The sequence below is a fragment of the Telmatherina bonti genome (assembly GCF_933228915.1).
Source record: "Telmatherina bonti genome assembly, chromosome: 17".
In the NCBI taxonomy this organism is placed as follows: domain Eukaryota; kingdom Metazoa; phylum Chordata; class Actinopteri; order Atheriniformes; family Telmatherinidae; genus Telmatherina; species Telmatherina bonti.
The window spans coordinates 17,369,529-17,513,707 of NC_136615.1; the positions used below are offsets into that span (position 1 = coordinate 17,369,529).

Here is a 144,179-nt window from a genome sequence, read left to right on the forward strand (position 1 = left end):
ATGAGCCATTTAAATAAAACTAAAGAATATTTAACTGCAGGAAAGCCTTTTCAGCCAATGAACTTTAACCTAAAGATGTTTTTGCTCTATGTCTATCTAATAACAAGATCAAGATAACAAGATCTAATAACAAAATCTGGAAATATATATATATATATATATATATATATATATATATATATATATATATATATATATATATATATATATATATATATATATATATATATATTTAATCAATATAATTTAAAATAAAAAATCAGAATCTGCTAATAACTGAAGGATTTAATGTATTTCAATCACACTGCCATTTCTGCCTTTATTGATCTCTTTCTAGCAGCTTTGTTAAATGGCACTGATACCTGATGAACATGCAGTCCTACACTAACTTAATATGTAAGTTTCTGACATCCACCACAAAAGACGTGGCTGTAGCTCTAAGAAAATATGTCCATGTGTTTGTGTTCATATCATGTAGAACACGTTTAAAAAAATGAATATGTTGTTAAGGGATTGGTTGTCAAAGACACCATCCATTATCACAAAACAGGTTTTAGAACTACTTGACACTAATAAAAGGTATTCAGCATGATGGTATTACTTTGTATATGATCCAGCCTTTAAAAAAAATCACTGCTGATATTTGTATAATTATCCTAGGTGAATAGCTATTTTTTTGTTGTTGTTTTTAATAGTTTAAACTTAAATGACACTTCCGTTCAACAAATAGGTAAATATTATTGGTCCAGAAGTCAGTTTAACAACAGTTTCAACTGATATTCGTCTTATTAACTGTGTCTGAGCTGAGGGTCTCCTATGTTGATTTCAGCACCCTGGACAGGGACCATAGTCTCACAAGACTAAAAGCCTTTCTTCCTGTTTGAGCACCATAGACAGCAGCCGTCGCTTCAGTCAAGCTGAATGTTACCAACAACGTGTTTTTGAGTCACGATGAACAATTATCACGTTTCAGTTAAAAACAGAACAATGATTAAAGAAGCTCCACACACACACACAGCCTGAACTTTGTTCTGTGATTGACAGTTTCACTGCAAGTTTAAGTTAGTTTTCATTCACTCACATTGTGTTTAAAACACAAGTCATAAGTGTGGCTCTTTCTACAAAATAGAGTTCCTCCTTTTTTTTTTTTTTTTTTTTTTGGGGGGGGGGGCATTTTCAAGTTTCCCTAAACATGCCACGTCTGTTAAATCATGCATCATACATGCGTCTGAGGTTGAATTCGTTAAAAATTTGGAGTCTAATTAGAAATGCTTTACCTGTTAATGTTGACCCTTTAACCGTAGTGTAACAGTTTACCTATCAGTTTAAACAAGTCACGACTTTTTTTTTTTCTCTTTGTATTGTCACCAACCCTCAGTACCACTGCCCTCCGCTTGATACAGCCCAGACCCACCCCTCACTGTCTGCCATGACCGTCCTCCACAATACGATACTGTATTCTTTGTACCTCCCCTTTCTCGCCCTCAGCCTGTGCATCCCAGCCTCCCTTCCTAGATATCCATCCCACACTTCTCCACCCGCAAACGGCTCCTACGGTGAGGGGGGAAAAAAAAGGGGGAATTGAACTGTTTCAAACACGTCGACATAAATCTCTTCTCGAGCACCCTTTTTTTTTCTCTCTCTTTGCCCTCCTGACGGACTTCATTACTTTAAACCTCTGCGCGCCAATGCCCGAGACCACGCAGAAACGAAGGATTTTTTTCTCTTGAGCATGAGAAGGATTGCCAAATCATCCGCAATCCAACATCACCGACTGAGCCACCAGCATGAGCACTGGATACATATGCTCCAGCAGAAGTTGTTGGCTAGAGAACTAACAAACCTTGGACCACAAATACAGCTAAGAGGGGAGAGTCAGTTTTAGGTAAGTGAGGTTATATCGACTTGGACCTCTAAGATAGTATGATGGGATCGTTTATGTCCATTTATTTTCGGCTCCTCAGTGATCACGAGGTTGTTGTTGGGAAGGCAAAGCTACATTGTGGCACAATTATGAGGATGTTGCGCGGTCAGCATGTTACTGGGGTGGCCGGTGATGTCCTTTCCAGGATGGAGGCTTTTTTTTCTTCTTCCCCCCACTCTTCTTCTTCCTCACGGTGAAAGCTACCTTTAAATAATAGCCCTACAAGTCCTGTCAAGCTCCGCCCGGACTAAATGTCGACGAAGAGCTCACGGGCTGTAAAAATGTACACGAGTCTCCCAGTCTTATAAACCCTTCATCTCCACAAATTATGCAAATCAGTTAGTCTCACAATTATGTGCACCCAACTGCACTCTCTCTGCATGTTGTTAGGTTGCATCTTATGAAGGTGATGCTGCAAAAAAAAAAAAAAAAGGAAAAAAAAAAGCGCGGATACAAAGGAGGATAAAACAATGAGGGAAACAATGATCTCACTATTCGGGGTTGGAATATTACGCAGACCTGCGGCTTCACAGAGCGGATTTACAAAGGCAACATTCTAAGTAAAGGTATATTAGTGGGCCTGCAGATCACTGTGTAGTCTGCATAAATATTTGCATTCAACCTTTTTTTTTTTCCCGATCCACGTAGTGGCTTTTAACGTCCACAATGATCGCTTCACTCCGGAAGCTGCATTAACTTTACAAAAAGAGTGCCATCCACGCTTGAATATGGAATCAGTCATGCTGTTGTTGTTATATATTGTGCAAAAAATGTGGAATGCATCTGATGGATGACTTACTGCCATAACGAGCTGATTATGTGGTTCTTTGTGCTGGCCTGTCCTGTGTGAGGCTCTGCGCGCCTCAGAGTGCGCGTACCTGGAAGCATGTACATGCATGTTTTGTTGTGTGCGTGCGTGTGTCACCAGTGAAGCAAAGTTGCCGTTCACTCAACTTGCTGTGATTGCTGTTCCACTGTCTAACTGCGAGGGGAGCTCATGCTCTTTTACACTAGGTGTCATTATGTGGCCACGGGCAAGATAACTGTGTATGATACTGATACCAACTCTATGAAATTAGAGAAGCAGCTTCTGTTTGAAATTGGTCTGAAAGAATTTATGTGGTGTACCATGACTGCCACTGCAATTTCTGTTAGTCACTGTTTCTTTGCAACGCAGACCTTAAGTAAGAGTCCCTGCAACATCAACAAATAATGTTAAAAATCCATCTTTAGAACAGAAATCATCAGTTTAGGCTTAAATGATACAGAATAGGTCACAATTAAGAATACTGGGCTAGACAAGAATGCAAGTTTTCTGCACGTAGTTATTAAAAAACTGCATGGAGATTTTCAGTATTTAAGCCTTGAAATTAAAATAATATTAACAGCAAGTCATTTTAATCTTGGACTGCCCTCCTCCTTATGTGCAGAGCAAAAAATTGCACTGACAGCGGAAATTGCAGAGGAAAAGCTGCCTTATCCAGAATGCTTCATTCAATCTGGTGGCCTTTTCAGTGGTGAAACGCTGGCAACATGTAATCATTTCCAAAAGGAAATCATTCTAAATCACATTTCCAAAATGAAAATGCCAGCAGTAGCTTAAAGCTATATTTGTGTCATGGCTTTAGATGACCCAGTGTGTTGATGATGCTTCCAAGAACTGAAAAGAGAACATGCAGCAAAAGAGCTCCTTTCAGTCTCTATGTCAGGACAGCTCGTGGATTATTTATCCTTATACTATGTTGGTGTTATTTATAAGACTGGGAAATACACATATCTGTGAAAAGATGGAAAGGATGTCAAAAAAATGCATTGACTATACATACACAGTGCTTCCCTATGACCTCTGCGAGCAGATAAGGATAGTATGTCCAAACTTTGCAGTGGAAGAGAACAGTACCAGTTCTGTGCAGGCGGAACTCACCAGCTCTCTCTCTCTCTCTGTCTGCCTCTTTGTATCTCTTTGTATTCATGTTTTGGCACAGAATATTTTTCTTATGTAGGTGCTTGCTGCAGCTGTAGTGTCCAGAAGGCTGCCTCCCAGGAGATATGGGGGGAAAAAAGTCTCTTTTTATTAGAAACAAACAACAGGGGTCACATAATGACATATGACAAAATCTCTCAAATACTGACAAGTTCACAGTATTTTCAGAAGGCAGCTGATTTAGTTGATCTGTGCTAGAAAGAGTCTGACCTCTCTGCTACTGCTGGCTGTCATGTAAGAACACATGGGTCAAAAAAAGTAATGAAAAAAACAAACAAACAACAACAACAATGAAACACTGGTAAGCCCAAGACTCATTATTAAAAGATTCTCATTACTATTGTCTAATAACAGTGTCGGTCATCTAAAATTTTATCCATGGTAATGTCCGTAAAAGATGGGCAGGGAATTTAATTGAATTATTTTTCCCCTTGTGAACTTTGACGAAAGCATCAAAGTAAAGTCAGCAGCTTGTGAAACAAGCAGTGAAACACTGGCTTATTGTCTTTGAGAGCAGCCATTGTTTTGTGAAGGAACAGGCTTATATGCATGCTCTGTGAGGTCAAAGTCTGTGAAGCCTCAGACTAGTTGAAAGCGTGTTCAAGAATCCCAACAACATTGACAATTTTATTTTTATCAGCTATTTTGGAATTCAGAACACACAACGTTTCTACTAAGTTCTGCGGTCTATCTCTGGTCTCTTTCCATATCCTTATTTCTTTACTCACAGCATGGGGCTACAGTTCAAATATGTGTGAGAAAACAGAAGCATCATTTTATGATGCCATCGAGAAATAAACAGCATTTTGAAAGTTAACAATCAAACAGAAATATCTCCTTCATTGACTACCATCTGTATGCTTCTTTATGTTCTAAAAGTTAAACTTTTTATTAATCAAACTTTAAAAGATGATCAAGAGAGTGATGTTATGAAAACATTTGATCTCTTCAGAGATACATTTTTTTTAAAAATTTAATTATGAATTAGTATATTTTTAGGTTATCATCAGTTACAAAATAGACCTCACAGCATCAGCTGGATTTTCAAGAGATCAGTGGAAAAAGTGGAAAAAAGACAAAAAAAAAAAGAAACTTTCCTTACATATTCATTCTGAATATGTCCTTGAAGGATGTCTGCCTTTAAGTGCGCTTGTGGAACTTTTGGATACGTGCAATTTACTCTGACACCCATCAAAATGAAGCATATTCAAAAACCATTTGAAAGTTGCCAGGTGGGACACACTCGATACAAAGGTAATACTTAACTGAGACTTTATTACTCTGACCTATTATACGCTGTTATAAAGCTATGTTATTAGTCATTAAAATATAAAACTCTGACACAACAACGGTAACCACTGTAATTTGACACCGCTTTGGTCTTTGTTGGCTTGGTGACAGCACTGGCTGGAACCTAACTTGTAATTTTTGCCTAATGTTAACGAGGAAACCTGATATTTTGATTTGCAGAGGTCTGCATGGTAGCCAATTATGCACAGAACCTTTAACTTAATTTGTTTCACTGTTGCCTCTGTGCTCCCTCCAGCAATATAATTTGATCTACTCAGGTCTGGAGGTTGTGTCTGAGTTACACAAAATACAACCCTTCCTGAGTTAAAATATGTTTGGGCCCCAGTTTCTTCTACAATAAAATGCAGCCATGACTGGTAATTGCCTTTTTTGTGCAACATTCCTTTCCAACTTGTATCTCTTTGGTAAAACCTATGGATAGCTGCTGGACTGTACAGTACTCTATGTGCATTTTGAGGGAAATGAAATTCTGTATAGTTTTGCATTGTACATATTAACTACAGACAGGTTAAGTCACAGCCAGCATATTTTATCTGGTGATGGGTGTGAACCATCATCAGGGCCCTACTTCCCAAACATCAAATCTACCAAGTAAAGCATATCGGAGTTATTACTAAAGTCGCATCAAGTAAATATTGTTATATCATCATTGGATCAAACTACTTTGAACTTTACAATGTGAAAGAGATGCCATGGTAATGAGCCATAACGATTTACCAACTCATTCCCTTCACTTTGTGAAAGTCACTGCTTCCAGCCAGCGAGAAAAAAAGTCATCTATTCTAACTGCCAACCTTCAACTACAGATAAGGTTTCTGACTAACTTCAAGTGCCTGGTAGCTAAATGAGACTTTTATAATAATAATCATAAAAAAACCAAAAAAAACATGTAGGATGAGAATCTAACAGTGACTGAGAGAAATATTAACTAAGAAATAGTAACTTGACTATTAAAATCAATCAATTGAAAAGTGAATGCTTAACCATAAAACCAGCCTTTTCATAACAAAGGGTTCCCAGATCATTGTAAAAAAGCAAAACATACACACACACACACACACACACACACACACACACACACGGACATATACAAATACATATATATATATATATATATATATATATATATATGTATATGTGTGTGTGGTGTGTATTTATTCTAAAATTGTAAGAGCTGTCAAAATGAAAGCATTTACACAAAGACATTAATCAGAAATTATTGCTATAAGTACTCGTGTATGTTGGGGCTTGTGGCTCGCAATGTTCTGTCATCCCTGCGTTATAGGAATGCTTTATAAAGTTGTGAGTTTAGTTAGACTCTCGGCTTCTCTCGGTCATAATGTGTGGATTATTGTATACAAGTAAATATTTAGATACAGCTTCTGACTAAAGTTTTAAGACAGGATAGTCTCAGCACTGTAACTATATTCTGTACTAGTTCTTCATTCGTTACTGGTTTGGATTACAAAGAGTTTAACAAGTTTGACAAAATCTTACAACACTAAATTTATCTTTTGAAATGCAGATGCAGTGAGCTGTCTAACAGGGAACAGCATTCATGGAACAAAATCCTGAAAAAAAAAAAAATTTTTTAGGTATGATTGAGCCCCCCGTTCCAGAAGGACAAAGATTACAGCATTTCTTAGAACTTTCTTCATGCCTAAAACAGTCATAATAAGTTTAAATTAGAGCATTATCTCAACCAAATCTTGTTCAGCTGTATGAAAAAGAAAAGAAAAAAAATGTTTCCATGAATCTGTTAACTGTCTGCGTAAAAAGCGGTATTCTAAAATGTGAACAATCATGGGAAGATAATCTGTTTGAAAAATTTTAATTAGGTTTCTTGCAGTGAAGGTTTTAATCTTCTCCAGCCTTCCTTGCACTGCCTAACAAGTGTGACGTACTCCCCTACCGAAACATTTTAGCTACCCCTAATTATTCCTTAAAAAGAGAGAAACATTTTCTAAAGCTTTTCGAATAGTCTGGGATTTATCACATGGAGTCTGGATGGAGATGAGAAGCTGCTATTTTCAGTGCATGCAGAATGTCCTAATTTTGAAAAATTAAAGAGTGGAGCAGTCATTTTGGAGCTGAAGTGGAGTCAGAGACTGACCCGAGACCAATGCGATGCTGGTGAATCAGTGAGCTCTTCGCTGATGCCAGTAGCTCCCAGCATAAGTGACCTATATTGCAGCTCAGGGCAGCAGCAATCTTCAATGCAGCAAATGACTGATCAGATTGAAACTGGAGTGGAAAAAATATTTCAGATTGTAAAAAGAAAAAATGTATTTCCTGTGTGCCTGTCATGCTACATGACAAGACCTATTGATCCAATAAGTTTACCGTTCATATAGTTTCTTATTCCAGATAAGATTGCTTCGGCACATGTGATTCTCTTTTGTTTATTTGTTGTGACTTCTGGAAACATCCGTCAGTGTCTGGTAAATGGAACTGATTGCAAGCTGCTGCCTCATGATGAAGTAAATTTAGTTCTCCGCATCGCAATGCTTCAGCATATTTGAACACTATGATTACCGCAACAAAGCCTTTTCAGACATGCATCTCTTTATGTATTTTAGCAAATGCCTTTTCTATGTCTACACAATGAAACAGTGATTTTCAGTCAAAAACAACAGTATGTGTTTATGTTTAAGTCGATTGTATATTGAGAAAGAGCTTTTGTTTTCTTTCCCAAGTGTTTTTCCTGTATATTAATTGTTTGGAGTTTGGTACATATTAATCCTTTTGCACTTATACATCATAACTTAAGCTATATTGAGGAAACATAACAGCAGCGATTGTTTTGTATGTACATGTACAGTGTGCTACAGACACAAACTTTCTGTCTGATATGTAAAAGGAACTCTTAATTAATGCACCGGCGTCTTTGCTTGAGCGAAATAAGCATAATTTGCAGGAAATGCAGCTGATTATCGCTGCACTTTTTTTTTTCTTTTTACCTCAACAACTTTGGTGCTGTGAAAGGTGTTATGCTTCTGACTCCAAAAGTAGCACACAAAATGACCTGACACAGCACTTACACAGAAGTACCCACGTAGAGACTTTTTTTTTTTTTTTTTTTTTTTTTTTTTTTTTTTTTTTAATGTACCTGACCTTGCGTGTGCTTATAGTTGTGTGTGTCTCTTGCACATTGAGCATCTTTTAAATGTACCAGGCTGAAAATCTGCCACAACAGCAGACATGTATATTAATTAGAATTCTAAACATAGACCCCTCATGTTCACTAATGTCAATCCTACATGTCCCAATGGGTGAACTAGTCGCAAATTTGCATTCTAAGTGTGTGTGCTTGGCTGCTTAAGCACCACATCCTGTCACATGCAGCCAGAGAAACATTGATTGACCAGAGATTTATGCATATTTGTGATAATTTGGAATCACCTGCAGGGCTTTTGCTACACAGCTTAATATTTTCAACTGCTTTTCTTTGTATTTGTCCAGCTTAATGTTCAGTTATCAGTCCATCATTACTTTCAATTTATGAATGAAGGAGGAAAGATTTCCTCTATAATGAGCAGTTCTTTCAGATGCTGAGGATCTACTGCTTGGATTTCCATAACTACTTGTATTTTAAGGGCAAATTCAAACTTGAAGGCTATAATATTGTTCAGGGCTTTGCTGAATATAAACTACATTTGCCTCAGGACAAGAATAGAGAATATGCTAATAAATAAAATATATATGGTACTTCCCAAGGCCTTTACATGTTGCTATTATAAGTTGTGCTCATAGCAATCTGTATTTATTTATTTTTATTTGGTTAATGTTTTCTTTTTTTGTATTTGATATTATAGTTAGATAAAACTAATTGTATGCATTCATGAAATGCCAAAGCATCATCAACAGACAAACATTTGAAAGCAACAAACCAAAGCCTATAAATTTTAATGCACATTTTGGAATACATAAACAAGTTAATATCTGCAGGCAGTCAGATTTTACGTGCCTTGAAAGTCTGAAAACGGCACTTAAAAAAATGTCTTTAAATGTATGTTTAAAGCAAATATCCCTCCCTCAACCAAATAAAGCTTTTCTGATTTATCTAACATTCTGTAATGACTAAAGCAGCTGGTAACGTAAAATCAGAAGCAGATGGTTGTGCTTCATTCATTCATTCATTCATTCATTCATTCATTCATTTGTATCCCTGAGCATCAGTCAGAATTTGCAGGGAAGTGGATAAGGTCAGCTGTCAGCATGATCTCAAGATAAGAGGCATTGCCTTTTGCAGAGTAAAGGGGAACTTTAAAGGAGGAACAACGTATAAAGAATATGGAAATTGCAGATTGCTCAAACATTTTGCAGCTGTACAGAGAAATCACCCAAAAAGCCCTTAAGTCAGAGGTTTATGTTCTGGGAAGACAATGACTCTTCATTGTCATACATTCTCCTGATTCATTGCATCTTTTTTTTTTTCACCTGGCACAAAATCAATAGTCATGAAGAGGACCAGAGCAAGAAAGGTGGACATCCTTTAAAAATGCCATTGTACATTTGGGCTACCCGCATGTTGAGCCATTGAAGCAAATTTTGCATCAAGGGCAATTTTACACATTTCATGCAGTGAAGCCATTTGATATCAAACACTCAATATATTTCCCAAAATGCTAATTCCCTATCATGTCAAGCTCTGATTTCATGCTTATTGACACTGGCTTTTATGCACTGGATAAGACACTGACCAATCACAGCCACATAGGTAACCTTAAAAATTGAAGTAATGCCTAACTTCATGGTGAAAATACTATAAAATTTTAATGAACAATGTTACAAAATAATTACAGATAATCATAGTGAGTGTTAGTCAAACAGGTCTACTTTTATCATCACAAGACACCAGATGCTTTTGTCTTTTCATAATCTGCCACATATTTGAGAATGCACAAATGGGAAATGTTTTGTCCTGTTTGGGACCGATGATTGCAGTAATGGTTCGTTGCTGTGAGAAGAGTGAGAATGATCAAATGTTTGAAGTCCAAGATTTAGTTTGAAAAATATTCTTTATTTTCTAAAGCATGGTTAACTTCCAACAGTGATTTTCTATCACACACTTAGAGATAAGGAGGCTTTCATCCAGTCTCACCTACAGCTTAACTCCTAAAACAGTCACATATATCAGATTGAAAATATGGTGAAATAAAAGTGCTTTTGAAAGAGTAGATTAAACAAAATAATACCTATCTGCCTCCTCTTTAGTAAACTGCAAACACAATTTGAGATGCCATGTCCGCATCGGGCAAATGACAGTTAACATAGCCTATTTATCATGCTTAACACTCTGGAGATAGTCTGTGGGTGACTATGAAGTCCAGGGTTTCGTCATCACTTACTGACTCTTTTATGCTCCCCAATAAATAAATAGAACAGACCAGCCTCACGGAAGGGCCGTTCATGCACTGTTGGACTCAATGCATATAACGGTGGGGTTCACAAAGGCTGTTGGGGTTATTAATAAACAATGATAGTGGGATTCTACTTGGCAACATGTCACACAATTGCTTGGTGCGAGAAAAAAATACTCAAACGGCTGCTTACCTTTTCACCAGCCGCTGTTGCTTACAAAGCACTTCTCCAGTGTCCAGAAGAGAAGGATGTTCGCTCTGCTGGCTCAGACAGGTTATAGCCCTGTCAGAGATTAAAGGAGAAATTGTGCTTGCTGTATGGCAGCTTACCTGTGTTTGCTTGGGATTTTAGTATGGTATAGTTTGGTACACTTTGAGCTGGTGCCATTGTGCTGTGGCTGCAGGTGCCTTCCTTATGTGAGTCTAGTACTGCGCGTCCCACTTCAAAGGAGAGACGAATGGAGGGTGAATAAAAGCTCCAAGTCACTCGATTTGGCCCTGAATTGCCCGAACTTAACTGCAATATCAGCAGTGCAAAAAAAGTGGCTGGCGTGGTCAACTTTTTTCTCGCTTTAACTTGCTCAGCCCCTCACATTGACACCGGGGCCAGGTGGATAGGGAGAAAGTGGAAAGAGAGGAGGCAGTGTGCTCGATTTATCAGTAATTATGGAGTGCTATTTTCTCTGTCTCCCATCCATGTCTGCCCTGGGAAGCAGTAGCCATTCTTTAATCTTGACACCCAGTGATCATGTAACGCAGGAAAGTGCCTATTAGAGGTGGAGAGAAATTGGAAGGGGCCTCTCTCTTGATCCTCTTTTAGAGGAGTTGGGGTGACAGAAAGATGGAGTATGGGGATACACGAGTGAAGGGTTGACACGAGATGGGGACTGAGGGAGTGATGACAATTATAGAGCTGGTTTTCGAAACTTTAGAGGATTTCCACAGAAGTGGGGTTAAGGGGAGAACTCAGAATTTTTTTTTTCTCACGTATGAAAAAAAAAGAAAGTCTTGCCAAAGGACATTTGAATAATTTGATTTTTGAGATGAACTAAAACAAGTGTAATAATGTGAAATTCACTTGTAAAGCAGGTCTTTATGCTCTTCCCTCTAGGCTTTTTTCTGCACTGAGTCAAACACGATCAAGACGATGTAGAGGGTAATTAGACTTTGCTTTGGGATGATTGTGCATGAAATAGGATAAATCAGGTGATGGAGATGCAAGCAAAACCAAATGTTCCATTTTAATTTCTCCTTTGATTTTGACACCAAACATAGCATGAATACTCTCATAAGATAAAGAATCCTTTGCACTTACCAAACCAAATAAATTATTGTCAGTTTTTTTTTTTCTTTCAAAACTGTTTTTGGATAAAGGAAATGAAACTCTTCACAATGTGATATTTTCTGAAACACTCGAATGGAATGATTCAATTTCCACTTTCTGTCAAAATGCAGAAGCAAAATAAATACACTGACTGAGTCTCTTAACATGAATAATTTGTTTTCTCCATTGAATGCAGTGCTGGCAGTGCTGTGCCAATTTGGCACCTCACTCCATTAACACTCCTCTCCTCATTTTAGAGTAATATGAAATAGCCAAGTGCCAAGATTATTTTGATCAGCCTTAAATGGTTTCCTTTACACTAAAAACGACGTAGTTAGACATAGTGTATAATAGCATAAGTGTATGAACTATGAATAATCACAGAATCACAGATTAGCACACACTGGGCCTATTTGTTAACTGAGACGCAATTTTAGTACAAAACCTCGACAAAATCCGACAAGCGTGCCTGAGCCGGACAGGGGAATGATTTGTGTTTGAATCAAACTGCTGACAATATGCTGACTGGGAGAAGAAACGTGGTGTGGAGTGGTGTCTCATATACATATGATTTAATCAACTACTGTGAATTACAGGATATTGTAAACATCTTCCACCATATGCTAATTCATAACAAATGAATTAAGGATTTATTAAGGATTTATTGCTATGATCATGTGGGAATTCTGCAACTTCGAGAGCGTTAAATTAAATCATTTCTATTGCAAGTGCTGCATGGTGGTCAAGCTAGGGAGAGGTGAGACAACACAACAAGAAGATGCTAGGGAATAAGCACTGTTCTAAGTAACAATGTGCAATAAAACAAAGATCACGAAGGTCGGAAATGAACTCAAGTTCCTACCTCAAGTTCTAGGATCATAACTGTGCCATTAAAAATCAACAATTAGGGCCTGTAAATTTGTTAAACTAGTATAAATTTCCATACTCAGGCTAAATCATTGACACAAGTACTGCAATTCCTGTTAAACAAAATATTGCTCCTGACCAATGTGTGTTTTTATAGATCATGTTTGTTTTCTGAATGGCTGCTCATTCAACCATAAAAGTACATGTGCAGTCTGCGGGCCATGTTAGGCAAACAGAAGAGCATTGATTGAATCATAGAGGACACATACCACCTCAAATTTATACGTTCACACACAATAAATAAACACACACTCATACACTATCCCAAAAGACCTTCATGTTGCCTTGCTGATGGAGCCGGTTGTAATGATGGAGAGGCCAGTCCAGGTGAGGCTGGCCTGAGCAGAATCCTCCCTCTGTGCTTTTGTGCACTCAGCAAACCAACCGATGTAGGGCAGAGAAGAAGCAACGAGGCACATTCGTAGCGCTGAGCAAAAGATAAATAAATTAAGAAAGAAAGAAAGAAGAAAGAAGAAAGAATGAAAAGAAGCGCAATAGTTGTAGCCTTTGGCTTTTGGACACTAAAATATTCCTGCACTTTATGGGAACATGCATGGAAATGCATAGGGAGGAATGGAAAGTGACCTCAGATCATATTCTGTCACTGCATTATTGAGCTCAAGCAAGATTCAACAAAAAAATGTGCCTTTTCTTTGATGCTGTGCTTCAATGTTCTTTTGTTCAAATGGTTCATCATAAAAGTCTTTTATCACTGTAATTGAGCTTAGCGAAAGTTTAATAAAGGGGACTACTTCATTTTTAATTCTTTCACCTCTAGGCTACGGTTGCTTTCATTACTCCTTCGAAGCCACGCCTTTTGGCTGCCATCCTCTCACTCCCACCTCCTACCACTATTAGTTTAAAATTCCAAAGGCAGCCTTGCCTTAGTTCATCATCCAATTAAACACTGTAGGCCTAAAATCAGTCCTTCTATATTACACACAAAGAAGCTAATCACCAATCAGTGCTTTTTTGATTAACCCTTTGATCCTACCCGACTCAATTTTTGCCCAAACACATGATTTCTTTTTAGCTCAACTGCTTGCAAGGTATTTGCTGAAATGAGAGCTACTATCAAATTGAATTGCCCAACTTTAGCAGCTCTACAATTCTTCTATGTTTTATTTACATTTAGATTTAATTAGATGTAGAATCTTACCTTGTGTTAGTCTCCACACCCACCGAGCTTGCTGAAATTACTTCTAATCTTGGGCCCTAAACACGCGCACACACATGTCAAGCATGAATGCAAAAGGTAAAAACTCCCTGCGTAGTTATTAAAAGCATTTTATTTTGGAGTACTCGCCATACTGCAGTTTCATAACATGCAGCTTAATCCATCTTGCTTCTGCTATACATGTCAGCCCAGATGCTTCACTACCATCATGCCAAACCTATGAATGCACTGAGTCAGTGCTAATGAGACGCTCGCTAAAGTAATAGTTTTGTGTCAGCAGTAGAATTTCACAATGAATGATCACTTTTTCAATAAAAAAAGTAAGTCCTTGAACTGTTATGACACTTTTCTGTGTCATCTCCAGGGACCTAACCTTTACAGGGGTGGTGATATGCACAACAAAGATTTGATTCTCCTTAGCTGTTAATGCTTATTTCTCCTGCAAGCTGTCGTTCTCATGTTCAGAAACTAAGTTTTGACCTAGTTAAAATTTCTCTATAGGTGCATCATCCCCGCTCCATGTACCACATCTGCCATTACAACTCTTTTCTGCCAAAAAAACTTCAGTCTATCTTTTGAACAAGATTTGATTTTAATGATGGCACAGCGTATGGCAGTATCACAAAGTCTTATCCCCATTGTGATTTCTTCAAGGAATTCTCCACAAGAAGTGATTGTGTGAAAGAAAAAGGCAAACTCTCAATCCTTCCAGGCTTAAAAAAAAACCTCTTTGAAAACAGAACCTTCAATCATTAAAGATTCACAATGTTTATAATTAATTTCAGTTGAAACAGCTTTTCATATTAAAATACTTTTGCTGTGTTTTTTTTTTTCTCCAAAACATTTATTTTACTGTGCACATATGCACACACTCACCCCTTTTGTACAACAATCTATATGACTTTCAGAATATCTCTCTGTATTGTTAAAACTACTTTTAATTGGGTCTTTCTTTATTTTATCACAGGTTAGAAAAAAAAAACTGCATGTAACTTTAATTAGATTAATGCTTAAGGCAGAAAGTGCTTTATACCCCCAAAGAAAGGAAGGATTACCTATACCTAAACCACTTCATTAAATTTTAAATTGTAAAGAGGCATTTGATGTCTTTTTTGAATACAAACATTTAAAGAAGACCTTTGAAAATCACCCCTGCGCCTCTGTGGCTGATCGTAGGAGTTTGGAAGAATTGTCTGGTAAATTATTCAGTAACTGAAGGAAAGATGTTATTGGCAACCATGCGTTGAGGATTCAGCTGGTGCGTATTTCACCAGATGACTGGAGTTTGTGTACATGGGGGAACGTTTTACAAGACTTATGTCAAAGTTTACCTTTGTCTTACATAGGCAAAGAAAGACTGTGATAGAGGAAGGGACTGAAAATGCTGGTCTTATAGCATGAGCCTCTGAGTTAGAGCATAAAAAGAGGACAGATGAGGGGAGCAATGCAGCGACAGTGGAAGAATTTCAAAGGCAAGAGGTCAAGAGCGCTCTATTTTCAAACTTAACATGGGGAATAGGAACATGTTGGCTGCAGTAACCCATATCAAGGGCATGGCTTCGCAAACGATAACCTCCCAAGAAGAGGAGACGAAATATAATGCAGAAAAGAAAGAGCTTTTCTCAGCAAAATGTTGGATCCTTTCAGTTATTCCAGGCCAGGGAATGTCTTTCAGGACACCTTTGTGCATGTGGATTTATGCACACCACTTTCTACTATATTCTTTTCACTCATATAAAGCAGTAATTACCATCAGATTTTTTTGTGCATTGTTATTATTGTTATTTTATTATTTAAATCTAAATTGTTACTATAATTTCATTTCCTGCTGTGGATTTGTGATTGCCAGAAATCCTGAAAGTACATTCAAATATTTGCAATTTTTATTTTAACTATAAAGCAAAAAAAGAAAAAAAAATGTTTCAAACTTTAATGTTCAATGTTAAGAGATTACACATTAGCATATTAGTACAGTTAAAACTGGGTAAGTTCATTATAAGAAGCATGATGAGATGGACATGGAACAAACCACCCAGAATGGTAGTGTCTTGCATGGTACAGCATAAACCTAACACAGAACAGCCTAGCTTTGCAATGCTTAATCTGCATTGAATTGAGATGGAAGAACTTTTTTTTTCCTTTTAATTTCCCCCATCTGCTCTGAGTCTCTGCAGATTTTGCTGATTTATGGAACACACTGAGCCCATGCTTGCTCCTATTCTCTCCCTTCATTTCATAAATGTAGGGCTTTGAATTAGAAACAATAGGATCAGTGACCGTCGCTTTAACACCCCATTCCTTCTGTTGCAGAAGAGCCAGGTGGTTGGTCAGAGAGGGAACTCTTGCCAAAGCCGTGTGATTATCAGTTTGTCAAAGGATAAATTAGAAAGTGAGGTTTTAATTGGAATGAAAATGAGGTCAGTATTTTCAGAAATGGCATTGCATCTGAGTGGAGGGAGCTAATGGGGATTGCAAAACCAACAAAAATAACCCACTGCAACTGAAAAAAAGAAGAAAAAAAAATTCTCCCCACATAATGCCAGCAGTCCATTCTCTTGAGAGGACAGCAGCTGTTATGTATTTTTGTCAGAGAGCCTCCCTCAAAAACCTGAAAAAAAAAAACAAAAACTGGGAGGCTGTTCTGAAAAGGTTAGGTGAAACAGCACTAATGCTCAGAAATCTGCTGGCAAAACATTTTCTGCTTTCTGATACTTTTTTTGTTTTTTGTTTTAATAGTCACTTTTTATTTTTTTTTTTATTTTTTTTATTTTTTTTAATAGCCATCTGTCAATAGAAAACGGCTGTCGTTATAAGGTCAAGGCTGGTGGGATGAGTTTGACTTAACCATATACCTGCACATGTTCTTACATGTACAGACACTTGAGAAATTCAGCATGAAAAAAAAAAAAAAGTAGCATGTGTTCTTTTTGCACAGTCCTCACACATTGAAACAAGATGGGAAATCACACCCTCACCTTGATAAGATGATACTTCGCTGCATATGTCTTTTTTAGAATAACATGCAGTTATGGAAACCAATTGCAGGCTCACAGTTGCCTCGCAACACTCCTTCACACCCTGTCTTGTGGCACTGATAGTGTGATTTGAATGAAATGTTACAGACACAGGCAATTATGACAGATCAGTCACAGAATAGAGAAACAAGGAGGGAGGATGTGCTGTATAATTCTAATGGTAATTACAGTGAAATGATATTAATGGGGTCTTTGGTGAGCTTCTTTGCAGATTCTCGCTGTGGTTATTTCATTCACAGAGTCCACAGATTACTTTAAATGTCATTTAAAAAAAAAAAAAGTGTGAATTTTGTATGCACTCTCCAGAAACTGAGATTTTTGATGCACTCAGAGAGATTCTTGCCCACGCGTTTCTTTGGTGCAGACTTTTTGGGTCTTGTCAGTGGAAACCTGTGGGTAACATCACTTGACATTTACATGCATGAGCAAAAAAAAGGTGCAGTACGCACAATGTCATTTACATCCTCCCTCAAGTTCTATTCAAGCTCGGATTCATGTCGGGGGCTCCTCTGGGTACATTTTGAGTGTGACCAGGTAGGAGAATGAAATCCGTTTTCACAGTTTTGCCCTTAATCTTACATTGTTTCAGTGAAACACAGGAATAAGGTGTAGAATAAGAAATCTGTTAAGGCTGTAGGACTTCACTTCATTTCTATCCTCCCCCCCCCCCTTTATCGGGAAAGGTGAGAAACAACAAATTCAAAACAAAGACTTTGTCATGCAACGTAAATTGAAGGAAAGCAGTCAGTAGTTTCTCATCAATAAAACCACAAAGTAATTAGAGAAAGCACTTGAAAGCCAATTTGCATCCTGCCAAATGATCAATCTTCATCTGTTACGCTGCCACAGCAGCCAAAAGCAGCTAACAGCAGCTACCAGCAGCACTGGTGGATGTGGTGACAAATAGTGAAGCCGCACTACATTGCATCTCTTTCTTTTTTGAAAAAAAAAAAAAAGGCTTTATTTTTCCCATCAGCTCAAAACACTTCCTTCTGGAATGAGATAAATGCATAAGCAAATCAGTGCTTTGATGCTTTTTTTTTTTTTTTAACTTAATGTGTTTAAGAGCTATGGGATGTGTAGGTGATAATCAGGTTAGTGTTCCCACTAACAAAGTTAATGTAAAGGTGATCTCTAAATATATTAAAATAACACAGTGGGGTGGGGGTGGGGGGGGGGGGGGGGGGGGGGGTATGCTGGTGTCACAATGTTTTTTTGTTGTTTTTTTTATCCTGTGAAGCAAAATCCACCATGACACAGATTAATTCCATTTTTATTTCATGCTAAATTTAATTGCCCATTCGTTAGCAAGTATGCTTAATCTGTCTGAGTCACACGCACAAAAAACCTTCAAGTCTTTGCCCTCATGCTTACCCTGAAACCCTATTAATTAGTTTGCTTTATGACATAGACGATGCCTGTAAGAGCCATCTCATAAACCGCCCCCACATTACTTCTGTTCAACTGGGCAGCTATCAAATCAACCGCAGAGCACCCTCCTTGCACCACTTCACATGACATGCAACCGACTCCCATCTGCCGCGCTTCTCCCTGCGTCGCATTGATCCTCCCACTCCCAGAATAGATTTGGACACAATAATTCAGCATCCAGGTAAATTGGAATAACTCTGACCCATTAGTGAATTCGTTTTTTTCTTCTTTTTTTTTTTTTTTTTAAATCAGCCATTGATCCCCGAGCTGAGCTGATTGGTTGCTGACCAACCAGAGAATTTAATTATCAAACAGAGTGTTGCTTGCTCAGCCATGATTTCTGAAGGTCAGGGTGCCACTGCAGTCCTTTTTAAAGAAACAACACGACCAAGGCGAGAGATTTGGTTAAGGGAAAAATCCAGTGCAAATGAAGTTAGCCACGGCCAGTCCTCCCATTCCTCTGTTGCTTTCCAGCAATTGCAAGTGGCAGACCATTACCACGCCTTTCTAGACATGTCTGTGAGTGCTGCAATAATAATTCTCTGAATTAAAATGACAGTGGTTTGGCATATGCAGATGCAGTCTTGATCCCTCCCCATTCTTTCAGTCAGCTGCGTGAATCCTTGTTGTATCTCACACAAACCTTTAGACCCCTTGTGGCCACATTAATATGAAGTATGTTAAAATAACCCAGAGGAGTACAAAAATTCATTTTGAGGTTGCCATCCATCCATAACATTACGTCAAAGGTTTTGCTTCAGTACATGCATTATTCCAGTATCACTGGGAAATAAATTCTCTGAGGCAGCTGTGCTGATAACAGTTCAGCAAGAATGCTATCTGCTTATATCCATACAATTCTTCTGACACATAATGTAGAGTATAAATAATACATATTGGTGACCTGGTGTCACGTATGAACAATGGATGGACAGTATAGAAATATACAGTGTATCTAATCCAATTCCCTCAATTCTACCTCCTCGCAAAAGGATTCACTTTTTTCCTGAACCTCTACTCTCTGGGATTTAGAATACAAATAAGGAGAACAAGCTTCTCCATTCTTATGAACTTTATAGAATAAAGAGGAACACTTAGGCCCCCCACACAGGGCAGGGAGGAATTGATTGGCGAAGCAAGTGACAGGACCAGAATGGAGATTGAATCCCCTTGAAAGAACCAGAATAGAGGAGGAGTTGCAGCATGAATAAGGCTGTTTAAAAAGAGGATGGAGAAAACAAGCCTCCCTTGTCCTGTCTGGTGATTTCCTGAAGCAGACATCCTTCCCTTTTTACCCTGCTTATTCGAGGATAAACCATGATCCACTCTTTGTTTTTTCCTCTCTCTGTTTTACTAATTCGCCGAGAACATAACAGTCACGTAAAAATAATGCAGACATAAGTGATCTAGAAATGTCACCATACAAATGTGTAAAATGCATGTAAGAGTTTGGCACTGTGAGCTCATGTACAGCGTGGCACCGTCACAATAGGATGGAAAATGGATTTGAAAAAGTGCCATGAGAATGAGAGGTGAAGAGAGGGACACAACATTTGGTTTATTAGCTGTTGTTTAGAAAAAAAGCTTTCAAATGCCGTTTGCTACCATCCATGGATTGACCACACGAACCCTGCCGATTCCATTAATGTAGGTGCAGAGTCAGCAAATGAATATATTGTCAGTTTCTTTTCTATACATATACATTTTTATACAATAAATAGTGATTTTTTTTTTCTCTGTGTATAATGTTTTATTATTTCCTAACCCTTGCATTTTGTTGGATATTTGAGAGATGTTATTTTTGTTATGCTTGTATCCCAGGATGTATCATCTTATGTTTTTCAAGCATTCTACTGATCTCAAAACACACGGAAAATGGTTGCATTTGGGAGTGGTGTTATTCACTGCCAAATAACAAAATTGGCATTGTTGTCTGTTACCATGGTTTCAGATTATAGGTGTATTTGATTAATCATGCCTGACTTTGCCCTGAAATTACCTTTTTGTTGTTGTTCTTGCCTTTATACAGTTTCCTCCACTGAGTGGTTGGTATAAGATGTGGTTAAAACTTATTGAGCAAATGCAATCTGCAAATGCTTATTTGCAGTGTTATAAATTTGTATATGAACAATATGGTATTATCTTTTTCTTCTTTTTTTGTAAATGCTTGCCACCACTTTGTGGCTTCATTATTTGAATTGAAAGGCCATCATTGAGTTGTAGAGTATCTATATCCTTTATATAGAGTGCAAAGAGATTATTTGATTTCTGTGCTGCTAATTCATTACACCACGTCTCCTTGCCCCAAAAATAACCCACTCGTTATGTACAGTGCTTTTCACTGGAGTGCATTGATTCAGATGGGTGGAGGCTGTCAAATTTTAAAGAGTGTTCAGAGTGCATACGTTTTGATCAATCTGTCTGCTTTTGCCCTAATACTTTCTGAACACAAAATAGCTTTCCTCACAAACTCGCAAACTGTTTTCTTTTTCCAACTACTTTTCTCCTGATGCAGACAAACAACATGTTGGGATAAAAAAAAAAAATAAAAAAAAAAGATTATTGCCTTGTACATATAATTTAAGTGGTACAACAATGTGCAATTGTGAAGAACGATGAATTTTAGTTTTAAGTCTAATAATCCTACGATGATACACTACCAAAGCAAACAAGCAGAAAATCTGCCATATGGGGTGACTACCATTGTGAAAGTACAAGACAGACATATATTAACATACAAATGGAAACTTGGTTCATCTAAATAGGCACATAGGATTTACTGTCATCATAGCAACATGGATGTAGAATGTACTCAGTGGGAGCTTTTGGAGAATCACAAAGCCTTCGTGCTTAAGGTGGCAAGGAAGAACAAACTTTGGGCCAGCCGTGGGGGGGATTTTCACAGTATTCTGACAAGCAAGAGCACATACATTAAAGCCTTATTGTTACTGTTTGTTACGAGGGAACAAGCATCAGTAACAAAGGCAGAACATTTATTTTAAGATACAATGGATGGATGGATGGATGGATGGATGGATGGATGGATGGATCAATTAATTAATCGATGGATAACATAAAACATATATGAAACAGTTTATTATATTTCTATAATATAGTCTACTGTGGGTCTTCAGAGTTTCTTAGAAATGCTCACCTGGCAAGTTATGCAGAAGACATTCCTACTCCCATCTGAATGTAAAATAATTCAGTTATACTCTTTTCCAACCTGTTCTCATTCCCTGGGTGTCAATTACTGCAGTTTTGTTGAAGCCGCCGGCATCTTTGAGATACGAATAGTGTGTCGTTTGGCATTAGTGCTTTGACAGACCAGTCACAACAATATTAGACGCTGACAGCAGACAGATAATAGTGCAGAAATTCGCTGTATGTGTTTTTCCACTGTGTTGAAACCTGAAACAAAAGGCTTCCATCTGAGCCGATTTTTAATGCAACAGGGTTATGTTCAAATTGCAAAAGTGCAATGGCACTAGAATAAAAATGTGGTTTGTCTCAATTTTTTTTTATTTTTTCACAAAAGAAAACAGATTCATCTGTTTAACACCGAGGCCGAGGAATCCCCTTCTTCATAAAATATTCTGTCAAACCAACAACTTACTTAACTGAAATAAAGGCAAAAAACCCTAATACATGATTGTTTTAGTGCATATGATGTTTTTGGCACATTGACTTTACTAAGTGATTTTACTCCATTAATCTAACTGGGTGAAACTTGCCTATGATTGATGGTTGTAGACAGATGGATCATCCACTCACCTGCCAAGATTTCTTTTCCCACCCATCCCTCTCTACACATCTCAAAGATGTCTTGCCAGATGGTTGTGTGTAACAAACCCATCTGGAACATTACGTCTGCTTTGAGTCATCATACTTTCAAAAACAGTATTAAGTTCTTAAATGGATAATGACAGGATTCATAGTATGAACACAAAATCATGCGGTAATCTCAGTTAAGATAACTTTTAAAGATAAACGACTTGCATGTTTATTTGAAAATATAGATGTTTACCCTTACAATTTAACTTTGTGTGAAGTATTTTTGCAAATAATTTCTCCTTTCTCTCAATTTGTTCATAGTTTTACTCTGATAACCAAGAAAGAAATTCAATTAATGATCCTCAACCAAACTAATCAGTAATAGTCAAAAGTCAAAATGTGGGACAATCAGAAGAAGTGATTACGCTATAAATATTAAGCTATAATTGTAGTTAGTAACACTTGTAGATAATTAAATTATTCCTTCATTTTTGGATTTGCATGGCAAATTAGTGAATCCGTTTCTGAATATTTCTAAACTATTTTTAATGATCTTGAGAAACTGACATTGTAATTTCATATGATAAAAGGAAATAAATAACGAGAAGGATCCCCTTATCAGTATGGCACCAGTTCAACATGTATTTAACTAAAAGATTAGGGTCATTACATTTTTCTTGCTCTTTTATGATGTGTTATTGTGTAATAAACCATGAAAAGAAGAATATTTTATGCATACGGAAGCACTTGACAGCACACTGTTGCTCCACGACCAGGGGCCAAAGCTCTAAAGTACTTAAAAATGCTGACACTGATCAGAATCAAACATTTACTTTACTTCATAGTCAAACATGAGCACCTGCATCCTGAAAATAAATGTTAATAATAGTTTATCAGTATTTTTTTTAATGTGGTGATTTAAAGATATTTAGTTTAAGGATTAAAAAGGTTTATCAATGATATCAACAGATAAAATTTCCTCCAGCAGTAATTGAAACCTCTGTGTAAAGAGAGATGCTGGTCTTTCACACTGGAGGCTTTACGGTGTCATAACATGTCATAAAGCACTCATCTAACCTTGTCAGAACTTATCGTGATACCAATTTTAAACAAACAGCCAGATAGCTGAAGATGTTCCTCGTACTCATCTGCAAAATAATAGTACTCCTTGTATGCAGAGGCACAGTCTGTGTGGCTTTCTGAAAACTCCACAGAGGCACGAAGGGTGAACGATACGTGAGGGGCAGGATATAAATTCACACCATGTCAGGGTAAAGTGACAATGACAAGGGTGCTATCGTATTTGCTCAGTACAAGACAATTAACCTAACTCTATGACTTTTACTTGTTCTGCTAAAATAGATTTTGTCATCTAACAGCCCTTTTTTGTGCATCCTCCCCCCCCCCCCCCCCCCTTGCCTCCCTTTTCTTTCTTTTCTCTCCCATCAGGTCTCCACATAATGGAGCGAGAATGAACAGAGAGCGGCTTAAAAAAAAGCATGAACTGGAGGTTTATTGAGGTCATCTGCTTCCTGTTTATATGGGACCATATAACAGTTCAGTCTTCCCGCCAGGACCTGTTGGCTGCTGAACAACATGTCACCAAGCAATATGACTGGCTCATCTCTGACCGCGGACCTTTCCACCACTCTCGGAGCTATCTGTCCTTTGTGGAAAGATTCCGCCAAGGATTTACGACTAGATATAAAATTTATAGGTGAGTTCACTTTCAGCTTGTGTACTGATGCCTCTCATGCTTTTTAGGAGAATGTCTCTTTTAATGGTCTTGTTATTTTAAGATTTCAGTTGCAAAAAGCTGAACTGTGTATGGCTTGAACCTATTATCTGCTTTTATATTTAGATGCATTTGGTCCCAGAGTTATAAATTCTTTTTATTCCACCAATGAAATGCAACTAGCAGAACTTTTATTTACTTTTGCAGTCAATCCAGGCCATTTTTTTCTTCTTCTTTTTCACCATCTCCTTCTTTTTCTTCTTATTACTGAAAGAGAAGGAGAAAATGAAAACAATTTAAACACGAAGCAGATAAAATGAAGCAAGGTCAAAAGTAACTGACAAAAGTGGGTAAGGGTGTGGATAGCGCAACTTCTGTGTGTGTTAGATTTATAGTTGTTGTGTGTAAATTACTCCAAACAATCAAATTAGACAAGAGAGTTTACAATGATAATTCTTTAAATTTCATAATGGACATGCTGCCAATAAATGTGTCAGGATCCTTGTCTCCTGGCATTCACTGAGCTTTGAACAAACAGTTCAGTTTCAGGACAAAGTCCAGGAGTTCAAGAGATTTTTTTAAATCATTTCATGGGTAGGGGACCAAAGATAGAACAATTCTGATTTCTCAAGAAAATAAAAAACTTAAAATCTGAAAAGAGATCTATGAAGGAAAACCTAAAATTATGATGCTATGTTAAAAGATTGGCAGTAATGACAGATCTGTGCATTTTTGACAAAACTAAAGTCAGTGCCTTAGTTTGGCTGTCAACCTGCACTTAATGCTGCTGCAACACAGCCAAAAAAGTGTGCAAAATGTTATTTATTAATTATGATAAATGAATAATGATACAATAATACATCAGCTCCTTTACATTTAGGAAGACACAGGAAGACATTAAGACAAAAGCATCTAAGAAGGGATGTCAGAAATTAAACAAGCATGTTAGATTTGGATCCCCAAGGAAGACACAGCCAGTGGTATAATTCAACATATTTTCATGACATTTTGTCGAATATCATATCAAAGAAACAACAGTTCTTGGATTTGCAGTGTGTCCAGCACCACAGGAACATCAGTGCACCTGCACAACCATGTCTTTGTTTTTCTTATGGTCAAAGTTTAAACTTGTTAAATTTGGTTGTTTTTCCTGAAAATGTGACATAATACTGACGATTTGAAGTCTTGCTGGTGGATTGAATTCCTGTCGAACAGGATCGGTACTCTTCCTGTATCAGTGCTGCTGATCAGCAATATAGATAAACGGTGCGCTGTCCCACACCAATGGACTGATAACCACTGATAATGTTGATTCAATCGAGTGAGAATGCCTGAATCGGTGGCCCATTCAATGCAAGTGCCTTTTTGGTTGTACAGCACTCTGCTACACCTCTTCTTATCAGTTTTAGTGAATTGATAATACGAGAAAAAATAAGATTTTCAATCACATGAATAATACTTTCCAAGTCAGCGGTCAAGTTGTATTAGAGATGATCTGATGACACACCCACACAGAAAAAACTGACATTAATAGAAAGCAAAATGTTCATGGGGTACCACCGTTAAAGAAGTGAAATTCTGATAAAGAGACAAGAAAATCTTTTTCTGCATCTCCTGGAGAAGTTTTTTGTTATTTCTCCACAACCAGAAAACCCCTGCAGACAACACAACAGAGCACATCCATCTATTTATCAATACCTGAGTGGACTTCAGATTGCAACATTTTTTGTAAGAAATCACTTGAACCATTTGAGAAAATCACGTTTAATTATTGCAACTTGGTATATCTCAAGCTGCAATCTGATTTTGTTGTCAGTAAGACCAATTTTACTGTTTTACTCCTCCACATAGGGGTGGAAGAAGTATTCAGTCCTTTTACTAGTGTAAAAGAACAAATCCCACTTTTAACAGTTAAAATACAGTAATGAAAGTGTCATTCTAATAAAATGTAAGTATTTTGTGAAAAGGCAACTGTCGCAAAAATGAGCTCTCACTCCTTCAAGCAACCAACATATGCTTTTGACCCTAAAACTGTGTGTCTGTCTCATTTTGACGGCAAACTGACATCCATTGTAAGCACCTGACTGTAACTGTTGTCGCCCTGCAGCAGTCTGAAGCTGAGAAATTCACAACTTATTTTTTTCCAGCCTGTGGGCATGGCGTGACAGGTGCCTTTCAGACCAACACACTGGCTGTTTTAACACTCACTATGGCTGGTTCAGCAAAGAAAAATAAGTGGATGTTTTCTTGAAAGGAAAAAAAGAAATGTCAGAAAGTGATAAAGCAAGATATAAGACTAAAGCTAAAATCAGACTGTACTAAAGCAAGCTCAGAGGAGAAACAGGATGCGAGACAGATACCAACAGTCTATGGGAACCACAGTGTAAGGGGCTTTCAATGGATGTCAATTAGTTCTGCATAACATATTATTAATTTTGCTTGTTTTGTGGTAAACGTACTTGCTATTTTTGACTTTGCCTGTTCTGACAGAGCTCTTCATACACAGCTCGCAAACAGAAGATGATAAAGTACAAAACTTGTTCGACTAAAAACCTTCCTTCTCAGAACAACAAACTCTGATTTTATTACACCCATCTGCAAACTGCTAACTCAGAATTACAAAAGGACTGAAACAAAGTAAGATTGTCATTTGCGACATGCTTTGGCAGTTCTTTCACAGGGTTTGTTCATTGCTTTCCTTCTTCCTTCTTGGTAACTTGCCACAGCCCCTGGTCCCCACTGGCTTTCGTGCCTTGATACTGTCACATGAACAGTAAACAATGCATTTGCATAATGTGTAACTTGACAGAGGAGGATGTTGCACAGAGGCATGAATCTCAGAGGCAAAACTTCAGAAGCTGCTTCTCACAGGCACTGTACAGCCGTCGAGAGCTTTCTGTGATGCTGCAGTGATTTATTAAAAAAAAAAAAAAAAGAGAGTGTGTGTTTGCTTGTCTGGTGCTGCTGGGAATATTGCTGGGCCCAGGTGGCTCCAGTTGTTTCTCACTCTTAACAAACCATTAGTGGCATCAAATTCAGCCATCATTGCTAGATGTCTTTTTCCCCTTGACAAGACATTTAAACCATGCATTGTAAGCGTGAAAATTAATTTTTTGTTTTTTTACACATTTTTTTACACATTAAAAGTTCATTCATTTTACTCATTCTACATTTGTTTAAATCAAAAAATGAAAAATGTCTGATAATCACCTGCAGACCAGAAAAACACGAGTAGCTCACATGATGATTCCATGAAACATGATATACAGACTTTTAAAGCACATATATTGTTTTTAATCCTTATAATGTGACATGTATCATATTTGATACATAGTTAGTAAGACATTTTGCAGGGTAAAACAACAACAACAACAACAACAACAACAACAACAACAAAAAACTTGACTCAAAGTCAAATTGTCCTGATGGTAATTTTTTTTAACTCTATCGTCTGCCCCCTGGTGGATACAATAATATAATAAATCATTTTAACATATAACACAGTAATGAATGCTAAAATACAAAAACAAAATTATTATTATTATTATCTTTAAACATTTTAAAGGTCTAAATAAAAGTTAAAAAAAATAAAATAAAATAACAAAAAGTTGACTTCCCTTCCCATTTTCTTGGGTTGGGCTTTAAAGGGTTAAGGCAAAAATTGGGATTCATTCTCCAAACTGAATGAATGCACATTTGAAAGGATTTCCATTCAAAGCTTGACCACCAGTTAATTTTGGTGATTAGTGTTTCTTCAGCCAGTAAGGGGGAGGCAATCATTGACATCAGCTGGGGTGCAGGGTTTGGTTGGAATGAAATCATACATACCCTCAGTCCTCCTTGGCACATGATTGCCCAGCCGTGCTCCACTCTAACAACCAATGAGGACTGAATCGCTTCGTAAATTTCCCCGGGGACTTTCCCTGCCTCAACGATTTAGTGGTGGAAAGTGGTTGAATCAGATTTGCAGAGAGACAAAGCATCCATTCCTTTCGGGTTCACTTATCAAGAGAAATTACCCCGGAGGTACGCAGTATGGACAATGCCAACCTGGTCAGAAACAAACAAATCTGCCCCATCCTTAATAACATGGGCACGGTGCCTATTTGAAGGATAAACACAGAATTAGAAGGTTCCATCCTCTTGTCTAGCGCTATGAAAAGGTCACTATCGCTTGAAGGAGAAAGACACACTGCAAGGCACCAATTATCCTTTCCCTTCAGACTTATGTGTCCTAAAGAAAATTCTGAAATGTGCTTTGTGTAAGTAATTGCTACTGCTCTACCAATGCTGATTGTGATCTTGACGGCCCATCCCTTTTTTATTATCAAACTAGTAAGTGTACATTTCCTATATGGTATTCATCAGTTACAAGAAAGCCACTTTCACTCCTGGCTGCATATCGGTGTTGTATCAGACCTGATCTGAATAAGGTGCATCAGCATGCGCTTTAGTTAGCAGTGAAATTCAATGGCCTGTTTTGCTCACACTAGCATCATCTGTCGTTCTCTTGCTTGTACTCTATTACGGGGTCGAATGTGTTTCAGATGATGCGTGTTCTGTTTGGTTTTTGTTCGCAGAGCTCTATCTCAGGTTCTTGTCTGCCTGAGCAAAAATCCAATATAAATGCAAATCTGGTAGCCATTAATGCATTTTAAAGGCCTCAAATCAGTATTGCACTGTAATCAAAAAGCAAGATGAGTGTTGTTATTTAGGGTAAAAAATATTTATGAAAAGACATTGGTCTGATTGATCTCGCTTTGAAAAGCAATGCAGATGTGAATGAATGGAGAAATGTCATGGGCTCGTCATTGAACCAGCGCTCATCTAAAGCTCAAAATATGTATTAAAGGTTGAGAACACACATCTTGAAATGAATGGGAAAAAAAGTTATGCCAAAATGAATTAAAATCAGTATGCTGACAATAAAAGGAGATTCATTTTGTAAACTGATAAAAATAAATAATTAAAAGAGGTTAAGTCAAAGGGCAAACACTTTTCTAACTGCAATATATATATATATATGTATATATATATATATGTATATATATATATATATATATATATATATATATATATATATATATATATATATATATACATCCATTTTCCTCTGCTTCGCCTGGGTCATGTCACGAGGGCTACAGCCTAAGCAGGGAAGCCCAGACTTCCTTCTCCCCAGCCACATTTGCCAACTCTACGGGGGAAGATCCAAAGAATTTCCCAGGCCAGCTGAGAGATATAATCCCTTCAGCATGTTCTGGGTCTTCCCTGGGGTCTCCTCCCACAGGGACGTGCCCAGAACACCTCACCAGGGAGGCATCTAAGAGGCATCCTGACCAGATGCCCGAACCACCTCAACTGGCTCCTCTTGATGCGGATGAGCAATGGCTCTACTCTGAGCCCCTCCCAGATGACCCAGCTCCTCATCCTATCTCTAAGGGAGAGCCCGGCCACCCCGCGGAGGAATCTCATTTCACCTGCCTCTATACAAGATCTCGCTCTTTCGGTCAGGTGAGGGTAGGAGCGTCGATCAACTGGTAAATCGAGAGCTTCGCATTCTGACTCAGCTCCTTCTTCACCAGGACAGACCGGTGCAGAGTCCGCATTACTGCAGACCCCACACCGATCCGCCTGTCAATCTCATACTCTATCCTTCCCTCACCCGTGAACAAGACCCCGAGAATTTTAAACTCCTCCACTTGGGGCAGGACCTGACTCCCGACCCGGAAAGGACAATCACTCCCATTCCGTCTGAGGACCATGGTCTCAGATTTGGCAGTCTTCACATATATTTAACAACATCTCTTCTATGTTGTGGATAAAATGGAAAAAAAAAAAGTTTTTTTTTTTGTTGTGTGAGTGTTTTGACAACAAGTGATGTTCTATATGAATACCACATTCAGTGATTTCAGCCATCTTCGCAGTAGTCTTAACCCTGATTGTAGAAACCTCAAGAACTCAGAATATTTGAATGGATTTTTCAAAAGGACATATTTGTTCATGTTATTGTCATTTTTTTTACAGTTTTACAATAAATGAAAAAAAAAAAAAATTCCTAAATTAATGCTTATTTACACCACTTAAAATTCTAACATATCTGAGATAAATATTACAGGAACCCTTGACTCTGGAATTTAAAAATCTAATAAAAATCTTGTTTTCCTCTGCAAAGGCTAAAATTTTGCATCATAACTGTTATACAAGCAATTTATTTTTCAATTGTGCTTTGAAGGAGGAACTTGGAATTAGACTTGTAATTCAGATTAACTTCATTAACTATTGTTTGACGAGTTCTCACCTCAACTTTGCTGTCAGTATCGGTTTCTTAATGTGGTTATAAAATAAAGTAAAATAATGATACTTATTCAATGTTATATATTTATGAACATATATGGATTAAAAACAAATGTTTAGATAAATATGGGGTTATACACATATTACTATCCATAAACTCACTTGCGAAAGTAAGACATTGTCTCACGTTTTTGTACAAATTTTGTGATAACATTTTGAAAATGTGATAAATGTAAAAGTTATTAGATTTTACATTATCTTGTGACACTAACTTGGTGCCTAACTAAACCTATTAATTTCTTTTATAAAAAAAAATTAAGATTAAAATTATATTGTCATTATTAAAGGGCAAAAAAAAAAACAAACAAAACAAACAAAAAAAAAAAACCTCCATCAAAATTTGTATTCTTATAGTTCCCATTATAAGAATGTTATATGAAATGTTCCCATTGAAAACATAGTTCTGTCTGCTTTTCCAAAACACAATAGTTTCAAAGAGGCAAATTGTGACCTGAAAACATACCTGACTGTTGTCTTGAGGTGACATAACCAGAAGGGTAACATGCAAATGTTAAAGATGTGAGACCTAAATGTGTAGATTTTTGTAAAAAAGAAAAGGCAAACATACAAACAAACAAAACAAACAATTATTACACAATCAAGTGACTGATTTTACACATTTGTTTTTGTATTTTACATTCTGACAATTAGGACACTACAAAGAAACATCTCTAATTTTGATAATTTCTTGATACCTTCTACATTGTTTTCACACACACACACACACACAAACAGCAGCTTATCTAATGTGTTCAGTGAGCATGATTTTTCTTCTGTGCCTCCTTTGTTTTGAAATAAATAAGAATGAAACAAGGTATAACATTTGTCCGACTCAGGTCTTGCTTTAGTTTGGATGAGGCATCTGTAATTGGATAGAGAGAGGGAAAGAGGATTTGATTCAGTCGGCAGATTTGCTGTGAAGGACTGCAGCGATGTTTAATTCAGCAGGCTGTAGCCAAAGGGAGAGAAGGAGAGATGCACTAGGGAAGTCAGGAAGGATGAAACAGACTGAAAAAAGAGGACAGAGACATTGAGAGGTCTGGGGTGCCATTAGGCAGTGAGACAGGAATGTGCTAAAAGTGTGTGTGATAAAGAAAATGTATATAAATCCGAGCGATGTACAAGGGGGTCCAATAAGTTCAGTATCAAAACAAGGCATGGGTAAGCTGACAGGTAAGCCAGCAGTGAGGGCACACTCAAGGTGAGTAGGAGCACGGGTGCATTGAAGTGGCTCAGATGACTCACAAATACAGCATACCTCAGCGCAACACTCTCACAAAAAGAATGAATAAATAAAAAAATAAACTACTATAGCCATGTATTATTAAAATCTTCTCTGCATGCCATCATCTGTATATACATCATGTGATTTCATCTGTCAAGGTGTTTTCACGTACAAGGATTGTGGACATGAGAATAATCCATCCAAACAAATTACTTCTATTTTCAGTCTTCCTGTCTAGTTATATACAATAGGGGAAAGAATAATAATAACTTGCTTATTATTAATGTATTTATTAGTGTTGAAAAGACAACCATCTAATGAGGACAAATGTAAGTGAGACTGAATAAATTAGGAAAAAGAGAAAAAACACTTGACTCCTAATAACAATAGTTGTAATGGGAAATTTTCCTTTTTTTTTTATCACCACCCCCACCATAAGAAACATTGCTAAATATCATTTTAAAATGACATGATCTTATTCAAGTTTACATTTCATTCTGCCTGCACTAATATATATCAGAGGCGGGACTAAACAATTGTAGTCTTTGCAATTAATGAATCTTGATTAATCACACCTTACTTGACAAACAATTGTTATCCCAAATAACCAACATTTCTTAATTTACATGGATTTTAGTGGACTATATATATATATATATATATATATATATATATATATATATATATATATATATATATATATATATATATATATATATATATATGTGCGTGTGTGTGTGTGTTTGTGTGTGTGTGAGAGAGAGAGAGAACTATAAATGTGAGTGTATGTGAGATTGTTTTTTTTATATAAATTCATAAATTGTTCTTCCCTGTGGAGTTGTTTTCATGTCTAATAGCATGATGGAAAGAACAAAACAGATTTTATCTGTTGACACAAATCACAAGCAAGTTTGTATGTAATTCAGAAAGTTAAAGTATACAAACATAGTTTGTCTTTGCGTATTTATTCATATGGAAATGGCCTAAACAGAACCCCTTCAGATGCTTGCCATTGATCTTTATTTCCCAGCTGTAAAGGTGGTGAGGCGGGGGATCAACAGGAGCTGGTCTGGGGTGTGTTTCCACGCCACTTTCCTTCTCCAACCTCGTGGTAAAAAGCCCCTGCTGTGGGATGACTTAATTACTGGCAAGGAAAGGATGGTAATTAGTAAAGAAACAGGAGGCAAGAAGAAACTGTCAGGGTTAAGTACTGACTAATTCACTGCGTGGGACGCCTGAGCCACTCTCCCTTGAGACTGAACACAACGTCACCACAAAAGCAACAAGCTCTGAAGAGGACATAGTGTAGCAGCCATGCCTCAGACTGCCATTTCTCTGATGCAATGAGTGAATGAAGCTGACAAAACATATTAAATATCCCACCAAAGTGAGAAGCATACCCTTCGTAACAGTATAATGTTGTTGCATGTGATAATGATGATGATGATAAAAAATTTATTCCACCAGGCAGCAAAGTATTAGCTATAGAATTAATTGGGATAAAATATATTCATTATTTAATGAACACTTTTTACAGCTGAGTTTTACATTGCAGTTCATGTTTCTTTGTTATGGATGCGTTCCACCAACGTGGGAATTTTAAAATCTACTTATTATTAGATCATGTTTCAGTTTAGCTAGATGGGTTCAGATCTGAGGCCACAAAACGCCCATATATTAAGCAGAATCCACGATATTAAAAGACACATTAAAGTGAACAAACATTTAAGTATTAAAGTGATGTCACTCAAGCTAGGCATCTACAAACAATTCAGCATAAAGAGAAAGCCATTATCCACCAACTATCCTTCTGACCGGAAGGTTAATGGTTTGAATCCTGCTTCTCAGTCAGTCTGTCATCGCGTGCCAGGGCAAAACACTTCACCCTCGCTGCCTTCAGTGTCGGCATCGCTGGCGTTTGAATGTGAATGAATGTTTTGGTGGCGGCTGAAGAGGCCTTCGGCATGCTTTGGCTGCTGCAGTTCAGTCAGTATGCCTCAGGGTGGCTGTTGTTTTAGCTTAGCATCACCAAGTATGACTGAGGAGTGAATGAAAAATGGGTTCAATCTAAAGCGATTTGGGAACCTCAGAAATATAAATCTTATTCATTATTATTGGAAAATTAATTTATTATATTTTATTATTACTCTAACTGAAATCGGTTCTTAACATCCAGCAGGGATATAATAAACAGCTAACTAAAGTATCACAGATATTTTTAGAAGTCATATTTCTTCCATTAATTTGATCAACAAGTGTAGTTTGGTAGAATAAAATTTTTATTATTTAAGATTATTTTTATGTTCATCATATTCATATTATTAACAACTATAATAATGAAATTATAGCTACATGTGTTACTGTGATCAAATTTAAATTTATTTAATATTTTAATGGAATTATAGGATAATAAATAGTATAGTTGGGGTCTGTGGGTTTTAACTGGGGCAATTAGTCACTTCAAGTTCCTTTTCTTGTTTTATTTTTTAATACCTCCCCGTTGTGCTTTACATTATATTTCCTGTACTTTAGCTCACCTGGTTTTGATTGTTAACTTTCTCCATCTGCTTCTAGTTAGTTGTCTTCCCCTTTGTGTAGGTATCATCTTGTACAGTTTGTATTTTATTTTATTTATTTAATTAGTTAATTAAACTTTGTTTCTGCACACCATCTGCCTCCTGCTATGAGGTCCTTACATACACCACTCCACACACCAACATATTTGTATATATTCTATTTTTATTCCTATGTACTCCTTTGCCTCTTTTTGTCAAATTAGGGTTGTGTGTATTGGGTTGATTTAAAGTACAACACAGTCATATATAATATCTAAAAATAAATACCCTTGAAATAAGTTCCAGTGCACAGCATCTCTTTTAAACACCTCAGCAAAGGTATCTTTCCTTCCCTGCCCAGACACCCTGCTGTCAGCACATGGCTTTGGTGCTTTGTGTGACCTACACATATCCAAAACGGTTTATTCTCAACCTCCTACAGAACATCTGAGTCAGTTCAATCTGAGCAGAATGGTGCAAATGTTGTTCATGTTACCTTTCCTGTTAGCTATACAGTGTTTTAAAGGTTCTTTTACAACTTCAACTCCAAGAAGAGATGGTGTGCAGTGTGAAATGTAGATATAAACAGAATGCTGTGGTTTGGAAATGTCATAAACTAACGTTGAAAATGAAATATTAAATTATTTAATGTCTTTATTACTTGTCTTATCTCATCATGAATTTAATGCGGATAAAATAATTTATAAAAGATCAAATAGGGGCATACTGTGTATCTGCCTATTTATCCTTTACTGCCTGGATTAGTATGCCATAAAGCCTAGTTGCTGTAATATTATACGTAAAAAGTCTGAGACTATGTTCCTGAATATCGTGTACACTTCTCCAAATTCGATTAATAATGATTTGACCAGAGATGACATTGATATCTCTGTTTTATCTTTAAATCTTCATTGCATAAAAGGACTTTAACCTGCAATTGTGGATGGTGTAGTAAACTGTGTTAACGACAGTTTTATACAATGATTGCTGATAGTGTGTGTGAGCCCATGCTCACAGAATAATACTTAATGGCTTAATAATTGATCACAGGATGCGTTGCCACCTAAAGGCCTGAAGATCAAAGAAATCCAGTACTGTTTTTTGGTAATTTCCCTTGAGAACAGAGATCTTTCCAGAATTTTAGATTGTTTGAACTGTGTTTGTATGTGTATGTATGAATCAAATTATATATGTATGTAGATATAGTTCGAAAGGTTTTACAGGGTAAAAGAATACTTCAAGTTGTTTTCCAAAAAAAAGGTGCTTAGTATTGGAAGTAGGCCAAAGAGTCTTCCGGAAGACTGTTTTGATCTCCTGGGGCTTCCACAGAAATGGCCTGATGAGTGGCTTTAACAAGTAATGACATGTTTCTCATTGTCTGACTTGAAGCAGTGAAGCAGCAGTGATATTATGGATTCCCACTGCATGCTCTTGACATGGTATTTACCAACAGGAGTATGATTTCAGTGCACAAGAGGATAGTCTGGAGGTGTACTTATGTCTGAGGGTCACGAACCCAGAAAGAAAACACACACGCACAGAAACACAAACACAGTACCCTACCCTGTTATATCATTGTACAAATCTTCAACAATTACATCCACAGCACAATCAAAAATTGAGCACATAATTAAGTTTTTCTTCTTCTTCTTTTCTTCTTCTTGTTATTATTACGATGTAAGTAGCATGAGAGGGAATTGTGGTTGAGACTGACTTGCGAAATAAATAGAATAATCTGATAACTTTCATTAACGTTTTCAAAGATTTCCTAAACACACGTCTCTTTGTGAGAAAATAAAACAAAACAATCCAGATATTGCAAAATATTTTATGATTGTGTCTTTGATTTGAGTACAAGTCAGTGCCTCTTCCCATTATTTATTACATGATCTCATAATAATTTCCATTCAGTCTCTGTACACACAGTCAGACTAGTTCATCATCAGCAGAACTTCCCCCATTACACAGTTAATTAGATTCAAACACATGCTAATGTCGCTCACCCGTGCATTCGCTTCCGGCTCCATGTCCCATCAAATTCTTGAGATTAAAGCGAATGAAGAGATTGTTTTTGATTAGATCCATTTTAATTTCATTGCTTCATCACAAAGAGCACTAACAAAGCTTTTATGCCAGCAATAAAAGGTAATCAAATCTCATTTTCCGATATGCTCCAATTATGAGTAAACGTAACGCCTATGTGAATATGGAAAATATAGTTTTATACATCAGGTCTCTCTCAGCTGCTTTACAGTGAAGGGCAAAATATTTTACTGAAATGACAAATATGGATTTATGGTATCATACAACTGATTTGTTGGTTTAACTGTGCCACTGTTGTTACAAATGAATCCGATTTATGTTTATTGTCCTTTGACCTTTAGTCTGTTGAGGACTCCATTTAAGGTGAGAGGGGGGAGTGACTTTCCACAGACATAGCTAGACAAAGGCATTCAATCTAGCGTTGTCTGTGGGAGGGGATAGTGATTTTCCAAAGACAAGCTGGATTAAATAATGACCCAGCTAAGAGACTTAAGAAAAAGAAGCAAACTTTCTTTGGCAGTGACATATTCTTCACCCCCACACACACATACACACGAACTAGAGGCGATCACTTCCTGCTCTGACTGCAGTTTGAAGCTGCATGCTGCATGAGGGTGCTTTCACATACAATATGTGTTGAGGAGCAAGCTTCCTGTGTGTTCTTCTGGACAGGGGGGAGGCTGATGCAGGAGCTGCTGCGGATAACTGAGAAGAGTAATCAATAAGCATTAATGCAGAAAACCATTGCTAGTCATTACAAAGTTGCTAGCATGCTACCATGTGCACTATTGAAATCGGTGCACCGCAGAAATTGTGCACAGACAGTCTGCGAATAAATTTTCAATATGTTCCTATTTCTGCAAGGAAGTATATATACATATATATATATATATATATATATATATATATATATATGTGTGTGTATGTGTGTGTGTGTGTGTGTGTGTGTGTGTGTGTATAGAGAGAAAGAAACTTTATACACAGTATTTTTATTATATTGTCAGTGATTCTTAAGTGATTAATAAAATCACATCTAATTTTATCCAAACTTATTAACTTGGAAGAGTCTCTTATATATTTTTTTACATGGTCTCTGTGTTGTTTGTGCTACAGAATTTCAAAATAGGTCCTCCAATTTCCTAGACTATTTCCTCTGTTTAGAAATCCAGCCAGTATTCAAGCGAAGCGGAAATAAATAAAATGAGTATGAGAAAACAGCTCTGCTAATATCCCACCTCTTTTTGCATAGTCCTTTGATGTGCACGAGAGCATAAGATTAAGATTCATTTCATAATATTTTGATTAATATTCTACGGCTGAAATTCATGCAAGATTTCAATTGTATCTCTGTCTATTTGATTTATTACGAGGATCTCCCATCCCATTGCCAAGGAAGGCTTGTATTCTTCACTACTCCCCCCCGTTTTCCCTCTTTTCCTTTGCCCCTCTTTCTTTCTGTTAAGCTGCTTTATTATACTGTGGCAGAAAAGGCAAAGGATTCACCCCAGTAAAAAAAAGTCCGCTAATTCTTCTCCAGGGGATATAAACTTGCACATTTCAGCTGTGCAATGCCCAGTTGTTGATGGCGCATAATCTTAGACCTGCTTGAGTTTAGATGACAGAGAAACAGCCTGTTTTCAACTTGTAACTGTCAGAATGAACAGTAATTTCTATAGATCTTCTTTTCCTATTGGCCTAGAATGACTAAGCATTGCCTTGTATCTTTAATTGTAATTCTTTTTTTTTTTTTTTCTACAATATCATTTCTGTATCAATGTTCATGTTCTTGTTCTTGTTCTTGAATCTCCACACATGGAAACTTTTAAAATGCATTTCTACTGAAGACCAATGGAAATGCTCTCATCAGATGAAAATCATGGAAGCCTCTTGCCTTTATAGGGGAGAAAAACGCAGTCCATGGGATGCAATAAACGTGGACATTCTTAGACACAGCTGAGATGCATATTCATCTACATGTAATAACATTCATCCTACATCTCTCCAAGTAGATGATATCATGCAGGACAGTTTCTGTGTGGGAACACCATGTACAGAATGAAAGGGAATAAGTCAATACTGTGTGGGAAGACAAAATCGCTTCACAAAGTCATTCATGCGGGAATTGCCATTATTGGATAAAAGTCTCCCCCAGTCTTCACAGCTTGCCAGTGTTTTCTGGTGAGACTGTTATGGAGCACTACACTCAGTCAACTAAGCATGGCTCTATGAAGGATGAAGTAGCAAAAATTCCATCAGGAATGTCTAATGGAATTGTAAATACGGTAGGATGCTACAGTAAAATAATGGGGAAATATTTTGTGTACAATTTACTTCCTAATTTATGAATTAACTTGCTGTTCCCTCTGTAGAAATAAATCTGTCTTTAGGGAAGAAAAGCAATAATATAAGTCCTAACCTGTGTAAGTTTAGATTTCAGTCAAATGAATGATAGACAGCAAGAATGTAATTTCTATTGAACATTTTTTTCTTTTTTTTTTTTATTATGATTTACTTCACATCTTCAACTTGAATGCTAATGAGAACAAAAAGATGGCATGCAATGAGTTATTTTTTGCGAAGTAATAAATTACTCATGCAAAAAATATAAGATGATAATGAATTTACTTAATCTTCCTTTGCACATGCGCAACTGTAAAAATTTCCCCCTCAGTTCAAATGATTTTTAGGTTTATAGGTTTGGTATTCTGCACATATTGGCTCTGCTTTTAAAGACATAAGCAATGGAAATGCTTGTTTCTCTCTTATTTGGGAATGTATACATTTTATTTTCTTCATTTCAGACTCAGGTAAACCTTCCAAACACTTAGCTCATGCTATACTAAGAACAAGTGTAACCATTTATATATGATTGGTTCCTTTCCATGATGTATTGCTTTTCAGTGGGCAAAAACAAGAACAAAAAAACAAAAAACAAAAAACAAGTGAACTGTCATCTTAATGACATTTTTCTCCTCTATGCCTGCTACATTACACGCTTCTGCTGATTATTCTCTAATTCTATGTCATCATGTTTTAAATTTGTCCAAATTCACATTTAGAAGTCACAATGACATGACATTAATATATTATGATTATTTCTTTGATTTGATAGTTTAACACAACCTCAGAAATAAAAGTCAAGAGAGGTAAAATTACTTCTCTCTCTCTCTCTCTCTCTCTCAATATATATATATATATATATATATATATATATATATATATATATAGAAATTATGTAACTGTTCTCAGCTATTCTTCCCAAGTTCTAATACACACACACATTTATATATATATATATATATATATATATATATATATATATATATATATATATATATATATATATATATATATATAAAGCTATTCATTTATTTATTTATTTTTCTGTTGTGTGAATGAAGTGCATGTAAAGTCTTTGACCTTTTCAAAGAGGTAGTTGTTTGCTACAACCAGAGGTGGTATTTTCCACCTTGGCAACCAAGACAACAGAGGAAAAGCTTTCTGCTTTTCCTGGTGTCAACATATACTTCTAGCACATTTTGTGCCTCCGTGTAATGCTCCATTTAGAGGTCACGGCAATTTCTCATGAGACCAGAACATGTATAATCTGAAAAGTGGCCTGAAGAATTGGAAGAGTGTGGAGCAAATGTAAGGGAAGTTGAACACATTAACATGGGTAGTCACCTCCAGGGCTGTGAAAGCTTTCAATATATATCATGTTAGCAGGAAGAAAAGGAAAAAAAAAAAAATACACAAAAAATGGACATGGAAAAAAAGTTTAAATAAAATTTTCACATTTCACTTTTGTATAATGTATCATTTTTAATGTAATATGTTCAATTATTATTCACTTGAAGATTGGGATTTTTTTGTTTAGTTTTACTCAGATAGGACAAAAAATTGACTGACATGTTATTTTATAGTCCCGATTTCCTGAAAAATCTATACTAGTCTTTATACATTTATCATTCAAAAGTACATCGGAAAATACTAGAAAACATTCAACAAAATCAGACTTCATTATTCAGTAAGCACTAGTTATAGCTGTGTTATTACAGCATAAAAGTAAGCTAAATATTTAGTCTTTACAGCAAAATGTATAGAACATCTGATGTTGGCGACGGTATTTCTCTGTGAGAGATAGACTTAATGCAAAGACTAAATCCACTAAATTATGATGTAATTCAGTTCAATATTAACTACAAGCTTCGACTACACAAGTTACAACAGAGTTGAATCATCACCTCTCTGACTTAAACTTTATAAAAAAAAAAAAAAGATTATTTTAAGCTTCACAAATGTAGATAGTGTACACATGTACACATTACTGATTCCACTTGCGCTCTGATCTGTGTGGGATGTGGAGCTTAGTTCTTTTAAAAGAGAAAGTACTTTGAAAGAGTACACATTTAAAGTGCTCCTGAACCTGTAGACTGAGACTGTACCTGTAGGCAGAGTTTCTGTAGGCATGCACTGCCTTATCAGAGAATGACTGGACAGAAAGGTGGGAGAAAAGAGTAAGAGAGAGGAAAGACACAAAGAAAAAAGGTGTTGCCAAATCTGCTAGTTATGAGTGAATCTGAACTTGATTTTTTTTCTATTGTGAATATAATCAGTTGTAGATTACCAGTCAAAAGTTTGGCTCTGCAGTCTCTGTACATGCAATTTGATCAGTAAAGCTATAACATGCTTGCAATCGAAACAGATTTACAGTTTCATTTCTTCTTTTTGCAGATCTAAAATAATGATCTCTGTACACATCTGTACTGTTCTTTCATATCTACCTTTCATCTGAAAAGGAAAACTGACTGGTGAAACCGATTTTAGAAATATTACGTGCCACAGCATTGCCCTTTATGACAACAATCTTGTCTTTTTCTTAAAGGAGAGAAAGCCAACATGTTAAAACATCACTATTTTTATATATGGATGTAAGATTTTCTTTTTAATAAAGTGTATCATCTGCTTCAACTTAAAAAAAACTGGCACTAACTTTGTTTCCAAAGTCATGCTCATCCAAAAAAGAATTTTTACCACATGCAGACAAATGTCAACATCTGACTAAATAATGCTTCTCAATTGTGGTGTATTTCACTGTTAGGACTTCAAATAGTTTCAGACTGGCGCATGAGAAAATAAGAAGCTATGTATGGTAATTGTGTAATTCAGTCCTATTCTTCATTGTTTTTTTATGTCATTTATGAGGTGCCCAATAACATGTTGTAGGCGAGTGCTGCCAAGTCACTTTCTCACTCCATTAATTAGATATGTTCTTTCAGCAGAACGAGGCCTCTGTTCCCTCTGTGCTGCCACACTCCTGCTTTGAATGACTAGTATGTTCTCTCAAGGTGTTTTAATCTGGGTTACAACATCAGGATCACCTAAGTGCGCCCACAGTGACACACTGTATGATAGTTGTTTCCTGCCCCTGTCAGAGCTTTAGGGAGTATTCACTGAATGTCAATAAAGGACTGCTCTAATTGAAGCAGACAGCACACAACCTGAAAAGTGTTGTGACATGGAGTAGTCACATGTTTTATCCATTAAGATGTACCTTTTAACTTGAGCTGTACCTAATAATGAAGTATTGCAAAAATAATCAACAGTGACATAAAATAATTGTTAAGCTATTTGAATATCATCATCATCTTAGTTATTTTTGTGATTTAGAAGGTTTCATCTTCCTAAATGGAAACAAAACTTGAACTGGTGAGCTCAACTGAGGGTACTGCCTGCACACACTTGCTGTTTTTTTTACATTTACTGGAATTAGCTAAAAGATAGAGAGATAATATTTAAGAAAAGAAGGAAAACATTGACTTTATGTCAAGTCTTCTCTGCAAATGCTGCATCATGTTTTCTATAACAGACTTGTATGATTATTTATCAACTTATTCTGTGTGAATTTGATAATTTTTTATATTATTTTGTTTTCAAAGATATCAACTGGAAATCAATAAATCAATCCTGAACAATGGATGCACATTTTGGAGCAGCATATGCTGTTGGAAAATTTTGATTTTCTGGAAAAGTCTTGCTTATTTCAGCAATATATTCCTAAACCAGTTTCAGCAGGCATTGGAAAGCAGGGTATAAGACCTCAGGTACATCTTTGGAAGACATCTAGACTTTCAATCTAAGAAAATATTTGTCCTATAACAGAATCAATGAACATCTTTAGAAGTAACTAAGTATAGTAATGCTCTTAATTGCTCAGTCTAATTTTTATTGCCTTTGTACCATTACAGATCTGGCAAAATGGTACAAAATGTTCAAACTAATATAACTATTTCACTTTTTTTCACCTATTGTGTTCAGTTTTCGAATTGATGTTGTAATCTCTTTAGTAAATCTCATTGGCATGGCCATGCAGAGTCTGCTTTTTAAGAGTAGCTTCATTTAAAATGCTTCAAGTATATCAAGTGCTGAAATTTTTATAAAATCTTTTTTAAAAGGCTGATGCAAGTGAATTAACATATCTTGAGTTGATGCATTGATGCAGTGAATGAGTGGTTACATTCCCAATGAATATTAATTCCAGAATAATCAAAGTCAGACAGTGGCAGAGGAGTTTAAATGTTCTTTGTTCAATATTCAATGTGTTTTCATGCTGCCAAATCAGTTGTACATTACATTTTGCATCCAGTACATCTTCAAAAGATGCTTCTTTATAATTTCACCCTCACAAGAACAAACTCACATAGCTCATCTCTTAATTTTAGACAAGAAATCTAAACAAAACTTTAAAGCAACACTACTCAAGTTTTGGACTTTTAAAGTCAGCTTCTGACTTGTTTTGAGGGCGTGCTCAGATTCATTATGCACAATTCCAGATCTGTGGTTGCAGGACAGCATCCCAAAAACCAGAAACCTCAACTCATACCAGAAGTGTCTAGCGCCAGTCCTCAGGGGCCTCAACCCATGCTTCCACTGGCCACACTTTATGAGTCATTGTGCAGAACTTCATAGGCTCTTGATTGTTTCGGAGAATGTCATCCTAAATGAGCAACTGTTTTGCCTGTTTAGAGCAGTCAAGTAAAGTGTGCTGAGAAAGCATAGAAAAAAAAAAAAAAATGAAGATGGGAATGTACCCTCACTGGCTGGACAGAGTGTGGAGACCTGTCAAAATCCAGGAGTGGGATTTTAAGGTTTCCCTGTTGGCCTAGTATGTCACTTTTCAAATAAATTTACAATGTATAGTTTTTATGTGTTTGCTTGTTTAGGTTGAAAACAGAAATAGACATATTTAATCAACTATTATATTTAAGAAAGAAAAAAAAAAGCAGAGAAATTTCATCGTCTTTCATTATTTACAGTATACTTTTTTCTTTAGCACAGTTAATCAAATAAATGTGTACAGTAATATTTTCATACCAGCCTCATAACCTGATCTCACCCACCTCTTCACTAACCTTATTTTACTCTGCTCAGAAGCCCCTGTAGTATACATATTCCCAGTCTCCCAGTACTCATTTGCCAGATTGTCTGTGTTGCTTTCCAGTGCTCTCTTCTTTGTCTGCCTGCCTGTTTGATCCTGATTATGTTTTTAACCTTGCCCGTGCTTCTGGATTCTGTCTCAGTCTGCATCCTGCATGCTTTATTTCCCCTTTTCTGTAATATGGTCAATGTACTTCCATGCAAAATTTATAGCTTAGCATTAGCATTAGCATGAAATCAATGCATTTCATGCAGAAGAGGTGTCAAATCATGCACCATGTTTAGAACTTAGCTGTTCTAAAGAATAGCTGAGAACAGTTACATAATTTATATATATATATATATATATATATATATATATATATATATATATATATATATATATAGCGCTAGGATACTCACAAAACGGCCTGTCATATGGAACTTGTTATAATACACCTTGTGTTTTGTGTATTAGACTCCTCTCTGAATTCTTATATTTGTGATATTATTATATGTATTTAAATGACCCGCCATTTATGCACTTGCAGAATCTCATGTAAAATATTGATACCACCTTTTGTATTTACTCTAAGACAATTTAAGCTTTCATTTACTCTTGTCATTTACATAATGTAGCCTGTATGAAGGTCACGGACACTGTTGCACAGGGAAATGTAAAGCAGCTGACCTCCCACATGAGTTACTTAAACACCATAAAGCAATAATCACCTCTGTTCCCATCTCCCTTCTATGCAGCACAATGCCATTTATCTCCTCTTAACTTCCTTTGATAGGTCATTAAACTGGTCTTGGAGCTATGAAGTAAAGCAGTGAATCATGTCACATGTTCCATCTGCTGGCATGTCTAATCTGGTCCAGAAGGGCTCAAGTGCATGTGGCCGCCACATAACATTTTATATCATAATTGAAGTGACCGAGCCATGAGACGCATTCAGTGACAATAAATTGATATCTAAGAGAGGAGAAAAGAGAGACAGAGGTGGTCAAAAGGGTGCTGCTCAGACACCGGAATGGCTGGTGCATCTGCAGCAAATCTGTAAGTATCTCACGGCTCTGTGTTTGAGTGTTTGCTCCAGTTTTTAGAAATAAGCTGGAGGAGTGCTTGCTGAATCAGCAGAGTGGGAGAGGTGAGTTTTGTCCTTTCAGATGAGCACTTCTGTTTTTGCAGGAAATTAAAAAAAAATATTCCCAAATGCAAGACCTCTGGGGAGGTGCCACGAAGTAATATTAGCATAACTTTATGCCATTATATGAAACAGATAAACTGGAAAGCAGTTGTGAAAGTCAAAACGAGTTATCATATAGGTATTTGTTCACCTTCCTTGTCTGTGCACGAGCTATTTCACTTCTTACAGCTCTTTTATAATAATCTACAGAATGTATAAAATGATATGTCCTTTGAGAATTATCAGGATATTATCTTTAAAAGCTTGGCAGCATTATAAAGTAGTACATTTAACAGTCCACTGACAGGGCAAAATGGAACTTTAAAGACTAATCGAGAGTGCTGAATAAAGCATTAAAAATGGCTTCTGTCAAGCCGAGCTCAGGCAGACAGACACATTGCTGACTACGTGTCAGAAAATTCAAAGTAAGTGACCGATCAATTTGAAGGGACCCACCTATTTGTGAGGAAAGCTTGAGATGAAGCTGCTATAAAGCGCTCTGCTCTATCTTTTATTAATGGTGTTCCGTTTTTGTTTTTTGTTTTTTTTTTCAAGAGCGAAACATTTTTTTCTGAGCTTCTTAAAAAGTTTTTGGTCAATTATTCATGTATCACAAAAGGTTGTTATGCAAAACCCAGCAGTACAGTAGAAAATAAATTGACAAAACCAAAAGCACTCCAGCGTTCCCGAAAACACATCAGCATTTAAAAAAACACAACTTGACAGAAAATGCAGAACTATTCTTGTCTGAATGCTTGACAATTAAAACATTCCAGTTCTTTACACCATTACAGTTAACTATAAAGGCATAAAGACTAACATCACCAGTGTAAAAGCCAAAAACACTGCCTGCATAATCACACTGCACCCACACACACAGAGCTAACACAAGTAACAGCATAATTAAACAAGCCTATGGATTGAGGTACGCCCGCATCAGCACGATTTGTATCATTAAAAATTACACTTCAACATTGCCTGGCAACGGTTCATAAACCTCACACATGCAGACACTCACATACACACACACTCACTGGTAGTGGGAGATTGATATGGCAGACTCTGCAACATCAGTATCCAATTTTGCACTCAGCAAAAATTATACCCAACAGAAGATAATATTTAAAAAGGTAATAATCTACTGCTATCTGAAATTATAAACAGGCTTTTGAAAAATGATTTATTCTCACTCAGTAAAGGAGACAACAGTCAAAATCATCTTTCAACATTGCGGCTTGATAAGTTTGTCATGACATGAAGTCATTGGACACTACGCATTTTTTAAAATGTGTTTATATGTTGCTGGGGCATGTTTGAAGTGATGGGAATGAGCTGGTTCCTTCCCTTCAATGGAAAATTGTCTGCTGCTCTCAGCTGTATGTGTGCATTGGCACAGAAGGTGTTAGAATGTGACAAGCATGCAATAGATGTGACAATATTAAACATTAGCATGTCCACCTGAAAAAGAAGTGTTTTGTAGTGTTTAAAATATTCAGACCAGATTTCCTGGGTGCTTCACTCTATGTATGTATGTGCTTTGGCAGGAAGAAAAGGCTGTTAGAGTATTAAGTGCTTCTGATGGGAAAAAGAAGAAATTAATACCTGTACATGTTGTATTTTAGACATTAAGAGATTTTTGTATTGTTGATATAGTTATTATTGCTTTTCTTGGTTTATTAACCATTGGTTGCTTTACTCTGCATCAACTTTCATTTATGCACACATACTAAACATGGGTGACTTTTTTGTTTTTGCTCTCACAGGCTAATAAACCATGGTGGCGATTGTTCAAAGTGCTTGTTATCTTGACAAAAGACATTTTGGACATATGGTAAAGAGAATCCAGGGATCCAATCAATCCTGGCTTCAATGATAGATGTTCTAATATCCGCTCCTGTGTAATAGTCACTCATCTCCACCAATATAGGCTGATGATAGCGGTCGCTGGACCTTAGCTAACTCTTCATCTTGCTTCCCTTAATGTGTTCTGAGAACATTATGGGAACACACACACACATACACACACACACACACACACACATTTATATGACATATATATATATATATATATATATATATATATATATATATATATATATATATATATATATATATATATATATATATATATAAATATATATATATATATATATATATATATATATATATTTGTGTGTTTGTGTGTGTGTACAAGAGAGAGCGAGAGAAATCTTACATACACTATGAGCAGTTATCTTAGTTGAGAAGGATGAAAAGAATTATTTTACTTTAGCTGACTGATTGAATCAACAACTAGAAGACAAACAAACAAAGCTCTAATGTGTAGAAATGTAAATGTGTAGGAAACCTGAAGTATTTCATCAGAAAAAAAAATCAAAAGAAAACAGATACGGAAGAAAAATCCCAGTACACAGATCTGCTCAAATCATCATAAAATATATTCTAATTAGGTTAGATGTTTTTGTGTCTCCGTTTTTCTATTTAATCACTTATATGTCTTAGTTATTACACAGAAAATGAAAACGGTCAGAGATCAAATGTGTTAGATAGGAGTTTAATGACAACAATGTTTTATAGTTAAAAAAAATTTAGACTATTTTCATAATGCACTTTTGGTCGAACACTTACTGTAATTGAGCTCATGATTCACACGCTACGAGCATCATTAAAGGGATCAGAATGCAGTATCAATATAGTTTTGATAATGTGAATCATGACCTGCTAGTAATTATGAAATTACTTTAATTTCCATCAATAGACTTTTCAAACCAAAATTGCTTTTCATTCTGTAATGCTGCCGTCCCTTTGTCCCTGTTTTTTAAAGGAAGTTAATAAACATTGCTTAAACTCTGTAAAATCACAGCAGGAACTTTCTTGACATTAACGTGAAACACTGCATCTTGCTATGAGACTGCATTTTTTTGCATACAAAAGTACAAAAGTAACAAACAATTATGAGACTTAATTCAGCTGCAAAGTTATACAAGGTAGAAAATTGGTGAGGCGCTTCAGTCAAGTTACCATCTTCAGTATGACTGGTGAAGAAAATAACTCAGCCAACTTGAAGAGCACACTTTTAAGATTGTTCAGAAACAAACAGTGGTAGGATCTGAAAAATATAGATCCTAGCATAAAGATATTTTATTTTATATATATATATATATATATATATATATATATATATATATATATATATATATATATATATAAACATATATATATATATATATATATATATATAGAGAGAGAGAGAGAGAGAGAGAGAGAGAGACATGTATATAATGTATAACATTCTCTCATATGAATGTTAAAACATTAAAACTTGATTTACTAAAGATATAAAGATATAATTAGTAAGCAAATAATTATTAAATAATCTCTCAGAAAAATGAAAAACCTCACTTAATTGTTTTACTTTTTTTCTTAGTTTTATGTTGTTTCTTTCTTTCTTATCTTTGTTTCTTTCTCCATCCATCCATCCATCCTTTCTTACTTTTACTTTCTTCTTCTTCCTCAGGGAAGGGGCGGGGGGGGGGGTTTCTTATTTATTTATTTTTCCCAAACTCTCAGAGTAACGGCGTTGTCTATAATGTTTGCTTTTGGAAATGCTTTTTTGATGCGTGTCTCAGTGGGTACTGAAGCAAACATCATGAACATTCACACAAATATTTTGCTGCATCATTTTCACATTCCAACACTATAAAATAAATCTTTAACTGCATCCCCAAACAACTAGAGCAGGACCAGATACATTTTATGTAGTGGTGCTTTTTGTTAATGTGCAGAAATGCTGTTTTTATTTTTTTGTTGTTGTTTCTTCTCTATTTTCTGTCCAGCAATCAAAAAGGCATCATATACAGAAAATATTCCTGATGATTTTTTTTTTTTTTGTTAAAAGCCCTCTGTTACAGAGAATGGTAGTAGAACGATGGTGAAATTATGAGCGATTTGTGTAGTAATTTCTAACTAAATACAATGCCAAAACTGACTCCTAAAAAGTGCTTTAACTTGGACACCTGTTTTAATTTGTGCAGTTACTATGCATTTTTAAAAATCTGGGTACCTAATTACAACTTAGAGCTGCTTAATATACTGTTAAAACACCACACTCTCTTGCATTATTCCTGAGCTATACCTCTGTGTGAACCACCGAAAGTGTAGCTTCTCAAAAATACATTTGTTGAGACTTAGTCCCTGTAATTAACTTGCTGTTATAGTAATTAATACTGTTTTATGGTTATATCTTGAGTGACTAGGTATCATTGTGAACAGTTGTTTTTCTTGCAATTCATCAGGGAATTTGCACGTTGGAAGGTGAGGAACACTGCAATTGAGAGAAGGGACCTCATCCGGAACCCCGTGCCACTCATGCCTGAGTTCCAGCGGAGCGTACGCTTGCTGGGCCGCAGACCCACAACTCAGCAGTTCATCGACACTATTATTAAGAAATATGGGACCCACATTCTCATCTCAGCCACACTGGGAGGTAAGAGAAGCTAACTTGTTTCATTTATGCGCTTCCACGCTTGATTACCAGTTTTTTCACACTGATTTGAATTCTGTGTACACATGGCTTGCGCTTTGCTTTTCATCAAGTCGATGAAATATTTCATGAGCGTAGCTGGGCAAGCTTCTTTCAGAAACAAATTTATTTTGGACGCATATAAGACTAGAAATTGTGTCTGAGGACATAAGATAACATGAAACTGCTAATTCAGTTTCACTACTACAATATGAAATTTAAGAAAAACGTCTAAAAACATATTAACCCACCAAAACATTCACAAGGGTAATGAAAAAAAAAGAAAATTTGTCATCAGTAAAAATAAATATAGTCAGAAAATTCAAATTCGGTTTTTAATGATCCTGTAAATGTTTCCATGTTCCAAGGCCTTTGGTATAATAATACCATCTCTCTCTCTCTCTCGCTATCACACACACGAAACATATCTCTGTTTGAATGTGGCAAATAAAACCCCATGATTTGTTATTATTCAAAGGTCAAAAGTTTAATCTGGACTTAAAAGATGTAATATCTGTCGTTGATTACTAGCACAACACTGACCATTGACAGCAGTGATCATCCATCTGCTCTGAAGACAGTAGACTTTACATCAAGATAGCAGTCTCCACTCTCCCCATGTTATCTCAACTCAATATTTTATAAATAAATAAATGAATGATTAAATTAAACCATAAATATTCAAATCATGTTTTTGTTTTTTTTTGTTTTTTTTTTGTTTTATCACCACAGGTGCTTACTTAATATTTATCACATCCCAATCAATAACCCTGTAAACTAACAAACAATTGCCTTTGATGGATGTTTTTATCTATTGGATGTTCTCTAGAAAAAAAAAAAAAAGTTGCACTGAAATTGTTTTTTTCTCGTATTGTTTATCTTATCTCAAGCTCTGAGAAATGCATGAAGGCAGCTCATCGTGATCTTTTTTTTTTTTTTATCCAATCACATTTAAACAATGTAATTAGTAAGATAACACACTCCGTTTCTTAAATTTGCTATTATATAATTTTATGCGTGCTTGCCAAGAAATTCAGTGTTGTGTAGTGCTCAGACTTGTAATCTCATAACTGAGGCGTCTGAGAAAAATTCACGATACATTATTTTGTGTAAATATTGTGTAAAATATAGTGTGTGTAGAACTCCCGATTTGCTGAAGATACTTTCTAGGCAAGATATTTAATACTTATGTATTAAAAGTTATTTGAAGAAGATAATTGAGATCATTTATAAACAAACAAACAAAATAAAACACCATGTTTTAAAATAAAAAGCTCTCAAAAAATGCTCCAGAATTCCAGTTTTGAGCTTTTATATCCATTCTACCACATTCCCACAGGACCACAACCTTACTAGTGAAAACCCCACAATTTTTCAGCATAAATTTTATTTATTTATTATTTACTTACTCACTAACTTACCTACTTACTCATTTATTTATTTCTTTGATAGGTACCCAAGTAATCGATCTAAAAGATTAGCAGGTTAGACATCATGGGTGTGCAGCAGCCAATATTCTTTGTACTGCCGAGAAAATGTAAAACACTCTAAATTACTATTTTGTCTCTCAATTTCCCAAATACCTACCAGGCTTAACAACAACAGAGGATCTGTGATGCCAAGAAACAATCTTTAGATTCTAAACAGATTAAAAGGCTGCCTTGAAAACTTCTCATTAGTTGACCTTTGTGGGGATTTATACTGAAGAAAGGATTGTTATTGGATCTTGATGTTGCTTCAAAAAGAAGAGAATAGACAGTTAGTACTCACTTTTACTTGGCACCACAAAGAAATGTTTTGACAGAACCCTTGCTATTACAAATCATTGCTGAGGGAAGCATTAAATGCTTTCTTTTCTCCAAATACGCTGTGTCTGTCAATGGCCAAGTGAGCATTTTTACCATACATGGTTTTATTTAGTTGTCTTCTTTCTTTCAATTCTAAAGCCAATTTAGGCATTTTCTTTTCCTTTCTTTCTGAATAATATTGAAAAACCATGAGGTGGTAAGGCAAAATTGAGAATATTTCAGGGTAAAATCTGAGGTTTTACATGCACCACGGGGTTTAAATTGGAGCATAAGTTTTAAAAACAGACTGAAAGGATCACAGTGTCATTTTTCAACCACAGCCTCCTTTTTAATCTTCTTGTATTGCACATCCTTTTGTGTTTCCTGTCTCTATTTACATTTAACCTCTGGCTCATCCTCTCTGACTGAGTTGTTGCTATGTTTTATTTAACCTTGAGACCTTTTGTTTCAAGTTATGAGTCAGGACGCTTTTATCTCAATCTCACAATTGCCCATTAAGGAAAACAGCGGTATGAACCAAAAAAGTGCAAGCAATACTAGTGATTAAGTAAGAAGTAAAGGCTAAGTCTACCTTTAGCCACACATCTTAAGAGTCATTTGAGACCTAAAGGTGAGTAATTAAGACTCAAGAACTTGATTAGAAGACCTTCCACCTTTCTCTCTTTCTTTCTTTCTTTCTTACAATCTTTACCTATGGAGCAGTGCTTCCTTTGCCCCCACCCTATGTACCAAATGCCAACGTTAGAGTCATACATTGTCGACTTATGTAACACAGTTAGAATTGTCTTTCATCTTGTTTCGGTTATGACCTTAAATCAAAAGAAAAATAAAATATATGAAATAATAAAAACATTAAAATCATCCATTTATGGCAGAATATACAGCAGGTACTCTGAGTCACACCTCAGTCTGACTGCACTGCCAGTGGTGTGTCCTCCATCAACAAGATAGCTTTAAGTGCTAAGATTTTGCTGTGAACAAGAATGGTTGAATTGAGGATAGCCAAATCTTGAGAAAGGGCAAGACTTTATTTTTAGTGAGAAGCCATGTGGTCAGTCTCATGTGATGTAAGACTAGGCTCATACCACCACCTGAAAGAAGGAAGGGGGGCAGAGTATCAAAGAGAAAGGGTATAGTGGTACAAGCCAAGTACACAGAGTGACAGAGAGAGGCGCAGACACAAAATTAAATACGTTTGCTCAGGGGAAGATTGGAGAAAGAAGTTAATTTAAAACTTGATACTGTTTGGACTTTGGCCTTTATTTGTGTTTCTTCAACTATAGCTGTCTATGTATGTATGTCTGATTAAAATATCAGCCACTGCATATGTGTTATAATGAAAAGAGGCAAAAAATCTTTGAAAACCGCCAAACTTTACATGTTAACACAATAGCCCAAAGGGGACAAACCAAACATTAGTTCTCAAAAGGGTGTCATATTGTCCAACAGGCAGCAAAATCTCAATACAAAACCAAAAGCTGGCAAGAAGACCCTTCACGCCACTCACTGGTCTGATCGTTACATTGACTCTTTAGGTAAGTTAATTTATTTTTGATGGTTGCTTTAATACGTTTTAAATACTGCCTGGCCAGAAGAAATGTTTCCACACGGATTTAATGAAGCAAACAGGTACAAGCCTCAGACTGGATGAGTACTGCATGGGTGATTATCTTTCAATTGGTAAGAAATTTTTTAACCCCAAATGATTCAATGAGTAGCTTTTTGTTTCTCAAACAATGGTGTTGAAAGACATAATAACTGTTTGTGGAAAAGATGTTGGTCTGTTCAAAAAATAGGGTCAAATCATTTGCATGCATCAAACTAACAAAACATCTGGGGCAGTCAAGAAACTGTTCAAATGGTCCATTGAGCTATTAAAAACTAGAAGGATAGTGGGAAAAATACTTTTTTCTAGGAAGAAATGTGGTTGTTAAAATACTGGATGACTGTGATCTGCGGTCACTTAAATGTTTTGTAAAATCAAATGAAGGAAAATAAAAAAACAAAACAGTAGAACTGAGGACTAACTGTCACCCATAACAGCCCAGGGTGACATAAATGATACATATGTTTCTGAGACATTTGGTATCATTTTTATGGTCAAAACTTTGCTCAAAATCCTCTTCAACATAATCTGATTTTTTTGTCTTTTGCTCCTTTATGGAAACCAGAAAGCAACAAAATGATAAGAATTTCAATATATCACATAAATAGTAAATATCCATAAAACAATTTGTTAGCATTTTGTTAAAGAGAAAAATTACCTCATCATGACCTCAATTAGGACCTGTCTTACTATGTTTTCAAGGATTGGGTCTTTAAGGGTTAATAGTAAAAGAAAGGTCCTTTCCACATGTTTAATGTAAAGGAAACTCGAGGGATTGAGACTGAACAGCCATAAGAAGAGCAAAAATGACCAGAGAAAATCGTTTCAATTTGCCTGCGAGCAGAAAGACCGTCCTCTGGAGCAATGGAAGACGGTCCTGTGGTCTGATGAGTCCAGATTTTTACTCTGCTCCTGAGATATGGGAACATCAGGGCAAGAAGAGAGGCAGATTAAATGATAAAGCCATTATGCCAAGTGCCTGCTGTACAAGCCGGTGGCGCAGTCTGTGATCTAGGGTTGCTACGATTGGCCAGGTCTAGGTTCAGCAAGATAATTTACCCAAAGAATGAGGTCAGCTGACTTCTTGAGCAGACTGAATAAGCAAGTTATTCTATCAATAGATTTTTTTTCTTTCCTGATAGCAAGATGATGCAAGGATTCATGAGGCTCAAATTGTGAAAGGGGGGGTTCACATCACTTTTACCCATGGACTGGCCACCACAAACTCCAGAGCTTAACCCAATGAAGAATCTTTAGAATGTGCTGCAGATGGTTTTGTCCAGTAGTTGGACTTAATCAATACACGATCTTGCTGAAAAGTAATGCAACACTGCCTGGGTGGAAAAAAAAAAAAAAGTTACATGAGCTTATTAAAAATAGTGCCACAGGAAATGTTGACATAATCAAAGCTAAACACAGTCCAATGAAATATCAGAGCATAATAGAGCAACTATTTTTTTTTTTTTTTTTATTATTATTATACACAAGCAGTGTATAATAAAACTTAAATGTATTCGTAAATCAAAAGCAGGCATTTTTACAGTTTGGTGTTATTGAAATTCTGCTCTTTTCAGGAACAGACGGTACTTGAAAAAAGCCTACTAATTGCTTAAGCAACAAACACAAAAATAGAGATCTCAATACAAAACGGCTCTTTTGCCATCAACTGCCTCCTAATTAGAACCATATCCATTATAAGGGCAAAACATGCCACTTGAGTAAATTGAATTGAAAGCTATTTGAAATTTAAATGTTTGGCATTACCACACAGGACAGCTTCATGTGATCTTGCAATTTGTATCTGAGACGGTTTACTCAAGGACTTTAGTGACATGAATTACTAAATATAATATTTTCATCCCTGGTTGCAAAATGATTTCCAAATAGGAGATGAGATACCAGATAGATAGATAGATAGATAGATAGATAGATAGATAGATAGATAGATAGATAGATAGATAGATAGATAGATAGATAGATAGATAGATAGATAGATAGATAGATAGATAGATAGATAGATAGATAGATAGAATTGGACAGTGTTTTGTATGAAAAAAAAAACAAAAAACAAAAAAAACAAAAACAAAGGAGCAGTCAGGCAGATTGGATGAGCTTTTAGCTTTATTATCTGCCTGGAAACTTGCTACTTTCTGCTTCTGTAAAAATGCATTATCCTGAATCTGGGCAGCCCCAGTTTGTTAAACCAGTTTGTACTGGTGCATGGCTTGATGTCTTTGGGAAGCATAATCTGCCCTCAGTGTCCTCAGCAAGATACCCTTACTGACCATATTAGGTGCCAGCATGGGGGAATGGTGAATGAAATTTTATGCTATTATTCCCATTCCTGTTATTACATCATCAAAATTATTATTATTTTTTTTAATTTTGCAATACATATTTTAACCTTATCGTAATTTTATTATCACAAGATAATGGATATCTTATAATAATTTATTTTTGTTTAGGGTAAGGGGCACCTATGTAAAAAATATGATCTTGGCTAAGTACTGCTGAGAATCTTTTCATGGTCACTTTATGAAATGTCAAGGATAAAGGTCAAGGTTTGCAGACTTTTATTCATGTCCCAAATTTTGTTTGACTGCGAACTCTGTGAACTGTGCATCAGTGAAGCTTCACAATTCCTGTTCTGCTGCAACTCAAAGATTCTTGTTTGCCCCAAAAACCAATCCAACCATCATGACAGTATTCCAGTTCTGTTGACACCAGAGACTGGTTTTTGCACATCCATCACTGAAAGTAAATTCACCCTTTCATAAATATGTGATAGTGTGCTGCACTTGATATGTTTGAACCAAAACAGCATCACATCACTGTTGTTGTTGTTATTTTTATTGAAAACAAACAGAACAAGCTCTTGAGTATTAAAGCATACTCCATATTTATTTCAGCTAAGTGCAGTTTCCATTTCTATTACAAAGAGTTTGAAGCGCTACCTGCAATGTCAACCTTGTGATTCATGGGCTGTATGAAAAAAAAAAAAAGAAGTGGACACAACATTGTGGACACAACAATAAAACATTTTACATAATGCTTCGTATTGCTTGTGATGTTTAATGAGTGTAAAGTTAGGGCCAAGGACAGCAGCTTTCTTCTTTATCGTGATTATTTTATTTTAAAATGACTTGATTTCACATATGAAAGCATTTATGAAATTAGTTATTTCATAAATGCTTCCACACAACATGGCATGAACCTGCTCGATTCATATGCAAACTAAATCATAATATTAATAACAAATAAAAAGTCAGGCTCTTTGAAAGGAGACTTTGATTTAACAAGCCTTTAACTTTGTTTAAATGTTGACTTACTGTGTCATTTGAAGAACTTTGATAAAATTATTAGTGCTGGTTTGCAATTTATCCTAAACATTTCAACTTTCTCCTACCTAAAGTTTAGTTTCTGGTACACAGCGTTGCTTTAAATGAGACATCAAGCGCAAAATATTTCAAATGTAGTGTTTGTGTGAAACCTGGGTGCACGCTGCATGTGGGATACATGAAGCTGTTATGGGGCCAGTGCTTCTCAGACCTAACAATGAGGTTGTTCAAGTAAGTTCTGAAGATTTAAAATTTGCCTGCAGCCACTGAGGACAATGCAGTATATGTATACCAACACAGTTTGAATATTTCTTTGTACTGGCATTCACATGGTGAAGGAGTCACTGGACATCCAAGATTGTATATAAATGCTAGGGGAGGTTATTGCTTTTGGAAGTGTGAAGGACAGATTTGCATTTAGCTAAAGCTGTAAGGAAAATATTTTTCCACATCTGTCACCTTCTCTTCCTCAATCAGTTTTCCACTTCAACTGAATGAGCTGCTGCTTTGCCTTGAATTCCCTTAGTGGGTGTTTACAGAAATGCTTGGGATTGGAGTTAAGTGAGAAAACAGAGATACTCCTTAAAGTCTGAAAGAGTTTACTGAACAGTGTAATTTCTGGAAATATTTATTTCATATTGTACTGCTAAACAGGGCTACAATTAGACCCCCGCTCCAAGCACTTACTAAATGGCAGCTACTGTGATTGCAATTGAAAATTATGAACCGATGCCAAATGATGGCATAATCGTTATACTACACAGCATTATTAGTTTAAATTTTACCAGGGTTGGAACATATTAAAGAATTTGCTGGATGCATTGCTTTTGCAATATGTAATTTTCAAGAGATTCAATGTATTCCCCATGAGCTCCAACCAATATTTCATCTCCAATTTCTACCTGAAAACTAGATGATAATTGCTCTGAGATCTCTTTTCACACATCACAACAACACAAAGGCAAGAATGCAAATTGGTTCAATTATTTAGCTATTTTGTTTTGTAATAATTTCAAAGAGAGGCTCCATTGTGAACCGTGGATGTATTTATTTAAAGCCAATATTGTCATATAATCCTTAAATGCATAAGTAGATAATTGAGATACCAAAACAGAAAAAAAACAAAACAACAAAAGATATAAAAATATATGAGCAACTGCATACTGTATTGTATGGGTGAGGAAAAAAAAAAATCAATGAATAAATGTTGCATAGATACTTATGTGCACATTCTGTTCAAGTACTCTGGCATTAAGTAATGACTTATTTAAAGCATCTTAGCAGTTGTGACAACAATAGTTCTTCTAGGAAATGATCCTAAAAGCTTGGTACACTATTTGTTTGGAAGGTTATTAATTCTTCACATCATAATTTCAACTGTTGAGCATGTTTTTGTCCCGTTTATCTGCCTGTCTGTTTGTAAGCAACTTTGCTCAAGACTTTTCATGATTTTTTTTTTCTGAGAATAGGTCTTGGTCTGACTTAACGCTCTGTTATATTTTTGGAATAATTTTGAAGGAAACATGGACACAGGAACTTTTAAAAGGATTCTTCACAATATGGGTGGAAATTCATTGCTTGACAACAGTCTACACTTCACAAGTGCTTTTTTTTGTTGTCCATTTCCCCCCAGATTTCAATTAAAACATCCCTGAGCATTCTTCGTAGCTTATGTTTTGGGTCTTTAGAGTTTTTGTTTGGAATTCAAAAGTTTAGTGTTTGATCCTTCCAGATTATTTTGTTTATGAGGGTCATTTGTGTGTTTTTTCCTGAGGGGTTAAATCAGGAATATGTTGTAAATTTTATTCCCATTTCTTCATAACAATAAATGTCTGAATGGTAGAAAGTGGTTCTAAAAGTGATTTCTAGTTCTCAGACAAGGTAACTAATGGTCTCTTAGCTATATGTTTTGATTCTGACTTAGACATGGACACAGAATGCATCTTTTACACGGACAGTTTAGCTTCAGAGTTTTACAATATTGGTCTCTGGACAAGACTAAGGTTATTTTTATCAACTACAAATGTGAACTGATTTACCACCAGAGTCTGTAGCGTCTCAGATGTGACGTGCTGTGCAGCATACATCTGATTCAGAGAGCCCACCTCCTCTGAAGACAGTCCACTCCATGAGCAGCAACCTTTCAGTAGCTGATCTGGATCAACTAAAGAATTTGGAAACAGCACACAGCCTTGCAGGCCACTCAGGCATGTTGTTTGCATGTTTGTTTCTAAACAAAGGTGAAGGTGTCAGAAATTATATATTCTTATTCAACTGAGACAGGGTAAATGTAGGAAGTGGCCAACCACTGCAGGGACAAAACTGCTTATACGAGTGTACATGATGAATATACAGTAACAGTAGATGTAGAACGGATAAAATGTGAAATTCATACGCTTGCAAGTTAACTAATCGCAAGTTAACTCAGGACACCCATGTAATTAAATTCGATCACATCTTTTTTCGTGACAAACAGCCTACAATCATATATCAGAAGTCCATGGACAATTCTCTCAATTTCAGCTGACAGCTTTTACTGTGAAACCTTGAACTGGCATGCATGTGTGTCTTTCTCACTCATGTCTTTTTAATTTGCATAGGCATAAAGAGTATGAAGTAAGGGAATAAAAGAAGATCATGGACCACTAACAGAAGCAGGAAACAATAGTGGCCAGTTGCTAGTGTCATATCTAAGGACCATATTTCATTATGTAAATGGCGTATTTCACATATAAAGCAATTAAATGACCAAGTCTGAATGCTTTTGTTATGCACCATATATTGGCAAAAATCCTCATTGACACTGGGTGGACTGTAACCCACAAAGCTGGTTATGTGAGCTGTGTCACTGGAATGTTTTAACCTCAGTAAACATTTGCACTTTCTATATTACATTACATGACGGTAAAGGTTGCTCTCCACTGAAGCTTGTTGCAAATTAGTCATGTATTTAGAGTGTGTGTGTGTTTAATCCATCTGAATAAAAAGTTATTTTACCAATATAATCTACTCAGCAAATATTTTTTTAAAAACACACAAAAGAAAAATAGAAAAGGTGCATAAAATACTAAATGCAGGATGCATCTAGTCAATTTCATACCATCAACATCTGTTGTGGTGGTACATCCACATAGTTTATGAAATGCCCTCTTGTCTCCAACTGGCATGTCTTTTTATATTTATCATATCAGACAAACTGCTTTAATGTTTTACATAAAACAACTCACAATGTGTGTGTCATTTATGCTAAATGGAGCACTCTTAGTCATGCTAATACTTTAAAACGACATTAGGACATTATCTTAGTCACTGACCTCAATAACTTTGTTGTATGTACACACACCACATATATAAATATATATATATACATACATACATATATATATATATATATATATATATATATATATATATATATATATATATATATATATATATATATATATATATATATAATATGCAGGAACATTGCTGAGGTCAGTGACTGCAAGGTGTCATGAATAAGTATATGTAAATAAGATGGTTGCTGAAACTACTTTAATTACAGCTACACATGTATAAACATACCTTCACAGTGATACTAAAAAATATTTTAAAATCCCCTTTGAGCTGTAAACACATAAACTCTGCATGAACTGATTCATTCTGGCAGAGTGCCAGTAAGGTGCCTTGTAATAATGTGGCTCATTGTATTACTTACAGAAAGGTGCACACTTTTTTCTTTTTTTCTTGAGTTATTCAGGTAAGTGGCAGAAGTAACTACAAAATGGTTTTGTTCAAAAGACCTCCATGCCATGCTAAGTTAAATTTGATAAAAAATAGAGCTCAAATCCTTGATATAGAGGCATTATTTGAATGCAGTGGTGTAAGTCAAGTGTGTATAAGTAACTTTTCTAACCCCTGAGGGAGAGAGAGCATGGCTGCATCAGAGAATGGGCCCTTGTCTCCTCACTGGTTGTGCTCTAACCAGGCATGAGACATCAGTTCTGACTCTTATTTGCCTCTGGTCATGGTGACCAGCAGTTAAATGACCAATTCCAATGCATCACTTGGAACCAAATAACCATTCACAGCACTGAAATAGCTCTATTACATGCTATTGAAAAAAGATCCAAGCACATTACTTTTCTTCATTGTAATATAATGGAAAATTTGTGTAAACTTTCACTAAGTTGCTGTTTGCTTCTTATGCCTCTGTTTTTGTTGGTTGTTCAGGAAGATGGAGGGCTATTGTAATGCTTAGCTTTTCATAGTATGTCAACAATCAAGCATATGACTATCAGATAAGATTTTGTGGTTATGTAGTGTTCTGTAAATATTCAACCCATTTGCTAATTATATTCCCAGTCCAACAAACACTTACTAAAAGATCAATGGCTCTCTTTAATCTCACCCTTCTTTTATTACCTGAAAACAGTTAAACTTAACAGAGAGTGCATAAAAATATATAAATGTGGCGACGCAGAATGTGAACTGTCTTTTTTCTGACCTCTCCATTTCTAATTCTGTGCACAGGTTTTCATTTATAGATATACATTAGAACAATGTAGATTTTTATTCTGTGTGCAGCAGTATAGTCTCTTTTTTTTATATTCACAGTCATTATGTGACCTCATTTTAGTGGCTGTGATCTTAAATTCACATTATATTAGAGGTGAGAACTCAGTGTTCCCCTGAGCAAATAAGTGAGGATTTCAAGTTGACCCAAACAGCCATGATGGTAGAGTCTACCTCCAGCAATGATGACTCATTCTGATAATGCTATTTAATTTTGTTTCAGTTATGTGGAACTGTCAGTGAGGAACTGTCACCGTCTTTTTTTGATTAATGCCTATTTTAAAATAATTGAAACAATCAAAAATGTTCTCTCTCTTTGTGTCTATGGTATAAAAGCACATTTGATACAAATCTATGAAACTAAAAGAAAAAAAAATCATCTTATTTAGATTAAAAACTAATTGAAGTGAAATAAATAACTTTGCACATCTACAGTTAATATCACAACATGTGGGTCAGTTATTTGATATATCCATGCACATGAGTAATTTTGGACATCTGAGTAAAAGGGAGTCAGTAACTATGGTGATCTAGGGACATATCAGACAATGCCACAGAGCAGATATACACATGAAGTTCTGAGACAAGCTGAATAAGCTACATGTTGCTATAACACCACATGCAGCAGACCCTCCACCTTGGTTTTTCTAATTTTCTTTCCAATAATTAGATATCTGCTATTTGTAATGCTACTTTCTGCTTGTGTGTCTGCACTCTATTTGTCTTTTCCCTCATAGGGTAATTGGAAAAAAAAATACTCACTCAGATTTCATTCAGTATATTTGTTCTCTGCTGGATAATATTCCTGTGGTACTGAGGAGCAAATTCTATATCACTAGACCTCTCTTGGAAATAATGCCATCCCAATAGGGGTAAATCCAGGGACATTTCTGGGGACGTTGCCAGCTGGGGATAAAGTAGCAAATATGGAGACCGTTCCTGGAAAACTGGGGCATCCTGTTTCTCAAACTAAAACTGACTTCCTTGGCATTTAGACCTCCGACTTATCTATTATGCTAAGAGCTGTATTGGCAGCATAGATAAGTCTGAATTGCAATATTTATATTGTGCCCTCTGACATTATATTACTTCTTTAATTGAGACTCTAACTTAACCTTCTTATTAAAATTTCAGAGATATGCATGAACACTCCTGATAATGTAATGATAATGTTGCTATACGTTTTTTTTTTTCCCTTCTTTTTCATCCATAGGTGAGGAGGCACTGACTATGTACCTAGCCAAAAACAAGCTGGACAGGAAGCTTGCCAACGCCACTCAGAATGTGGAGGCTCTTCACCAGCTGGCCTCATCCTACTTCATTGACCGTGATGGCACGATGAGGAAGCTGCATGAGATCCAGATATCCACCAATGCCATCAAGGTTAGTGTAGTTTACACATCCACATCCAGACACACATTTGTTTGCACCTGTTAGTAGGGCTGTGGATGTGATGACTGAAAGACTTGATTTTATGTGATGTGCTTTGTTATGTGCATTAGGTAAAGAGTTGGGTTACATAAACAGACTTCATTTTAAAATGTATATTACCATCATTACAGGCATTTAATAATCCTACTATTTTACTTCATTAAATAGGTTTAATTCTTTGATTTTTAATGTAAAGTACATAAAGGAAACAGTAGACACTTAGTGCCATCTATACTCACTGTTCTAAATTACAATAAAGTCACTCAAAACTCTAAGAACATTTTGAGGAGAAAAGACAAATTTCATTAATTGTGATGTTTTGCCACTTGTCTCCTTAGAATTCTTTGTGGTTGTGCCACTTGCACTGTTTTTAATGAAAGGAGGCAGTCAGTAGAAAATGAGCTGTCAGGAGAATGGAAACACAGTGTACAGTCCTTCACATGTCATTTTAACACCTTACCTTCACCTCAGTCAGCAACAGATGATGTGATACAGATAAACGTATGTGAACACTTCTCATAAAATGTGTTCTGATTACAGATTATAAACATTCATTCATTCATTCATTTTCCGAACCGCTTATTCCAATTCAGGGTCGCGGGGAAGCTGGAGCCTATCCCAGCTGGCTTTGGGCGACAGGCAGGGTACACCCTGGACAGCTCGCCAGTCCATCGCAGGGCCACACAGAGAGACGAACAACCACACTCACACTCACTCCTAGGGGCAATTTAGAGTGACCAATTAACCTATCATGCATGTCTTTGGATGGTGGGAGGAAGCTGGAGTACCTGGAGAGAACCCACGCATACACGGGGAGAACATGCAAACTCCACACAGAAAGGCCACTGACCAAACCAGCCAAGGATCGAACCAGCGACCTTCTTGCTGTGAGGCCACACTGCGCCACCGTGCAGCCGCCAGATTATAAACAACTTTAAGATATTTCATAGTAATAAGAGTTGAGATTGTTAAATAGGGGAAATGAATAAAAGTTTGTTTATAAAAGAGTATTAACAGAAAGCTGAAAAAAAACTGCCTGTCCACTACGGTCACATGATGTTGATATGTTCAGGGAAACTACAGATACAAAAGCTGAGAAATCTAAATCTAAATCTGGGGCTGTGGAATAGTAAAACCAAATAGGTCAGAGTTTGGGAAAATACCTCCCTTGTGACCACATTTCAGTAATTAACCCCAGCAGTCATTTTTGCTTTACTTATGAAGTTTGGAAAAGTTAAAGTTTTGGTCAGAAGCAAATGAAAAGAAAATGATTTTATGAATGATTGTTATTAATAATAATGATCAATGTTCGCACTAAGTGTGAACTCTGAACAATAAGAAATCTATCCATCGTGATGCCAGTCAGTAGCTTCAGGACGTCTGTGTAAAAATCTCATATCTTTTACTATGTTGGGTTTTCTTAGCCAGAAGTGCTGTTCAAAAGATTGATTCAAGTGAGAGAGCTTTATAGTTGTCCATTATGGAGTGGCCATAACACTCATCTGTCACTCAATGTGGCCCTGCTATTAATAATGCATAACTTCAAATTATCATATAATTTAGAAGTTTTATATAAAAAGTCCCACTTTAAGTTCTCCACTAAATGTCTTATAAAGACCAGAACCAATTTTTTTTTTTTTTTTTTTACCAGGCATGGTTATTTCTGCTATAAAGTTATGTCCATTAGGATTAACACACTCTGGGCAAGTTAAGGAACCGTTTATACAGCTTTCAGTTTGGCTTCATTTTGTCATTTTCCTTTTTCTTTGCTTTTCTTTTCTTTTTTTTTCCTTTTACAAGAGATTTTCAACTTATTTCTATTATTTATTTTTTTTACAAAAAAGATATGTAGTCTTTCCGAAATTCAGTAGATATATCATTTTACTTAAGTGCATCAAACAAATAAACTGGATTTCCAACCAGGTGTCACAACAAAACATAAAACAATCGTGGAAACATCGTGATAACATTCTGATTCATGAATGTAACCTTGATTTCAGCTTCTTTGTGCTATACTGAACGTGAAACATGTTTTCACAACATTTTGTGACTCAAACACATTTTGACTGTCACATAATATTTAAAAGAGCAAAAATGTTGACAACGGGAATCTGAAAGGGTGGCATGATGGTGACACACTATAAATAAATTACATTAAAGTTAACATGAATATACTGAACCGCTTCTGGAATACATTGTTCTATTTCGAAGCAGACTTGATTATAAGGTTGACATGGTTTGGCATGTAGATTAGACTTTTTGCACACAAACGAGTCTCTGACGTCTTCTTTTCTCTCCTTTCTTCATTTACCCTGGTAATGATAATATTAAGATGTACTTTTAGGGAATTACAGCTTTTGTGTGTGAAAAAACTGACAATGTGATATCCTTATGAACTTCATAAATGGCCTTACTCAACAGTACATAAAAACGGAACTGACAATAAAGCTGTAAACATGTTTTTTTTCTTTTGCCAAATGCAAACAAAAACAAACAAACAAAAAAATTAGTCAAATTATTACACAGATAGTTAGAAATTCTCATCCAGGAAAGCTGCAGGTGGATTTCTATTATCTCTCCCTAGTCGAATGTCACATACTCTGAGTGAGTTAGTTGGTGTTAATTTCAAGCCCTGCTGGTCATAATTATTTAGACATGTCTGTTTCCATGCCTCCACAATCACACAATTCATATTTGAATGAATGAATAAAAAATAAAAAAGGCAAAGAAAACAAGCTGCACCATGGAGATACTGGAGTGCCTCCAGCTTATAGAGACTACTTTCTTAGCTTAGAGTTTTATTCCTTTATTGAACACACCCACACCAGATATTACCATTAAAAAGTCATTGACTGATTTAAATAAATGTCTTCTCTATAATTAACAAAACAAAACCACAATCAGCTGCTCCATCCTACTAATGTTTCATTCTCCTGGACTACAGGCACTCCATGAACTGAATAAGGGGAATTTACATTGATAAAGTCGTTTTTTTTTTTCTTCCCTCCTTGATTTCCTTATACATAAAAAGCCTTAAAAAGCTTTACCAAAGAAATTTTAACTTCCACTTTCACATTCCTGCACTCGTATTTGTGACAATGACTTAATTATACTGCTGGATGTTGCTGCTATGCTTTTTACATTATTTAATTTATTACCTTTTATTTTGCTTTGACTTGATGGTGTTGAAATTCTTCATAACATGCAGATTCCAACACAGCTTTTACCCTGCACCTGTGCTTGCACATCTGTGCTGAAATCACCAGTACATATTCCCCGTACCCCACTAAGACTCCACAGCCCTGTCTTCATTCAAAGAGCACCTTCCCAGCTTTTTGTTGTTGTGAGTGACAAGTGGATTAAGCAGCTTTGACAGATGAGACTTCAGGTAGCAGGAAGTCAAGCATGACAAAATTAAGCAGACCTGACAGTGGCTGCTGCTGAGTCAGTTTCTCGGGAAAGCAATGCATGGGATGTTGAGAAGCCAGTGTCTATACAGCACACGTGCTTTTACACACATGCCGCTGCAAGTGGACTGCATGGCTGCTTATCAAAACTGATGGAACTAAACCACATGTGAAGCAGCCAGGCTTTGAACTTAGAAAAGGGAATGGATTGTGATTAAGCAGGTTACCGAGTTAGTAAACGTCAGATAACCTTTATCTCACATATCGCTGCTTACAGTTAACTGAAATACATACATGCTTTGCTGTTCTATGAGGATAAGATTTAAGGTCTGTTAAACTAAAAGAAACAAAAAAAAAAAAAGATGTGTCTGCAAAATGCATGAAGGAAATTATGTAGAGCTGCAATGGTTGCACACTCGCACTGTTTGTTTGAAACAAAATGCGCCAGTAACATAAAAGGCTGCAGCTCTTCCCGGTACAAGGTTTGATGTCCATTAAGTTGTCTCACATTACATTGAGTCTGGGCTTTTATACATATTGTGTCTTTTGAGTGTAATAATGTAATGGTCAACTGTACCACTGGGACTCTATCACCCCCCAGGTTGCGTTTGTTTAATTGCTTTTGGGAAACATGATCAATATAGTAAACAATAGGCACCTTTACTTTTATCCATTATCACATTATTTTTGAAACCCTTTTGTGAGCATATTTAACAAAATCACTACAACTTTGTAGCTATGTGTAACCAACTGGAAGCTTATACAATTGATTAAGCTATCAGTTTGATTTAATAATTATTCAGTAATTATTAAATGGATATTTAAGAACACCAAAATACATGAAGTGAACTGTTTAAAAACAAAATAGATAAAATGACCAGAGTCCACCAGCTAAAGTTTTATTTTTGTTTTTTTTTATTTTTAGCATAAATATGTTTAAAACGCTTTGGTTTAAATTTTTAGATAATGTTTCCTTAAGTTGCCACAGTTCATCACGCAGAAAGCAAACTAAAGTTTATTTTCTCATTGAAGTGCTTTTGTGAATTGGGATCATATTAATTTCACCAAACAGACCAGGTCCCAGTCTAATTTGAAAAAGGAGATGTGAAAAGTGATTAATACTTAGTTCAGGAATCCAGTATCCCTGTGGCTTTTTTTTTTTTCTTTTTTTTTTTGAATACCCATTTATATTAGCTATGATTTGATTTATAGACAACTACTGTTTTCTTTTTTTTTTTTTTTTTGTTTTTTTATTCTGAAAGACGGTGCAAAATCCAGGTCACATTCTTTCCAAAGAAAGCTGCTGCATGTTTACAGCAGTAAAATATTTCAATGCTATGGCTGTTGTAGATAACAATTACCTTGGGGGATGATTAATATTGAAAATGTTTAAAATAGTATTACATCATTTGAAAGATATATAATGAATATGTAAAATGCATAAATTCCAGTTCTCCAGTCACGTTTGCAGCAGACAGACTATGATCATATTGCGCCGTGGAGGCAAAGTCCATCAGAAAGTATGGCTCAACAAACACACAGAGCAAGAGTTGTGCTCCTCCAGTATTGATTTAGTATTGCTGTGAGACCTGATGTGAACATGTGTCAATACTGCTGAAATTTTCAGACTTTTCCTGTCTTATCAAGCTTTGAAAGCAGGTCAGAAATTTGTGGTGAAACTTGTGAACATTTGACATCTGAATTATTCATTACCTTGTTAGTCACGGTGAGCTCATTTAGTGTTGTTTTACTTTATTTTTAACAAGAGGCAAATTAATAGAGATTATTCTTACACTTAGATGCATTTGATGATGCAGAGAAATTAATAAGCAAATGTATTCAGATAGATCAATGCAAACCCGACCGTGCAATGACTAAAACTGCTGAGCATTAGTTTATACCACTGAGTACACTGACATATGAATGTTTTCCTTCATCAAATAGCTTTAAGTTGGGTTAAATACATAGTTATATTAACTATTTATAAATATAAACCCAAGGCAAGTATGAAGTAGATACGATGTATAATCCAGAGTTGTGGCCGGAGGGAACTTTTATAAGGCGTTATTATGAGCCTCGTAAAGGTGTCGTGGGCGCTAACGCCACTGCTGCTGCCTCTGGAGCAATGCGTGCACCAAATGTTGAAGCAAACAATGATTAATTCCCGCTATGGATATAAGAATCATATCTTACAACTGTCGTGGCCTGCGCTTAACTCAGAGCGCGGATGATAAAGCTCGCCGGATTGTTGTCGATCAGTTGTTTGAACGCTGTGATATTCTGTGCCTCCAAGAAACATTTCTTGCCACGCAGGATCTTAATGGATTAAATTCTGTTCATGGCAGTTTCCTTGGGGCTGGAGAGTCTTCCACCGACCTTAGCCTTGGTATTAAAAGGGGAAGAATTCCTGGTGGTGTCGCAATTTTATGGAATAAGCGACTGGATTCACTGATTGACATTATTAGACTTAATGTTGACTGGTGTATCGCTATTCGTGTGACACAGGCAAGCAAAGAATTTGTTATATTAAATGTGTATGCTCCTTATGAATGCAGTCAAAATGAAGAAGAGTATTTAAATAAGCTTGGTTGTATTAGTTCTTTTATTGATAATGAAAAGTCTACCATTGTCTATGTAATCGGGGATTTGAATGCAAATATTCTGGACCATAATTCTGCCTTTGGTAAACATTTGGCCCATTTTTGCACAGATAGTAACCTAATTTTGTCAAGTAAAGTACTATTACCTGCTCAGAGCTATTCATACATAAGTGAAGCATGGCATAGTACCTCATGGCTGGACCATTGTATCTCTACTGCTGACGCTCATGCTGCTCTGGCAGACATGAGGATTCTATATATGTCCACTGCTGATCACATACCAATGTACATGTCTGTCAGAATTGATTATATCCCTGACACATTTCTGTCTGTTGGTGGTGAAAGAGAATACTTGGACTGGTCTGCCCTCTCAACAGAAGACCTTAGCCATTATTATGTTCTCACTGATGATCTATTGAGTAACATCACATTGCCAAGGGAGGCTGTTGTGTGTAAAAATTATAACTGTACTAATTCCAAGCATAGGGCTGACATCTCATCTATGTATTCTGACATTATCAGTGTACTAATTAATGCAAGTAAGCCATATTATAAATACAAAAAGAGAAGTAAAACAAAGCCTGGATGGAGCACTCATGTGGCTATGTATCAAGCTGAAGCCCGTGATGCTACATATTCCTGGGCTATGGCTGGTAAACCAAGACAAGGGCCGATATATGAACTCAAAAAGAAGGCAAATGCAAAATATAAATATGCTGTTAGGTTTATATGTAAAAACGAGCAAACAATGAAAGCTGATTCTCTGGCTAAAAAACTTTTGAACAATGATGGTAAAGCTTTTTGGAAGGAAGTGAAATTTCTCAATAACTGTAAACCATGTCTTCCTCATACTGTAGATGGAATTACTGGGCAAAATCTGATAGTTGATCTTTGGCGTCATCACTATTGTTCTCTCTTCAATTGTGTTCCTAGTGACTTGTATTGTGTGGAGCATGTTGATTATGTTGAAACGATCACATCTCATGAAGTGTATCAAGCTATTAATAACTTGTTAGATAATAAATCCACTGGAGTAGATCAGATCTCTGCTGAACATCTCAAACTTGCCAGTGGGAGGTTGGCTCCTCTTCTTTCTTTATGTTTCACTGCATTTGTTGTTCATGGGTTTATCCCTAACCCCATGATGACAGTTCTTCTAGTGCCTGTGATAAAAGATAAAGCTGGAAAAGTGGGTAGTTCAACTAACTATAGACCCATTGCACTTGCCAATATATTGTCCAAAGTTGTGGAACGTATCTTTTTGACTAGGATTCAAAAATGTATTACTGCTACAGACAATCAGTTTGGCTTTAAAGCTAACCATGGCACGGATATGTGTATTTTCTCCTTGAAAGAATTGCTGAGTACTTATAGAAAGAAAAACTCAACAGTCTTTACGTGCTTTCTGGACGCCTCTAAGGCTTTTGATCGTGTAAATCATAGAAAACTGTTTACAAAACTGTATCAGGCAGATGTGCCTAAGTATCTCATCAGATGCCTTTCTTACTGGTACGCCCATCAGACCATGCAGGTTAAATGGGACTCCTGTGTATCTGCTCCCTTTAATGTCTGTAATGGTGTAAGACAGGGCAGTATTTTATCTCCTGCTCTTTTTAATTTTTATATGAATGACCTGTCTAATCAGTTGAGTATGTGCAGAACTGGATGTATGGTTGGAGGTGCTTTAATTAATCACCTCATGTACGCTGATGACCTGGTGGTGCTCAGCCCTAGCTCAGCCGGACTCCAGCAGTTGCTGAATGTGTGTTCTGTGTATGGAGAACAACATGATATACAATACAAACCCTGCTAAAAGTGTCATCATGTTTTGTCGAACTAAGGAGGACAAGACATTAAAGTTCCCTGTCTTTACATTGTCTGGGGCTACTGTAAAAGAATGTGATACTGTCAAATACCTCGGTCACATCATAACAGACTGTCTGTCGGATGATGAGGACATGTATCGCCAGTGCCGGCTTCTATATGCTCAAGCAAACATTCTTGTTCGAAAATTCTCCTGTTGCTCTGTAGAGGTGAAACTGACTCTGTTTAAAGCATTTTGTTCATCTCTGTACACGGCACATCTTTGGGTGAGCTATAAAAAGGCCAGCTATAAAAGACTTGTGGTGGCATACAATGATGCACTGAGGCTTTTCCTAAAAAAGCCAAGATGGACCAGCGCTAGTGACCTTTTTGTGTCTAGCCGGGTAAATACTTTGCCTGCTATCCTGAGGAATTTGATGTTCAAATTCATAAATCGTTTGAATGACTCTGTTAATAATGTGATTTTGTATTGTTCCAGTCCTGTATACAGTGATGTTAGATACTCATCTGTGTTTTGGAAGCACTGGTATGACTGCCTCTTAAAAGTTTAGAGGTCTTTAGTTGTCTGTGTATTTGTTTTTAGTTTCTTAGAGTGGACCATGAGTCTGTAATAAAGTTTAAATAAAAATAAATAAATAAAAATAAAATAAAATATGAGGCATGTTGAGCAGTCAGGTCATGTAACCACATGAGAGCAATAAGCCATTTTGTTATCCGTTGACAGTTCGAAAGTCAGTGTTTGTTATTGTTGGAGAAACTGATCAGTGCACTGGTTAGCTTTGCATCTGTCAGTGGAGCATTGTTACTGAACAATATACATGATCTGTACAGCTACCAACCATATTACAAAACACCTTGCGTATGTTAGCAATATGAGGATAAATGAATAAAAACAGACTTGTTTTGTCACAACTATCTTCTTTTAAACCTCAATTATTGATGATTTTGTAAGTAACTTCTCTGACGGTTGCTCTTGAAAATTGCTCAAAGAATAAATGTCAGCTTTCCAAAATGAGCCACTGTTCCAACTTTTGACAAACATGAGTAAATAAAAAGGTCTTATGCCATGAAAATAAATATATATATATATATATTGATTTTTTTTTTTTTTTTTTGCTTGTCATATCCTACTGATCTTTCATCCGGTGGATTGGTGAAAAATCAAAAGCAAACACAAATTACAGCTCAGCCACTTGTTCTGTCTCTACTCCAGTGCGTAGCCTGTGCTGTACTGCGAGCAATAAGACTCAGCAAAGAATGACTTTAAACCTTGTTTAGCAATAGACAGCTATTGAATGTGATCCTCAAGAGAATAGAGGCTGTAATTTAAGAATGGAGGGATATTTTGAGGATATCAGTGACAAGCTGGAGGATGTCTCCTCTCTAACAAAATGTCCCCAATGATTTTCAGCCAAGGTTGCATTTTCCCATATATATTCTTCCTGTAATCAAAATTATAGCATTATCCCTTGAAAGAAAATGAGAAACAGCTGTGTTCCATGAATATATTAAATAAGAAGATAATCAGCTTTTATAAGTAAAAACTCTCACACATTTGGTGGCAGATGTGCCAGATAAATATATTCAAATAAAAAAGAACTAGATTATAATGAGCAAATTTAAAATAAAAATTCATTTGAAATATATAAGTTGAGTGAGGGAATGTATGTTTCCAAATCAGCATTTTTTTAAACCAAACGTTTGATGGAATTATATGACATTATATTAAGTCAAATGTTAACCAATTGCTATATTAAGCAAGTTATATGTGAATAATCATCCTATAATGATAAAATAATAATAATCTGGAATAAAGTATCTATCTATCTATCTATCTATCTATCTATCTATCTATCTATCTATCTAATTGTCATTAGCAGACCACTAATGAGGCAGCAAAACAGTAAGCAAACATCATGGCAACCAGCAAGGTGTATATCGATCTGTTGTTTATGACATCAGACATCTGTGAAGGCTCTTATACAATGATGATGATTATCGGACTCCTACAGGTTAAACATGCTGTGCAAGCTAAAATTAATGGAATCCAAGACAAACAAACCAAAAAAAAAAAAAAAAAAAAAAAAAAAAAAAAAAAGGAAAAAACAGAAAAAGAAAACAGATTTTTATAACATGATAAAAATCTATAAGAGCCAGAGAGTTAAATGGGAAAAGTGCCGTAAACACCAGGATAGTGTGTGCTCTCTTTGCAGAATACATTGCTTTCTTTTGCCTGACCTTGAATAAACTTCTGACTCATTCATCTTTGATTAGGTTCACCAAAACCAAGACTTATCTCATATGTTCTCTCAGTATTTTCCCCAGAATCTCTGTAGCTGTGCATTGGAGATGTTGTTTTTGAGGCTGCGAACACAGTTAATTTGGCCATGCAGATAGAAACTGCATGTGAAAAAAAAAAAAAAAAAGATTTATTCAGGGAATATAATTTAGTCTCAATGGGCTTTTTTTTTTTTGTTTTTGTTTTTGTTTTTTTGTTTTTTTTTTAGCATTTCTAGCCCTTACCAAGAGACATGTTTTTGTTTTTAAACCAAGCACAAAAATATAACTAATTATAAATGTAAATGTAGAAAAAAATCTGTTTAAATAAAAGTTTTTGGGTTTTTTTGTTCCTGTTTCAAGATAAACCAACAATGTACCCTCATGTAAATATAAAACAGTATACAAGCGCACATGTGGACACTCAATTAACTAAGCCATTCAATCGGGGGGTAACTATGTCATGAGATCATGTAGGTAAGGTAAGGTAGGGTGAATATCCTGTTGTTCATTTTTTTTTTTTTTTTTATCTCTTTTTCATATATGTCAAAACTCTTTCAAACAAAACAAGAAGTCATTCAGCACAGAGCCATTAGCCATGTGCTGAGTCACAAACCATGTGCATTTTCGCAGTTCGAGCATCTAGCAGTCAAAAATGTGGACACACCTAAGGATAGATTTGAAACGTACTAAAGGTACTGTTGACTAATAGAGTTTATACGAGGTTAGCCCTGCTGGGAACAATATCATTCCCTCCTCGTGAAAATAAATGACATATGGTTGTTTTCTTTGTGTGGCTGAACTTGATTGCTTCAAGCTAGGACTCCAGTGGGGAGGGTCATTTAGGAATGAAAATATGATAGTCAATGGAGTGTTGTAATGGAAAGAAAATGTCAATTTTACGACTGAGTGTCTTCCTGCAGGAATGTGTGATTATGCAGGAAGAAGTGTGATGAGGAATTAACTGTGTTGTGCGTGCATGTGTGCTTGCATGCTGTCATGACGGCACAAGTGTGCACATGACTGTGTGGCTGACTGTGTAGACTGTATTCATTCATGCATGATGTGTGTAAGTAAGTGTGCATCCCCACAGGGGGGTGTGCTTACTGCATCCGTCACAAGGTCACCTATTCATACAGTTACTCTGGGCAGATTTACACCAGCAATCAATATGCATATTTCCTGATGATGCTGCAGTGCTGTAGGTGGTGATAGTGTGCCAGCCACAGTCAAATGATCCTATCTTTCATTTTATCCCCTATATGTGTGAGTCTTGTGCGAAGTGAGGAATTTAACATGTGTGACCCATATTTTTGATGACAGCAGAAGTTAAGTTTGGAGCAGGTTGCGTCTGATTTGCATTTGCAACAAGGACGATAGATTTATCGTTGCTTTTGTGACAACAATTGAGAATGTCAGCGTTATAATTAGGAAGCTCATCAGTTTCTGTGACTTAAAGTTACATTGAAAGAACATTAAGAAGTGAAATGTGCTGCCACGTGTAAAATTCCGTTGCCTCGTCCCTTCAGTGTGACTTGCGGGAAGTCACACACACTATTTATGAACTAGGCAGAAAAAAAAAAAAGTCCTTAGAGAGCCTCCTCTGCCAGGGTTTGAGAATTACTAGGGAGCAAGTCTCTTCATTTCTATGTAGCCATAAATAGCAAGTCATTAAGAAAATGGCAGATGATGGGCAGATTAGGAAGGCTCAGCAGAGATGTGTAATGAAGACAGTTGAACCTTACGGTATTCTTCCAAGTACCATCCATCTTATAGCCTTCATCCCTTGTTTGCATTATCTCACACCGCTTCAAACCAGCTTTTAATTCTCTTTGGTCTTTCAAGTGTAAATGCAACTTAGACACATTTTTATTAATGTGAGGTATGGTTTCAAAGAATACAATTCTCTAAGTAGAGTCTGAAAAACAGAAGTGAGAACGCTATACTCCCAAGTCTATTTAAAGGAATTATAGAAATAATGAGTTCTCCATATGCTGGTACAACTTTAATGAACTTATTAAAAACGGGCTTTATTGCACAGTGAAACAGTCGGTACACACTGATGGGTGATTTCTGTTGCATAATAATGTCTTTTGTATCACTGTGCTGCAGTGTTTATTTGAAATTATTCAAATTAAGTCAAGAGTTGGAGATATGGAGATATTTCATGCATTTCAAGTTATTCATTCATTTCTCATAATCAATTCATGCATTTCAGGGTCACGTGGCAACTAGAGCCAAAAAAGTTTGCCTGTCCATTAAAGGGCCAGCACAGAGACAAAGGACCATATGTGGTCCAATGGATTTGTTTAGAATTACAAGTCAACTTAATATGTCTGCTTTTGGACCGAGCGTAAGGAGAGAAGATGCAAACATAAAAACCTACATGCTTGTAGATTTCAAATGAAATCTGTTCTGATTGGTTTGAGGAAATTCTGAGGAGGAGGACATACATTGCTTTAATTGTGGCAGTGGGATGTAAAAGGGAAGATTCAATACAATCCATTTTTCCCTTATAGACAAATGTATATGAACATTATTGTAAGGGATTGAATTGATTTGGATGATGATTAATAATGTTGGACTGGAAAGTAGGATTCCATGGACTGAATTGTACTATATCATTAAACGTGAGTTCTTTTTTTTTTTTTTTTGTGAATTGGTGCTATTTTTTTATGGGTTTTAAATAATTCTTAGCTTCTGCCGCTGTAATTTAGAAGGGAAAATAGAAGTCATATAGCATTTACTTAATCACCAATTTTTCTGGGTGTTTTCTTTTCCCTGATAATTCACATTCAGGCATCACAATGTGGGTTTATTTTGCAATTAGGCCACTTTCCATCAGATTATTTGCACTGCTTAGTGTTTATGTATCATTACCTGACCTTTGCCTTCCATTTACACTGCTGATTTAACCTCTCTGTGTTTAACTCGGCATAAATCCTAAAGAGATTTTTAATTGGTGCTTTCCTGAAGGCAAGTGCATAAGAAAGGTCAATAATACGGTAGAAGGAAAGTGAAAGGCCTATGTGCCTAAATACACAAACATCCTGGCATTGATTGCAGAATAGAGTAAATAGAGTGCACAGTATGTTGTTTGTTATGTACCTAATTAAAGCAGGTCAACTCAGCCAATTCAAGTCAAAATGAAAGGAGACAAATCCTGGGCTAATTTACAACTTGTGCATTATTTCTGATGTAAACATCCAACCGAAAATTTAACTTGAGGTGATTATTCTTCGGCTGGCAAACATTTGCACAGACTATGCATTAGGAGAAATGCTTGCATGGATTTAATGTAAAATGAAAGTAGAAATATATATATATAAAATTTCTCTTCAACACATGAACACAAGGCTCCATGCAATGCTGCTGCTGCATCTGTCACCACAGGAAATATTGTGTTTTTAAAAGCAAAGAACTTTGCATAAACAAGAAAACTTAGGTTTCCAACAGTTGGGGCTTGGGGAATAGCTCATGTTCAGACGTGGTTGCCACAGAAAATACAGAAAGTGATCCTGTGTGCAGCATCTCATATTTATTTGGATAGATGATTTTCTTGATGGCGGATGACAATTAGAGAGCATGTTCCAGAACTGTGATTTTTGACTGCACACTGTGATATATACTGGGCCTGCTGGGATTCCACTGTTGTGTTCTGCTTAATAATCCAAATCCTCTAAGTCCCCCTCGGCCCACTTCAGTACTTTGATTGCTCCTTTTAGTTTTATAATGTTAAACTCCATTTTCATAATCTGGCACACTGAACTCTTATTGAGTGTGCTGGAGAAATGGAAAAGACAAGTGCTGCACACAGCTCTCCTAAGGTCATCCAGATTACGGGGGGGTCAGTCTTTAATCCATAAAGCTGGGTATGTGTGCTTTTTTATTTGGAAAAGCAATTCTTGGAGGAAAAATAACTGAGAGGCACACTGCATGTAGAAAGGCACATTTACATTTAAGCACATTATTAGCCTTAAACTACGATTTTTAAAGTGACTCAGCTTGCTGGTGCAAACATGATTTGCCATCTGGGAGGAAGTCCATGCATGGTAAAGAAAGATTGTCACTTTGTCCAAAAATGTTGATCATTCATGATGCAAAACCTGCTTAAGACAGTAAGTTACTTAGTGTTAAGCAGAACAAAGAGAGAACAACGAGCAGTGTCAGCAACTTTTTTGAAAAGTCATGTTCAATCTGCATATGCACTCCATGCAAGCCCATGAAGTTCATTACAAAGTTCACAAATTAGCTGAAGCTTGAAAACTGCTGATCAGGTGGTGATTACACCTTCATAAACTGTTTTATGAGACATGAATACAGTGTGGTGCAATCTGAAGCTCCACATGAGCTGGATAAATGCTAAGTTGCAACATAATAAGTTAATGTAGGTCACGGTTCAAATCAACACAAATTTCATGGGGGATATTCTGTTTGGTTTTTACTAAGACAATTTTACTTTACAACTGAATGGGTGCACTTAAACCAATTTAACATCACTGTCTACCAGTCTGATACTGCTTCAAGCTTAGGAAAAAGAAAGAAAAAGTTTAAAAAATCAGAAACATTTTCGAGTCAACGTTGAAGGTTTAATTAAAACATGTAATTTAATTAAAAGTTTCAACGAATTTCTTGCATTTCCTCCATGAGCAGTGTGGTCGCATTGTTAAAAAGTAGTTTGTACAACAGGATATCTGAGCTACAGTGACCTCTGAGCCTGAAACGTAACAATCGTTTGTTCAATTCTACTTTTTTTCTTTATGCATAACCTATAATTACAAAACTATCTCTGCACAGTCATTTTTATTTCATGTTTTTCTAAATCATGTGAGTAATACTAGTTTTATAGATCATTCTGTTATGTTATTATGTTATTATTAGCATCAACCAGATGCAGAATATACAGTATTTCATTTATTTGATTGATTATATTTTACAAGTGCCCCTTACAATCCTTATGTGATATCCTCTTATCTGATGCAAGCTCAGCCTTAGATTCAGTCCTGTTGTTTTCACCAAACTGTATATGGACATAAAGCAACATAACATTACATACAAGGATATATATGAATAGAAATAAACTGGAAATTTATATTCAAGGGCATATTAATTTAACATCATGATCATACGGTTCCTCCGGAAAGTCTGGTCCTGTCTATCAATTGTAGCACCCCACACCCTCCAGCACCCCTACCCCAACAGCCTGATGCCAAGGGTAAGATATGCATCTGCTAATTTCTTGCTTGTCAGCCTACCATCTGGTACAGTATCAGCATTAAAGACAGGAAAAATGGCATCACGCTTCAGTCTCCCTCCATCTCTGTTTATTTAGCACACACGCACACACACACACACACACACACACACACACACACACACACACACACACACACACACACACACACATGCATACACTCATGCATACATAAAAAAAGTCAAAGGCTTTCGAAAGTAACTGGGTTTTGTCGACCATAGTCCTTTTCTTTGTTTATTTTCTCTTTCAGCATTCATAATGAAGATTTAGTTATTGTCAGATTGGCGGTTAGGTGGAATTTCTCAAGATCCTGATTTTACGTTCTGATTTGAATTACATAATTTTGCATTTAACCTGTGTTTTTGTCCATTTGTCCCATTTTTCTCTCCTACATTTGTATGACTTCACCTTTTCACCTTGAAGTGTTTATTATTATTTCATTCACTACCTGCTTGAATGGGTAATAGTTACTAAGCTTGTGGCTTTGTAAAAAACATTTTTCACTGTCTAAACAGATGAAAACCATTAGGGTCGGATTGACTAAGATCCTAATTAGTGTGTAGTAATTGGCATGTACATTCTAGAACCACACAGACACCATGGTACAGCCACCTTTACTGAGAGTGATTGCTAAATAGTGGTAGGTGGAAACGTGACACTTTTAAAATTAGGGTTTTGCTCATTTTTTTATTTGAGGCATGACAAGTTTGGAAAGAAAGTGCAAATAGAAATTCCGCTCAATTGAATGAAAGGGGTGGTTTATGAAGCTAACAAATCAAACCAGCAAAAAATCTGAGTGCCACAAAAAAAAACCAACAAAAAAAAAAAAAACCCAAACCTTTATGGGAACAAATTTGAAAACATGTTCATAGCATTTATGAAATGATTGGAACAGTGTATGAGGAAAAATGACAATATCAACATAGAAGGTGAAAAAAAGAAAAAAATAACATAAAAAGAAGTATGGAAACAGTGGAGGGTATGAAGCGTAGGGAGTATGCTATGTCACTTTAAAAAAAATAAAACATGAATGAATAAAACACAGGCTGTTGTTTCTAATGTAGGCCTCATTTATTTTTTGCTGAGGATTTAAATTGACAACCATCTCCAATGTAGCCATTTCAGAACTCGGGGGAAAAAAAAACAAAGAAAAAAAAAACATTTTTTTAAAATAAAAGAACCTTGGACTGACCCAGGACGTTGGTATCTCTGGTAACTCTGGTAACGTTGGTAAGTATGCCTTTGGCATCAGCAAATGCATGTGTTTGCAATTTGTCTACACATGCTCAGTGTCTTTGTGGGGCACAAATGAAGCTACTGCAAAAAAGTCCCGTTTCTTCCTATTTACATGGCTGCCGAGTGCTTGGAAACCTGATAACCATGACCTACTGGCCCACTGAACTTTAGGTTTCAGAGAACACATCTAAAAAACGAGCTTGGGAGTCCCACCTGTGACGGTTACTGTGTACTGAAAGAACCTAAATGCAAAAAAGTGCAGACTTACAAAGAGTTTTGTTATTGCCAGTATTGCACAACTCATCCTAGTGGCTGGCTCCAAACCCATCCTGAGTTCATCCAACAGCTCCAAAATGGCAATGCCGGTGAATAACCAAGGTTTTGATGATTGTTTCTTTGTCCATCCCAAACATATTAACATGACTGTGAAAAATCCTCTGTGTCTCCTTGCAATATTTTAGCATCTTGTGGCAATAACTGCCGCCACGTGTGCACAATCATGCACACTGATTGTTTGCACTTCCTTCTAAAATGTCAATTAAAGGTGCAGTTTCTATGAGCAAAATTACTGTCATGTTTGTTAGATATGTGTATATTAAAAATGTCTCCTTCCAACATGCATAAAACTGCATAGGAACATCTCATATTGCATATCGATTGCTTCGAATATACCAAATGGATGAAGTCCTTCCCTTGAAAGACACAACGATCAGTGTTCACTGTTAGTAAAGCAGTTGGTAGAATCTCTTTCCCTGCCAAAACTGTATATTATATAATAGTTAAATTGTTTTCCATGAAAGCAAAGAAAGAAAGAAAAGATCATGAGTGAAAAATTATTGAGGAAAGGCATTTCCTTTTTTTACTGTTGACTTTCCAGGTGCAAACTGCTCAGAATTTGAAACAGTGACATACATATTTTAGGGTAGCTTTGTAACATTTGAAAAGCTTCATTACTTCTTTTGAAAGCGTTTGAGCTGGGCTAGCAGCATCGCAGCCACAGCCATACTATTGTTGGAAAGAGAACAAAAAGAAATGGTTGCATTTTTTCCCAATCAAAAAGCCTTGTGACATTAAAAGATATCTGATTTTTTGTAACAACTGAGGCATGCCACCAGCTGCTAAATTAAAATGTGTGCATAAAGGTGTTATTTAAAATGCAACTGAGACTTCTTTTGAAAACTGAGTCAGTGCAGTCATGGCATTAGAGCGTGTGAAAAGAACGGCCACTCATAATATATGGTAAAACTGTGCAATCACTGTGTCTTTGTCTGCAGTTGAGAAAATTTACCCACTCCAATGCAGAGCAATTAGCACGTATTTAAATGTAAGTCACTTATAAAGCAAGCCTTTTTAAAATGACTGACAATAGCAAGAAACAGCCATTTTTCCGGTTTGGCAATCTTTTTTATGTGACTCTTTTTTATTCTTAAAAAGCATTAATAGTAAAAACAAAAGACATCGGAACAGAAAGGATTGGAAACAAAGGAAAGGATCAGCACAGTTTGAGTAACTGAGAGACCCTGATGGGTAAAATGCAGTTATACTGTGTGTGTATGTGCTTCTCCCTCCATACTCATAATATAGAAGCCCACATTTGCACCCACACACACAAAATCACTCTTGTTTTTGAAATGTGGCTTTCATTTGAGTCCTAATTCTCTTTCAGGTGACAGAGACACGAACGGGGCCACTGGGATGCAGTAGCTATGACAATCTGGACTCGGTGAGCTCAATCCTCCTGCAGAGCCCTGAGAGCAAGCTTCATCTGCAAGGTAAAGGAATCAACTGCATCCATTTATGTATATATATATATATATATATATATATATATATATATAATATATATATATATATATATATATATATATATATATATATATATATATATATATATATATATAAAATATAAATAATCTTTTTTCTAAGCTTCCATTCTTTTACAGCATGTCAGGCATCACAGGGCAGCAGGCTGTTAAAAATTTAAGGAGCTCTCAAGTCACAAAAATAAAGAGCACGGTTTGTGGCTTCTGGTGAATTAAATGTCAATGCATTTTTTAATTGGTGCTGGGATTGGGATAGATTTACTCACCAATCCTCTCTGGGGTTTGCAATATGATTTTCTGGGTATAGATATCTGTGCATGTTCTAATGTGATTGTGTTCTTAAGTCTTACTTAAAGCTGTGATCAAAGTCAGGTCCTAAATTCAAAACAGTTCCTCCAGCTGTGCAAATTAATCACTGAAAAGAGCAAAAAAGTTGTATTATCCACATAGGTGCAATGCATGTAGTGCTTGTAAAAGGATCTTAATAATTTTGTAGCCAGATTCTGATTGACAGCTAGTACATCCAGTATGCATACATAAGTTACTGCCATTAGGCTTCCAGTCCTAAAAAGATTAACATATTTGCATTTTCATCACACATGATACATCAGCGCATGCAAATAGCAACTTTTACTCATTAGCTGCTTGATTTTCCTACTCGAAAATAGTCCTGTCTCAGACACTGACACAAGCAGTCTAATAATTAGACTAAAAGAAGGAATTACATGCCGTGACAGACACCCTTGGGGAAAAGAATGATGAAAGACTGTGTAACAGTGGTCAAGTGTTGGAGAATAGTGATCGGCTCTTTGATTTATTTGAGTTAAAGTAAGTTATTAAAATTGGTTGGAAAATCACAAAGACTTATTTTCAATCCACACACCTCGTGGTGCGTCTCTGAAGTGATCATTACTCGCCCTCTAAAATCAGAGAACTAAGTGGTTTGTCAAAGAAACACTTTAAAGTCCTCAACTGCCACTTACGCAAAGCGCTCTATAGGTTTGGGGAAAAGCTTTATTGTCATGCATCAAATGTATTAGCCCTGTGCTTTGAAGACTGTTTGTCACCCAACTGACGGATGACAGGCTTAAGAAAGATCTTTTCTTTTGCCTTGATAATAACCCCAATAGAAATGAATGGCTTTTTTTGATTGGTTTCTGTGGAAGGCTTTTGCATTAAGCCAAATTATATTGATGGGCGAGGTGTGTGGGTGAATAGTGAGTTTTGCTGAAAATGTGGCCTTTTAAGAGCAATTATCATTTCTGTCATCAATTAGAAAGACAGCTGATGGTATAACCTGCTAAGCAGTCATTCTGCTCTTCAAACTGATGGCACTTCATGGCCTATCGGGAAGTATGTAGTCACTGGAGAGCTTTTAAGGTGTATGCAGCTTGAATATATCTAAAATGAGTTCCAACCAGTGGTTCTTATTTTATCATTTAGTCTGTTACAGATGGAATTGTTAATTGGGTTTTGTACCACTTTCTAAACCTTACAGCATATTCCGTTCAGATCAAACTAACCAATGCACTATTTGTATCAATGCTGAAGTCTATGTTACTTTCTGGTGAGTGCCTGAAGTGCAAAATGATTACTGATAATACACAGCTGTAAAGCCATATCTTGTCCATTCAGTATTGCTGTAACTATATAAATGTATTAAAAAAAAGAAAAGAAAAAAAAAAAAAAACATACCCAAGTGACTCCAGCGGTCAACCGTTAATGTGGCAATAAAAACATGGTGACATTGGTAACATTTTGGTCTTGGTCACAGCCTGTGAGTGCCATTGAACCTGACTTCAGGACATTGCAAACATCTTCAGTACAACATTGTTTTTTTTTTTTTTTTTCATGCTTAAGCTTTACACCGTTTACATAGTTAGCAAATGTTTTAGAAAAATATATTAAATGTGCTTTAAATTAAAAGTTGCTGTTTTACACTGACTAGAATGTTGACAATCTTTATTCCTACCTCACATAACAAATGTGGAGAGCACATACATTTTGTAAAGAAAGATTTAGAAATATTTGAGTTGGGAAAAAATGATGAAGAAATGCTCTTTCTTTCTTTTATTTTACAAATCATTTTAAGCATAATTCAAGCATAATACTCTTTAAAAATGGGGCTCCACAGAGCCCTAGTTTATAAGCTTGCTATATCTTATAAACAGAAGCCCAGATGCGTAACGATTACCATAAATCAAAATAAAGTTTCCCAATTTCTTTAGATTGGAATAATCACAGTCACTATAGCTACTGTATAACTTAACTGCATCAATGCAGCACCGGTTTTGATGAGGCAAAATCAAACTGTTTGACAGGCATTGCTATTAGCTGGCAGCAGGGATGTAACCAGATGGTGTTGTATTGTTCAGGTAGTTCTTGCCAAAAAAAAGAAAGGAAAGAAAAAATGAAAAGGAAAGAAAAAAGCATTGGATACTCCTTGTGGATATCACTCACATTAAAAATAAACAAGTGGAACACACTCAGCAGTCGCAGCAGCACACGGCATTCATCATTGATACAGAAAAGTGCATTTCTAATACCTTTTCCCTGTAAATGTAATCTAAAATTATAATGCATTATACTGAAATAAGCTCATTATATTTTCTTATAATCTTTCATTTTTTTCATAAAAAGCTGTGTGTGTATAGCATTTCTTGGAACATAACAAAGGCAGTGGTTGACTGTTGCTTATTAACACCACACCACAAAACCAGCTAACCCTGACATACAGCGTGGAAACCAAAAATGTGTTGTGGCGCTTCACATTAAGTTCCTGGAAGAAACAGGTCCCGGCGCACAATTGCTTTGACTCTTCTACAGTTCCCCTACTTATCCAAATGAAGTGTTTTAGATAAATGAATTCCAAGTGTTTTGTTTAAGAAAAGATACATACACACCACACATCGACATATAAAAGCAGCATCTCAGCAGCATGTGCTCAATTGTTTTGCTTTGATTTAAGTCTACTTAGAAAAATTGGATATGGTGAAAACTGGAACAACTTGTGGGCCTCATGGTGGTCCCAGCTTGATTGCCTTTCATTTACACAAAACACAGAAAGATTCTGTAACAGATTTACTGCGGCACTTGGCTGCTCTTTACAGTCAGTGCCCCAAAATAACGGCTTTTACAGCATTGTCCTCTTTGACAATACACCATAAATGGACTTCACAGACTATCCCCAGAGAGAAATGGCATTGGCTGGGCCATGTACTACTCTAATAAGCCCTAGCAGCTCTTAGCACTTCTAATGAACACCCACCATGTGTCTCATTTACAAATGCCCATTGACCTTTTACCAGACAATTAGCTAAAATGTTAACTTTTGGCATTTAAACTGTGGGGAGGAGTCACATCAGGTCAGTGTAGTAGATCACAGATCACTGTTGGTGGTATCTAATAGCAATAAAAAAATGCCATTGTGAGGTGTTTTAATATTAGCATTTTAGCATTCCCAATGTAAATTCATTCTGTCAGGCAATTATTTCCAAGCCCAACAAAGACTTGTTAACCATCCAAGTTCATAATTGTATTTGTTTACTTGACAGTGCAGCTACTGTGTATCTAAAATGTGTTGGAAGGACTTAGGAAACATAATTAGAGATACAACAGTTTATTAGATTCAACAGAAAAAAGAAGGAAATAAACTGAGAGGAAATGATGACCTTCATCATGACCAGATCAAACAATAGCTTACTGATATTGACATATATCGAAGAGAAGTGGTTAAAGCTACATTTCCATTTCCATTATTATTTGTTATCAGAAAAAAAAATAAATAAATAAAAATAACCTCATATGTCGTCTCCTTCATTTATCTCACAAATGAGGCAGGCGCCTCAAATCAATAAGCACATATGACAATCATGATAACCAAGTGAAGTCCTTCACAACATAATAAAAGTTTTATTTCCATAAGTTCAACATGAAACAAATTGATCACATATTTTTATTTAAAAATGTGTGGCAGGGACACATCCTGTAGCTATAAGCACGATGATTAAGGATTAAAATAGAAAGTACAAAAGAAAATGTTTTTTTCCTCTCAGCATGTGTACATCCGACTTTTTATTGATACTGTAGGAGATGTGTTGATGCCTTTGGAAGCATAATTTTTTAAAACTTTCATTTCTGAATGAATTCTTTTTTCTACTATTTCTCCGTTCGCTCCCTGATGTGTAGATACACCAACTGAAGATCTGACTTGAATGAATTATTGCTCCATGAACCCCTGCGCTGTGCTCATTTTGACTGCTTTGTGAGATCACTGACTCAGTTCACCTGTGCTGCACACTGCAGTGTGTTCCCTCACCTCCTTATGAAAACCAAGAATCAGAAAACCTTTGGCAGCTTGGAGTGTCATAATTGTATTTCTCCTAAAGTCATATGGAAAAGTTTAAAACTCAATGGCTCATGGTTAAGGTCAGCATAGCTGTTTGGGTAACATTCAGATTTATAAATTCACATTTATTCACCCATTTCATGACAATACTTTGTGATGCAATGACAAAAACTGAAGAAGCGCACACATGAATTGCTCAAGCATAGCTTAGTGAAACACTGTCTCTTTTCAGAGGAGACTTTAAAGGTGAAATATGTAAATTTTGACTATAAAACTGCATTTTGGCCTTATTTGATAAGACTGTGACATCTATCATGTGCTTTTTCTGGAGCCGCAGCAGTATACTATACAACTTTTAATCCGGGACGCTGCATGGAGATGCAGCAAAGTTTCGCTTCATGCCAGAAAATGTAGTAGCTGTTTTGAACATGCACCGTCGCTGATTCATTAAAAAGAAAAAAAAAAACCACAAGAAGCTTAAAAAAGAGAATGGGACAAAACAAAAATCCTAGTAAGATCGTCGTTTGCTGCCGGGAAAGAACTAATAAGGTCAGGTAGGATGGAAGATGGGTGAGGAATTACAGATCGAGATAGGGGGCATGTGATGGGGAAAATAGCAAAAGTTCTGTATTGTGTCTTTAAAGAGCAGCTTGCAAATTAACCCCCCCCCCCCCCCCCCCCTTTAAAACAGTATGTAGAAAAATATTGCAGGAACCAATGTTGAATAAAAAACACACTTGCAAATACACTATTTGTGCTTCTGGAGTAGTTTCAGTAAGAATTTTACAACTGCATCTAAAACCGTAAGACAGGAAGTGACATAGAAAAGGGGAGACAGTGTTGTGTTGAAAAAAGCACCCTTGCCGTGAAAAGCACCCAATTGCAAGAAGCTCAGTAACAGACTCTCGCCAGTCGATGGCGTGTATTCATTCATTCATTCATTCATTATCCTAACTGCTTAGTCTGATGAAGGGTCGCGGGGAAGCTGGAGCCTATCCCAGCAGTCTTTGGGCGAAAGGCAGGGTACACCCTGGACAGCTCGCCAGTCCATCACAGGGCCACACAGAGCCAAACAACCATTCACGCTCACACTCATTCCTGTGGGCAGTTTAGAGTAACCAATTAACCGAACATGCACGTCTTTGGACGGTGCAAGGGAGCCAGAGTACCCGGAGAGAACCCACACATACACAAGGAGAACATGCAAACTCCACACAGAAAGGCCACTGTCCAAGTCTACCCCAACTGAGGATCAAACCAGCGACCTTCTTGCTGTGAGGCCGCAGTGCTAACCACCATGCCATCATGCAGCCCTGGCGTGCATTCATAATTACCCTTAGAAAGAACAAATACATGCCATCAAGAGGCAATATGACTTTTATGCATTAGAAAAGTTTGGGAATTGGATATTTTGATGTCGATATAATCCTAAAATAATGCCTGAGTTTTCATAGAAGTCCCAAAAAGGAACATAATAAACACACACACACACACACACACACACACACAAATTCCATTTACTCTGAGATACAACATATCATTGAGTGCTAAAAGCATCAGTCAGTCTTTATTTGAAGGGGAAACTTGTTTTAAATTACTTCAATCAATAATATGTTAGCTGTAAGGTTGTATGTAAGAGTAGAAACCAAAAAAGTTAGTTTCTCAGTATTGAAATTGTCAAACAGTTTACCTCAAATAATAGAGATCTCAGAAGCCTACAGTCATATGGTTCATTTAGAGATGAGACTCAAGACCATTATAATGCACAGCACTTGTAAACTAACAAAAATCACTCCAAACATACATCCTGCTGTGTGGGCAATCTTAGTTACATGACCTTAGAGCAACTAAGTGCAGCTATCATTAGCCAATATTAATGTTCATGGAATCCAATCAGGAAAACAGTGGTGAGTAATGGTGCATATGACAGTGCTTAAAGAGGTGCTGAATTAGCAACAAATGCTGAATTACATCCGCGAATACCGAAAGAACATGTCAGGACATCTGTCTGTGAAGAGTCTTGGCACAGAGCAGGTAGTGCAATAAAACAGTAAATCTAAGCACACAACTCATTCCACCAAAGAGGCTAACACAATCAAGGTTTTTTGTTGTTTGCTTTGTTTAGTTTTTTTTAAAAGTTAAGTCAAAGCCCTGAACTTTATCCAACAGTTGCAGAAGGACCTGAAGGAAGCAGTTCATCTGAGCTGTGAAAACTCGTTAATATCCAGCACTGAAGTTGTCACAGAAATATTGGCCATAATTCCTCACAGAAGTTGAACTGCAAGACTGCTCAAGAGTAACTATTAACTTATAGCTGCAGCTGATGCTGTACAGGGCATTTAGAGAAGGTACTGGAACTTATTTTTTTTTTCTGAACAAAGTGTTTAAAATCATATTCAGTTTCATTCTGCTTTCCTTTTTTTTCCTAAGAAAGAATCACTAAGAATGTTTGCATCATCTCACAAGCTGCCAGAGCTGTTTCGGATTATCTGAGATGAGACACATCAGCTTCATTCAGTTCACTTTTTAATCACATATATCTAAGTTATTTAGCGGGTTGTTCAATAATCAGAAGGTTAGTAGTTTTAGTCCAACTTTATCTCAATCTTTCTATCATCGTGTCCTTGGACACTTCATCCACCATGCCAGTGTGTGCATGTGTGTGTGTGTGTGTGTGTGTGTGTGTGTGTGTGTAAGAGTGTTCAGTAGTAGTTGGAGAGGCTGTCCCAATGCATTGGCTGCCATGTTTCCATCAATGCACTGCAAAACACTTTGGTTGCCTTGAAAACCATCATATAAATCTAATCCATTAGTATTATTGTTTCCTGATGAAATAGTTTTGCCCTCTTGCTGGCCCACCCATCATGAGATTCTGCTCTATTTTCTACCTAGTTTCTTCATGTTCTTTAACAAATACTCATTAGAGCAATGTTTCCTTAGGTAAGAGATCAAATGAGGGATAAATCCTGGTCTCATAGATTTATATTCAATCAAACACACTCCGACTTGGAGTTTTCAACAAGGCCGTCTGGCTTGTTAAAGTTATTTAATGCATATGTGCTATCTACTCTTCCCAGCAGAAATGAAAAGACTGAAAAAAAAGAAAGAAAGAAAATCCAAACAAGCCTTTTTAAATTGCTTATGAATTAAATAAGGGATCATATTAGTATGCAGAGCCACATGGGTTACAACAGGGGCGCAGTAATAGAAAATGCACTCCATTTCATCCCTCAAATTAAACTTTTAATTGTTCTTTTTTTTTTTCCTTTCCATGGATTTATTTTCTTTTTTATCCTCAACCTCAGCACTTTTTCTACCAGAAGGAATTCACTGTACATGTTACTGCAAAACTTTGCTTGAAAAGACAAGAAACAGAATAGAAACCTGCGATCAAACTTTTTAAACTTTCATTCTCCTGATTTGCTGTGGTGGAATTAGATTTAGGCATTTCTGAGACAGCAGTCTGGTTTGAATTAGCACATGAGAAATGAGCAATCTGGTGAATTTAGCTGTCATCAATATTTTCCTGGAGACACTTTGGGCTCTCTCTTTCTTAAATAGCAGAATTATAAAAAGGGAATGTTTTTCCCTCCTCCTCACCCCTGTGGTCTGCTCTTTGTGAGCTGTTGGTGCTGTGAGCTGCAGATAACACACTGCGGATATGAAACTCCCCGGATATTCCCATTGCTTTCACATAGATTCAGATTAGAATGTTGTAGTGGTTTCAGACATCAAGGGAGCTACCTATCAAAGCCTAAAGTCAGTTTTCTCTCTTCTGTCCCTCGGTTTTGGGATGGAAAATGTTCAGCAAATCCCCCTTTTGCAGTCTCTTCCTCATGGCTTTCCTTTTCAATAACTATTTGAAATAAAATGCATATATGACTTATCTATGACACACCAAACTCTTCACATGGAGGTTTCAATTTTACATTTTGACACATTCAGCATCTCGTGCACACATACGATTTGTTGCATCAGAAGAACTCATCAGGATGTATTATAAACAGAGACCATGGGCAAATAAGAGCATGTGTTACTGATATGGATTGCAGTTTGCTGACTATCATCCCTTTTTGCAAAGCATAACTGGGATGAATACAAACTGGAGCAAAAACTGCAAATTACACTTAATACTGATGGATCCGAGCAAATTCCATTAAATGCTTCCTGATGATTTATAAGAATAATATTTTCTTTTCAAGAAATTTCTTCATTATTCTCTTTATTTCGATCTGAATATTAAAGGTCTACTGGTTAACTTTCCAGCGCTTGAGAATTAGATAAACTTTTATCCACCCACATTACTTTCTTCTGCATCTGTTTGTCCTCTCTCCAGGCTAAAGCTTAGAAACCTGATGATATTGGATTTGTCTGGATCCTCACCCTCTGCCTCCTCTGAGACCTAAAAGCAAAAATAGCTCATTGAGTAATGAGAATTAAATGAAAGAAGGAATTAGCACATTCCAGTAAAATTGTCAGGATTTTCATTGGTTATTTTAATTATTTTTTTTCCACACAGTATGTTTCAGGTGATGGAGAGAAAGTCCTCCAATATTACATTTACTTTAAAATATCCAATAGGACAATTTCCTGCCATCTATTATGCTGATATGGAGAGGCGGTTTCTTTAGAATGGGGTGTAGCTTTAACAGTAAATTAACAGCGGTTTTCAATGAATCGAGCAAGGCTAGAATAGTGTATTTCTTAATTTGATGCCTACCACTAATAAGCAAAACAGCTACAAAAGGTGGAAATTTGCAAATTGGTTACATATATTAACTCCACTAAAGAAAGATAAAAGGCCCTGGAACCTCCACAAACCATTACGTTGCAAGGACCCAATCACCTCCAATACGGCTGTCATAAATTAGCACCAAAACAAAAGCAAGCTAATTTGCCTCTTTCAATCTTCAATGCATGCTTTTCTCTTTTCTCTTTCTCTAGTTTCCTCAAGAGCCTATCTTGGAGGAGCCATGAGCCTATCTCAGAAGATTTATGAATATGTTAGAATAGCCTGAGCCAACAGTTTTCAAAGTGGTGAAGTGAAAATAAATTAAACTGGCCCTGTAGGCGAGTCGTGCAGTGAGTGATGAATTAGATACTCATTGCTGTGTCGCTCGATGCATGTCCTTCTTTCCAAGTGAAAATGCTGTAAACAGTACGGGAAAGACAAATATACAAATCAATTAAGTCTTTTTCTTTTTATGGACTTGTTAAATTTGGTTTGGTAACTAAAGTATCAATAAATGACTGCATAGCAGAAATATTACTTACTGAAGACACAATATTCAGTATGAAACACAAAGAGCAAATGTTGGATGAGACCAAAAATAAACAGAACTTTTTTTTTTTATTAGCTACTTTCTTTTTATCCTTTTCTTTTGCCTCTGTCAACATAGCTCTATTTTCCCCTCACCTAAAAACTTGATACACCACAAAAACTAAAAATACATATTTCATGACACTTAAAAATCACAGCGTGACTTGGGCCTTGGGCTACACTGCACCCCTATATTTTGTCAAAGCAAAGTGTTACGCCACCTCCCAACAAGGGGCAATGCACTGGTGGCAATCCTGTCCTTCCTGAAAAGATGCACCATTTTTGCTCAGAGAACCAATAACACAGGATGATTTTGAAGATGGATGCCACACACTTTTTTTCCTTTCTTATTTTTTTTTTTTTCATTTTTCTCTAACATGCTGAAAAACCCAAAAGCTGATGAAATCTTTCCACGTTGACCCGCGGGTCAGCTTTCAATTGGAAGTGGTCAATCAAGAATGAGTTTCCATTTGGGCCAGCATGACCATAAATCACCGTTTTCCATGCTCAGTTTTTCTAGCTGCAGGCTGCCATTTCTACAAGTGGCAAGGTTTTCCGCTCGGTTTTCTTTGCTCTGATGCAGAGTCAGTCTCATCAGTTGATTGAGAGTTTCTTTACTTTTCTCCTGTTTTGTTTCTGGGGCCCCTTGAAGCATTGAAAATTCATTAATAAGAACTATATTTTGAATTGTAGCAAGTAAAATAGCCTTAATCTAAATTTGTTATGATTAAAAGACAGTTTACATAGTAAACCTCACTGAACTTTTAGGCCTGAAGTATAACTGACTAAATGAAAGTAACTATTTACTGCAGAAAATATAACAAGCATGAATTTGTTTTGGATACATGTCACATTTTCAGAGGTAGTTGTTATGATACAACAACTACAAAAAAAAAAAGATAGTTCATCAGTGGTTTAAATAACATGTTGCCACACAAATGTCTCAAAAGGCCGAACAATAACATTTCCACATATAAGCCAGAGTACAGCCCAAACTGGATTCGCTTTCGTGTTTGCTAATGTGGAAGAATTTGTCAAGAATTAAGCATTGTTCATTTTTATCAAAGTGTGAGGATTAACAATATTTCTGTGTTTAGGGATGTTTGATGTGTTTGCTGTGATAAATCTGGGCTTTTGATCTGAGATGTGTATGCAGCACATGGTGACACTTTGAGGGCAGTTGTGTCTTTTTTAGCTGAAATGGAAATGTCAGAGCCTGTCATATGTCTCTCCTCCCCCTCTCTAGGGTTCTTGTAAAACATGTGATTTCTGCAAGAGACCACAAAGGGTGTGTGCATGCGTGTGTGTGTGTGTGTGTGTGTGTGCATATGAGTGTAAATGCTTCCTGTGTGTGCGCGCGCCAATTGTGTAAAGCAAGAACAATATCTCACCAGCCGAGGCCTACTGCTTCTGCTGTGCAGGGACACATGGCAGCACATGACAGAACAGCTTGAACAGTGAAACTGAAGTGCACAAGCAGCCAACAGCGACCAAATCTCTAATTACATGTTGAAGCACTATTTTGTAATACAGCTAATAATAACTAAAAGAATAGATTTAAATTCAAAGTAGAATTGCTACATGCAGCTTACATCATACATAGTTTAAAGGAAAGAAATGGCTAAATTTTCACCCGCCACCTACTGTGACATTCTGTCACAGGGAAAGGTGAAGGAAAGCAATCATGACTTCTAATCTGGTTCAACACTTTTTTTTCTTTTTCATTTGTATCTACTTTTTTGGGGGTTACGGTTGACAATAATTCAGCACCACGGAGAGCTCATCTGTCTCTGCACAGTGCCTGGTCTTCTCAATCCACCTTTGGCTTCTGCATGCCATTTCAGCAATTCCCTATTCAGGATGCAAGACCAGCAAACTTTGAATGCCAAGTCCACTTTTATACGTAATTTATGCTTTCACAGTGATTGCCACACCTGCATCCTTGCTTGCATGTTTTTCTTTCTTTATTTTTCAGCAAAAACCATATAGGGACTAAGTGTAAAGAACAAGTCTTTCTGTTTGCATCCCAGCAGATGTTAATTTCCATTTTCTCTTTACTGCTCTTTAAAATACCCATATATATATATATATATATATATATGTGTGATTTTGGTTGAGTTTTTATTTCAGTTGTGGCTGCATTTTCATCTTCACTTGTTTTAGCATTTAACAAAATGCATTTATAGTTTCTTCTCTCTCTCTCTCTCTCTCTCTCTCTCTCTATATATATATATATATATATATATATAAATATACATATTTATGTATGTATATATATATATATATATATATATATATATATATATATATATATATATATATATATATATATATATATATAAATATACATATACATAGGGAGAAGAAACTATAAATGCATTTTGTTAAATGCTAAGACAAGTTAAGATGAAAATGCAGCCACAACTGAAATAAAAACTCAACCAAAAGACTAAAATACATCAAATCCAAAATTGTGAGTCAACAGTCCTGTTTGACAACACAAGCTGCTGCTTTCCAGAGTGCTTAGAGCACTTATGATAATCTACGATAATCTACTCAGCACAGACACACTAACACATTATCCGTTTGAATGCTAAGTACACCTCATTCAGAACTTTAAAAAATGCTAACATATTCTGAGAGCTGAGAATAGCTCCAGTGGAACATGTTATCCTCTGTCAGGCCCAACACACACACTGTTCGATGCCTAAATCGCTTTATGCAAAGAAATGAAAAGTGGATAAACAGCTACTTGAGCTACACATCTACCTCATAGCTGCAGACAAAGAGGCTGCATGAAAAATAGGCAAATGCAGCAAGTTTTAAACTATGTGTCTCATCTTCATTAAGTAGATAGAATCAGCAGGGGAAGCTGGACAACCCTGGACTTAGGAGAAACAGACTATCCTTTATAGTTCAGAGCTCTTTGGATTTGTATCATGGCTGCAACGATAACCTCCAATGGTAATTTAATGCCCCCATTGAAGTAATGCACTTTATTGCACCAGTGGATTAAGTAATGATTATTTTGTGAAATTGTGGCCACACAATGGTCAATTAATCTTTAATGAAACTGTAACTTATGAGGCGGAGCATGGCATTCCAATAAGCAGGCAACTGCTTGCCAAGGCAGTTATAAGCCTCAGTTGCGGCCTACACTCCCTATCTATCACCATGTTGGAAACAAAGAAAGAGAGAGACACAATGAAAGGGCAAAGTCAGAGTAGCAAATTCTCCATTTTTAGCATTCATGCAATGTTTGCGGGCATTTACGCTTCAAACTACTTTAAGGAGATGCATCAGTCTGATGTATGCAATGTGAAAAAGTGCCATTTTGCACTGGTATTTATATAGAGCAAGCTAGGCACACGGATTGAAGAGAATCATTTGCACTGACAGAGCATGAAGTCGGTGGTTATCAAATAGCTGCATGAGTATTGCGAAGCATACCATTCGTTTCATCATCTCCTCTTTAAGGATAGTAAGTGTAACTCCATATTCCAATAGGTAGTGTTTTTCTCAACACATACCTGCCTCAGAGCCATAGAAACCGGAGCTTTACACTGCAATCATTTCCAATTTTGTCACATGTTATTGCACTAACACAGAAAACCTGGCTAAGTCACAAAGATAAATGTTTTTTAACTCCGATTAGTTTCTCATTTCACTTTTGGCCTGAGGGTTTCAGTTCTCTTACTCATTCCCCAGTTCACTAACAAATGTTGATGGATTTACTATATTGCATGAGAGCATTTCTGCACTGGAGTGGGAGGACAGGACATGAAATTTCCAATAGTTGAATCCGTGATCAGCGGCAGAATGTGGAGGACGGCCGAAGAGGTAAAGAAACAGGAATGAGGAGAGTGATTGATGGGATGAATGAGAGCCAAAGGATGACGGGGTGGGGTGAGGGTGGTGGAGGAGTCAAGGGGGCACATGCATGTGTGTGGCTGGAGTAGGAGTGAGTGTAATGAAGTAAGACAGTAGAAGATGTATACAGATGCGCGGTGCTGAGGCAGAGAGAGGAGCATGGGAAGAGAATGGACAGAAACACTAAGAGAAGAGTGGAAAGCACAAGATTGCCAGAGCGATAGTGCTGAGCTGAATGTCGGCGTCTCAAATTGTTGCTTCATCTATCTTCCAAAACCAACATACTCATATCGCAAAAGAAAATATGTGCATGTGTCGATAGCAGGGCATGGTTAGATAGTGGTGGGGGCTGAAGCACACAGTGTTATTGTGCAGGCGGCCGCTGGCACCAGCACTGTCAGTGAGCAGCGTTGATCCGTGAACTTGCCATCTGGATTTTCCCACAAATCACATTAAAGTTTCAAGCCCAGGAATACATCAAACTAAATGAATATTGGATCCAGACAGGCCTGATGGAGAAAAAGCCCTGGGCAACCCAACTCTTTTGTGGTCAGACATGATCTATCCATCCCCTCTACTCCCTCCATCCCTGCTTCCTTCTGTTCCCTTCCTTTCTGATGGGCACTACTTCTGATGAGGTGTGGAGAAGAAAGGGGCTTGCTATTGTGCAAAACAGAGGTAGACTTTACCACCAAGGCTTATGTAGTACAAAGAGCTTGAGTGCATTTGAACAGTTATGAGTGGTACAGTGTCTTTGTGGTAGCCTCCGATTTGATCCAAGTAGCATGTTTATAAACAAAGATAGCCCCACGAGCTTTTACTGCGAACATAAAACATCACTGCATGAATCTTTCACAGTCTGTCACCATGATGATGCCGCTAAAAGTGATGCTGTGTTTCCGATCCAAGCAATTATGGCTTTCTTCTGTTTCTAAATCACCCACAGTTATGTTTCGTATTTATTGTGGGTAAAAGGAAAAGAGCATTAATTGCCACATGCAAATGCATAACGAGACACTATTTTATTCTATGACAACACCTTGAAAATGATTCATGTGCACAGTGTGGAATTATATGCTTACTTTCCCTTTCATTTTGGCTGCATTATGTTGACTTTGCATAAATGGATTCCTGTTTTCAGCCAAAGGTGAAAATAATATGTGAGCGGAAAGAATAATGCAATCGTTCATCATTCAATAACATGTTCTGTTCTGGTTCCTGGTTGCATATTTTCTGCTGAAGCACTGTTTGTGCTCAAGTAAAACCTATTAAGAAAATATGGCCTTACCGAGATGTTGTTTCCTACAAGAAGGAAAAATCTATTTAGTTCTTTTCCAATCCAGTGGCTTGTAGAGCTGGGGATTTATTTTCCTCGGGTCTGAACTGAAGAGAAAGCCTGTACGGTTAGCTGTCCAAGCTTCAATTCTTGTGAGATCCCCTGGGTGAGATATGGATTGGCTTGGAGTCGAAAAATTCTTAATATCTTGTCAGTGATAGTGAAGAGTGAAAAGGTACAACCCTTCTATTCTAAATTGGCCTCTGAATGACAAATCCAGCTTCTGCTTTGGAATTAGCAGAATGCCACATAGCTGGGTGACAAATACAAATGGTAACACACACTGAACATGCATAACCAATGCATGGAAAGAAGAATAAATTGACTGATAAATAGAGTAATTCATCAAAGAAGGGCTGGCATCAATCACTGATTTTCATTGTCACATCAGCAGAGTGACTCACCCAGAGATGCTTAAAGAGAGTAAAAAAGAGGCAGCTGTCAAGCACTTCCTTTAGTTAAAAAGAAAAAAAAAGATAGATTAAAATGCAGGGCACTCTTGGGCAGGTACATATCCATGTTGTTGCTTCTACGCTCATACTGGCAACATCTCACATATGTTTTAGCTATAAACAAATATCAGATCTTCATCATGTGTTGACAGTAACTAAAACTACCCCTTTTTATTTCAGTTTGTTTTGTAATAAAATTACAATTAAAGTGATATTTTAAGTTCTTTTGAGCTGTTTGGAGCTTTTAATAATGTTATTGTTAATGTGATTTCCATCATACATGAGCACGTTTTTTTTTTTTTTCTTTTTTTTTGTTCCCTTTAATGACCCATAGCAGGGAGCCAACTCTGGTCCTCATGAGCCACAGCAAACCTGAATCAATGTGCAGAGTTTGATGTCAAGCTTAGCATAAGTGTTAACAGGTCAGAAGTGTGTCAGGTGTGTTGCAGCAGGAAAACTCCAAACATTTGCAGGACTGGAGTCGGCCTCCCCTCTTCTTTAGGAACAATTATTAAACACGCTGTGTTTCATCTAAACTTCCTTTTTCTATGTGTTCCAGGTCTTCAGGTCATTTTCCCAGAATACCTGCAGGAGAAATTTGTCCAGTCAGCTCTGAGCTACATAATGTGTAATGGAGAGGGGGAGTATGTATGCCGTAACAACCAGTGCATCTGCCAGTGCGCCGACGAGTATCCCCAGTGCAACTGCCCCATCACCGACATCCAGATCATGGAAAACACCCTACTGGCGATGACTGAGACATGGGCAGCATCTTATAAAGACTTTGAGAACTCTGGTAAGCTGGAATATCCTCTGAGTTTTCATTCATTTCATTCATTTATTTAAACATGGCAAAAATATAAGTACAGTCATGTTTTGTTGTTTTTTACGCCACATGTTTCTGAGTTAAGATTATTATTGAAAAATTTTATAGTAATACTAAAGTTTATGGTGGTTTATCATGTATTAAAATATAAAGAGTTAAATATAATAAAACTTTATAAAAAAAAAAATAGCTGTTTAAATGCCTGTCATGTCAAATTTTGGCATTCAGTAATTTGTGACTTACAGCTTTCTTTGTTTTCATTGGAAGCAAAAATGCCAGTAGAAAAGAAATAATACAACACAGGAGGAAAAACACACATTAGCTTGCCAGTGTCTATGCTTCAAGGCATCACACTATATTTATTATTAATATGATATAAAAGTGTCCCAATAAAACCTGCCAGCAACAGATAAATATATTTATGTTCCATGAAAGAAAGAAGAAAGTTAATGTTAGTCGTTATTGTCCCAGATGTCAGCACATCCTTAAAGAGACAAGCTGCAAGAGTCCAAAGGAAAAAGAAAAAAATAAATTAAAATGCTCAAAAAACATAAATCTGTGCTTAAAAAATGTGTTTGTCATGACAAAAAGTAAAATAAAATCATCATAAGACATTATTAATCCAATAATTTACTCAACATAACCTTAAGGCCAATGAACTTTTAATCCATTTCAAATAAGGACCTAAAATATATATTTTCCCAAATTCCACAATCGGCTCTAACTGTGTTACAAACTGTCTTTAATGTTTAGTGACTTTTCACATATAAAACAACACACAACATGGTAAGCTCTTTTTCCAACATGATAACAACATAGGATAATACTTCACTTTCATTTTAATTGATTCATAATAAATAAATGAATGAATAAATAAATAAATAAATAAATAAATAAATAAATTCTATCCACTGCCTTGGAATATAATTTGCATTTCTCTGATCCAAACAGTGTTATAACATTACCATGTGAGGACATGTTCTCCAGGTACAGAGAGGAGATGATCTGACACTGTACATGATGCGCTCATTGCTCAGAACTGCTTTCAAAAGGCAGAGCTTTGACTGTGTTAAATCACAAGCTGTGAGCACAGCTGCATCTGCTGCTGCTCTGCCTGGCTGTAGATGTTAATGTGACTACCACCAACACGAAAGCTGCATCTATGGCTGAATGTTATTCTGAGGATTTACAGTAAACCTTCAATTCCAATGCTGTCATCAACACCCCTCCCCCCACTTCCCCCAAACAACAACAACAAGAAAATATAATCCTTTTAACAGATATGCTACTAAAACACCAAGGGGCTAGTGCATTTGTTCTCATACGGCATTTCACCTGCACTGAACATTTCAGTAAATACAGCATACTGAACTGCTACATGTAGTTCCTGTTTTCCTTGTGTAAACCAATGTGTCCCAGCCATCATCATAAAAAAAAAAGAGTGCAGAGCTATGTCTGCACACCCTGTGACATGTCATATTATAGCTAAAGTAACAATTACAGCTACACACTGCCTCAGTCATACTCAGCAGTCAGTAAGCACCAGCTAATGTAGTTATCTAGCTTGCTGCAATTATTGCTGCGGAACAACTGAGGTTACACCCACATGCTCTTTGGCAAAACAATATGTGTGTTTACCACATAAAACTTAATCAGAAAATGGCTCACCTTTTCTGTTTATAACAGAGGAGATGCAGAAACTGAAAGCAAACCTTAACTCTTGGTAATGTGCAAATTAGCACAGAGGTGTACAAAAACCATGGAAATGTAAAAGAATTGCGGAGGAGTAATAAACTTATTTTGGCATAGCCTAGTTTTGGAGTTTAGAAAAAAAAATCTGCAAATGTTTAACTAGTTATTTTATTTAAACCTTTTTTTTTTAATCACATGAAGTCCTTTGTCTATAATATCTCTTCTTTCCTCTGGGAAATAAGCAGAAATATTTGCTCCCACTGCTCCCCGCTTACTGTTACTAGCTGATCATCTGGGAAATCTACTAGTTGCTGTAAAATTACAAAGATATATTTTTTAGATTTATTTTTTATTTATCTTTTTCTTTTTAACTCGTGAATCATAATTATATAAACAGCTGAGCATTACTGGTCCATATATGCACCACCAGGCAGGTCAGGAAGCATTAGGATAAAATATTGGTGAGATTCTACAAAGCAAGATGTAATGGAACAAGAGGTAAAGTGTGTTTAAACTGTGAGAGCTGTAATCTCTAGATAAGGTGTGCTGGGTGGCTTGAGATAAGTCACTCAAGGCACTCTGTGAACTCTTTGGAAGCTCTATCAAGGAAGGGATACTTGATGGCTTTGAAGCTTGTATAAAAGGTCTTGGCTACTATTTAACTGCCACTGGGGCGTGACTTGATAATGGGGTGTGTTTTTCAGTCAGGGAGTCAGATAATTCTAAATGTTGGATGCTGGTGACACCCAGACTTTCTAGGGAAAGGGCAAGGGAGGTATCTGACATCTCTGAAAGCTGGGTGGAGAAATATGACAAGTTCAAAACAGGGGGGGAGAAGGATTCTGGTCTCTTTGAAGAAAAAAGGAAAGAGAGCTTTGACATGCCTGGGAAGAGGGTGGAGGAAATTCTGACATTTCACAGCTCTGGCTGAAAAAGAGCGCTCAGCTCTGTGGTTAATGCTGTTAAACTGTCTTGAGGACGGCTGTAGGAGGGTGCTCGCATTCTTTGCAGGTGCATCTCTTGAATGTGGGGAGCTGTTCATATGGACAACAGAGTGTAACAAAGCTCTATATTGTGTCCAGGAAATGTGTTATGCATTCCACTATATTATGCTCCATTGGCACAAGTGTATTTGTATGTTTGGTACATTCGTTTTCAGATTTAAATCTCCGCCACACCAAAGATATAAGAAATTGCTAAATGGGTATTTGTGGAAATTTAATTTGTTCTGCTATTTTTAGGGGTGTATTATTATGGATATCAGAATGAAATACTCTGAGTCAATATTGTTTCTAATTAGCAAGCTGAACAGAATATTTGTTGTTGTGTGTTTCCCAGAGTTTTAGCGACAAGTTCAAGCCTATTGTAACCAAACAAATGTTGAAATAAAAAGTGGTCAAAGGAACAAAAGGACGACCATCTGGTTCGATCAAATTTGTTAAGCTGCAATCTTGCTGCATGAGACTGCAGAGAAGAGGATAATTACTGCCTAGAGAGTCCTGTTTTCTTACTACTGCTCAATACACAATAAATCCAAAAAAGCCAACAGATGTATAGCAATAATCAAAGAGGAAAAAAAAGGGGGAAAGAAAAACAGTGCAGTTCTAGTTTTTCATCGCACTCTGTATTACTGTATTTATAGAATTTAGGCATAAAGTATTGTATATCTACACAATTTTTATTTTCCTGTTCTGTAACCTTATCTTCCATTCTTTCCCTGTGTGTTATCTAGATGAGTTCAAGTCATTTCTGAAGAGACTGCCCTCCACTCATTTCCTGCCAATCAGCAGTGTGCATCTTCTGTGGGGCAGTGACTGGGACCTCCAGGCCCGCTACAGGCTCCTTCAGAGCTCTCTGGAGATACAGCGGCTCAAGATACAGCGCACCGCCCGCAAACTCTTTGGCCTCAGCATCCGTTGTCACCACAATCCCAACCACCAGATGCCTAGGGAGAGGTGGGTAGAAATATGACCTTGGTGCAGATTTGCTCAGCAACATAAACCAAAGCTATAGTGTTGATGCTGCTTGATACTTGCCGGGAAATAGTGCGAAACAGTAACTTGAAACTTTGACACTTTAATGGAAATTTCTCCTTTGGGTTGATGTATGGTTAGTTTTAATTGTTGCTTTTTGAAGCATGCAAAAGTATGTCATCCATTATATATTTTAGCTTATGGTTGTGTTGTTTCTGTCCATCAAGTCACCTTAGTGCTGAGGTTTGCACATGCCCAAAACACTATAGCTCACTCATGTATTTCACTTAACAGCCTGAAAAGAAAATGTAGCTGTGGGAGTTTTCTTGTTAGGTCATTGCACACATCTGTCACCACCGACTGCAGTTGCAGCTTAAGAGCCTTGCTGCAGATGTGCCATGATGTCAGCACTACAGGAAAGGCTAGGCAGGAATTTCCCCCATCCGCTCTTGTAAATCAAAAAACACGATGCAAAATATGAAAAGATCCTGGCTGCCACTTAAAAAAAAAAGCCTAAAACCAAGTCAGTATAGGGGATGTTGCCATATAAGTGGAAACAGATTTGGTAAAATATTAATTTAAGTGGTCTGAAAATGAGCCGTTGTCAACTGTCCCTGACAGAAAAACAAGCACACCCACATTTGTCTGTGAGAGCTGGCACAGGTTTATTCTGAAGTGTTATCAAAGAGCTGCAGTGTGTGCTTTCTCTTCCATGGAGTATGCATCAAGAGTGCCTGATGGCACAGAAAAAAAGAGCAGCATGTTTATTTGTTTGCTTGTGTGAGACAGCTTTGCATCAGATGGAGGGACTTATTCATTTCCACTACATCTGTGTGCACGCATATACACTTCACATATATCTGTGAGTGGAACCAAAATGTTTTAAAGCTCTGCAGCTTATTGCTGTAGAAGTTATTATAGCTACTTGCTACACCTTTCTTGCTGTTTACACACACACACACACACACACACACACATATATGTAATATACATTATATATATATATATATATATATATATATATATATATATATATATATATATATATATATATATATATATATATATATATATATAGATAGATATAGATATATAGATATATAGATATTTATTTATATAAAAATCAATCTCGGTCCGCATGGATACACCCCTCTACAACTGAACTGGGTCCCCAATCGGACTGAGTCTAGCGGACTATCTTGATGTAAATGCACCCTCAGACAATGGGGGGATGTGGTCAAAGCTGATGAAACATGTGCCAACCACCCTAAAAAAGGCCCTTCATCATATCTTCAGTCTGCCAATGAGACTGTAAATGTAAATAGTCAAATACATTATTAAAATCTAGTTTGGTCCCATTAGCAGACCATTGGCATATTGTTTCTCTGAATGGCAGCATTACAGATTCCAAAGCAAAATCATTTTGGATGCCCTCCAGCTCCAGGTAAAGAGAGTGGCATGCTCACCCACCTGCTCCTTTTTACTATCCCACTTGGAAAAAATGCTGTTTTGATCTTGTTTTTTTTCATTCTCTTGTTGTCTTCCATACCCTTGTATTGCTCAAATCTCTCTAAGCTGTAAACACTGCTTTTTATCACATATTACACTGCCAACATCACAGTCTAAACACTAGAAACTGACAGCATAGCCAAGCTTATCAAATTAACAGTGACTCAATGCTACCAGGGCAAAAAAAAAAAAAAAAAAAAGATTCCTAGATACAGTCAATAGGTGATGTTGCCCCTTCGATTACAAGGACAATGCTATTTATGTGTCTGCAGATGTTTTTATTTCTTTTTTTTTTAGAGAAAGATATCAAAGTTTTTGCTCTATTAGAAAAATATAAAAAGTGTCATGTCTGGTGATGACTTTTGCAATGTGCTGCAGAAGAAAAATCAGAGGAGAAAGGAGAAACACAAGAGCTGTTGTGATGCTATATTGCCTAGACAACATAGTTAAAAGTAGTTTACATCATCCAGGTGTTGTGAATGTGAGCAGAGAAACAAGATATCCATGACTGATATAGAAATAGAGAAGCTGCATTATGTTGAACATGATTAATCTCCATATGTGGCCTTAATGAAGAATTCATATTAAACCTTGAAGCTTTTAGTTTAATTGCATAGAGTGCAGCATAGTAGAAAAAGTTATTTATAAGAGTCACTTTGGCATTTAATTTAACTAGGTAAAACAATCCCAACATAGCTTGACACACTGCACAAAAAATCTAATGAAATAGATAAGAAAAGAAGAAGAGTTTTAAATCATTTTGTCCCTTTTAGGCTCAGGAAAGTCATCCAATAAATGGATCTTATATCAGCTAATGAAAGACATGCATCACATGTTGGCTATGATTACAACTGCATATCGGCACCTTGTCATTGTTCTGGGTTTACCTCACCACTATGCATTCTTTCATAATGAGCATCATAAATTCCTGAAGTGAACACTCACTGTGGAACCTTAAATGAATTTGCCAGCGCATTTCCTGTAATGAGTATACCAGCTTCCTTCAAGTACAATAAACAGTCTATCTTTGGTATAAATGATTAATAGTGACACATATGGAGTTGCATCACTCCCAGCCAAATCATTTGCATCCAATTTATGCAGTGGCTTTAATTATTCATGTCTCCAATAAAGCATATCCATTATGGATATAGAATTAATGTGACTTAAAAAAAAAAAAAAAAACATTGACAGCTCTTAGTAGTTTTACTTAATCAGGTACTGAAGAAAAAAAAATTTTTTTGATGAAAATGATTTATTAATAAAGTCTATATAAACATATATAAGCATCTTGTTTCGCTCCTGCTACTTTTTAAATTCTCTTTTTATTGGTTTTTTTTTTTTTTTCTTCGCTTTGATTAAAACAGTTTTTCCTTCCTCCAATGGTGCTTTCTTTGTTTTTTGAGTTACAGGCACCATTATTGGAGGAAGGGAGCAATGAACTATGACTAACGGAGCTCCCTCATGCATATTTCTGCAACTTGAGAAAACATGCATAATTATAGAACTACAGAAAAATGCAAGATATAATTAAAGAGAAAAACTAAGCAGTTAATGACATATCATTATACTTTTAGAAATAAACTGTCATCACAGAAGACTGTAAAACACTTAAATGGCCTGAAAATACAGAAAATAATATCCAGCCAATAATTGTTGATTAGTAGTTTGTTCAGAAAACTCCAGAGAGAAGAAAAAGAAAATATGTAAAAAACTAATCCATCTATCCATTTACGTCTATGCCTGTTTATTCCAGGGTTTCAAGCAGCTGAAGCTTATCCCAGCAGCTACTGGACAACAGGCGGTGTTACACTCTGGACAGGTCACTAGTCCATTAAATCAAACAATAACCCATTCCAAAACTGAGGGTACTTATTCCTAAAGACTTACATTGGAAGAAAAAAACAGTCTGCAGTTGAAATCTCAAATGAAAAACTGCTCTTTGTATAAACCTTCTTTTGAAATTGCATCTTTTGGCGCATATAAAGGATTTATTCAGAATGAATCCTGCTCATTTCTAATCAAATCCTGTCTTTGTGAACAATAAAATCTTTCCTCTGTTAAAAGCAAAAACAAAAAAGGGTTTGCACAGGTTTCACATTGTGCTTTAAACAGTGTCAAAACTAAATGACACTTGAAGTACACGACTAAGGCCTTGTCAGTTATTTAACTCTGAACCTTCTTACCTCTTGATCTGCCAAACATTGCTGCAACATGTGCACCATTCATGCCAAAATGTCATAAATCAAAAATTATATTTGTTCTTGTATCAGTGACATTCCATCCTTCATCAAAACTGTAGTCTTACAGGTCTTGTCACTTTAGTGGCAGCATTGGCTTGGTTTTGAATGTTACACTAATTATTACCAATGACTACAAAGCCTCTGGTGTCCCAGAGCAATTTTGTACTCACATTTCTTTGTATAAATTCCATACCCTTCTCAAAGCTTTTGGATTGATATCAGCACAAGGTAAAACAACTGTGGCCAACATCAGTGCTGGTTCATCGGAGGCAAAAAGTAATTTCTGGAACTCTGGTTGCAAGGTTTTTTTTCTGTATGAAATGGGATCATTGACGACCACAATCTTCAAATTTGCATGACATCCAACAGTGCATTTTTGTGGAATGAGGTGGCATCCATAAAAAAAATCCATAAAAGGTAGTTGTCTTTCACCTGCTAGAAAGTTGGCGGTTTAGTTCCCCAATGTGTTGATTCATCTTTGATCAAGAATGACATTATAAAGTGCTTTGTAGCAGCTAAACAAGGTTAAAAGGTGCCATATAAGTGAAGACTATTTAGTGCTGACAGTTTACTTTAACTTTATCTCATTCTCAGTTTGAAGCCAAAGAGAGAGCAGAGTGTTTGTCCTTTAAAGGTTATCTGTAGTGCAAGCAGTAACTAAAATGTGGGAAACTTAACTTTGTTGGTACAGTATTTTGCACTTATTTTGGAAATGCTTTGGGCCTTTTTGGTCGACTCAGAATGCTTTTTCATCCATCACAGTTTACACATAAGTTCACTTACATGTCAAACTAACCTTGACCAGCCTTCCTTTCTGAAAAAATGTGGAATCAAAATTCACCTCCTATAGCCAGAATAAAAAAAAAGTTCTTTTGCTGTCAAGACAACAAGCAAAAATGCCTGAGGGGAAAAAAAGACAAGATAGGAATAGCAAGTGATGCTTTCACTATCTCAGAATATTATTGCCAAAAGGGACGCCATTTCTCTATTCCCTGACTACATATGTGACATGTATACATTTAACCAAACTATAAGATTTTGATTCTATTAAAGACATAAAATGAAGATAAAAAGATCAATTTTAATGTTTCTGTCCTGTCTTTGTCTTTTCTGTTCCCTCTAGATCTGTGATGCAGTGGCTCAACAGGGTTCAATCCTTCTTGTATTGCAATGAGAATGGGTTCTGGGGGACCTTCCTGGAGAGCCAAAGGACATGTGTGTGCCACACAGGTGTCACACTGTGCCAGCGACCCATCCCGTGTGTCATCGGAGGTAACAACAGCTGTGCCATGTGCAGTCTGGCTAACATCTCTCAATGTGGCTCCTGCAACAAGGGCTACAAGTTGTACCGAGGTCGCTGTGAGCCCCAGAATGTGGACTCAGAACGTAGCGAGCAGTTCATCAGTTTTGAAACTGATCTGGACTTTCAGGACCTGGAGCTGAAATACCTGTTACAGAAAATGGATTCGCGATTGTACATTCATACCACTTTCATTAGTAATGAGATCCGACTGGAGACCTTTTTTGATCCACGATGGCGAAAGCGTATGTCCCTGACGCTCAAGAGCAACAAAAACCGGATGGATTACCTCCACATGATAATTGGTCTGTCAATGAAGATCTGCCAGATGCGAAACAGCAGCATCGACCCCATGTTCTTCGTTTATGTCAACCCGTTTAGTGGAAGCCACTCAGAAGGCTGGAGCATGCCTTTCGGTGAACATGGTTACCCACGCTGGGAAAAAGTACGCTTGCAGAACTCGCAGTGCTTCAACTGGACTCTCCTGTTGGGCAACAGATGGAAGACCTTCTTTGAGACGGTGCACATTTACCTACGCAGCCGTGCTAAGATCCCAACCGGCCTCCGCAACGATACAGGACAGGGCCCGGTAGATCTGGCAGACCCGAACAAACGTCAGATCTACATAAAAATCTCTGATATCCAAGTGTTTGGTTACAGCCTGCGCTTTAACGCCGACCTGCTTCGTAGTGCTGTGCAACAGGTAAACCAGTCGTACACACAAGGAACTCAGTTCTACTCATCATCATCCGTTATGCTTCTGCTACTGGACATTAGGGATCGGATTAACCGTTTAGCGCCTCCTTCTGCGCCTGGAAAACCCCAGCTGGACCTCTTCTCTTGTATGCTCAAGCATAGGCTCAAGCTCAACAACAGCGAGATGATTCGAGTTAACCATGCCTTGGACATGTACAGCACAGAGATACTAAAACAATCAGATCACCTGACTGCTAAGCTCTGTTGAACGTGACATTAAATTACAGGAGAGCAAACTGAACAGAGACACTCGGGAAATGAGCAACGAGGGGATATTAAACTTTTCTTTTTTTCTCTCTTTTTCATTTTTTGACCTTTTCTGCCTTTTGATGTAATATTAACTTTGTAAGCATAGTTCTTAAAAAAAAAGAGGAAAAAAAAACAGTGATGAAAAGCTTTTCTGGCAGATTAAGAAGATTAATGGAACCACTATAAGGACTGTATCATATTTGTCCCAGCATGTCTGTAATTCCCTAAAAAGAACTAAAAAGAAAGAGTGGAAAAAAAATATATATTAAATCTATGTACTGGTGAAAGAGGCCTTGATTTTAATCTGGGGGATCAAAGGTTATATCTGAAACTGCCATTCTTCTTTGGAAAAAAAAAAGAGACATTTTTAAAGGAATAATGAGAACACACAAGGGCAGATCAGATTCAGTTTTATTTCTCCAAGTGTGCAAAATATTTCAGCTGTAATGGACAGTTTAATAACAAAATGTTTATACATTGTAAGGATTAAATAGCCCTAGTGTGTAAGTAGTCAACACATTACTTATAAATTCCTTATTACGTTTCAGATCCACAGTGAATCTGCATCGCTCTTAGTGAGTTATGAGGCACTCTGTCATTATTCTGACACAAAAGGCACACAGCAGGGCAGTAATGGATAGTCATGTCAAATAACAAAAGCCAGCTGTTTATATATACATATATATGTGGGTGAATGCGTGTGTAAGTGCGAGTGTCTGTATACTTTTTTTTTTTAGCTTGATGCTTATTGCTGTTTGTTAATTGAATGTGTCACTTGAGATTGACCCCAGTCTTTGCTGAATCTTGCATTTGGAGCGCTTCTTCCCGTGTTTAAAATTCCAGCTGTGTTTTTCACAAAGCAGTACCTCCTGGTGCGTGAGTGCAATATTGTGGTCTGAAGATTTAACAATCGATGCTATTTTGTACAGCTTTGCAAAATGTACATGTTGTGACTGCTGATTTGTGGAGCTTTTTAGCACCAAGAGCAAAATGTAAACATTCATCATTCAGGCACATTTGCGAGACAACTTAAAGCCATACACTTCCCAGAGGTCGACATACAGTAAGGCATAAAGCTTAACCCCACTTGTTTCATTTGTATGTCTTTGTGTTATTCTCTCAGATGACTTCAGATAAGAGCACAGCAAAAAAAGAAAGATGACAGGGGTGGATTTATGTTGAATAAGATTGTTTTGTAAAGCCATTGAAATTCTATGTGTTGCTGCAGGAAAAGAAGAGAAAGATGAAGAAAACATTATATTACTGCTTATAATAACTTTTTGCCGATGTTTAATCTGTAAGCTTTTTATCATCATGTGTAAAAATGTCTGTTTTTTTTTTTTTTTATTTAAAAAATATGAAACTGAACATCTTCTGCATGTTGCTGAGAGCATAAAACAGAGCTGCAACTTTGTGAAAAACTCAAACAGAGACACTACCTATGTACTGATGATCTAATTGATGTGAGTAATCTACTGATCCAAATCTAACTGATTTCTTTTTTGCCGGTCCGGTCCACTGACTAATTTTTTAACAGAAAGACAATGTACTCATGTTGTACAGCCTAAAAGTTGTAAAAGTAAAGAATAGGAGACATATTTGCTGCTGTGCCACCTAAATTTTAACGTACTCTTAGTGTAAAAGCTGCTGGTACAATACCAAGATTTGTTTTCAAACATCTAAAAATCCACACTTTCCCAGTTGTTTTAATACTTTTCTTTCATGTCTGTCAGTCTCTCGTAGATTTTTTTTTGAGTATTTGTATGTGTGTGTGTGTGTGGTGTTGGGGGTATCTATGTTGTGTGTGTTGTTGTTCTCCTATTTTATGTTCTTTAATCATTACTTATTAAACTATGAAGAGTGTAGTCTTGCAAAGACAGGTGTAAGCAGAGCTGTGTATACCAAGGCCAACCTCAGTGCCATGTTACTGAAATGCACGTCGAAAAAACAATGAAATTTGAATTTTTCAGACAAGTTCTGCACTAAATGATTAGAAAAAATTGTTTTCTCAGATTGTGAATCAAATTTTGGTTGATTTCCCTACATTCAAAAGTCAAACTTTCATGGTAGTCTTTCAGTGAAGGTTGTTGTCAAGATGTAGGCTAACAAAATCCCACCTGACTTGATGCAACAATGATTAATTTTTTTTAAATTTATTTTTTACACCATCAGTCTGTTTGTTAAGTACTTTTAAAGCTTGAAAAATCCCTTTGTTTAAAATAACCTATTAAGTAGGTGTATTAGGGTACATATCAATGTTATGTTAGGATTAAAAAGGCTCGGCTCTGTCTCTGAATAAAATTGACAGTACAATGATTTTATTAGGACGGCGTCATCTAGCAAACTGTGAGCTACAGCTCTAGCTGAAAATTCTCAGTTTGGAATATGTAGTTTATTGGTATGCTAATGTTTACTCTGTAACACTTTCTACTCCGACTCAAATGTTAGTATTACAATTGCAACACTAGCCAACCAGTGAAATGTCGAGTGCCATTTGACAAACCTCTGTACTTATTGGCTTTTCTCAGTACTCAGGTGCCCTCACAATAAAAACTGAAGGTCAACAGCTGCATGTAGTAAACACAGCTGACTGTGCATCGCTAAATATTCTTGCCTTCAGTGGTTGCCATGTTGGGTACGTCACAGATTAACTCTTGTGAATGAATGCTCGTAAGTTTAAAAGAAAGTTCAATCAGACATTGATGGTACATGTCTTGTGGTGTTGTTTTGTGTCATTACATGTTCAGTTCTCGTCTTCAATGTAATATTTGTTGTGGTCAGAATCAAGGCATAGCTAAATTGAAACTACTATGACAATCGTCATTGCAGCTCACATTGTTAACATGCGTACAACATGAGGTGTGTGATTAGACATGCTAACCTCTCAAAAAGCATTCAGTGCTCTCCTAATTACAGAGCATGCATGGTGTGCATTGTAAGAGTGTCTCACTGAAGACAGTCCAAGAACAGAGCAGAGCTCACAGATGGACATAAAGCTCAGCTGACTTGAGTTGTCCAAATGGACATAATCATGTGACCTACAGAAATGTACTAAATATATAATTAACACCTATTTTACCTTGATGGATTAGTATCAGCTTTGGAATATCCAAATGAAATGCTACCAAATTATTATTATTATTATTATTATTATTATTATTATTATTATTATTATTATTATTATTATTATTAAGTGCCTGTTATCAATCCCTTTAACATGTTTAGAGTGGGGAAAAATAGTACTGACACGAAAGAGTGACACTTAATTAGTTAATAAAAATAAAACCATCCATGTTGATTTAAGATAGCCTACTCTGTCCAGCTCCTCAATGAAACTTTACCTTAAAAGGAGGCTTGTGCATGAGGGGAAATTGACCACCAGGCAGAAAAAAAAAACAAAGAAAGAAAAAAGAAGAAATCCTAAAACAGATTACTCACAGATATGGTGGATAATTTCGCCCCCTGTTGTACAATATATGTGTAAATAGGTACCCCTTAACCATAAAAATGCTGTTCTCCAGTAACACTATTGTTTAATATAACAGTATTGAAAGGGGAAACAAAGACTATTTGAAAAAAGTCCTCCATCTGAGTACATTAGCACAAAATACAGAGCCCACCATGTGTTGTATCTAATTAGAATCATGGCCATTTATGACTGTTTTTATATTGTTAAAACATATTGTATATTGCAGTTTAGTTTTGAGCCACTGTCAAGATCCATAAAACAAGCACATTTGCTCGTATGGCATTATGCTACCACGGTGTTGCTTACTGTACATGTATCCATAAATTTGTCAGAAAATTTTTACACCTAATACCCTGCCTATGTACCTTTTTTTGCCTTTCTGTTGGGATCATTATTTCGGCTTCTTTTAAATGAATGTTTCATATAATAATCTATTTCTCATTAAAATGCTATATTTAATAAGAAGAGCAAGTCTTATTTGTACACTTTCACTTTATGGAAAACACATATGGTCGATTTACACAAAGCAGCCCCTATATTTATCAAATCCTCTGAGCCACCTAATTTTACTGTCCTGGCATGGTCAGCACAGAACAAAATGCTGTCTCTGAACCGCAGCTTTTGCAGAAGTCTCTCACCAAGAGTATTATCCTGCGACTGAAGTTTGCTGATAACGGAAATTTCTTCCTCCGCCAACCAGTTCTTTGTGTGACTTTATAATTTTGTTTCCTGAGTGCAATGAAAGTACTGATCTGTGTGCTCATGGATTCAACCAAGTAAGTCAGTGACTCATCAGGATCAGATTCACTTTTTATTTTCTTATCATACACACCCAACGGCCCGAACCAACTACTCATGCACCAAATAAGTTTCTATATTTATTTACTTGAAGCAGTACAATGACTAAAAGTGGTGTTGACATTAGCCTTGAGTCACAGATACTAATCTTTTATGTATGCATTTAAATATAAAATATAGGCTCAGGATGACATGTGACAGAAGTGGCCAATCACCCCTTGGCAGCTGCAGCTGTAAGAGCTGTCTGTGCATAATTTGATTAGGGAAATTTGTAAACTGTATATATACACATGCTGTTTTATTATGCTCTGGGCTTCATCAAATTCAGAATTTATGAGACTGACATGGTTTTTAAAACAAAAATTTAACATGTTTTTTTTATGGGTAAAATAAATACAATTCCAATGACATTTCCAGAGGACACAATTTTAGGTAATCATTTGCCATAAATTTATTCTTATATTTTAACCAAGCTTGAATATGCATGCTCTAACAATATGTGTGCCTAAATAATATAACAATGGACAATTTCAGGCCAAAATGTGCCAATAATTTCCCATCTTTCTAATCAACCAAATACAATGTTGTCTCTAGAACTGGGACCTGGGGCGTTTCTTGGTTGTGGGAACATTAGGGGGCTGAGCCCATAGTTTCGTAGTGGAATCTCTGTGAACCAACACTCTCAAAAATAGAGGTACAAGATAAGGACATTTCTGTACCTATAGGTACATTTTAAAGAAATGTTCTCTCAAAAGTACAATACTGGTCTTTAAGGGACCAGAAGCACACCTTCAGAGTACGAAAAAGGGTTCAAAGTGACATAAAGTACAAATTTGTACCATTTTAACCATAAGGGTACCTGCAGCATTGAAAAATGTTTGTCGTGACAAAAACTATTATGAGCAGCAGTGCTTTAAGTGGGCCAGTATGCAGCGGTACACAGTACCGGCACTTTTAAATTCTATCCTTTGCATACCGGGACTATTTTTTACAGCATATAGTGCATACTGGGACTTTTACCGGCTTTTCTTCAGCAATCAGTATACCCTACGATTTCACCACATATTACAACTGATATTTGATGATTTTATTTTTTATTTTTTAAAAAGTCGCCTCAAAAGAAATGTATTGTTAAGACCGGTTTAGACGCACAACACTTGCTGTAGCCCACAATGTCAGTGTTTTGAGTTTTTGAAGATTATTTCTAGATTAAAGATAAGATAATATTGCTAAGTGGCATGGACATAAAAACACAAAACATAAAAAAACATAACTTTATAAGGTAAGGTTGAACTTGATAAGGTACAAAAATAGACCAGAACTGAAGGGTACAGAAATGTCTCTCAAAAGAGTACACCCCCAGCGACAAGCATTTGTACCTTTTTAGGTACAAGCTGGTACCTCTATTTTTGAGTGTGAACGCAATAAAAAAGGCTTTTTATTTAACCATTCAGATTTTTTTTAACGTAATAATGACACCAAAAACACATCTTTAAAGGAAACTGACCTTTGCAATATGATTAGCCTTCAAGTGTCATTTATCAGGGGATATTGGTTCAATGATATAGTTTAATTTATAAAATATGCTACTCAATGGTTTAAATGTATGAAATTTATCCTTTCTGAAAAGTTGGATATTATGCCTGCATGCAGATATTTGAGTATATGATAAATCTAGAATGCAGATATAATAAACATTTTATTTCCCTGAGTAAATCATGGAAATGCAAACTGACAGGACAGGTCACTCTGTTTTATAGTAGTGAAAGCTAAATTTACATCAGGTAGCCTCATCCTAATCACCAAACAAAAAAGAAAAATCCTCTTGCACCGCAAGGCAGGGCCATTTATCTAACTGGACTCCCAGCAGTCTGACCAGTACTTATCCATGCTGGACCCTCTTGTCTGATTTACTCCTTGTGTTGTGTGTGTCATGTCTGCTAAATGACAGTAGTAGCAAAAGTGATAATCATATTGAAGAACATGAATAACTACAGTCATGACCTACAGCTAAGTCAGAGAAAATGTACAACAGTTTAATTAATCAGGGATATGGCCTAGTTTAGTCTACTGGTCTACTCTGTCCCTCCCAGTCTCCAACTGATCTTGGAGCAACACACACACACACACACACACACACACACACAAAAACCATCCTCATTAATCCATAAACACCCAGAAAGCTGAGATCATGATAAGACTGGTTTTCTATTCCAAATATATTGTAAAGCCACATAAGATGTAAAACCATTTTTTTTTAACAGCCAGAGACCTGCAGGTAAATACATTTTTAAATAACATTATATTATAGCTTTTCATGTTTCATCAATATTTGAACTAAAGTCGCAAAAAGAAACAAAACTTCCAACATGGATTTTAAAGCTGCTTTCATCTACTAAAACCAAGCGGCAACCTCTAGTGATGAAAAGTGAAGCCTATGCAGAAGTGTATAAAACTGCAGTTCCCCCCTCATCCGCTATGGGCTCCAAAACAGAGCAAATCCCCATAAACTCCCATGTTAAAAAGGCCAACTTCACAGGCAAGGCAAATTTATTTATATAGCACCTTTCATGTACAAGAAAATTCAAAGTGCTTTACATGAAACATTAAAAGCATTTCAGAAAAAAAGCATAAAAGAAAATACAAATAGCAAAATGACAATAAAAATCAACAATTATATTATAATAATTAAAAGCAGAATTAATTAAAAGTTACTGTGCAGATGTCATGCATAGGTGCAAGATTTCCAGCTTTATTTAGGAAGTCATGAAGCTGATTGAAGACAACTTTCTCAATTATCTTGGATATAAAAGAGAGGTTAGAGACAGATCTATATTTGGGGCGTGTCCCTTTGATTGACAGGTACCAAATCTCCTACTTAAGTAAGAAAAACTTAGAACTTAGTTTTAGCCCACTTTCCTCCGTTAGCTGGTCAGCTCTTGTTAGCTCCGGATTCGCTCGGTTAGCTCTTAGCTACAGGCAGCTCGGAGTTCGCTGTCCACCATGATGCTCACAACCCCCCTGTCAGCTCTACTTCTTTGCCCATATTTGTGTTTTCCTTGCGAGATGACGCGCATGACCGTGCCAAGATGGGGATGGTAGGAACTGCCCACCAAGCTTTAATTCAGCTCTTCAGAAACCTATGGGTGATGTCACAGAGGCTCTGTCCATCTTTTTATATACAGTCATTTGACTAAAGCAAAAAGCATGCACGCTCACAAACGCACGTGCACATGCTCAGAGCAGCACCTCCTCCATATAGTTTTGGGAAATTTTGGACGTTGGCCAGTGTCTCATGTAGATTTCACCACAGGCTTTAATGGAAATGTGTAGAAAAGAAAAAAAAAAGATGCTAAAGGTTTAGCATGACTAGCTTAACCTTCGAAGCATCAAGTACTGTCACGGATGATCTGCCTCATGTTCATGTCATTCTGAAGACATACAGGGTTTGAATGACTTGTTTGTTTACCTGTTAAGTGTGTTGGCCCACAGACTGGCTGTCCACTGGCAGCTATCACAAGAGTTCCTCTTTAAATAAAACAATCGTCTGATGTGTATTTTAACCGCTGATGATGCCCACTTGAATAAAAAAAAAAATATAAAAAAAACAATCTGGTGACTTTCCAAACCCTTTGGTGACTTTTTTTTGTTAAAAGTGACGACCGACAAATCTAGCAACTTTTAGTGTAGTTATTGGAGACTTTTCTGGTGTTTTGGCAACTGATTTAAAGGCACATTGTGCTCTGCAGTTACGGGAACCCTTCCCTGTCCTAAAGCACTCACAGTCGGGCAGTCTCAAAGTCAAAAAAAAAAAAAAACAACAAAAAAAAAAGACATGACAACTCAAAAACATATCCAAAAAGCAAAAGCCTGAAGTGACGGGGGAGGACTAAGTGACGTAATGCTGTAGGCAAGTAGTGAGGTTGAGACGGCAGAGTCCCACTAGGCAAACGTAAACTATTCATTCATTCATTTATTAATGTGTGCGTTTTGCCAAATTAATCTGAAATTAAATTGAACATTCTCCTAAGTAGGTAAATAGTGTCTTTTTAAGGTGCATTCTGGAGCACAACGGGGAGGATTTGGCCAGCCTGACGGACTTCATAGATTAGTGTTTCGACAGAGTTGTCATGGGGAAGCCAAAGCAAACATTTCCAAAATATAGTGTATCACAACTAATGTTGACTTTTTACAGTTCAAAATATGCCTCAGAAGTTTGTTCACTGTCTGGTAGTTAATATTCTTTATTTTTGAACATTCTAAATTAAAATTACACTAAATTCTAAAAAAATGTTTTCAAATCTTTGTACATGACTAATTGTCATATATATATATATATATATATATATATATATATATATATATATATATATATATATATATATATATATATATATATATATATATATATGTAGATACACATATATATAGATACAATTAGTTTGGTCTTATACCTGTTGTTGAAAACAGCAACAGGGCTTTGAAGATACAAGTCTGTACTGTACTGCAGGGCAATGTTGCCGGATGTTCCTCCGCCGGTGCCTTGAGGAAAGTGTAATCCAACGGGCATTCATGGGTTATCAGCTGGGGACCACTACTCATGGATGTTTCTCTCCTTTGACCTCAGTACATCTTCTGGTGGCGGAGCGATGCCAAGATCTTTCCCTGCCACCACCTGCTGATGCCCTAGGTGTTGGAACCCCAGTCCCTACACTTCCTCCTTAAGCACAGCCAAAAGCTGCAATTATCTGCTTCCTATGCCAGATCTTTGATTCTTACACGCTGCTCTTGTGCATCCTATATCACAAAGCAGGTGGACAGCTGAGGAGCCAATAAAGTCCCTACATCCCACTTCAACAGGACACATAATGGGTTTCCAGCCAGCTTCCCTACACTAAACTACAATAAACAGAAAAACCAAAAACCAGAATATTGCATATGAGAAAAGCTAGCTTAACATTGGAAAGTAAGCATACTTTAATAAAAGTTCTGTGCTACATATAAAATCACAGATATAACATGAATAATTTATCGCATGACTATAAATATTGAGGTATGACACTGGAAGAACTTTAAACTATATTGTATTTAAAATTTTTTTCTACTTTTAATTGGCTTCAGCAGAGCGCAAGCAGGAAGCAAAAACACAAAAGGAAACCGGGACCTCAGTCAGAATCTTAAAACTCTCCAATAAAATAACTACATTAAATTAAAATAGAAAAGTAATGCAGAACAAAACGTCAGACATACAAGGTGGATTTTTGGGGAACTTGCTTTAGTATTCTAACCAACCTGTTCAATAAACACTGATGAGAAATCTGACTGTAGTCTATTAAAGAAATCAAAACTCTTTTTTGTTGCACTTTTATGTGCGTCCCAACGTTTTCTATTGCTTTCTATGTTTGTACCTGACTGCACTTCAGCCTTAACAGATGTAACCCAGCAGGGGTAAAATGTTCAAGGCAGCAAATACAAATGGAATATAAAAATATGAGGGCTGAAAATGTTATTCAGATAAATTATGGACTGTGAGGTGAAATGAAAGTATTCTAACAGGAAAATCTTTGGAATGATGAAATATCCAAACTGATTCTTGTCACCCTCTTCCAGCAGAGATTTATATGAATGACTTGTAGATCCATGTTGACTAGTCTTTCAAAGTAACAACACACTATGTCAGAGAAATGATTTAGTTAAGCTTTAATGTTAGGATAAAGTCAAACTCTAACCCTGCCACCGCTCGTGTTAGTCTCACAATATATGTTAATAGTAACTGAGTCAGAGTTCCACTTAACTCTGTAAGAACTGACTCTGACTTTTGTCTAAACCCGCTTTCTTAAATAGTCATTTTACTGAACTGCTTAGTCCACTTAAAGGTTGCTAGGAAGCTGGAGGGTATCCCTGCAGTCATTTTGCAAGAGGGAGGATACACCCTGGACAGGTCACCAGGCCATCACAGGGCCAACACAGAGAGACAAACAAACATTCACACACACATTTATTCCTAGGGATAATTTAAAGTAACCATTTAACCTAACATGCATGTCTTTGGACAGTGGTAGGAAGCCGGAGTACCCAGAGAGAAGCCATGCATACACAGGGAGAACATGCAAATTCCTCACAGAAAGGCCACCGTTCGAGTGGAAAATTCTCCCACAGCCGAGGCGCGGACTGGCGACCTTCTTGCCATGTCACCACAGCACAAATCACTACACCTCTGTGCCTGTTTCTGAAATAGGCCCCCTGCATTTAGCATACTTTACACACACTTTAATTGTTTATACAAATTTAAAAAGGATTGGTGTAATTCACTTGTTTGCATGTTACAATTCATGATGCTAGATGTCATGCCGCACACAGTTCCTTTGATTTGATCAGAGGCAAGCAGGTAATTATTTTCTGAGAAGTGATGAATGATAGATTTGATATTTTTCAACACTTTTCCGGCACCCAGATTGCTTCATAGTGAATCTGTTATTCATGCGTGTAGTCCTTTGGGAAGTAGTAATCTAGTAGTTACAAAGTATAAAACCCACTGTTAAAACCTATTTAAAAGCAAATAACTATATAGACTAAAGAAACCAGGCCAGCTGGGACCACCAGTGGAGGGCAGCCTACAGGGAAGGAGTGTCCCAGTGTGTTGCCACCTCTTACCTTATGAATACAACCACACTTCACTGCAAACTATAACTGTGGAGCCCTCCTATGCCCAGTGCATCAAACAAACCAAACCAAATGTGAGGGTCCCCAACCACGAGTGCCTAGCCCAGAGGTGTCCAGCTCCGGTCCTCGAGGGCCAGAATCCTGCAGGTTTTCTATGTATCCCTGCTCAGACACACCTGATTCAAATTAACTAGTAGTAGAGCTTAATCAGTTGTGCACGTCATTGGCTGTTTGATCCATTTAGTGGAAGCTAGATGTGTTGGAACAGGAATACATGGGAAACCTGCAGGACAGCGGCCCTCGAGGACCGACTTTGGACACCCCTGGCCTAGCCCATCCACCAAATGGTTCTCAGCTGCCTAAAGGAAACTATTCAAACAAAAGAAAACTAAGTCAACTTACAAAACTAAAGCAAAAGAAGCAAACAGAACTGATTAAAAGAAAGACTACAATAAAATTATACCAATAAAAACAGCAGCAGGTGGATCACCCTGAGTAAAACCAAGCCAGGAGGAAGAGGGCAGCCAGTCACCACCACCAACACAGAATCAGCCAGCAGACAAGAAAATCAGCAGGTGTCTTTTATAGGTACCTGCTGATTAGCAGGGGGGGGCCAACCTGAGCCACATGACACTCATGTGCGCTCACCACCACATATGGAACGAACAATATATTTAATAAATATATTTCATTCTTTCAGATTTACAACGTGTTACTTTAGTGTTCCCTTTATTTTTTTGAGCAGTGTATACAGGACATTGCCCAGGTGGTTTGGTCCGCTTGAGTTAGGTACAACTTAAACTCAAACCAAATCAAAGGAAGGAATTAAATATTTTGGAATTTTGGAAATCATACCGAGTCACCTAGACTACTCTGATGAAAATCACCTGAAAAAGTGAGACCCAAAAGTCCTCTAACATCTGCTGGATATAATTGATGTATTTCAAGGCTAGAGATCCAAATTTCCTAAAGACCAGAGTCATATATCAATTGTTATATTATAGAGAATATAATAATAATATTATATACTGTGTTAACCATACTTTCCGTACTTTATTGGCTGAGATTTTTAATTTTGATGACAGTTACAGAGTAACTTCTTCATGCTTACTTCCATCTGTCAGACATTATAGCTTTCTAAAGAACATTCTTTTCATCGTCCTTCATCTGTGTTTTGTTTACAATCAGCATCTTTGTCTCTTTCCCAGTGGTCCACATGAAACAGGGCTTCACTTGGCCTCATCCGTTGCTCATACACGTTTCTGCTCATACCACAGAGTAAATGCTTGGTTTTTTGTTCCCTTTATTGCCAGCATTTAATAAATCCATGTATTAACTTTAATTTGTCGTTGTAGCATGGTTTCTGTGTGCAGATGTTTCTGGTCCCTAAACACTGAGAATTCACAGCTAATGTGTGTAGACTAATGCTGAGTGGAGTAAGCTAAACTGGTTTTTCCCTATTGAACTGGTAAACAGAATTAAACAGACTGGCACATTGAGGTAATATTTGTAATATTTCATTTATGACAAAATTAACCCTTGAAGTGGCGTGATCTTAATACAACAGGAACCTACCGTTTTACATGACTTTTTGCTACCATTAGCAACCAGCTGCTTTGTCCTCATTTTCTTGATTTAATGCCTAATTTTAAACTCTTGATCTTGGAATCCTTATGTCCCCTCACCAAGATTATAGTCATTTATCTGATGTGGCAAATTACAGTGCTTTTATGTAAGATCCTACATGCCTTATGGCAAAAGTTTAGTTTTGCTAATCTTTTTATGCCTGTTCTTAAGCACAATGTTAAGCACAGAATTGCTTCACAGATAATATCACTATACATTCACATATAATACAACATGTCTTATCCCGTCCACCAATCTATCTTAAACTATATTTCAGTTTTTTTATCTTTTGTATTATTATTATTATTATTATTATTATTATTACTATTATTATTATTATTATTATTATTATTATTATATTCATTCTGAATCTAAAAAAAATCTGAAATGTAACATTATTAAATCAAGGCATATTTTCCTAAGTGTTAGTAATGACATGGTAACATTACATAGATAAAAATTAAATAAACCTAAAGCTGGGGTAGGCAATGTTGTAGAGCTAGATGCGGCACCCTGTCTTTGTATCCTCGCCCTCTGGCTTTGCTCCTTGCGTGAGGCAAGGCTTTTTTATTCGCAGATTTTTCCACCAACGGTTTTCTCTTTCTCGGCTGTTTAGCAGGAAGAGGCAAACAAACCAATCCAGGTCATAAAATCCTTCCTGCATTTTCTCAGCCATGTTTGCCTTCTGAGTTTCTTTTTCTCTACTTTGTATTTTCATCCTAACACGCTATTTATATGCATGGTGTGGAATCAGGTATGCGCTGTGGGAGGGGAAGCCGGGAGAAGAAACTTACAAAATATAGGAAATGAACAACTCCATTTCTGTTCAAATGTTTGGATTGGTCAGAGTTTTTACAGATTTACAGTAAACTGAGGAGTCTAACTATATTTCTTATTGTTCATGATTACAAAATGTGTAGACTACTATCAGGACGAGGAACCACTTCACCCAGAGTAAAAAAAAAAAACATGTCTGAACAAGATTACCTACTCCAGCTTTAAGATCTGTGAAGGAACAATTTGGTGAGCATAAGATAGCAGTGGTGCATTCAGAGAATCTCATGAAAAAAAAAAAAAAAAAAAAAATAGAACAACAGAGAACAACAGGGCCCTGACACAAGGTCAAATAAAAAAAACATCATAGTGTGGAGTTTTCTGTGTTCTTTTGTTCTGGCTTCCTGCTTTATTTTGTAGTTTTCCTTGTCTTTCTGCCCAGCCTTTTTCCTGTTTGTTAGTTCACCGAGGTTCATTTAGATTATCCATTCCACCTGGGTCTCGTGTTTTCTGTGTGTATTTATACCACTTGGTTTCAGTGGTCACTTGTCATTTTGTTGTTCATAGTCTCCCAAGTTTTACCTCCATGTAAATTTATATTTAACAGCTCTGCTCCGTATCCTGCATCCTGATCTGCCTTTGGGTCCTCGCCACTGTTACCATGACAAATACTAAATTCAGTTCATAACAGTAGCTTAACAAAAAAGACTCTCTTCAAAGTACCTGCTCCAACAAAAGTGGCTTATCACAGACACAAACAAAGTAATCTAACAGGAATGAGTGTGGACATAAATACTGGCTGATCAGACAGTCATAACACATAATAAGAAGGCAAGACAGGTTTATATGTATGAAATTGTAATTCCAGCTTTAAAGAAACATACAGATCAAATAAGAGCTACCTAAATGCAGCAGAAAACAAAAGGATCTCTAATGTAGAGTTAAATGAACTGTTTTTTCTTAGGATTTCTGGAAGTTTGTTTCAGACATGAGGTGCATAGCAGCTTCTCCATGTCTCGTTCTGACTCTGGGAACTGATAAAAAAACTGGATCCAGAAGACCTGAGGGGTCTGGTATGTTCACACTGGTTCAAGAAGTGATGTACTTTGGTCTCATGGCATTCAGAGTTTTATAGACCAGCAACAGAACTTTAAACTCTATCATCTGATGAACACATAGTCAGAGTAAAGACCTCAAAACTGAACTGATGTGGTCAACTTCTTTTGGTTTTAGTGAGAACTAGCAGCACAGTTCTGAATTAGCAGCAGTTGTCTCATTCTGAGTCCATCCTTACACCCAGATCTCTGGCCTGGTTTTTAGGTAGAATGAAGTGTCGTGATGACCTTTAATCATTTCTCTTTGTTTCTAAAGACAATCAGTTCAGTTTAGTTTTTGTCACTAATGGAAGTTTAGGTGCATCAACTCGTTAATCGCCTCGATACACTTACCAAGGTCCTGCACAGGGGGGCCTTGGTCTCTTGGTGAGATTTTACTATGAATTGGCTTGTCATCTGCATAGCTGTGGTAACTTATGGTATTCTTTATTACCTGAGCCAGTGGAAGCATGTAAATGTTAAACAGAAGTGGCTCCAAGATGGAACGTTATTCTTGTCTACTCAGTTGTAAAGTTACAGATTTACACAAAGAATGTCACCAACTTCTAACAATCTAACAAATGGAACAAAATCCAAAAGCTAATTTTCAGTTACCCAAAAAAATTGTAATCAAATGGAAAAGTCTGAGTAAACAAAAGAACTAATGAATCAAAAGAAAATACCTGACATAAGCTAATTGACATGCACATCAAAAATCTGATCCTTACCTGATGACTTATCAGATAATTCAAGTTGTCACTTAGAGGGCAAAATCTGATATTATTATCCCAGAAAACTGCCCCGATCAGATTAATAAATCGGAAATTGGATTACAAAACTTCTCAATTCTCTAATGCATGTATGCATGTAGACCCATAAAACAGATTGCTTCAGTCTTATTTATACCTATGCAAAGATAATCATGGTGTCTTTGTAACTTTTTCCTTTACAAAGAAGGAAGCAATGAAGTCAAAATGTGAATTAATCACAAAAGAAAAGCATGATGGCATGTAGTAATAGAGAGTCTGATTATCAACACAATAAAACATGTGAACTGTTTAGCATCTATTACTTTTCAGGATAGCAGCTAGCACGAAGACAGCAGGTGCCACATTATTCAACAGAGACATTAACATGAATTGACTTCATTATGCATATGAAATGAAAATGAAATGAAAAATACTTATATATGTATATGTACTACAGGATAAAATCATTAATATCTGGGTAAATATACACACACATTTCTTTAATATTGGATTTCAGAAATGCATGTATATGAGATGGATCAGATCATTATCTGTTTATTCCTAGATATCTCATTTTGATGGTAAACGGGTTAGTATCTAGCTAATATCTAGCAATGTGAGACACCCCCCCCTTAACACTGGTAAGAAAAAAAATAAAAAGACAACAAAAGTTGAAGAGCAAAAAATATATATAAAAAAACACATTGTATGTAGAAACAAGCTTATGTCTTTCAGCTATGCCTTATAAGGGGGCCATAATGTTTATGTAAAAGTAAAGGAAGTGAAAATGTTAATGCATGTGAGTTGGAGATGTTATTTTTGTGTGGCTACAAAAAAAAAATAAATACATTGGCATCATAAGGACAGAGGACTTGGAATCAAAAATGTGGAAGACCATAGGTGTCACAGAACATCCATGAGCCTGAATGGCAGTAAGTCTTATTCTAAACTTGTCGAAAGGTGCAGAGCTCTCTCTTATTTTTTTTAGACTGTTGGCATGCTTGTCTGCTTCTCAGTGAACTTCTGAAAGTTACAGTTACCCAGCAACATTTCATCTGTATTCCTGAATATCTCCACAAAAATGTTTTGATCTCACACAAAGCTCCTAATGTGAAATTTTGGACATGTTTCATCAGTAGGTTTTTACCAGCGAGCTCTGGCAGCTGTGTTGGATAGTCAAGACAAGGAATCGTCAGCTAGAAAATGATCCCAGGTTTCTGTTGTATTGTGCCACCTGGACACGGTTTCAAACTCCTACCTGTGTGTGTGTTTGTGTCTTTGATTTCAGTTCCAACTGTTGCAGATGTAAAGCATTTACTAAATATGTCTTGTGCATTCGATACATCAGTACATCACAGTAAAATACTCACCAAGTACTTGATTTTAAATTTTTACTGTGTTTTTTTGTTTGTGCCGTTGTGTTTCTTATTCATTAACTGTTCCTTACTTGGCCTACTTGGCCTACTTTTTGGCCACAAAAACATTCAATTTAACTTCTGTTCATTAGTTTTATTTTCGGTAAGGACAAGAATATACAATAAGATTAAAAGGAAAACAGGCCAAGTAATTATGAAAGGAAGAGCAAACTGTTACAAATCTTTTTACAACAGATTTGTCACAGTCTGTTTTCATCACTTTTGCTTTCTCATTCTTTTTATCTATTTTTTAATGAAATATTATATTATTCTGGTCTAATATTTTAACTAAAGTAAATTAATAGGTTTTATAAAAAATAAACTGTGCCAGAGCTGATTCAGTATCTGATTTTGTTTTAGACTAAATGCATGGCAGATACAGTTTCACTATCACACTAACTGTCTAACTGAGCTGGCCTAATTGCTAAATATTCTACTGATATACGTTAAGATGTATTTATTTATTTGTTTGTTTGTTTTCTTTTTTGCTTTATTTTGTTTCTAACTGCTTCCAAACTGCTCAACCCAAGAAACAAGAACTGACTTTTGAACACGATGTCTGGTGAAATGTTGTTGCCATTTTGCTGTTTGCTGTTTTTTGTTCTGCTTTATGTGTGTTTTTGTTTAATCTGCTGTCTTCACAGTATGGTTTCTATCTGTGTTGTGTCTGTTCTGCTAAACTGCAATGTGTCTTTTATCCCCATGGCACTTGGAGTGGAGTCAAGTATACCAGGCTGTAACCTTCTTGGGCTTGGGTGATGCTTTATAAACACACATCCCAGCACATGAAACAACCTGAGGTGTGACTTGGAGCATTGATGCTTGTCAGCTGTACTGTACACTGAAAAAAAAAATGTTGTCATGGTGAAAACAATCTGTTTTGTCATGGAGTGAAACTAGGAGTTGAAATAATTAAGATTATTTTGTGCAGCTATAATTAGAGCTCCTTACCAATCCTATTGTGCACATTTAATTTGTGGTACTTTGTTGCACACATGTTGCATCCTTTCTGAGTGTTGTGCACTATAGCTTTTCTAAAGGACCATCTGGATTGACCTAATACCCCAAAGACCCCAGAGTTAGACGTGTGCAGATGGATAGCTACATGCTACCATAAACAGATGTTGGAGGGGCAAACTTCATTTTTCCTCACAGAGGAAAATTGGGTAGTGCAAGGGGTGGGGCTAATTTGCATGTTCATAAATCTCAAATACTAAATTGGCTTATGTGGATCTTCACACCCTTGATTATTTTAAGCCTTAAACGAGATTAGTCTCATGGAGGTAAAATTAAAGGGAAAATAGTTATTTTAATGAACAGAAATGAGTTTTATGGCTTTTAATAAATGCCTAAGGATAACATTTATGACTGACTCTTCTCTTTCTTCCAAACTCTTCTTCCCTTTCTATTCTTCACTGTGCTTTCCACCAGTTCACAATCCTTCTGCAGCTTCACTTATTCTTCTCTTTCTTCCAAACTCTTCTTCCCTTTCTATTCTTCACTGTGCTTTCCACCAGTTCACAATCCTTCTGCAGCTTCACTTATTCTAAGTCCTGCGTTTTCTCCTCTGTAAGCTATTCATGAGATATCCATTTGTCCAGCAATGTTTTGCAAAGCAGGACAAAGCATTAGAAATTCAGTGTCTGAGGAATTGAGCATTTTGCAAAGGGCAGGACACCAAAGGCAGTCTGAAATATTATTTTCAACATTGAAGATTTTGTCTCACCTAACCCTTCTAAAACCTTATTGTAAAATATACCCTACTGAGCTCAAAAGAATGTGGCTTTAAAAGCTTTGCTTGCACAAAACCACTGGTGCCGTCAGTTACACATGCATTGAAAGAGGCAGCCCTTTGGAAAACTGCAAGAATAATAGAAATAGTCAGAAAGAAGGAATCGTGCATCAATCCCAGAAGGCTTTCATGTTGGTCATCAGGTAGTTTTCTCATCAATCCTCTACGTTTTTGATAAGTCATGGTTTGAGCCCGCTTTAAAGCAAAACATTCCCTGCGTGCCAAAATTACCACGCTGTAATGCCTAATCTGCATAAACGCAGCCTTATCTACAACTCTCCTCCCACATCAGCTCAGGCAGGAGTTTTAGATGCAGCTAATTACTAAACCGCAGTTGACAAACAAACAAACAAACAAAATAGATTTAAGCCTGAGGAGCAATGCATGAAGACTGGACTCAGGAAGTGCTTCCCTTACATCAGGACTGCGTAAGTGTGTTGCAATTAAAAATCCTTAAGATTTTACATCATTCTGCAGAGGCAAGACAGGAAGCATAGCAAATGTTATGAAACCAATGAGGGTGAAAAAACATCGAACATGTGGTGACTTCAGCGTGTCTATTTTTAAGTAGGGGGTGTAGACTTTCAGTTCAGAACATGATTTCTAAGAAATTTTAAAAAAAAAACTTTTATCTCTTTATGACGCTAACTATTAAAACTAATGTTTATATAAAGAAATTGTTGACTTATTACAGTTTGGCGATGATCTGCTCAGTTTATTTTGTCTTGTCATACTCTTATGAAGTGTGTTCAATGACGACATAGTTGTCTGTGTGTTTCAAGTAGCTTTCAAAGGGGTTGCTGTCTCATATGAATGAGCTGAGGGATAAACTGAGGTAGTTAGTGTTCAGTTCAGCAGAGCCATTGCAAGAGAAATGGACAGAGGGCCCCTGTTACAGCCAGAGAAAACCTTTACTCCTTCAGTCTAAAATTAAATCTGCAAAAAGACACACAGCTGAACTTAAACCAGCTTCTGTTAACTAAAAGGCAGCTCAGACGCAATTGGCAGTATCTTATAACAAAATTTTTGGCATTTTGGATGCATTTTGCATACTTATTTTGTGCATATTTATACATTTTATTCTTTTAATAGCTTGTGTGTTAACACTGTTTATTTAGAATTCTGAAGTGACAAAATGTAATAAAGTTAAATCTAATGACATGCAAAACAGTTTTTGCCTGTGACATGGATTCAAGTTAAAATGAGTGTTTAAGATGCTAACCTGTTTGCCACCAAGCTGATATTGTTCTCATCCTCATGCTCCAGACTCTATTGAGCAACATTACAGTCTCAATAAATTAACTTGCGCTAACAGCTGTATACTCTATAGAGTGAGAGCTGGAAATGATGGCTCCCCTCGACAAACCTCCGAACTCATCTCTGCTAATTAAGATGGCCATTGTTTTCTCATTGACTTGATAGCAATTTTAAAACCATCTCAATGGGCATTTGCTGTGTGTGCCTGTTTATTGCAAATTATTTCCTAATATTATTATTGTTAAGAGTCTTGGATAAAAAAATAATTGGCTTAATCTTGCATAGATAATAATATTGCCAAATAGGACCTCTTATCTTGGTAAGTGCATGCTAGGTGCACATGCTCCAGTGCCTCCAAGCTTATTTTCATATTGAAAGGTTCACAAAGCACAAGGCATAAAAAATTTGCTATCAGTTTTCGTCTCAAGTGTTCAGGCCTACTACTTCACCACTCAACCTGCCAAAAATGTAACACTCCACCTTTGCAGGTATTTCTTTCATTGCATCACCCTGAAAGCATACAGAACCTATTCAAAATGAATAGATAGATGAGTGAAGACTTTTGACTTTTGGTTATTTCTATTAAACCTGCAACATTCCCGTGTTTTAAAGTTAAATTAATTATTTGATGGCCTTCATTTCAGGACCAGGTCAGTAGCCAAAAAATATGATTCATCTTTTCTTTTTTAGGACTTGAAACAGTAATTTCCAGAAAAACATGTTAACCAATGTAAAAAATTAAACAAAGTAATTATGTCAAGATTTCCAGGACAGTGATCATATTTTTTCTATTTTTGTCTGTTTGCATATTTTTTAAAAGACAAAAGAAAAGAAGAAAAAAGAAAAGTACAAAACTAGCATTGTCTATTTTTTTCAGACTTATTCAGACTTATTTTTTGTTTAAACTCTACAACAGTCTGATTATTTTCTTTATGACCATTCTAGACACAGTTTCAAATACTTTTATATGTTTAACAACAGGAAATGTTGTCCTTAAAGACATGGTACATTTTCCATCTGTAAATGAACTGATGTATTATCTTAATTAATGCTGTCAATTAAATTAAATAAATGCCTGAACACAAATATTAAGCAAATAGAATGTTATTATATGTATTACTTATCCACATTTATGCCTTTAACCCTGTAGGGACCACTGATTTAGGTGGGAACACATTCAATTAAATGCATCAAGCTCATTTTTTTGTTATAAGTTCTGGTTTAAAACATGTTTGGAGGCAATGGTTTTATACTAAGTTCAATTTACTTCATTTGGAGTAAAAGTAATAGGATTTGGTTTGTATGTTACTGGCTATGGTTTCCATTCTTTCAACTACTCTTGCAATGCCATCCCAATAAAATAAACCTTCAATTTAAGTAATAAAAAATCAAGGTTATATCATAAAAAGTTGAACAAAAGACAACAATGCTTTTCAAAGAACATTCTTTTACAAATTCGATTGTTTAAGAGTTTCTCCCTTTTAAATTACCAGACATGCTCTGTTTTTGTATGTCCATGTTTTCATAAGATGCATTCGCTTATGCTGAAGCAGAATATCTGGAGGAGGCAGATGCCTTACATACAATACTGTCAATAGAATTCATGCTTTGTGAGTTATTTAATAAACAAAATGGTGACAAGAATGTCAGCCATACAAATGCATATATTTTTAGTTAGTTGGACATTTCTTCCGCATTTCTTTTCTTTGTTTTTACAGTCTAGTTTACAGGAACTGATCATGTTTAAAATAGAGAGAAAGAGAGAGAACTACCAATCTGTTGTTCTTTAATATCAGTGGACCCAGAGCCTCCAGTCACAAGGAAAGTGTGCAGCGTAGAACAACAGAGAGAGGGCAAGAGAACATATTCCTAAGTTAAATAAATGTCAAATAAATAAAGCCTATTAACAAGAAACAGGTGAACTTAAATTTGTGCTTTCCTCTGGGCAGAAAAACAGCTGACAGAAATAAACACATTTGTTAGTGTACACTCTTGCCTTGCAAGGAATTAGACACAACCTGGCAGGTAGCTCTCCTGATAATTGAAGACACTACACCGTAAACACCTCAAGGCTGTTGTTATTCTGGAATCTTGTTAACAGCTGTGGATGACAGAAAATGTGAGTGCTGACGTTAAGGGCGTTCAACAGAGTTAAATTTGTGGCAAGCCGCACAAAAATAACTGCATGAAGTATTTTACCGGCAAAATGTTGTCATACGGCTCAGAGCAGGAAGAAAATGACTTGGAAACACCTTAATGCAGTGCCGCACATATAAGGAGCAGCAGTCTGTCTCAATATCATGATGTTTGTAGTTTGGTTGGAGTTATTTATGGTGGCCCTCTGGTGCAGAGCAGAAGCAAACATTTACAAGAGAAACATGAAATAATGCATCTTAAGACCATTCAAAACCAAAATATCATGCCGTATGATAGATTATTTAATAGTCTTCAAAATATCAACACTCATGGCTACAAGCTCAACCTACCAATAACTTCAGTTCAATATTTTATTCAATACTTTATTGAAAATAAAGGATTTAGCTGAGTTACAAACATCAATAATTATGCATAAAGAGAAATTACTAAAATTTATTTGAATCAGTAGACACTGGCTGGATTTGCTCAATTAAGCATGAAAAAAATGTGCATTTCTTTTGCAGCCGTTAAATGATGGAATTCATTTAATGTTAATCTGGAAAGTTGTACGAGTATTTCTTTGTTTAAGAAAATGTTTAAAAACAAGAAAATGAGTTTTTTATGCGTCAGAGGATGAATAAAAAAGTGTACCTTTTGTTATTTCTTTTTGTCGTTTCCTTTTTATTTATTTATTTTACTTTTTTTAATGTGAGTGTTAGCAGTGTAACCTTTGGCACCAAACAGAAGGTGATGTATAGAGAGGGATAGGTGTTTATAAGTTTTCTTCTACCCGCTTCTTTTCATTTGTGCTGTCGTAAATAGTAGCAAAAGATGTGAACAAATGTTTTTATGTGAACCATGAATGGAATTGTATTAATAATAATGACAGAAAGGGAAGAGTCAGTCATAAATGTTATCTCCAGGTATTTATTAAAAACCATGAAACTGCAGAAATTTTGAGGTGTGCTGGACACATCTCTGAGCAGACCAGTTCAATTTGGCTTCTGGTTTGAAATCACAAGACTATTGTTTTGTATCTGTGACCGTTTTCTCCCATTGTCATGGTAAAAGCATGTTTCTGCTTTCTACATTTAAAATAAAAAGAATAAAATGAAAAGTGAATATTATGCTGTGAATTTGGATCACCACCTGTCAGCTGATAATGAACAATGTCTATCAAGTTTCACGTTCTGCACAAACGATAAAATTGATGTTGTTGACTGTGGATGTGTTGATGTAACCATGGGAATTGGATACGGCAGTGATAATTGGTTATTTTAATGCTGCCATACAGTTATAAGTTCACACATCAAGCAATGTGGAAGTCCTTGCAAAGCTTCCTTTTTTGAGTCGTAATACAAAACTTTCCCATAATTTTAATAGTGATTATAATAATTATAATAATTTTAATTACCTCGTTGGCTTTTTAGCTTTTTAGTTTTTTGTTTGTTTTTTCTCCGCAGGCTTGTGAATTGTAGCTAAAGCATTGCATGTAAAGCATGCTTTCTGTATGAAGGTCGCTGGACCTCACTGTTCATTTATTTTGTAGAATGAACAAAACATGCACAATATATGCTCGACTCATAACTTCAGAGGCAAAAATTCCTTGTCAGATTTGGAGTCAGGAAGTGTAGAGCTGACATAGGCATTGAATAAAAAAGCAAGGGCATGATCAGTAAAGGTGGCTTTCTTATTAGAAGTTTACTACTTCATTTCCAAAGAATATTCTACCCATTTTATTCTAAATATGTGGTTCTGTAATGAGGAATGGCCTTTGCAACATAGTTTGCTACTTGTCATGTACTCTTTCTCTCTTGTGTAGCAGTTTTCCCCGATGTTATTCAGTTACTTTCATGCTTTTGTTGTTCATGTTTGTATTCCATTTTCTTTTTTTTTTTATTTTTTTTTATTTTTTATTTTGGTTTGCTAATCCTTTAATGTTTCACTTTTTGTCATTTTTCTTTGCTCGTGTTTTCATTAGTTGTTCATAAAAAGAGCATTGGGTTAGTCTAAAATTGAGTTGGTAATAATAATAATAATAGTTGCAGAGTCTATCCTTAATCAGCTACCATTTTATTGCAGAGAATCAAGGAAATTTCACAACCAATATTTAACCTGAAGAGAACCTATACATTACTATAATATGTGGATAGACAACCAAACCGATACTGGGACCGGTGACTTTAAATAAATGAGACAACAGCGCTAACCACGACAACACTGTGGAGCAAGCCTGTAGGAATGTGAGCATGTGAGACAATGTTTGTTTTGTTTTTTTTTCAATATACAAAAAAACATGTCCATTATGGCTTCTATAGCAAAATAAATTAATGATCCAGAAACAAACAATTCACAAAATTTGGAAATATATTTCAAAACATTTTATATCACAACCATGGCAAACTTCTTTTGTTCTACATAGTGAAAATAAGATAGATAGATAGATAGATAGATAGATAGATAGATAGATAGATAGATAGATAGATAGATAGATAGATAGATAGATAGATAGATAGATAGATAGATAGATAGATAGATAGATAGATAGATAGATAGATAGATAGATAGATAAAAGGCAGATCGCTATACTGCCTTTTTACGTTACTGCACTATGCCAATGGTTTACGTATGTTTACAAAGAATATGTGAATTGATGTTTCGCTCTCAAAGCTGGTTGACATACTCAACAGTGGGTTGACGCTGCTCCAGAGGCTTAAACAATTCACATTTCTTTTGAGGAGTCTCTTCTTGAAGCCGTCACCCAGTAAAGCTATGCAGGAAGACTTCACATGTATTCTTTTTTTTTTTTTGTCTTGTCCAGCATTTAGGCAAGCAGAATGATGGTCTGGATGCTGTGTTCTGCTGAGCAAATTTTCTCTGCCAAGGGAAGCTTTATAGATATAATGATCCCCTTGACTTTCTGATTTTTTATTTTATTTCTATGTTTATTTTGTATTGTTGTTTGAATTGTAGAGTTTGTACTGCTGGACCAGAGAGGACAGACAAAAGACAGAAAGAGAAAGGAGAAGAAACACCTCATAAGAAAAGGGAAAGAGATAAAGGGAGAGAAAAGGGAGAGAAAAAAACAACTAAAAAATAACCCAAAAACAAAAAGAAAGAAAACAACCTACAGATGTATACATACACACATACAGGCACACACATACATATACACACACATACACACGCATACATACACATACATATACACACACGTATACACACATAATATATATATATACACAAATATATACATATGTACACATATACATATACACATACATACATTTACACACACACCTCTATGCACACACATACACACACATACATACGTACAAACATATACGCACTTGCCAGTATTAACACATATACATACACATACAAGCCAACTTTAGATCATAGTAACTAAACTATGAATCTAAAAAGTTAAATATAAATGAGAAACAAACAGAAATGAGAAAACTAGCTGCTGTTAGTGAATAAAACTGCGTGACGACTCGGTGACTGTGTCACATGCCGAACATGCAGAGTGGAACGTGTTCCGGAAAAGGTGATCATGCCAGTGTGACCCTTCCCACACAAAGGCAAGAGGCACGCCAGGAGTACCCCCGAGACCAGGGCCATCGGCAGCCATCCCCAGGCGCAGACCCCAACCGCCCCACCCTGGAGCCAGCCATGCACCGACCCAGGAGGAGGCAGAGGGGGGTCCCAGCCAGAGTCCCCCGCAGTCAGGGGGAACAGGCCCCAGCAGGCCCGGACCAGCGAGGACCGGCCCCGCCGGGCACCGGCCACCCAGGGCAGACAGAGCGCGGGCCCCACGGCCCCAAGAGCCCAGAAGCAACCCCCCACCCCCGCAGGCAGAGGGCCCAGCCCACACCGACGGAGGGCCGGGATCCCCAGACCGCCACCGAGCGGCAGCCAGACCGCACCCCAGTGCACCAGCAGCGCTCCCCGAGCACCAAGACCCTCCACGCACACAAACACACACACACACACACATACGCGCACACACACACACATGTGCACACACACACACACACGCACACACATACGCACACACGCACACACATGTGCACACACACACGCACACACACACACACACACACACACACACACACACATGCACCCACCCACCTACCCCCACCCACACCCACACGCATCCACACTTCCTCCTTAAACACACCCTATACCCCCATTCTCTTACACACGCTCAAACTCACACTCTCCTACCCCCGTTCTTTATACACACACACCCCCTCACACACACATCCCTGCTCCCTCTATAATCACCCATTCTTCCATACACGCATACCCCACTCTACACACACACACACACACACCTCCCTACACCCCTCTATCCACATTCACAGTCCTCATTGTACACCCACCCCATCACTTCCCTGTACCACCAACATAACCCCACATACACACCCCCACCCATCTGCATACACCCCCCCTTCCTCCTATCCCAGCGGCCATCCACTTTCCTAAATTCTTTCACCCTGATCCCCCCACCCCCCCTCTACCCTAACATTCAGTCACCACTTCATCCATTGGCTCATGCACGCCCTCACCTTTCTTTCCCAACGTGTCCCCTGTGAGATACCCCCGGGGGAGCAGGGGATAGGAGGGCCCCGATCAGGGCCCACAACTACCCCCCACCCCTGTCAATGCCCCCCCACCACTCCACACATGCAGCCGATCCAGCACCACCCAGGGCCAGCAGCAGTCCCACCCCCGCCAGGCCAGCCCAGACCCAGGCCCCCTGAACAGCACCACTCCCCCGCCCAAACTCCTCTGGCACAGCCCCAGAAATAGGGACGTGGCAGGACCCCATTGTCACCCCCTCCCTCCCAGCTTATGAATGATTGTGAAGTGTGTGTTGTTTGCAATTAAAATTGGGAAAAAGTAACCACATCATGTTGGGAGCGGGACCACCAAAGCAGTTTTTTGTGTTATGTTGACTAAGTGTAATTAAAACTGGGAGGTGAACCGATGCTGGGTGCAGCGATCGAAACCACCTTGATGGCTTCTCTCACCATCCAGATCAACGTGTCCACCTCCCAACGCCCTGCCTGTATGTGGTGGAAGAAGGGAACATGTATTCACATGTATTCAAAGATGACACTCTTCTCAAATTATATATTCCTTGAGGCGTGTCCCAGAAATACTACCTAAATGACGCAATGCAAACTTTATAGCAATACCACAGTACATCACATTGCTAGCTATAAAATAAAAGTATAAATAATGAAAATTTGAAAATGATTTATTTTGTTAAATAGAAATTGTGTTCTGTATGCTGAGATGCTGGATAGGACAGGTAAAAAAAAAAAAAAAAATAGAAATTGTGATTGACAGTATCAAATTTGCTTCAGTATGAGAGTAAGTTGTTCAACCATTATTTTGTTACAAAAACACAAAAAAACTTGCAGAAAAAAATAAATGTATTAATATTTTAATAGCATCAATAAATATTTTTATTTAAAAAAAAATAAATCATTGCATTAGAACAAGATGACATGAAAAATAAAATGCTGCCTAAAGTATGTTTTTTTTTCTGCAAGCAGTTCTAAAATGCAGTTCATTAACATAAGGCCACCAGTTTTCCTGCCCTAGTTTCACTGTCTGACTGACAGAATTGGGCAATTTATTTACATACTAATGACCGACAGCTTCACCTTTTACCAAGTACTTCTTTGTCGCTTCTGGCAGCTGTTTTGTCTCTGAGGCCTCAGAGTAGTGTAGCATAACACTTCTCTTTGTGAACACTAACAAACTAGCTCACTAGCCTGCTTGATCTAGACAGGCAGTGGTGAGATTGATGGCTGTGACTAGAAAGCTGTATTTCAGAAACTGCTTACTCTCCCCTGACAATATTCTATAAACTGCTTCCTCTGGTAAATCTGGTGGCTCCCACTCCATCTGTCTCTGTCAGGTCAGAGCCACACACACATGCACCGTGATCATGGTTTCAAAACACAAGCTAGGAACAACTCTCTAGGCTTCATCTCTTGCTACTTTCTAAGGGATTATAGTGGGATGGAGTAAGATTATGAAGACAAATTCATATGCATTTATCAGTAACAGGATGGGAGAAGTCAGACATGAAACCACATGTTGTCTATTGAAAGGGTCACTGTGCCATTTTTATTAAGGGCCTGTTTCTGTTTTAAGGGACGAGCTCCTCCTGGGTGTTGAGGGGAGCTCTGAGAGCTAAATGCCCAATTAACCTTGCCTGGCCCAGGCACATTTTCACAAATTTAAATGGTTCCCAAATGGCAAACGGTAATTAATTAATTTAATGGGATGGCATGCTCACCTCATTGTAGAAAGGTGCTGAGTTCACATGACACTAATCAATGGGAATACCTTTGGCCTTATTTTGCATGCCACTTAGAAAAATCTTGGGCAAAACAAATTATGATTTGTAGGACAAGCAATTAGTCTGTTCCAACAATGTGAGCTAATATAAAACAATAGGAATATCCACACAATTACATAGCAAATTAATTTTCATATATATATATATATATATATATATATATATATATATATATATATATATATATAAAGAAATTATATTAATTATTGTATGAGGGCAGTTTGAAAAAATAAGGTTATTTCACATTTTTGCTGATTTGCTTTCCTTATAATAATTCACGGTCATTGTCCAAGCCATCATCCATCTTAACCAACTCCTCATAATGTCGATAGACTTGGAAATCCATCATTTCTTGTCTTTTACACATATGGTCATCGTGTAAAATGTTATTACAGCTAGTAGGTGCCAAAAAACATAGCCTGCCATGCCGGACTGGAGTGCTCTATATCTTCAATACAGAGTGACTCAGTCTGGAGTCCCTCCCCTTCACGGAGATTGACATCGGTCTTAAACAAACTGGCCACTCTGATTGGTTGATCTGAGGAGACTCTTGCCCCATGCCTTGTGTCACCACGTATTCTTCAAAACATTCAAGATGGCACACGGACGTAGCGGGAGTTAATTTCTTTTTGCCGTAATTTCTGACTTATGATCAGGTTCAAAAAGCAACACTGATTTGCTAATAACACCATGTATTCAAAGGTCATTTATGTCTTTCGTACTGTACGCCATGTTTATTTTCCTCTGTTGCGTTTGCTCTATAGAACACTTCCGGACATTGCCGCTTTAATGACGTCACATCTGCCATTTTTCTGATTGGTTTTGTCCCGCCCAAGAAATACGTTGATGCGAGTGAGTCTCCAGACTCTACGCTGGTACAGCGAGAGAGTCTGGCTTGCCAACAGATATAAGGAAGCCAGCACAGCATGGCAGGTAAGATTGAAAACTGATTGACTTATATGTTTGATTTTTCCTGATGCAACTTTCTTCCACTTTTCCTCAGAGTATTTTTAAACAAGTTCAAAGAAGGCAGTGTGTCTCAATGGCGTTCCCTTATGGGTTCTGCTTTACTTGATAGGGTTTTAACTTACACTTGGGGATTAAACGGTGAGCTGTGTTCACGGACAGTGATTTCTGGAAGTGTTCCTGAGTCCCTGCAGTAATTTTTTTTTAGTGAAATAATTCCTATTTTTAATGCAGTTCTTCCCGAAGGACTAAAGATAACGAGCCACTAGTTTTGACCTTTGGCTTTGTCATGCACGCTAAGAGATTTCTCACAATTCCCTTGATATTTCACGCACTAGATGGTATGATCGTCAAAATCTTAACAATTTTCCATTTACAAACACTGATTAACTTTAACACAGCAACTTATTCTAAATCACAGCTGCAGGGCAGCTGGAGCCACTCCCAGCTAAAATCCAAGACAAAAGAAGGGTTAACTCTGGACAGTTCACCAGTCCATCTCTGGGCCAACATGGAGAGACAAACAACCACTCACACTCACACCAGGGAGAATTTAGAGTGATTAATTCACCTAACAGGCATGTCTTTGGAAGCTTAAGTACCTGGAGGAAACCCATGCATACATGAGAAGAAAAAAAATCCACACAGAAAGGTCCTGTTTGAACCCCTCTCCAACTGAGAATTGAGCCAGTGACCCTCCTGCTATGAGGTCACAGTGCTAACCACCACCCCACTTTTAAATTTGCAGTGAGAAATAGTTTTCTGAAAATTTCCCTCAATTCCACACAGTTTGATATGAGTTAATGACGTCTGACGTGCTAGTACCAAGTCCTGTCACTCAGCTGTTGCCAATTAACTTTAAGTTCTCAAATGCTCCAGTAGTCATCTTTGATTTGTAGCAATGATTTTTTTTTTAAAATTCAAATTTAACTTGCATTTTCCATTAATCAGTAAATGAGATTGACTTTTTGCACCTACTATTTTGTTTTTATTAAATGTGAAAAATGTTAGGACACTTTCTATATATAATCTCTCACTATTGAAAATAACCTATTAGGTTTTGTTGAAATATTGCTTAATATATGCATGGAATTGTGCTTACTTGTTAAAAAAAAAACAAACAAAAAATAAAACAATAAAAAAGAAAGAAAAAATATTGCCAACTCATTTTGACAGTTATACCGTGTCAGAGTTTGCTCACATTTCAGTAAATATACAAAATATTTTTATTTATTTATTTATTTTTTTTCTCATCAGCTTCTCCAGGCCATTGCAGCGACCAAAACTCGCTGGATGAAACATGCAATTAATGTCTGGGATTATTTGTTTGCTGTCATTCTCCACAGTATACCAAACTGTAATGAGTCTATCGCCTAGCAACCACGTCCATTGGTTTGGTGTTGTGTTTCTCACTGTTCTGAGGCTCAACTAACTCTGAGTCTAGTCAGAAATTCCAGCCTTACTTTGATATCTACTTGGATTGAAACCCTTACAAAAAGCTAGTTATTTTAGATGACTGGAGTGAGAAGGTTTTCATATTAAAGCCTATAGCCCGTACAAAGGTATTTCATAAAGAAGGGAAAATTGGTGCTGCTGCTAAGATGAGAGAAGCATCACGGAAGAAACCTGCTGCCTGAATCAATGTGTAACTTTATGTAAAATCACTCTTTTACAACTATAATGTAATTTTTTAAATATCTGGAGTCATGGTGGTACAAACTGCCCATATCTGACAGCTGCTTCTGATGGCAGAGGGCAGGTAGACACTCAAGGTTTCTTTATGGTGGACCTGACTGCGAGGAGGTTACCATAGTAACAGACTCGGACCTCGCTTTCTGAAATGAAAAAGACTGAGTTTTTCTAAACTCAGGGTTAACATACTCACAGTTTCAACATAATCTGCTTTTTGGAACAAACCCCAGGAAATGAAAAAATGTCCATTTGTGTTCTGAAAAATCTTCATAAGAAATAAATTAAATGACAAACATATTAGTATTCTAGGAGGGAAACTGGAATGATTTTTTTTTTTGGTGATGGCTGCTGGGAGGGATAATCTCTGGTACCTTTCTGTCTGGCATTGGACTTGACAAAGCCTTGTACACAACACTCTTTGTTGTTTCTTCACAGTGTTGTGTAGAGGATGTGAAAAATCCATTATTTCCAGCAGCTTGTGCAGCATCTTTCTCTGGACAGTCAGGTCCAGCTGCTCCAGAGTTATTGCCAGCACAGTACTTGATCCGTTTCTTTAAGTCTCTGACTCTGATGTTGCGGCCCCAACAGATGCTGCCAGGCTGATTACGCTTTCCTCAAGAGACTTTTAGAAGATATTCAACACTGTGGTGCATACATTGAATAAACTTAGCTTACTTAAGAAGTAAAGTCTAGTCTGTCCCTTTGTGTAGATGCTTCTCCAACTCTAGTTTGTTGTTCATCTGAACCCCAAGGAACTAGCATTCCTCCACCATCTCTACCTCTTTCCCCAGGATGTAAACAGTGTTTGTTTACTCTTTTTACTTCCTGAAGTCTAAAATAAAACCCCTATGTTCTGTTTAATTTTAAAATGAGGGGATCAGCAGAAAACTGACTGGTCGGTTCTCTGTACTCAGCTTCTTATCCATCTCTGAAACACCTCACGACTGCAGCTAGAGTATGTCTGCAGATGACAGGACTCACACTTGTATTGGGAGTCTGAAGTGTATGATGTGAAGAGAAATGGGGAGAGTACAGTCCTCTGTGGTGCTCCTGTGCAGCTTACCTCTATCTCAGACACAATCTGTCAAACTGTTAGTTAGGTACTGATAAATCCAGATGGTTGTGGAGGTATCCACCTGGAATTTATGGAGGGTTGAAAAGAGGTCTGGACCACAAAATGGAAAACCCAAAGTTTCCCTCAACTTAGGGTTAACTGGGGGTTTCAGCAGAACCAACTTTCTAGAACTTTGATTTTTTTCAATCCTGTTTAATGTTTAAACTATGTTTACAACCAAGCAACTTCAGATTCAGTAACTGATCATTTGATGCAACAAACGAAACAATAATATTTGCAATAAAAAAAAGAAGACACAGTTGGAAGCTGGAAGATTCCTGCTTTTTTTTGCTCATTTCCATGTACAGTAAGTAGTAACTTTACTCCTCACCCTAGTCTCAGAGGCAAGGAGAGGCCAGCTGGCTGCCACCCCATGGGACAGCACACGGTTTTGCCATCTGTCACCAAATTCAGCAGGTCTAATGTGTGCCTCTTGCCGCTGCACTAACAGCCAGAGGCCAATGCTGCTGCCAGTTAATGATGGGATGAAATATTATGTTGTAGGGACAAACATAAAAAGATGCACTATTTTTGTACACAGAAGTTACTACGTACTTTTTTATTGGCTGTTTTAATAGTTTTTAATCATTTAGGCTCAATCTGGAAGTAGTATTAGAAATCCTAAGCCAAATGTTAGCAGGTTCTTTCCAATACAGAAAACAGTGACAATATTCTTCCAAAAACGTTACTTTTCATAACAAACAAACAAGAGACAAATGTATATATTAACAACAATTTGAAAGCTTATTGCTTAGAATGCATTGTCTCCTACAGAGCCACTGGGGTACCACCAGAGAAACTTGTTTTAAAGCCTAACAACTGGTAGAGAAAGGTAACTTTAAGTTCCAAAAATTTTTTACAACAGTCTTTCGTGACATTTAAACATTTTATGCTCTACTTTTATACTGCTTTGTTTTTTGTTTTTTATTTTTTGTTTTTTGTCTAAGCAAATATTTCAATACCCACTTACAGTTTGTAAAAGACCTTGCAGCAAGACCACAAACAAAACCCCAATATCACACTCATATAATAATAGTTTCATGTTATCATACTTCCTCCCTCATCTCTTTAGGATTCAGATTAAAATCGTCCTCTCTGTGTATAACAGTAAACACTATGGCTCCAGAATACATCATTGACTTTTCAATGTCTTATATTCCTACTAGACCCCTCAGATGTTTTGATCAAAGACTTATAGTTGCTCTTCACTCAGCAGAGGACACAGGGAGACTGCATGGCTGTTGTCCTGGGTCTCAGACTCTTCAACAGTTTACATCTGGGATTCAGGATGGAAAATTCTCCTTGTTGCTTTAAATCACTGCTAAAGGCTTATCTCTTTTCTAAGTATTTTGTGTGTGAGTATGTGTGTGTGTGTGTGTGTGTGTGTGTGTGTGTGTGTGTGTGTGTGTGTGTGTGTGTGTGTCTTAAATGGTTTGGGATTCCTCTTTATGTTGTTTATGTGTTTCACTGCAGAAAGACTAGACATGTAGCACTGGGGATTTACTTGACAAGTGTGGCAAAAAAGGTCAGTGTATGTTTTGATCATTGGTTTTTCTGTTTAGAGTTCAGTATTACAAAAAACAACAAAAAAAAAAAAAACACATTGATTAGATTTTACTTAAAAAAAAAAAAAAATAAAATAAGCTGGGTAACTTTCCTTGAAAATGTTCCAAATGAACAAAGAAATAGAAAATGGCTTGATTTCTGTGGTAGTTTGCCAACCTAAAAATAGAATAACTAAAATACAAACCCTAAAAAAACAAAACAAAACATTGATTCATGATAATTACAGCTTTCTTCCTTTCTTTTTTCTTTCTTTACTACTTATAATAAGGAAATCCAGGTTTCTGATCAGACCATTCCGATTTAGCAGTTAATGTATTGATAAACAGTAAATGGTCCAGTTTGGGGGACATTTATGGTTAGCACTGGAAGACTGGTTGAAAATTTTGTAACAATTAACATGTCTGTTTTGGTTGGATTATTTAATTTCTTATATTTTGTTAAAAAAATACATTAATATTTATTTTATATATTTTTATTTTATTCTTATATTTTTACATTTCTTTTGCACATTGCTATAATATTTTTAATGTTTATCCAAAGAACTTTGAGTCATCTGGAGGATGAAATATGACACAAAAAAAAAAAAAAAAAAAAAAAAAAAAATCTTGCATCACCTTGTCATGTTGTAGAGTTTTTGTGTGATCTTTAGTCCTGCAAAGATTAAAATGCATTGTCTCACACACATACATTGTGTGTTTGGTTTAGTTTCCCCTTCTTGTTCATTAGTTCACATGGTTTCATTCATTCAACCCACCCGTGTCTTCTTGTGCATTATATGTATATTTACTGCCTGGTTTTAGTCTTCATTTGTTGTTCATTGTTTGTATGTTGTCCTTCGGTTTATGAAATGAAGAGCTTCATCATTCAGTCTGCCTTATGTTTAGGCCTTTTGTCTCCTGTCTGCCGTTTGGGTTCTCCACTGCTCCCTGACAGCCTTAGTTGTACATCACAGGCATTAATAAGCTTCAAATCCAAACTGTGAAACATTTAAGTAATATTCTTTATGCACAGAGTGTATACCATGAAAAGGACTATAAAAGATCCATCCAGTGGGGGGAGAGCTTCGATCAGCATCTGAGGAAATTGATCAAAAATAAAATAAATTTAAAAAAAAATAAAGACAGTCAAACAAACAGACTAAAAAAAATGCATATTTGCACTATAAATTTGATTTCAGATTGTAAGTTTTAATTTTGATTTTTTTTTTAAATTAATGTCTTTTTCCACTCATATTCTAAATTTTCGTTTTAATAATGTGTTTTTTCATAACTGACACTTACATAGGACTGTGAAAGCTTGACATATCCCTCTTCCAGACTTTCAATGGACCTGTGTTTGCAGCCCAGAAGTATTCCTTTGTAATTGGTCAGTTTGTAATTACAAATTTACAGATTTCTGGAGTATTTTTGCTGAATCTGTGTATAACTATGGGAGAGAAACTGCAATGTGACAGTCACCCTACGCTCAAATGGCAGAGTACATTTTAACTCTACCTTACCCAGAAGCTAAGTTAGAATAAATCCAACTGATTCTCACCCACATTGTGATTTGCACATATGTTACCATCCTACATTCATTTTATATGTATAAACTCTTAAATTCCAAGAGAGACTGGCTTTTTTTTTTTTTTTGGTTATATCATAGAGATTGTTCCATGTTTATTTCTTAAATTATTCTCCTCGAATGAAGAAAATTCCAAAGAGCCCTTATTTTTTCCTGTTCTTACTACCCAGAATTATCCCAGGATCCAGATCTATTTTTCATATGTTGTAATATGTTTATACTATTGGTCATTTATTGTGGATTTTTATAAATAAGAATCTCTAAAAATTGTGATCTAGATCTCTACCCAATTTAATAAGAACTAAGTTAGACCAAGACCCGTTCTCATGGAAAAGGAATCATGAAAATCCACCCAGCAGTGTTTGAATAAAGTGTTAACAAACAAACAGATGGACAAATGAATAAATGCCAATGAACAAAACTTCCATGGTTGAGGAAAAAATGCAATATGATATTTTTATTTCAATGCATCTGATTCTCTGAACATGTTGAAGAAAAGAAATTTAATCTTTCTTTTTATTCCACAAAATATAAACTTTTGATTGCCTTAGAGTTGCATGGGATGTGATTTACTCTTTTTTCAACAGCAATAAAAAAATCAATGAATGAGCTAATAAACTCCACCAACAGTCCAGCCTCTCAACTTCCCCTTAAATTCTCTCTCAGTCTTGCAAAACTTAGACACGTTGGCAAGGCCAAAATAAAAGTAAAATAATGATCAGGGTCGCCATCTCTTCCTCACTTTTTTTCTGCCAGAATCATGGGCTTACTGAATGAGTCTCATTGACTTTCTGCCCAGGAAACAGGGACAGTCAGATGGACAGCTGGCAACCCAGAAGCTGCTCCTGTTCACAGGCTCTTCTTCCTGCTGTTGGAGAAGAATGACATTGTGTTGGGCAACCCCAAATCTGCTTCCCTGTTTATTTGAGCCATAGTTGCAGTGTTTTTTTTTTTTTTTTGTTTTTTTGTGCTTTTGTTTCTGGGATAGCAACTGATCAAACCTGGAAATGAAGCCAGTTGCAGTTTATTTTTGGTCGGCTGCTTGAGGTATTTTCCCCGCAACATTTGCTGTAAATGGAAGATAGACGAAGAGAAAACATACCCTCTCGTACTGGTAGTGTTTCCAAGAAAAATGGGGGGAGTTCAAGAATGGGGGGGGAAACATTGCCCTGTTTTGATTTGAACCCATGTGGAAACGTCACCATCATTTTTAGTGAAGTGCTTTGTCACGGTTCAGTCCCAATTGCTGTAGCTGGGACAATTAGCCAGTGAAGAGGCATTGCTTTGATAGAAAACGCATGAAAAAGAAATGGACTTCATGGATGTCCCTGCTCATTTGTGCAGTCTCAAACAAATAGTTGCAGCAGAATTATATTTCATGATATATTTAATCAGCCTGGCTTGCCAGACTCTCTCGCTGTACCAGCGTAGAGTCTGGGGACTCACTCGCATCAATTTCTAGGGCGGGACAAACAACCACGGAGTAAACCAATCAGATGAAATGGCTGACGTGACGTCAACAAAGCGGCAGCCTAAAATGTCCCGAAGTGTTCAGTAGAGCGAGAACAACAGAAGAAAATAAACATGCCGTACAGTATGGAAGACATAAATGACCTGTGTCATTTTTGCTGTAAAAAACCTGATGCTATCTGGCGTTATTGGCAACTTCGTGTTTCTTTTTTTTTTTTTTTTTTTTAACTTTAATCACCAGTCAGAAACTACAGAAAAAGAAACAAACTCCTGCTACGTCCATGAGCCATCTTAAATGTTTTGAAGAATACGTGGTGACGCAAAGCAAGAGGCAAGAGTCTCCTCACATGAACCAATCAGAGTGGCCGGTTTGTTTAAGACCGATGCGAATCTTTGTGAAGGGGAGGGAGTCCAGACTGAGTCATTCTATATCTAATATATAGAGCACTCCAGTCTGGCACGGCAGGCTAACGTTGAATGAGAATATATCAGAGTGACATTTTTGCTTCTCCCAGAATAAACACCATACAGTAGTTCAAGACTTTAAAGAAGTTTGCTGACTTTATGTTTCTGAGTAATTGCATAGTCTGATACACATCACAGAGAAAATTACTGAGTGTGTTTACAAAAAGAAAACCTGAATGCAGATGAATTTGTGGATGCATATATTTATGCTATCTAAGTAGTTTTAAGAGGTAAAGACTGACATGGAATCAGAGTTTTGCATTTTCATACACACAATGAGCACCGTAGAGACTCAGTTGCCTTTGGGACCTCAGTCTGCTCTTTTACTGGACTGCATCTGCAATCTTCTTCTGCCCTTAGCAAAGGAGGGTGATCCTCAGAATTCTTAATAGTTTCCATTCATCATTTTTGATTGGTAAATTTAACTGTCCTGGCTTCTCGGTTTCAGAGCTTGACTCTGCCAAACAAACCAGGGTGAGCACATTTATCCCAGTGGTGACGTTGCACAGGAAGATATATGTAAATACAGCAAATTAATGACATGATTACATTAAAAAGAATGCAAAACAGTGGCATAAATTTTGATACTAAGGCAATTGTTTTTATTTCAGTTTGAGATTACATAATTAATACCCAGCTGTGAAACTCTGAAGCTCTTCTTCCTCCTCTCTTGTTTTTGTTTTTCCACTTTTACTTGATGCAGAATTTAAGCAAATCATCACCACATATCCCTCCAGGCAGCCATTGATACTTTTATCTAACATGTCATTCATAAAAATCTATAAGGTGGGCGTAGTGCATGTCTTTTAGCATATATTGATGACCTTCTGTGCCATTGTGTCCAAAATAATCCATTA

The 144,179-nt window shown here is 36.7% G+C and overlaps 1 protein-coding gene across 1 annotated transcript; it reads left to right on the top strand.

Moving 5' to 3' along the window:
• Positions 1 to 23,749: 23,749 nt before the first annotated feature.
• Positions 23,750 to 106,287, top strand: brinp1 (bone morphogenetic protein/retinoic acid inducible neural-specific 1; the record flags this gene model as incomplete). Its single annotated transcript, XM_079256600.1, has 7 exons — positions 23,750 to 23,967; positions 49,067 to 49,257; positions 61,816 to 61,985; positions 80,298 to 80,403; positions 96,340 to 96,576; positions 100,031 to 100,253; positions 105,147 to 106,287. 7 exons carry the CDS (start codon positions 23,750 to 23,752, stop codon positions 106,285 to 106,287), a joined length of 2,286 nt encoding a protein of 761 aa, XP_079112726.1.
• Between the last annotated feature and the right edge of the window lie 37,892 nt (positions 106,288 to 144,179).